Consider the following 144,179-nt stretch of genomic DNA (forward strand, 5'->3'; position numbering starts at 1 on the left):
AATAAAGTTCATTGTAAGTTCTGCTTTGGTGAACTGGGGTTCCAGAGGGGTTAGTGCACATCCTGCAGCAGAAGCAGGCACAAGGCCATTCCATCAAGGGGAACAAAGAATTTTTCAAAGACTACCAGGTGTTGGAGGATATTCTTCTGGCACTAATTCTTTTTACAATTGAACTGGCAGGGTGTGGGGTGTTTTTTCTGCTGATACTGTGACAAAGATCAATTATAACTCCTTTGTGAAGATACTGCTTCCTAATAAGTCAGGTTTTGCCTAAGTTTAGGGGTGGGTTTTTTTGAGGATAGGTGATGCGGGTGTAGCAAGAGAGTTGCCATCAGCTTCCAAACTCAGGCACAGATCGCTGCTGTGCTGCCTGCCAGCTGTGCTGGGGTGCCCTGAAGAGCACACGTGGGAGACTGAGCACAGTAACTACGCTCAGTATTGCCAGCTACCTTCGTGCTTCTCTCCCCGTGCCTCTTCACCTGCCTTTGTGAACTGTTCTCCTTCAGAAGTGCACTTACAAAAGTGCCAAAGTGACCATCAACAGTACTGGAAATGTGCACCCCACTCCTGCAAGTGAACACACGCGCTGGCAGGAGGATGGGAATCACCTGCCGTTGTGCCCTGCTAATGCCCTTGTTGGAGACTGTTCATGCCAGGAAGGAACAGTCACAGATCCCACACAAATGGAAAAGTAGGTCATTTTTTTTTTTTTTTGTGAGGATGACGATGAAAATTATAATGATGATTATGATGGTGATTATTATTTATGCTAGAACTGAGCATCCCTTGGTAAAAACCTTCAGTCAGCAACTTTCCATCAATTTTCAGGGTAATTTGTTTTTATAAATTACATCCAAGTTATGCACTTGTGGTCATGCTCGAGAGTCATCCAACTTCCTGAATCCTGTACACATAAGCAGTCAGTTTGACACCTCTCTCCAGTACTTCACTGCCTTCACTGGGGTCGGGACTGCTTCTTTGTTCTTTTAAACACATCAGTAGGGTGACAACTAGAAGGAGATACTTGAAACAGTGGCGGTCGCAAAACAATGAAGTAAAGATGGTGTGTTTTCCTAACAGCAGCAATACAGCCTGAGAGGCAGCCAGGAAGCCGTTGAAATGCAACACCAGATTCAGTGTTGCCCTTTTCATCATGATTGCTTTCAGGGAAATATCTCAGGAAGCTCTGAACTACCAGATCTTTTTTTTCTTGGCACACTTGCTCCCCCTGGCACTGCGTAGGAACTGTAATTCTTCCCGTGGTGTTCTGCACAGAGTGACCAATCAAAAATGGAAATGCAGGCAGGAGGGAAAAAGAAAAATACAAACAAACCAAAAGAAACAGCCCGAACCACCACTCTTCTACTTTATAGCACCCAAAAACCCAATGGCAGCTACTAGGGAAGTTGCCTGGGGCCCAGCGTGGACAATATTGCAAACTCATGCTGGGTTAACATCCATAAATAAAACCCAAACAAGACATTGGGGCACACATGGAATGGGATGAGGAGTAGTGCAGAAAATGAAACTGTCTTGTGTCAGCTGGATGCTGTGTTCTCCTCCATGCCCATTGCACATGTCACACCCCCCTCCCTGAAAACTAACTCTGAAGGTAAATGAGCTGAAAGGAAAGCTGTCACAAATTACTGGGGGCATGGGAAAAGAAAATCTGTATGAGGAGTGAAAAGCCTGGAATTGTTTGCTTGGCTCAGGAAAGTAACAAATGTGACCTGATGAAAAGAAGGCCAAGCCAGGACCTTCTGCTTTCCTGTGTCACAGAGTTAAGTTCAATTAAATTACAGAGTGGCCCATTTAAAGCCAACAAAAGGATTTTTCACCCTCACGCATTAAGAAGCTTCTTACCCCGCAGCAGCGATGAAATAATGAACTAGATTAAAGAAAGGAACTGGAAGTTTGTGTGCACAGGAATGACAGACAGCCAGTTACAGGTTCCTGCAAACGTGCTGGGGTCTGAAGACGAGCCTCTGCTCACTGTGATGAGGCAGATGGTCACTCTAGGGACCCTTTGACCCTGACGCTGCTTACCTTTGTGCTGCTCCTGTCCTTGTTTGCAGCAGCCAGGACTGGAGGCAGGACACCCCAGCTAGGGGCTGTGCTGGTGGTCCTGAGTTAAATCTGACAGTGACTGCCCTCTGGCACCCAGACCAAGGGGATGCAGGCCATTCCCTGATATACCCCTTGGTGCCTGGATTCCAAAGCTGGGTTGCTTACCAGTTCCACTGGGAACAGCTCCGTGGCCAGGAGCTGATGGAGAGATTGCTGGCTGGCTCAGGGCAAGCATCTTTAGAGCTAAGTGTTTACAGGCATTTGGTTTTCAACACATGCTCAAACACGTCCGTTGACTAGTATATCCATAGCCAGAGAGACCCAAAGTGTGTCTGATACATCAGTTCCTCCACCTGAAAGATCCCATGCACCAGTATTTTTGCCTGTTTAGGCAATGATTTCTTCTCTTTCCCTCACATGGCCACTACTTCTTTGACACCACATCCCACTGAGAGAGATTGTTGTTTCCACATCCACACTAAATGTCTGCGGAGGCTCCTCTCCACCCAGTAATGCTCTTACAGCAGCTCTTTCATCCACCCAACACACGATGGGCTTGAAAGTCTTGTTACGCATCATCCAGGATGTAAGGCAGTGATGATACAGCAAAAGCAGAACTGTTTGATGTTTAAATTGCAGGCATCAAAGTCACGAAAGGGCCCATGGCCAGCATTAAAACATTTCTGAAATAACTGAGAGAAGAGGCTGGGTGTAATCAATCTATTCACTGGCCATTATTTGCCTGTGAGGTAAATTGGGCTCGTTTCTCCTTGGGAAGAATAGGAAAATGCAGAGAAACAGTAGCGTTGTCTGGCTCTGAAATCTTCACATTTGAGTATGGAAACCATAGATAAGAGAACAGATAAATCAAAGTAACTGCAGGATTAAGGGGTTTTTTTTGCATGCATACAATTAATCTCACCCCAATAAACATGATTTTCTTTGGAACATCATATAACAAAGCAGGCATCAAATCTTTTTTCTTTTGATTTTATATATAACATTTCCCTCCCTGCATTTTGCTTGTTTTCCCTACTTTGTCAGGATCATTTAGATTGAGAAAAACTTAACTTTCTGCTCAAGTAGTTTTGGATTAAGGATATCTCCCAAGTGTATCTGGGGAGGTTTGTCATAACTTTACGAATCCCTGAATTAGCAAAGGAAAATGTTTCCAGTCTCTGCTATAATGAGAACCAGGCTTTTATGAAATGAAGCGATTCATTCTTCAACATAGACTTTAGTAAAGCCTTTGACACCATTTCCCACAGCATTCTTCTGGAGAAACTTTGCTCATGGCTTGGACAGGCGTGCTCTTCACTGTGTGAAAAACTGTCTGGATTGCTAGGCCCAAAGAGTTGTGGTGACCTGAGTTAAATCCAGTTGGCCAGTCACAAGTGGTGCTCCCCAGGGCTCAGTCCTGGGGCCAGGTCTCTTTAATACCTCCATCAGCAACCTGAACGAGGGGATCAAGCGCACCCTCTGTCAGTTTGCAGACAACACCAAGTTGGGTGGGAGTGTTGATCTGCTCAAGGGTATTAAGGCTCAACAGAGAGGTCTGGACAGGCTGGATTGATGGGCCAAGGCCAGCTGTGTGAGGTTCAACAAAGCCAAGTGCTGGGTCCTGCACTTGGGTCACAACAACTCAGTGCAGCACCACAAGCTTGCGTATGAGTGGCTGGAAAGCTGCCCAGCAGAAAAGGACCTGGGGGTGTTTGTCGACAGCTGGCTCTTCATGAGCCAGCAATGTGCCCAAGTGGCCAAGAATACCAACAGCATCCTGGCTTGTATCAGAATAGCGTGGCCAGCAGGACGAGGGAAGTGATCGTCCCCCTGTACTCAGTTCTGGTGAGGATGCACCTTGAGTGCTGTGTTCAGTTTTGTGTCCTTCACTATAAGAAGGACATTGAGGTGCTGGAGTGTGTCCAGAGAAGGGCAATGAAGCTGGAGCACAAGCAATATGAGGAACAGCTGAAGGAACTGGGGTTGTTTAGCATGGAGAAGTGAAGGCTGAGGGGAGACCTTATTGCGCTCTACAACTACTGCAAAGGATGTTGTAGGGAGGTGGGTGTTGATCGCTTCTCCCATGTAACAGGTGATAGGATGAGAGGAAATGAATGGCCTCAAGTTGCATAAGGGGAGGTTTACATTACGAAGGATTTCTTCACCAAAAGGGCTGTCAATCACTGGACCAGGCTGCCCAGGGAAGTGGTTGAGCCATCACTTCCAGAGGCATTTAAAAGATGTGTAGATACAGTGCTGAGGGACTTGGTTTAGTGGTGGGCTTGGCAGTGCTAGGTTAATGGCTGGGCTTGATGGTCTTAAAAGTATCTTCCAATCAAAACCATTGATTCTGTGATTCTATGATAATTTCTCCAGAGCACTGTCTCATTAAGAATGATAAAGCGACAAACCATTGATCATTATTTTGGTTGTTCCTCTTCTTGCGATGGCATCTAGCTAAAAGTATCAGCTGAAAAGGAAACATACATTGTGACTCCTTGAATATATTTGGACACATTAATAGCTGTGGGTTTATATTTACATATATGCAAGGTCTTATATATAGGGAGAGAGCCAATACAGCGCTATACTGAGGAAGTGAGGTTTTGTGTGTCTTCTGATATTTTTGTAGGAATTGTTATTTTCTGAAATAATTAGCTTCAAAATAATGCAAATAAAACAACAAGAAATAATTCACCATTTCATTTAAGAAGATTTCAACACTAGTCTAAAAACTGCCTTTACCTCCTAATGTGCAAAACAAAGGAAAAAACATATTGTATGCGAGTAGTTGGTAACAAAAATCTACTAATGGATAACATTATTTAAGGCTGGGCTCCTGGCCTGTTGTTGCTCTAGATTTATCGGTCAGCACTGACTGTGACATATAGTATCCAGCCAGGTGATACATCTTCTAAACTTCTGCTGGATCGAAACCCAGAGCGTTACCAGTGTGGGTCTTGGCTCTGTCATTGTCCAGCTCATGCTGTATGTCTAGATAAAGCACATGGACTGAGGGGCCCGATGCAGCTGCGTCTCTTTGGGAAGTACCCGAAATACCTCATTCCCTTTTACGTAACTAACAGCTATTGCAAAGTAAAAGTCAACAGTACGTGAGCGGCCGAGGGTTCAAGGATGCATCTCACGGTCAGGTGGTACGTTCTTGATGCTGGGTTATTTTTTCAGTGTTTAAGGTTACAACTGACATCCCTCAATTCGGCACCACACATGTAACCCCACCAAACCAACAGTGAGAGAGATAAAATATTGTTTTATGACCCAACTGAAGTGACAACGTAAAGAAATCCACGTTTATTGAAACATACAGGAGATGGAAAGCTTTGGTTAATGGTTTTTTTTCTTTTTCTGAAAGAACAGCTGTAAATGATCGAGTAGAGAATGTAGGGAAGCATTTTGCTACACTTTGCAGGTTTTTATGATCTTTCCTCTTCCTCCACACATATCGCTGAGTCAAAAAATCCCATGTGCATATTAATAGCAATTGGACTATTTAAATAACAGTTGAGGTGCACATAATGACCAGAGCTGATGTGATCTCAGTGTATCACTGATCTCAGCTAACCTAAATAGAACTTGGGCAACCTTTTCCCCATCTCTCAAAGTTTAGTTTCCAAATCTGCAATTTTAGTTTCTTCTAAGCAAGCCTGTTAACAATCTTTTTGCTTGTTTCCTTTTCCTCAATGTTTTGAACAACTGCATTTTCTGTTAGGTTGTCTCCTCATGCAATATTTAGACCCAGTCTTGGTTTCCTCTGATTTTGTCCTGGATTTTGCAACCATTTTGTCAGATTTCAGCATCTGCACTGTGGATTTTTTCCCCCAGTCCTTGAAACAGTAAGAAAACGAATAAGAAAGAATACTTGCTTATGAAGTGTATACTTAAGACACATTTGGGCCCCAAAGGCCTACAACATTCACCATGAATATAAAGAGGTCACCTGCATTTCCCTCTTGGCAGCTACGGTAAAAACTGCTAGGTACTTGTAGCACTGATCTAAACCAAACTGTGCAGGATTACACAAAACTTACTTCAGCTTTCCCTGTTAAGCACACAGAATTGAAAACAGTGAGATGATTTTTCATAAGAGACTTTAAATATCAGAGCTCAGCCAGATTAAGCCTTGCTCCATTAGTGCCTTTTAAAATGCAAATTTAAATAGAGGGTTGGGGTTTTTTTTTTAGGCATACCAGCTTTTCATGAGACTTGGAAAAGTAAGGTTTCACATGTAGGAGTCATCTTTTCCAAAAGATGGGAGTTTCATAGCACTTGCTATTATATAGGCTGTGCTTGCATGAAAAGGAAGGTAAGGCCTGACGTACAAACCCCACACAAACAGGCCTGTCGCATACCTGGAGACAGTAGGAACCATGGGGCTGGGTTTTGAGTAAGAGGACCTTTGGAGCAGGGGCTTTGGGCTCTGAGTCACACAGGGAAGATGTGCCACTCTCAGAATAGAACTACTCATCAAACTGTACAGTAGGCAGAGCCTAACGTCTCCAGCTTCTATCTGTGAGCAGTTGCATTTGTTGAGAGTAAACATTAGGCTTTGAACAGGCTGATCTTTATGAGTGTAACAGATTTAGCTTTTGTGGCCTTTAATTAATCCCAGGCATAAAAAGCTCTGAAAGTAGCTCTTATTTACCACGGATCTTGCTTAAGATGGTTTGTAGTTGAGAAAGCATATGCTAACAAAGAACCTAATGGGAGAAGTCAAATGTATGCAGGTCTAAAACAATTCGCTGGCCCAAGATGAGAAATAGAGGAGGGCTTTCTGTCCAAGCTGCCAATAGAGACTATTTAAAATAGTCCTTTCTCAGAGCTTCAACAGCAAACTACTTAGCTCTCCTCCGTTCCCACGGGATGAATATTGACTGAGTAATTACAACTATAATCTTTTCAGTCTCTTTATACAAGTTTTCTGCAGAATTGTGTCATTAAGACAGAGCTTACTGTATGGAACATGCCTATAATTCAATTGTGCTTAATGGCTCCTACCTACTTTGTTTTACCCATTTTCCTTCATAATTGGGATTTCACAAATGTTGTGTCACACCAGTTTACGAAACAGATGACAAACAGAACATCAGATCTTCATTTATATATGTAAAGATACTGACTTAATGGTAAAACTACAGGAAACATTCAGATGCCTAAGAAGAATGAAAAACTCTTTTAAAGAAAACTCTTTTTATTTCAATTCCATGTCTTAAGCACTGTGACAAAGTATACTTTTGAAGCCTGACATTTGTTTGCCCCTCACTCTACCCTCCCTCCAAATAAACAAGCCGATTTTATACATATCTACAATATTTAATAAAGATGTCCAAACCAGACAAAGCTTTTACATAAATGTTTCAGCAATTAAAACGAAGAGAAACATTTCATTTGCTCTCATTTGGACAGCAAAATTAAAGGGAAACATAGTAATACTCCGAAGAAATAATGTACTAACCCATTTTTCTCTGCGGGGAAAGGCAGTATTCTTAATATGATGATTTAACAAAACCAACAGTTTAATTCCAGCAGTTAATAACTCTGTTATTACTTAAATGCTTAAATGTTTGCCAGTTATTTGTACCAGATCGATAATTAATCTGTACTTCTTTTGGCATCTGAATTAGTATTTTAACAGATTATCAGTATTTGATAGGCTTTTCTGCAAATTCTTTGGCTACATACATTTTAAGGAAGTTAAATACACGTGAAAGGTCCTAGCTACAAGTACTGTAAAAATAGTACACATTTACAGATTATACAGGGATCAGAGTGCAAATGTGATGAGAGGATTATTTTCAAGGACTAAGTTACTTACAACATCCATTTTTACATCCCAAAGTGAAAGGCTGTAGACAAACAAATTGAGATTCTTCGATTTAGAAGTCTCATTGCAGAGCTTCTTGACCTCCTGAAAATGCCTCAAACTAAACTCTTGCTTCATGTAATAACGTCATCGCTTTTAATTATGACATATAACCTGCAGTGCCTGTCTTCTCTTTTTATGTTTTTATTTTTTAAGACCACAGAAGTTCAGAAACTGCTCATATAAAGAACAGAAACAACAGTTGCATCCCTATATGGAATTATAATGATCCTAGATACTTTTGTGTCCTTTGAAGATCTTTTGTAAGCAAAATATGAAAGAAGAGATCCACGTCAGTCCTCAGAAAAATCTTCAGGTGATAGTGATTTTATGAAAATGATTAATTTTCTTCTTGCAGCATTTCTTCAATTTCTTTATCCCAGTTTTCATCACGCTTCTCTGATTCTGTCACCACCTCGTACTCTTGAAGCTCTTGTTGTAATTCCTTTTCCCAATCAGCAGTTTCTTCTACAAGAGAAAAATGATGTGTAAAAATTAAATTGGTAATATAGTATGTTGGGTATTTATACGAAACGAGATGAATTTGCACTTCGTCTCTCTTATATCCCCCAAACTTTATGGGCAATTCTCATTAAAAACTGAAGAAACTTCAAAATCAGAAATCTTCACAAAGATAGGAATTAACAAACATACAAGTCTATATTCCTACATGCATACTATAATAAAGATATAAAATGCAAATACACAGCTTGGTTGTAAGAAGCATCCCTTTGGAAGTTCTTTTCTTAAGTCTTTCCATCTACTATCAACTGAATCACCCTATTTACTTTTAAATCTCTGGGGGAAAAAATGAACTTCTTAAGTTTGTTGAATATGCTGTTACTAGAGAAAAATAATCAAGATCAAATACTGTGGGTAATTTAAAAAAAGAAGCATGTACTCTTCTCACTGACATTTGTAGGTAAGCAAGCTCATTGAATCAAGGTGAAAGGTAATCATATTTCATACTTCAGGGCAAAAAAGTGAGTCAGAAGTCATTCTTGCGTTGTTAATCTCTGTTTTAATTAGCTCTACTTATCACACGCAAGGGTATGGGGGAGGAGATGGGCGTTTGATATGTTACATGTTGGTTAGTAAGTACTTCAGCCTCGATACGAAGGTAGGTAATTCCATAGTCCAAGTCAGTAAGGCCAGCTGAGATTTCTCTGGACAAATTACACATTAATGACTTATTGAAACACTTCTGTCAAAAAGCTAGATGCAAGGAACAGAGAGTAATTTTAAGAGTTCTTTAAGTTTGTGTGTGTGTATTGGAAAAAATAACAATTTCAGAAAACATTGCAGCTACATCCATAGATAAGCATCTGCACTACAGGTGTCTTCATAGGAAATAGCTCATCGTGCATGGCCAGATTGTTTTGATGCTGTTTACATTCCTGTACTTAAGACACAGGGGTAATAAAAGCTTTACCTTCTACTACTGAAGTCTTTTCTCTCTTTTTGTCGAGCACCAGCTGTTCCATTTCTTTCCTTAGATCTTCCTGATTCAGATTGCAGGTGTCAAAAGCATCACTCACAAATTCTGATACACCTGGACTTGTGGAAATCTCTTCCTCTTCCTGCAGTAAGAGAATTTGCTATAAGCTTATGCAAAAAGGTGGGGAAAAAAAAATGCCACCAGTCACTCACGTGACTGACTGCCTTTTAAATAGCAAAGAAACAAACCAAATGCATTACTCCTACAACTATTTAAGAGTATATCTGTACAGACAAATGTTAGATAGTCACAGTGAAACCATCTGCTTTTCAGCCTAGGCTTCTTTCTGTGTTCTCTTAACAATTTCAGTTCTCTTTTTGTGAGTTTTTTACTGTTTCTGAACATTACAAGTAGTTTAGAAAAGTACCTAAGACTAAGTATTAACTTTGACCACAGTTCAGTACCACTTTTCTACACACAAGTAAGAGGACTGAAATAAAGATAAAGAGAGGGCTGTTCTTTGCAAATCTTTGCAGCTTAATTTAGTCTGCAGCATATTACTGGCAAATGAAAGTGCAGCTCTGCTGCTGCCAAGAGTGTTCTCTGGCACTGATTTTACAATCCAGAAATGAACAAGGGTCACTACGTGTCTAAGTTAAAGGTTTTTGCAGTATCAAGCAAAACTCTCCTTGTCACTGCAATAAAACAACGCTGCCATTGCAACGCATCCTTTAGATTTCCTAAACTTCAACAGGACAAGTCCTGAAGAGTGGGACAGAACGTGGCACACCAATGTATTTCTATGAAGGGATCACTCCTGTCTAAACACAGTGCAAACCTTCTACTCCCAACAGTTTGGAAACGTCAGTCTTCAGAGCAAAACCAGGTTTTATTACAATGCACAGGATACTAATGGAAGCGTTCTTCCCATAACCTGCTGCTGCTTCTACTGAAGATGAGTTTAAAGTATGTGCTTTAAAATTAACATCACAGCAGAACTGCAGCAGGCTAGGACTGCCAGATAATACATTATTACGGTTTCACAGCACACCTTATTCAAAAGGATGCATAATTACTTATTAAGTAACAGTTTAAAACATTAAATACCAGATAAAATGTAGCAGCATTTTTACCTCTTGAGATTTTATTTGAGGCTTTATTGTAACAGGCGGTGTTTTTGGCCGTACTGTTTCTGTCACAAGGGGAAAAAAGAAAGATAGATTACAGTTAAATATACAAAGACCTCATTTATTCTGCAGAGCTATTAAGTGTACAAGGCAATACCGTATTTTAAGTTTTAAGGAATCCTGGTGGTGAAAGTTTGAATTCAGCCATAGGTGAAGCGTTTACAGCAACAGAAGCAATTTTCTGTTCAGAACTAAGGCAAATTTAGTAAACTCTCTCATTATGACCCCAAAGTTAACTCACAGAACCCCCTCTGCCCCTCAAAACAATACAAAGAACTCTCTAAATAGTTGGGAATCAGAAAGAATGCCTTCTATAAACACTTAACAAATTGCACCAACACATCACAAGATCTTTAAAAGTTACAGAGGTGTAACTTAGTCATGAAATCCAGCCCTTGCCTCTCAGAAGCTCCTAAACTCTCATGGCTGGCTACAACTACTGATGCAGGCATGAAGTACTCTTAGGTACACCAGGCTACATCTGTATGCACACCCCTAAATGCACACAAGCACAAGTGCTCTGCAGCCTTACCTTTCACACAGGCAGAGTGCTGAAAAACAGGAACCCTAGATGCTGTTTACAAATTTCCTACGAAAACCTATAAGCAAGCTGGAGAAGAACTGCTCACGAGGGCATGTAGCAATAGGATGAGGGGTCATGGTTTTGAACTAGGAAAGGGGAGATTGAGGTTGGATATTAGAAAAAAGTTCCTCAACGTGAAGGTGGTAAATCACTGGAACAGGTTGCCCAGAGACGTTGTGGAGGGCCCACCCCAGGAGATATTCAAAGTCAGGCTTGGTGGGGATCTGAGCAACCTGATCTAATGAAGATGTCCCTGCTTATTGCAGGGGGGTTGGACTAGATGAACTTTAAGGGACCCAAAACATTGTATGATTCCATATTTAGATGACTGCTTACAAGCAAAGACGGATCTTTCTTCCTGGCAGGTAACAGAGCACCCCAGCTTTCCTCCTCGTGCAACCAGCAGGGTAAAGGAGTCACAGTACAGAGCCGAGTGGCTGCAAGAACAGTTAACACACTGGGCAGGCTGTGGTAGTGCTGCAGCGCTTGCTCAGCAGTTCTATTTGTTTAAACATGCAAAGCAGCGCTGAGCTTGCTGCTCTGCTTACAGCAGTGGGCCCAGGTGGACCCTTCCTGCTTACTCAGCAGTTTCTGAAGGGGGACTTCTTTTTTTTCAGGTTTAATTTTTATAATTAAGATCAGATCTCATTAAAATCATTCTCCAACTGTAGCTGTCACTGCTAATACAGCTCATCCACTCAATGCCCACTGCTCTGAACCATGCTCTCCTCTTCTGGAGGATTCGTTACTGCACCCAACAGCACTGCAGGAGAGGCTCCTGCACTCCCTGCTCCAGGAGGCTGCAGAACAGGGCACTGACTCTCCCCTGCTCAGCACCACGTGCCCAAAGCGCCAGGCAGGAGAGGTGCCTGAAGCTCCATCTGCTGCCCTCATGCAGCAGCAGCACAGCAGGTCTCCACTGGGCTGACACCATTAGCACTGTTCTGCACCTACTGGCCTGGCACCATCTCTTCCACCACTGACGTGCTCTCTGCCCCTGAGGTAGCTTAACTCCCAAGAAAATAGTTACTAATACGTGGAGGAGGACTAGAATGTGGCATTTTCTTACAGATCTTATATAGTCTCTATATTACAACGTGGAATGTCTTCTATTTGTCCCTTCTTTTTTCCTTTCACGTCAGCCATGCTAATTTGACTTTGTGAAAACAGCAGGTAAGGAGGAGGAGACAGAGATAAAAATGGAAAGCAATTAACTCTATTTTATAGACATCAGTCAGCTTGAAGAAGAAACTCTGAACATTGTGAAGAGTTACCAACAGGCAATTACTTCCAGTTTTAGCCTCCAATTAGGGAATCCAACCTTCAAAAAGGTTATTTAAATCAAAAATAACACAGATGATTCAGAGCTTCCCAAATCTATGCAGTTTTCAAATTGCACAAAACATGTATTTACTACAATCTGGTAAGTGTATCTTTGCCATTACAGAATATGCAGATAAATCTACTGCCCTAATGATTGTGTATCCTATACTGGTCTTCTGCATTGTACAAGACCTGCAACAGGCTAAAATACAGTGCCTCAGAGGAACAGAAATCCCCAAAAGATTAAAAATTGACAACACTATAGAAATCCAAGAAATAAAGAAAATTAGATGGATGGATTTAGATGTCCGTTAGGTGCAAAAGCTTACGAAGTCATGACAGTCCCAGTGATTTCCTGAGTTGGTGGCACCTGCACAGGGTGACAGCAACAGTTTGCTCATAAAGAAATGACAAAAATGGGAGCTGAGTAGAGTGGGAGTGTAGAAGTGATATGACATGAACAGGTAAGTAGAAAGTGAGCCGAAATACGGCCTGGACTGAAAGGTAAAGACAAAAGCTTTCTGTTATGAGGAAAGACTTAAGTGTGGGATATTTAAGAGTAGTTCTTTTGCACATGGGAAAAACCTAAGTATCAGCTTATAAAATACTGATCAATTATTTCTCCATAAAGTCACATTTGCTCTATTGCTTCTACAGGGAGAAAAGAATCAGAATCACAAGGTTGGACAAGACCTTTAAGATCATCAAATCCAACCGTACGTGCTTACAAAACTACAAAAAACAGTAGGAAGTTTCACTAGGAGGTAATTCCCAACTTCATTTTTTAACCTGCATTTTATATTAAATGTACAGAAAAAAGCCCCAAGCACAAGTTCTGCACTCCTTTGTTTAAAGCAGTCTTCTGAACTATACTGAGCAAAGGAATGACATCATTCTAGTAAACACATAAATCATATTAGGCTATTTCCATACTGGCTTTATCATCTTCCCATGGAGGGAACCCTGGTCCTCATAGCCCACTGGTGTGGGCTGGCAACAGCTCCTCAGAGGCTAGCATATTCAGGCGGGCACATGGTCTGTGGTCACCTCACATAGATTTGGCCCACATCCCTTCTGTGCTCCATGTTAGAGCTCAAGTGAGGCTATAACAGTTTTTTAAGTTTACAAAGCCTGAAATAGCATGAGTAGTGCTTCTGCCATTGACAGCATGCTCTTCAACATGGGGACACGCTGCAATGCTTGATTGTACATAGCCCACAGCAGACAACTGTCCTGGATAAAAGAAGTCAGAACTGGTGCCTCTTGGTTTGAAGCATTCTGGTGTGACCTGGCCCATCAGCATTGCTTGGGTTCTAACTCAGTGGTTTGGTTTGCATGGCAAAATTTTGGTAGTGAGGGGGCTGCAGGGGTAGCTTCTATGAGCAGCTGCTAGAAGCTTCCCCTGGGCCCGACAGAGCCAATGCCAGCCAACTCCAAGACTAACCCACAACTGGCCAAGTCTGAGTCCATCACTGACAGTGGTAGCACCTCTGGCATAACAGAATTAAAGAGGGGAAAAAAAACCCCATAAAACAAAAAAATGCAGCTTTTTGCAGTCAGAGAAAGGGGTAAGAAGATGTGAGAATCTGTGCAGACACCAAGGTCAGTGAAGGAAGGAAGAGAAGGTGCTACAGGGGCTAGAGCACAGATTCCCTTGCAGACTGTGGAGACCACCATGGTGGAGCAGGTTTGCCCCTCCAGCCCACAGAAGATGATGAGGAGTAGAGATTCCACCTGCAGCTCATGGAGGACCCCATGCTGAAGCAGGTTTCCTGTCACGACTTGTGACCCAGTGGGCAACTCATGCTGGAGCAGTCTGGTCCTAAAGGTCTACACCCCATGGAAGACAGCCACGTTGGGGCAGTTTGTGAAGAACTGCAGCCCGTGGGAAGGACTCATGTTGGAGAAGTTCATGGAGGACTGTGTCCCTGTGAGAGGGACGCCACACTGAAGCAAGGGAAGAGTGTGAGGAGTCCTCCCCCTGAAGACGATGGAGGAGTAGCAGAGACAACGTGTGAACTGACCACAGTTCCTATCCTCCTGTGCCACTTGGAGTGAGGAGGTAGAGAAGTCAAGAATAAAGTTGAGAGGTAGGGGAAGTGTTTTAAGATTTGATTTTGTTTGCCATTATCCTACTCTCATTTGATTGGTAATACATTCTTTTTTTTCCTAGTTGAGTCCGTTTTGTCTGCAACGGTAACTGGTGAGTGCTCTCTGCCTGTCCTTATCTTGACCCACCAGCCTTTTATTATATCTTCTCTCCCCTGTCCAGCTGAGGAGGGGGGAGTGACAGAGCAGCTTTGCGGGGTACCTGGCCTCCAGCCTGGGTCAGTTCACCATGCTCAGGAAAACTGCTCTGTTCATTCTAGATGGGGACTTTGCCTATCCTAATGAATGCACATCCTGAACAGAACCTATGAGAAACAGAATGAGACAAACTGACAGCAAAGGCACACACAGTGAAAAAAACCAACCTTGAGGAAAATTACTACAATCCTTTTTGAAAAGGTATCTTCTACGCAACATGCAAGCCTGGCCCTGTAATTCCCCCTCTAACCTTCCCTTCACACCATGGTCCAGATGCCTGTGTGCAGGCAGCTAAGGTTCAGCTGAGTAACCTTAGCTCAAGCTGTGCAGAAAATGACTAAATTGTGCAAAAGAGTTGTGAGAAAGTCTGTAAAAAGATAAGAAAGGTGATACTAGAAACTGAGGTAGGATTAGAAAGACAGGATCATGAGCAGTGCAAGGACCCAAGGGGAAAAAATACCAATAGGGAAAGACTTTATATCTGAAAGAGAGGAAAAAGAAGTCAGCTTGGCAGTGACCAGTTGGTTGTCAGTCAGGCCAGGAGTGTCAAGAGGACATCAGTATTAATGGATTTTGTGGATGATGACAATTTACTCATATTTGGGATAAGAGAACCTGTTCTTATGTGCAGTGAAGGCTTTCTCCTTCTGCCCAATGCCTACCCGGCCTGATACGACTCTTCAGATGTCTTATCAGAGGTGGTGAGCATACCTAGCTTAAGCTGAGATTTAACGAGCTACTAGTTATCTTTTGTGTCTTAGCCAGTACCTGCTCTTTAGACTGCATACATTCCTGTAGCATAATTTGTCTGCATGCAGATAAAGATCCCCAGTGGTTCATAAGAGGGTCAGGAAGAATAATTTGTACAAACTGATCAGCATAACTGAAGTCGCCCACGTTAAAGTGGCTTTTTCATCTCAAGGTTAGATCTAGGGACCAGGAGGCCACCTCATCTCCCTCCATTTCTATAGCAGACTGTGTGCCTTCCCACATTCTGCATTTGTCTCTGCCTCCACCACCAGAGTAATCCTACTCCTTTACCACTGACTGCGTTTGGCCCGAGGCCTGAGCAAAATCCAAGAGCAAACCACATGCCAGCTGGCTGGGTTGGCTGCTGTCTTATCAGGTGAAGCAAAAAGCACGGCAGAGACCACTAGTGGTCTGGAGCTGTTAAAGCCCAGTACGAAATTTCATCTCCTGAGATTTCCACTCTTCTGACAGTTGGTTGAAATTGGAAACTGTCTTCAAAGCACTAGCAGCTCCCTCCTCCCCCAGCTGGAAAAACAGACCAAGTATGATGAAAGAAGGTCTGATTTAATACGAAATCCCGGATAAAAAAATCACTGTCACCTGATGCAGTGAGTACACATGACACCAAGTTAATGACCTGTGCTAAAAGGAATCCTTTCCATACCTTTCAGTTGACTATCCTCTTCTCTGCCTTTGTTCTCTTCTTTTCCAACTGCTTGCTGTTGAGCTGCAAGTGCGGTGAGTTGTGCAGACTGTTTAATTAGGGACACCCTGTAGAAATAATTCCTCCAGAACACCTCCTCCTTTACACTGCAGAGAACAAACAGATTCTGATTACTGCATTTGGGAATATGGTTCCTTTTAAATGTGCAGGGGAAAGGGGTAGACATAACTGCCTTCCAACTAAAATCTTAGGAATTTGCGATCTTAACAGTTTTAAAAAATATCCACCATTGTAGAAGTTCTTGATCTCTTAAAAGATAGTTACAACGGACTTGCACATGTAACAACAACAACAACAGTTATTTCTCTAGAAAAAGCTTAACAACATGCAACAATACATAATTAGGAACAATATTATGCTGTTCCATCTGTCTTCCCAAATTATGTAAACAACCCAAATAACCCTCTTCACTTACTCTCTAAAACCAACATTTTCTTATTGCCAAACGATATTCATCTACATCTTAACTAGAACTCAAGGTGGAACGTCTTTGATCTGTAGGCAGAAGCCATTCCTAGCTTACAGCAAAACTATTTCACTATCTTCATCTCTTTCAGCATGTCCACGGGACCTTTAGTAAGTAGAAACTCCCATCTCAGAAATGACCGGCTCTGATAAGCATGAGGCTCTCATTTCTCAGTGAACAGTTTTGTCTGATAATCATCCAGAAAGTAAGGAAAGACCCAGTTTTAACTTGGAAGGAAGAGAAGCCAGAAATGGCAGGAGAGGAACGTGTATCAGTCAAGAGAGAGAGACAGAAGAGAGTGAAGTTACCTTCCTGCCCATTCAGGCAAACAGTGACTATTAACAACAGAAAAAAGACCTCTTCCATACTTAAGTCAACAGGTCCCACTAGCTCTGAATTTCTAGCAGATCTCCTTCTGTATGAACATGCAATATTCTGTGCATTTGAAATTAGCAGATACAATATACATACAGAGGAGGTGAAAATGGGGTAATTTATGAATATTTACAGACACATTAAAAGTACAACCACACATAGTTACCAGCAGAAATTACTTACTGTTTGGGAACGAGATCAAACCTCATCCTATTGAGAAGTTCATCTTCTTGTAACATCACCATTGCAACGGGGTACATTTGATCAAAGTCAAAATTAAACTGCACGCCTGCTGGAGGATCCCGCAGAAAGTTTCGTTTATCCTTTGAAGAACATACTTATGGTCATTAGCTGATATTAGAAAAAGGACATCATATTTCACACAAGACTGTGAAGCAATTCCACTTCCCATATAAATCTATCATACCACAAAGCTGTAAAGCTTTTATAAAAAAAATCAAAAATTATATTAAGGATTTACTTTGGCTCAAGTTGATGCTGCAAGAACTATTTACCCTTGATCAGTGCAGTGACAGACACATTAAAAGACATATAGTGAAAAGACATAATTGAATAATGCCAACCAAACTTGTTTTGAATAAGAAAGAGGGAGAAAAAGGTGCATGGGTGGGAGGGGGCAGGAAGGAAGGAGGAAAGTTTTAACCTCTCCAACAGAAAAAAATTTAACACTTACAGGACACAAAATACTTACTGCTGATAAGGCCAGTATTTGTTGTTGAATTGTCTCTTCTTCATTGCTGTCTACCCAGGGAGGCACTGCTGCTTCTGTTATTGAGAGGTGGAAAACATTTGTATGCTCATTACTTTATGTGAGGTGTTTTTATGTGTGCACATGCGTGGGGTTTTTTTTAAAGTAACATTTAATGTCACAAACCCAAAAAGCAGACTTGTATCAGTAAGCCAATTCCTTGTTCTTTTCTTCTAAACTAAGTTCGTGACATAAGAGAGAAACTCTAGGAATGGATCTTTGCTCATCAGAGGTAAAAAAACATAGTTGTTGATTTCTGTCATTATAAAACCAAAAGTCTTGGTTTAGTTACTGACGTAGTGCTGGATTAACGCTTAAGCTGCCTGCAAATAGAAATTCTAGATTCATGTTAAACTTTCAAAATCATGAATTATTGTGGTAATTTTCTAATACCAGAAGACACCAACTCTTTAACAATGGAGAAAAGCTATAAACTTTTCAAAAATCACAACGTATTATACTTGAGCTCAGCTGACTTATGTATTTACACAGAAACTTCTAAAATAGTTCTGTAGGCTGTAAAGAGAGCAAAATAAACTATTGCAGATGTATAGAAATGTATTAATCTCTTCACTGTAAATGCAAATTCATCCTACAGAGGCATTGTGATGTGACAAATAACTTTCGAGCACTTAGAGCTAACAATGCTTTTTTACCTAGGCACCTGACATCAGCAAGAGCTGTCACTCACATGGATGCACATATGATGCTAATGCTTCTTTCAGTTAGGCCATCTGCTAGTCCTCCTTTTGCCAGCCTAGCTACCTGTTTTCATGAAACTTGCAGAAATACATAAACAGATGCCAAAGTTTACTAACAGAGACAAAAGTAATGCAGGCAACGCAATCACATAAGCAGTCTTGCAAGAGGAAAACAGACTAACACAGTAGCTACAGACAGTATGAAAAGTTTTATCAGATCCATTTAAAACCATTTAATTTTCAAGATAAACAGCAGAGCCACTAACTGTTCAAACTGTGAGAAATTGCTGCGTTCACGTAACACATTAAAAGAGATAAAAGGCAATGATGAAATGCAGCATAGAAAAAAAAGTGCTTGTTTTGAAGTCTCAAACAGACCCATTGATGTCAATAGTAAATGGGTGGATAACTCAAAGGATTTAAGACCACAGATAATTATAAAGTAAATGACTTATGGGAAAGCAAAAGAGCAATTATACCTTTAACGTAAGCAGAGGAATTCCTACAGTGAAGCTAATTAAATACTGCAGTGCAAACACTAACCCATGTTCTTAATTTCATTATGAAAATGTGACATGATTGCTAAAGTTCAAAAGAAAGGTAATCAGCATGCCTGTTTTCAATACACAGGCCTAAGAGTCAAAACAACTGCTAGCACTGTGATCTTTGAGTTCGTTTCATAATGCAGAATTTATTTAGATTTGGTTTTTTAACCAAACTAGCTAATGTGACATTAACCTCACTTTAAAATGTTATTGGCCTGTTCCACAATATACGGTAAATTTTGCCATAATATGTTTCATTAAACAGAGTTTTGATAGTTTAGGTTTAGGTATAGCTCAATTATCCAGCTCCCAGCAAGTTTTAGCTTATGTGATGTTAAGCAGTATCAAAAAAAAATCATACATTACCTGATTTTTTTGTTTGTTGCTCTTGGACAAATTTTTTCTGTTCCTTCTGAAAATCTCCAATAATTGTCTAAAATAAAAATGACAAAAGAAAGTCATTCCTTTTGTTTCACATTCACTCTGAAAGTGAGTTCAAATACACTGCAGGACCATCAAAAAGAACCATCAGGGATGTAAGTTCATTAAAAGTGTTGCATGTAAATCATACATTCCTCTTTACTGAAACATTCAATTTTTCCTTTAAAAGTTTAAACTACTGTGTGTGCTTTCAAAATTATATTTTTAGCTTTATCAAGTTCAGGGAAACAAAATAAAAAGAAAATCCTAGCTGATAATTTGAACGTCAGCATGCCAGGCAGATACACTTACTACCTTACCATATCAAATACAGATAACAGACTAACTCTTTAGACCTGTTTAAGCATGTTTTTAATGCATTAAACACATTGGGGGTTGGAATTCTATGATCCCTGGGGTCCCTTCCAACCCATAACATTCTATGATTCTATGAAACACTAAGGTTAAACATTAAACACCTTGGCCTTATTATAAGTTTCAATAGTTGCCTAAGGAATACATATCCATTGCAATAAGTTGGACTGACAAAACAGTTCAGTGTGATTTTCAGAACATCTGCTTAACTGAAATAATTTCTCCGCTTATGTTGGCAGATTTTCACTAAAAATATGTTGAGAAATATTCCAGATTGAATTTAGAATTAAAAAATAGAGAATGGTATCAGAAGTTGGTATGTCATAATCCAGAAGTAACAATGCAAATGTTGTTTTGTAGTCAAAAGCAGAGGCAAAAATCCATGAAGCTAGAAGGGAATACTTACAACCACTAGCAAAATACAATGTTTAAGCAGTAAGGTCTATAGCTTAACAAGTTGTCAGAAAGTATGCAAAAATATTCAGGGTAAATTCTCATAAAGTTCCTATTTTTTTTTCCTTCAATAACCCCACATTTCAGTTTAACATCAGTAAGAGAACTATGTAGTGCCTGTTACACCAACAGATCATCTCAGTTCCTCCCAGATGTAAGTTATGAGAAATTCTGGTATTAATGGAATAAAGTTATTTATATGGTGCAAGACATTTACAATGATATAGATACAATCTGCTTCTCCCCAATGTAAACTTACTAGTCAAAACAAGGAATTCATATTACTCTAAGGCATTCACTGAAAAAAGAAAATGCTATTTTAGGCATAAAATATGAGGCAGGTACTTAGATATAGTTTCTTATGAACATCATTTGTGTTTTAAATTACCAAATAACTTTCTCATTCTATTTCTCCTTTTTGATGTGGATCAGAACTACGTTAGACTCTAATATACTGTAGTAAGAAATAAAACTGCTCTTATATATACACGGCTGTTTTTAAGAAGTGAATGAAATCTGGAGACAAAATGCAATCATAACAGATTCAGAAGCATCATCTGATGATTAATTTGGAAGACAATGTGAAAACTAATAAAGAAAATAAATTTTACTGTATTTAAAAGGAAAAAAAAAAGGGAAACTCTTTACTTCCCTTGATGGGGTATTTAAGACAGAAGCAGGAGAGGTCTGGTTATATCTTCCATGTCTTGACACTCCTGAATGTAGCACAGTCCAACTACATTTGGGCTGGTTTTGGCGAGATCCCTTTCCCTTCTAATCTACCCTTGTGAAAAAAATCAAAACAAACCCCCGAGCCACAGAACACTATATAGTGCTTATGGCTGGTTTTGGTTTTTTTCAGGGTTTTTTTTTTTCCCCTCCTCCTTCTTCCTGCCAAATTAATGACTTAGAACACTGGCAGAAGTTAAGCAGCTGGAACCGGCAGCCAGGAACAGGGAGGGCAAGAGGTAAGTGGCAGGGCCAGGGAGCAGGGAACAGGACACTAGTAACCTGTTTCAGTAACTCACTGGGTCTTGTGAAACTCTCCCTGTATAGCTCTAGGGTCTTCACACACACTATTCACAAAGCTGGACTAATTCTGAATCTTGCTTCAGAGATGCATTTAAGATGCAGACTATGGCTTTGCAAGAAACGCAACCCACACATCTCCCAGACATCCCCCAACTGCCTGTCTCTAACTCTTCCAGACTTTCCTCCTATGACAGCATATTCTGTATTTTCTTCTGGTCTTTCTCCAGTGTGTCTACACCCTGAAGGAACGGAATGCAGCTGCAGTACTGAGTAAAGCAGAGTGACCGTTTTTCGGCATGCCTACCCTGAATTTCAGTCACATCATGTATCAGTGACAGGAAATATCTGCTCTTTCAATGTAATTTCTTTAAGCTGGCTTTGGAAATGTTACCACATGCCAGATGTGCTAGACACTACAAGCAATCAGAACTTTCAGATCAAGTATCTAGAGGTAAAATACCTTATCGATGATACTGTCGATTTTTCCTTCTTCTACAGACTTCTTTATCGTGTGGGCTGTTTCGGCAACCGATTCAGAGATCTTTTTTGTAGCAGCAGTGGCAAAATTGAAGAGGTAACCTTTCACAGATAAGAAGAGAAAGAATTGAAAAAAGTTCTCTCTACATCCATTTCTCTCACTAAAGATTTTCCTTACTCATTGGACATTCGGATACCAACTTGAAACCTTCTTTCATATTGACTTAACCCAGCTTCTGGTCTACAAAGAACTGCTAAAATCCTACTCATCCATTTCTAGTTCACATTCTCCAGTGATGATGATCAAACTGTATGTTTGATCGAAACTTTCTGTAAATCAAGCTTTTAGGCATGAACCTTGTTTACTAAATCAAACATTCCAAAATGGTCCTTAATATATTGCTTTCCTGTGACTTTCCCGAAGCAATGCATCCATCCTCCTTTCAGCTTTTCAGAGACATCCAGCAATAAAGTATCAATAATATTAAACCATAATTATATTTAAGAAAATCAACATGCACAATAAAGTCTTATGAAGTGGGGCAGCAGATGCATGAAAAATTTTAGTCAAGGAACACCTGACTTCTTTCAAAAGCCCTGATAGAAGCTTGCTCTTGATGTTTGCCCTTTTCTATTTTGCATTGTCTTCCTCTTTTTAGCTCCATGTAAGCACTGTGGCTCTGTTTGAGGGTTCTTCTGAATATGGTCAGTGTCAGAATAGCAGCAATAAATACTTCCATAACCTAACTGGCAATTTTTTCATCTTACCAGTGCTGAAGTGAAGAAAGGTGGCAGGGAAAGAACTATGTACACAAACCTTTGCCTTTTATTGTTTGGTTTTTTTTAAGGAGAACAAGCTTGTAAGCAGCAAGAGGTTTATCATAAACTTTAAGAAATATTAAATATCACTTTATTGACAAAGGATCTTAAAACAGCACTGGTATGGTTTATTTCTCAGACAGTGACATGGTGTCACAAGCACTTTATTACATCTCAACAGCTGTGTTAGGACTGTAATATCACAGTTAAGTACATACAATGCTACAATGTCAGAGCCATGGTAAATATAACAACTGCAGAGGGATCTAGATAGATTGGAGCCCTGGACAATCATCAAGGGGATGAAATTTAACAAGAACAAACACTGGATTCTGCACCTGGGACAGAGCAATACCCAGCACAAGTATAAATGGGGAGACAAGTGGTTGCAGAACAGCCTGCAGAAAGGGATCTGGGGGTACTGGCTGGCAGAATGAGCCAGCAATGTGCCCTGGCAGCTAGGAGGGCAGGACAAACCCCATCCTGGGAGACAAACACAGCATAGCCAGCCCGGAACAGAGGTGACTGTCCCTTGGTGCCACCTCACCTGGAGTGCTGTGTGCAGCTCTGGGTGGGAAGGTGCTTGAATGTGTCCAGAGAGGACAACAAAGCTAGGGAAAGGGCTGGAAGGAATGTCCTTTGAGGACCAGCTGCAGACTTTGGGCTTGTCTAGTTTGGAGAGGAGACAGCTGCCCTATTGCTCTCTGCAGCTTCCTGAGGAGGGGAATGGGAGAAGAAGGTGCTGAACACTTCTCCCTGGCATCCAGTGACAGGATTTGTGGGAATGGCTCAAAGCTGCATCGGTCAGAGGAGGCTCAGACCTACCATTATGAAACATCAAAACATTTATTTACTGAGAATGTAGTCAAACACTGAAAGGCATCCTGGAGTGGTCAATGCCCCAAGCCTGTCAGAGCTTAAAAGGCACTTGGAAAATGCCTTTAATAACACACTTCTGACTTCTAGTCAGCCCTGACGTGGTCAGGCAGTTGGACTAGGTCATCATTGTAGGTCACTTCCAGCTGAAAATGTTCTATTTAGTTCTAGGGTTAGAAGTAGCAATGGTGGATCTAAGCTGCACAGTAACTACCAAAGATGTATTTGAGGCATTAGTAAGAATGCAAAGCAGATGGGATGGTAAGAATATTTTACTTATTCCAGAAAGAACAATGTTGACTTTTGAGGTGGTTCAGCCCCAAAGAGTGGTTGGGAACCACGTGCTGCTTAATGCTGCTCAGTCCTGCCTGGAGGAGAAACCTGACAGAACCTGGGTCAGGACAAGGACAGTTACTGACAAAAGCACCGTGAAAGGGGAACTGTAACAGGGCATGACAAACGTCATTCACACCTGGTAACTGTAACACAGAGTACCTTATTGATCCAATAAGGACAAAGTACTGCACCAACACAGGGATTAACCCAACAGCCAATATGCACTCAGACTGTCATAGAGGTACCCAGAAGCACCTCTCCCCAACCAGCCCCTTTTATTGGGGAGTGATGTCAGGTGGCATGGAAACAGCCCTGGGCTGGCTGCTCGGGGAGGTTCACTCTGGCCTGGGCAAAACCAGGACAGCTTTTATACAGGGGGTTAAAAAACCACCAAGAACAGCATTCCTGTTTAGAAACAGACTGAAAAACACCTTCCTTCTCAAGGCACCAGAAAAAAATCTGTTTTTCCTACAGGTCAGAAATGTAAGAAAACCTTTTTTTTTTTTTTTTTTGTTAAAGTAAAAGTGACAAAAGTTAGCCACTGGTAGAGTTACTTTGGAACATTCACATCACCTTTTGGAAAGCTGACTGTGATGTATAAAGCATTCTCTCTGTAATGACATCACCAAATCAATACTGACAAACACAAAGGTCCAGCCAGCCCTCAAGCAAGCCAATTTTTCATATGTAACTTCCATTTGTAAGCCACAGAATGGTGGCAACCAAATTTCCTTCAAGTACTTGCTAGCACCTTTCATACCTGTTACCTGCTTTTACAGCCCATCACACACTTTGCACTGTATGAGACAAAGCTTATCTTCTACACTTTCTGTACAGACAGAGATACTGTCCCCCTTATGACAGCAGAGGAAGAAGCAGCAGCCTACCAGACTGTTTCCTCCCTACCAGCTTTCATTTGTCATTTTATGCATCCCTGGAAACTATCTCATATACAATTATTTTAGGTGCAAAAGGTGCCAAAATATTTGCTCTCCAGCAATGATTTTATTGGTGGGCTAAGTGGTTCTGGCCAGTCCTGGAACCACTCCAAAGAACAAAATGCTTTTTAGTCCCATTAAGGGCAAATACTCTTCTGAACCAAGGTACTTACAATACCTCAGTAAGAGATGGCACTTAGCCTTAGAAAAATAGAACAGGGATGGAAAAAAAGTAACTCTTCCACTCTCAAATGACCAAGAAGATCTCCTCCCCTTTTACAAATCCTTGTCTAGAGTAAGAATATGTATCTAGAAATATTTATATTATTAGTTTACGCTGACAAACTCTCCTAACCTTTGTAATGATGTGATAATGAGTAAAAAGTAATGTGTGCAAGGCTTCAGATTTATCAGTAAAATCCTTCCATGTGCTAGGGGAGTCTTTCTAGACAGCTACCCTGGTTATTAGTCATGCAGATATTTCTGGAGTAATCATGTTAAAACAGTGACATCCAAATCCTAACAAAAAACCCTTTCCACCGACTCCTCCCTGGTGTCAGACAAAAAAAATCCATGGATCACTAAACCAAATTCTCACTGCCAAAGCAAATCGTATCTGTTACACTCAATACTTATTCTTCCCCTGAAACTTCTTCTTTCCTTCCTGAACAGAGTAACAACCAGATTAGGGTCAATTTACAACAACCAGACAAATATTTGATCAAACTAGAGATAACCTCCTGCAGCAAAGCACAGTAGAGAACCATCTCCAACCAACCTTTCAGCTGATAGTGATCCAGCACTTTAGAAAATAGTATGGAGTTGTACTTTGCATTAATTTTATCTAAGAACCTACTTAACCTACAGAATTCCCACCTGTAGCAAATGACAGTCTTGCCTCATTACACGAGTTCAACAAAATAATCAAAGCCCATTTCTTTCTTATGAAAAAAAGTCACTAAACCACAAACCAAATCATGGATTACATTATTCTATATGTATACACCACTTCTCCCACAATGAGAAGGGTACAGATACTTAAAGAGATGCTCCTCGTTTAGTAATGATTCTGAAAATAATGGTAACTGAAATGAACATTTGCAGCCAGTTACTTGGTTCACATTTTAAACAGTAAAGTTTTTTACTTTTTTTTTTTTTTAAATTCCCAGTCAGGCAACACCCTTTGGCAATGCATGGAATTGCTGTTAGCAACCTAATAAAATACCTCACGTTGCCAGTAACTACTAGCTAAAAAGAATATCAGAAATGCAGGAAAATGATGATTAAATAAGAGGACACTTCTGAAATAAGGGCACTTCCAAACGAACAGCTTTGGCAATTACTTCAAAACTGTGGAAGAGACTGGACAAGCTGTATGAAAACCTACGTGGCAGTGATGCAAGCCACAGGCTACAGCTAATACATGCCATTTGCAAGAAATGCAAAATAAAGATATGTGAAAACATAAAGTGAAAAAGGGTGGCAAAGAACGGCTTTTACCACTCCTTCACTAAGATAATTTTCCATACCAGCTAAACTAACCTAAAGTACCATTTCCATAGGGAAAGATGCATTTCAGAACTGTTTAGATTTTTGTTTTTGAAGAGTATTCTGGGAACCTCGAACTTAAGCTTTCCAATTCGCATCACTACACAAGCCACATTGGAGCTACAGCTACCTACATGAAAAGCAATTGATGTTCAAGCCCCTGTGACTCTGTGACTCGCGAATAAACGCGCTTAACACCTCAAACCCCACCTACAACAGCTTAGCTCAACTAAAGCTTCGCTTTACATGCCAACGATAACCGCCGGTAACTTCTCCAAGCCCTGAACACCCACTAAACCAGTTCGCCTTCGCTTCCCCAGCCCCTGCCTGGCCCTCACCGCACGAAGGGGGTTCTGCTGCTAACGCAGCCGCCTGGCGCTCTTTACACAGACCCGCAGCGGCCCCCCCCGCCCCGCGTTAAGACGCCCGGCCACGGCACACCCCTCCTCCCAGAGGAGCGGCTCTTTCACCCCGGCCTTCTCCTCGCGCGAAGGGCCCCAGCACCGGTGGGCGGGGGAGGAGCCCCACACCTCCGCGCCGCGGCCCAGGGTACCGCGGGGGAGCGGAGCGGGGCCACTCCGGCCCCGGGGAGCCCCAGAGGGCAGCGCAAAGCGCCCGGTGCGGGCGTGCCCCGGGGCCGGCGGTGCAGGGCCGCCCTCGGCCCGCTCTCCCTGGCGTGCGAGGGCAGGACACTCACTGCCGAGTCCCTTGGCCTGGCTGAGGAGCGCCTCCGAGTCCGCCCCCAGCTCCGCCGGCTCCGAGCTCTGCGCGGCCGGCTCCGCGCCCACTGCTGTTGTTGTTGTTATTGTTGCCGCCGCCGCCTCCTCCTCCTCCGCGGAGCTGCTCCTCTCCTCGGCTGACAGCAGCTTCTCCTCGCCTGCCCGCTCCAGCCCCAGCCAGCTGCCCAAGCCGCGCAACATGGCGCAGGAGCGGCAGCGGCGGCCGCAGCCGGCCGCCAACAGGCACCCTGAACGCCGAGGGGCGAGGGGCGCCCTGCGCGGAAACCCCACACCACACTCAGCTTCCGCATACGCCGCTTCCGCCCGTGGCGGGGAAGGGCGGCGCTCCAGCCTCTCCCCTCGCTCTCGCGTCGCCGCGGGGCGGGGGGGCGATAGGCGGGGCCGGCGCGGGAGGTGGGAAGAGCGCCGCTGGCGGGGCGGCGGGAGGCGCGCGGGACCGCCCTGAGGCACCTGTCCCGCGGGGCCGCTGCCGCTGGGCGCTCGCGCACCGCTCGCTCCTCGGCCTGCGCGGGAAGCGGCGAGGAAGCAGCGGGCTGGCCTCGCCTCGCCTCGCCGGCGTCGTACCTGCGGCTCGGGGCCGGGCGGAGGTGAGGCGAGCTGCCGTGGAGCTTTGCCTTCCTCAGGGAAGTGCTGCCGCCGCCGCCGCCTCCTCCTCCCTCGGGCATTGGCTTCAGGTTGGCAGTCGCCGGTGGTGCCCCCGCGGCGGGGGTGGGCGGCAGAGAGCGGCGCGGCGCTTACCGGGCAGCGGGCGCGCCTCACCTTCGCTCTCGGGGTGCCGGTTGGGGTATCCGCCTTTAAAGGCAACGCGGCAGTGGCGGGGCGGTTGGGCACTGGCTGGCGGCTTGCGGTCGCTGGGGACGGGGCGACTTCCCCCTTCGCTCCTCGTCCGCTCCGCCGTCCTGTCCCCCCCCACCCCGCCCCGGCCTGCGCTCAGCGGTCGCCCTCTGACGCTCTTCCCGAGGCGGCACCTGGGCCGCGGCGGGGCCGCTCGCCGTTGCCCCGAGGTAACGGCCGCCCGGCAGCAGGGGCAGGGCGGGGGCAGCCCCTCTCCTGAGCTCGGCGGCGACTTAACTTCATAGCGTAGCGCTGCTACGAATATCCCGACTGCAGACAGCGAGCTCCTGTTGATAGGACCGAACGGAGTAGTTCGTGCCCCTCTCTGCTTGCGCTGGCTCTCCGTTCCCAGCAGAATGCTTCCTTCCAGCTTCGTCTTTTGCCTTTTCCTTCCCTAACGCCGTTTCCTTCTTTTACAAGTGGCTTCCCAAGCCACCTGGAGCTCCTAGTTGTCGGTAAACGCCGTGTTTCCCCAGCTGCTGGGAAATCACCGTTCCTTGCTGAAATCACAGCGAGCTTTTCGGTTTGGTTCCTGTAAGCAAGGTGACAGGCTTTAAGGGTTTTGGAAGTTGTTTATACCCAAGTTTTATACCTGTTGTTGAAATAACTTTTCTTCCCCTCCTCTTTTTTTTTTTTTTTTAAATAGCTTTGAAAGAGGCTTAGATGATTATGAAATGTTAATGTTGACAACCGATTTATGAAGGGAGAGTCTGAAACAGAGGAGGTGGGCTGCAGATCCTGAAATCTATGCTATCATAAGGAATTATGTATTAAGTGCCAGGGAAAAGTTAATTTGTGATAACCCTTTTCTCATGAGTTAAATGCTTTTGATGGCTGCCGTTTTCCTTTTGTCCATATTGATAAGGAAATAATCTATAAACGCCTGTTATCGAGAAATACAAGGGCATTGTTACATTCTTGAACTCTGTCTCCTGAAGTTCCAGGCCTTGTTTATGTTACTTCAGTGTAGTAAGAGGAGGAGCTACAACATCCACTCACTAGCTGCTGTTTGCTTTCAGTGGTTGAAGAAGCACACTGCTTGCATTTCTAGTGTGTACTACTAGATCGTGTGCTGTTGCTTATTTTGGATGAATTAGGTACTTAAGCAAGCAAGTAAAGGTTTTCTTCACCCTAGGATTTTTGCTCTGTGATGAGCCATGCCATCACTTGTTCAAAAATCACTCCAGTGATTAGCCTCCACAGCTGCCTGAATGTAATGTGAATACAATTACATCATCCCATTTCAGATGGGGTGGATAAATGGTGTCAAAATCTGTGCTTGTGTGAAAGCCAGCTGAAGTGGCAGAATTGCAGGGACAATATCAACAGCAGTGGATGGAAACAACAGATCACAGCAACAAGGAGGGTGATGAATTTTTCATTAGGACAGTAATTATGGGAATTTTTATGGGGTGATACCATCTTTCCATCTTTCCATCTTTTTTTACTGATTTTGGATCCCTCATATTCATACACAATGCAAGGTGGCAAAGACATATTAGTATCTATTAGGTTATTCCCCCCCCCCCATATGATTTGCCTAGTATGGCCTTTGAATCTCTTGGTTCATAGTGGGTCTTTTTAGTTTTAATTATCCAGGCTTCTTGGAAACAAATTTTCAAAGGAGTAAGTTTCTGTATCTGAATAGCCATTGTTGCTTGTGCTGCAGTACTTTTGTAGAGCACTGTGAATTAATGATGTTGCATCTGATCAAGGCTTAATCGCCATAATTGTGATCTATCATGTTTATATCTTCAGGGTGTAGTGTTTGTGACTACTCATAGTTAACTCTTGGGACAAATGTCTTATTTTTCAGCCTAGAGAGCGAAGCAGAGACCCTCCCAAGTTCACCATGTCACAGATCTTGGAGTTGTTCTATTCAAGGTTGCTGTTCTGAATGCATGATGCTAATGAGTGTCATAGCATCAGGTGTTTCTCTAAATCTGGAACTTGAAACAGATACAATGTTGTTTTCTAGAACAGCATCAGCTCCAACTCTGCATCTTGGTCCAGAGATGCTACATGTTCTTTTTCTGATTTTTCTCTAACAGTAATTAAATGCAGAGGGAGAGTGAGTAGGCATGGGAAGAAAGGAATATAGGCTTTTGAGTATATGGGAATTTTGGTTCAGTTTTTCTTTCCTGAATCTCATGTTCTATTGATCAGTATGCTGTTGTTAGACTTTTGGTGAAATACTTGGTATACTGTGAATTGGGGAAATGCAAAGAGCTGAAAAATTGAGTGAGCGGTGTAACATTCTGATTTGAATAGATGGTTGAAGGTACAGTCGCTGTTTTTGAAGGTAAAGCTACTGTGTGGAAAATGTTGAGTGTTCCGGCTAACGTAGCAAAGAACAATCTTTGAGCTCACTTCTCAAGACACAGAGAAATGATTAGCATATTTTAATTTAGAAAGAATCCAGGGTGAGATTCATCTTGCCGAACCTGTGGTTCTGAGAGTTAACTGACTTCTGCCACAGGAGAGGGGTAGGTTGGAAGAACTGTGCCTCTTTGGCATCTCCACGGGGCAGTGTATCAAAATGCTGTCTGTTTTTCTGTTGATTCTGGAGTAGACTTGGGTGCTTGGCTTACGTACCTGTATATACAGGTCATTTCAGCTTAGATTCTTTGCATACTGTGTCCTTCCCTGGCATGGATTTGCATTCATCAGATGTACATCTTTGTCATTTTAGGTTGCCAGCTCGTGATCAGTGTGCTTGTGTTGATTTACCAATGAAGTACATCCTGGTAACTGGTGGTGTCATCTCTGGCATTGGCAAAGGGATCATTGCAAGCAGCATTGGCACCATACTGAAGTCATGTGGTCTACGTGTCACTGCTATCAAAATTGATCCTTACATAAATATAGATGCTGGAACCTTTTCTCCATATGAACATGGTATGAAGGGCAATGCTGTTTCCTTTTGGATAAATATTTGTATTCACAGTAATGTGGTGGGGGTTATTTTGCTTTGTTTTTGAAAAACAATAGTATGGTGATTATTAACCATTTTATAATTATGTAATCACAGACTGGTTTGGGTTGGAAGGGACCTTGACCATTTTACTCCAACCCCCTGCCATGGGCAGGGACACGCTCCACTAGACCAGGTTGCCTAAAGCCCCATCCAACCTGGCCTTGGACACTGCCAGATAATCTATTTGGCAGTACAAGTTCGTTCCTTACTACATCTCATGGGCATTGCCTGCTCTAAGAGCAGAGGAGAAGCCTCTTTGGTGAAGGCGCTTTTATGAGTAGATGCTTTCTTCCTATAAAGTAGTAGTTTGTTGAGAAAATTCTAGCTGTAGGACTTGTTCAGTTAATACTATCTTCAGTTCAACTTGATGAAAAAAGGATTGGAATAATACTATACAACTTTTTTGAAACTTCTCAGTGTTTACTTGTGAATGCTGTTACCTGGGTGTCACATGTCAGTGCCCTAGGTGTGTCTTCCTGAGAGTCAGATTCAGTTCCGGTTTTAGTCAGTAAGGATCTAGTCCAAACCATCAGTGAAGCTTAGAGAGCTAACCAGTAATGTTAAAGTAGATGCTTAGTTTGGTTGGTAGTTGTGTTTGTTAGTTGTCTTTTATTTGTTTGCTTAGTTTTTGTCTAGACTAGAATTTTTTGAACTGGACGTAAATGTGTTTATCTCGTGATCTAAAAAAGACCACTTTGCACACCAGAAGGTTCTCAAAAAGCCGAATTTTACTAATCCAGTAGTCTTGCACTTTCAGAAGTGCATATGGTGCTACTTAGTTGACTGGGCCTTTACCTTTGATGGTGAGACTACTGTGATTGGTTGAGATTGTAAGGATGCATTCCTTCTTGGATCAGGTACAGGGGAGAGGGGACACAATGGCATGTAATTACCATATGATTTCCACCTTCTGCACCCCCCCCCCTTTCCTTTTTGATTAAGAATATCTTACTGCTTGTGAAAAAACACTGGCTTGCTGGGTAGTAAGTAGAAATTCACACAAGTCAGAATGACAAACTGCTTTTGTTAAAATTTTGGATTTGGTGATTACCGGTTAAATAGTAATATGTATTTTTATTTACTCTTCGAAGACCTGCTTATGAGAACTGCTGTTTCTACTCTGTGTCTGTTGGCTTAAATGATAACTTAGTAGCTACATGAGACATCACTCACCAGTTACTGTCATGGGCAAAACAGACTCAACACAAAATAAAATTCACGTAATTTATTACCCAGTCAAAACAGAGTAGGATAGGTAGGATAGTGACAAGTAAAACCAAATCTTAAATCAGTTCCCCCCACCTCCCTTATTCCTGGGCCCAATTTTATTCATGATTTCTCTACCTCCTCCCCCTGAGTGGCATGGGGGCGGATGGGGAATGAAGGTTTTAACAGTTCATCATGAGTTGTCTCTGCCACTCCTTCCTCTTTAGGGGGAGGGCTCATCACCCTCTTCCCCTGCACCAGCATGGGGTCCCACTCACAGGATACAGGCCTCCATGAACTTCTCCTTTCCCACTGGCTGCAGTTCTTAACAAACTGCCCCAGCGTGGGTCCCTTCCATGGAGTGCAGACCAGGCTGCTCCAGCGTGGGTTGCCCACCGGGTCACAAGTCCTGCCAAGAAACCTGCTCTGCATGGGCTACAGGTCCTGTCAGGAGCTTGCTGCCGTGTGGGCTTCCCACTGGGTCACAGCGTCCTTCAGGTGCCTTTGCCTGCTCCAGCTGGGGTCTCTTCATGGCCTGCAGGTGGGATCTCTGCTCCCCATTATCCTTTGTGGGGTGCAGGGGGACAGCCTGCTTCATCGTGATCTCCTCCACGGGCTGCGGGGGAATCTCTCCTCCGGCACCTGGAGTGCTGCCATGCTTGCATCCCTGTCCCCCCCACCCCTCCAGTCTTCACTGACCTTGGTGTCTGCTGCAGTTTCTCACATCTCCTCGCTCCTTTATCTGGCTTCAAAAAGCTGCTGCTAGGGTTTTTTCTCCCCCTTTTTTCCCCCCCCCTCCCCCGCGCGCCCTTAACTCTGTTATCCCAGAGGTGCTACTGCTGTTGCTGATGGGCTCAGCCTTGGTTAGCAGCAGGTCCCCCCCCGCAACCTAGCCATGCAAACCCAAAACACATAGATCCAAACAACAGCTATTTATAGTGAAGCACTTTGAACATGGATAATGATTTGTACTTACAAGAGCACAAGGTTTGGATGCCATGTATAAATCAATATTTTATTTGTTGTTGATTTATGATTCCTGGAACCTGCTTTCTTCTGATCAAGGATTGTAGCATATTGTTGAAATTCAGGTTAAATATTTTGAAGCCACTTAATTATTTAGGCAATATAACTTAAATTCATTTGTAAGACTATTTGTGACTGAGGGGTAGGCATTCAGTGTAAAAGTAATGACTGATATTAAGTCATGCAGAAGGACAATGGAGGTTTAGTTGCAGCATGTGCTTTGTTGATATGTCATTGCAATATGTAATTTCAAAAAAAAATCTTCAGTTTTAAGATAAGTTTGTCATATTCCTTCTGTGAGCTTAATATTTTCTGACTATTTTATTACTCTTGTGCCTGTTAAGGTTTTCCTGAAATTTCTCATGGTATTTTTAAAGTTTTCACTTTCTTTTCATAGGTGAAGTTTTTGTGCTGAATGATGGTGGAGAAGTTGACTTAGATTTGGGAAATTATGAGAGATTTTTGGACATCAATCTCTATAAAGATAACAACATCACCACCGGGAAGATATATCAGCATGTCATTAATAAAGAAAGACATGGCGATTACCTGGGAAAAACTGTTCAAGGTGATATTTTTAATTCTGTGGGATAGTAGACCATTCAGTCTTCACAAAAGAATGATCAAGAATGAGCTCCTTGCTGCATAGTCTTACATCTTGGGAAGGAGAAAGAAATATGGGTGTTCTTGTAATGCTGGGCTTTGGGGTTCGAGGAAGGGAGGAATCGAAAAAGGAGCTAGTAGTTTCCTTTTGACTTTGTGCTCGTTTTTCCTCTTTTGTATGCAAAGCCTGCTATATGGGCCTGAACTAAGATATGCTTGTCTTGCTTTGTCTTGCAGTTGTTCCACATATCACTGATGCAGTTCAGGAATGGGTAATGAATCAGGCAAAAGTTCCAGTGGACGATGACAGAAGAGAACCACAAATCTGTGTAATTGAGGCAAGTATGGAACCTTTTAGGATACGTATCTATAGTAAACACAGTGAAGTAGCTTGTTTTTTCTTTGCTACTTGCTGTAGGTCAGGCTGAAAATTTACGGAGGGCAGCAGGGCAAATAATGCATTTTATGGTCTTTGATTTGTTCTGAAAATGATAGGCAGGATCTTATCACAGAATCGCTAGATTGGACAAGACCTTTGAGATAAGTCCAACCATACCTGTCCTCTACCAAACTGTATCCCTAAGATGTCCACCCGTCTTTTAAACACATCCAGGGTCGGTAACTCAACTGCCTCCCTGGGCAGCCTGTTCCGATGCCCAACAACCCTTTTGGTGAAGAACTTTTTCCTAATGTCTGATCTGAACCTGCCCTGGCGCAGCTTGAGGCCATTCCCCCTCGTCCTATCACCTGTTGCTTGGGTGAAGAGATCAACACCCATCTCTGTACTATCTCCTTTCAGATAACTGTAGCAAGTGACTTGAAAGAAGGTTGTAGAGAGATGGCTGTTATCTCTGCAGCTTTTTTTTTTAACTTGACTGCCTTCTAGAATACTGCTGAAACTGAGCTGCTTGAGAGTTTGTTAATTCATAAAATTACAGCAGCCAGTTATTGTAATGTGAAGTATCAGTTCTGAGGTACAGATGTTTGGCTGAAGCTGCGTACTGTTCATTGTGTTGATGAAAGCTGTGTAATGTCTGAAATCCCCTATGGTTGGTAGGAGAGCTTCTGACACCCTAGCTTCCCATATGGCTTCACCATGGGCAACAAGATGGACATTTAATGTTTACAGGTGTTTTAATCTGTTTATACATAACATCAGATATGTATGAAATTTAACATAGGTTACTTTTCCATTTTCTGGAGTTACTTTTAACTTTGTGCAGAACATCACCAAGTTAAGTCATTAACAACAGAAGTAATGAGTTTCACCCATCCTTAGAGGGGCATTGAAGCAACTGGACGAAAGGCAAGGCAGTCAGTAATTACTAGTATTACTATTACAGTGCAAAATACAGGAAAAGGTTATACCTGAGGATTTGACAGCCGAATACATCACAGATTTAATGGTAGAAGTGACCACCATGATCAGTAGTGTGAGAAACTTTGTGACCCAGGCCACAGAATTGCTTAATGTTTCTTGCACACAAGAATCTGCCTTGATTAAAACACATTTTTTGGGATAGCTATAGGTTTATTTTTTTTATGAACTACATAAATCAAATACTTAAAAAAAGTAAAACCAATAAATACAGGTGTTCCACAAGAACATTAATAAGTGATAAGCTTGTCAGTGCTTTAATTTCAAGTTTTTAATTTTCTCTTTCCTCTGTGTAAGGGTTTTTTCTTTTTTGTTGTAGCTCTAGCCTGATAAAGCATTAAATGTCTGAAGAAACATATTTTTTCCATGGTAAAATCCTGAAGGAGCTAGGCTGAATATGTGTCCCATACAAATGTAGTCAGAAGTTTTTCTGGTATTGGATGGACACAAATACGCAATTCTGTCAAAAGCCACTTGGTGGCATAGAAACATCATTCTGAAATACAACTACTTCCTAAGACTCTTCAGCGCTTAGTCTATTACAGTCTGTATTTGAAAGACCTCTAATTTCTCTCTTTATAAATAAATATTATCATGGACTTATTCTTTGGTAATAAATATTTTAAATTTTATAACTGGAAATATTATTTCTTATTGTACACATGGCATTTATTGGTGTTGTAAAGCTATCATAATACTGCTAAATGTCTGCATCTCATTGGTTGCAACTGTTCCTTAATCTGACAGCCAGGAAAACAGAAAGTTTTTCTGTACAAAAAACCTTCCCTTCAGCTTAACTATTACTTAATCATTCACCTCTCTGAAGGCAGAGAAAACCAGTGAGTGTTTATTATTCAGTAGCACCACGTGTCTCCCACGGGAAGCTTATCTGTGTGCCGTAAAGCTGCATAGGAGAACTGGAAAACTGTGTGATGTTTTCCACAGGAAAAGGTGCAGAATACGTGACAACTCTTTGCAGAGTATGCCTGCAAATTTAAATTGTCATTTTCCTAAGTTGATTTCAGAAAACTTGTTGAATGTGTGAGATGCAGAGTGTTTTGTTTTTTTTTTTTTTCTTTCTGCCACTGACAGATCCAACCTTTCTTTTTCAGCTGGGTGGAACCATTGGAGACATTGAAGGAATGCCATTTATTGAAGCATTTAGACAGTTTCAGTTCAAAGCAAAAAGAGAGAACTTCTGTAATATCCATGTTAGTTTAGTACCACAGGTAAGTTATTAAAATTAATAAAGTAGATTTTACGCTTTCGTGTTGAAAGGTTTTAGAGACACACAGGTGAAACCCAGCCACATTGGGGTAAATGAAGGTTTTGGTAATTACTGTTATCAATGTGAGAATTTGTTTCAGTGTTCTAAATTACAAAAAGCTCCAACCCTTATCAACACTAATTTATCTGGAAAGCTAAATATACTTGTGTTTTGCACTGGAAAGTGCTGGTACATTACAAGGCCATTAAGAAAGGCACTCGGTCTCTCTAAGGTATGATTTAAAGTTCTGTATCTTGGAGCTACTGCTACAAGATCATACAAATTACTTAAGTCCCTCTAGGTGGTGGGAATCCCTGGGTGGCATAGCATTGGAAGGCTCTGACGTGCAGAGTGCTGGGCAGACCATGTACTGTAGATGAGTCCCCCCATTTTGGGCATTTGAGCTAACAGATAATTTTATTTCAACGAAGCAACTGCATCTTTTTTTTTGTAAACAGAAAGGATGGTCCCAGATGAACTTGTTGTCACATCCTTAGGTAAAGGCAAGGCCACGCAGATGATGTGATTGTGGATAGGTGCTGCTTTTAACAGGCTCCTCTGTTGCAAGGGGCTGGCTGGGTTTGTCCTGTGGCCAAAGGATTTGTGTAGCACAGGCCTGCTCAGCCTCAGGTGAACTCCTCCATATACGATGGTTTTCCAGTCAGTATCAACTTTCTGTGCAGGGCTACAAGTATTTTCCCATTCAGACTCCAAATTTTACTTCACAAATAGGTTTTCTTATTGTTTTAAGAGGTAAATATTCAATGGGAGAATTTGGTAAGCAAAGGTGGTGATGTTGATCTGGTTGTATAAAGAGAATTATTAACCATTGTGAGTATGTGTTAGAGGAATCATCAGTAATCAGAGGGATTGATTCTGTGTATTTGAGAACAGAACTATTTACTACAGCTGATTACTTCCAAGGACAGTCACTGGAGGCTTTGTGCTATGTTGGACATTCACTGTTTAGTAGGAAACTCCAACTTTTAAAATATTCCTTTTTCTCCTACTTGACTTAATTATATTGAAATGTTTTCCTCTTTAAGAGAAAAATCAAAATAACCCTGATGTGAGTTAGGGCCATTTGATTTCTTCACAGAATTTCTCATATAAGAGCCAGTTCTGTTTCTGGTGTCTTGTGGTTATGTTTGGATATGCTTACTTCCTGCAAGTATTATTACTTGCGATGACTTTTATCTTTTAACCCATAACTGCTCTGTTAGTAGATTTTAGTTGCTATCTGAGCTTTCAAAAATCTATCTTTCCAGCCTAATGCCACTGGTGAACAGAAGACAAAACCAACACAGAACAGTGTTAGAGCACTGAGAGGTCTAGGCTTGTCTCCAGATTTGGTGAGTAAATATAGATATATATTTATCAGTCATCTAGTATTGTGCTTGCATAACCTGTGTTCAAAGTGTAAGCTTTAGTCTCTCATGAGAGTTTTAGATGATGTGCCATGTATACACTGCACTGCTTCACTAATGCCACAGGAAATCAGTTTACTCAGATTTACTCTTAAGTTCATTTAATTCAACTAACTCCTTGCAATATCTTGGGACTTGTACCTGTGTCTTCCTAAAGCAATCTTTGTAGAAAAATCATTCTGCACTGCTGAAAATAACTTAAAGTATCAGTTCAGTTAGTGGAAAAACCTGGAATGCTTCTGCTTCTTACATTCTCTCACAAATTTCTTCTTATGCCTGATAAAGAAGCAGCATTACTACGTTTGAAATACTTTGAAATATTCCTGTTTGGAAATATAAAATGTGGGGGTGAATCTTCAGAGTAAGGTTCCTCAATTCCTTTCCTGTTTTGGACTTGCTCTGTGTGGTATAGTGAGCAAGTTTCACCTCGTGCCAGTTGGCAAATGATGATAAATGCTCAACGCCTTCCATTCTCTCTCCTCAGTGCTCTGGTAATGAGTATGTGCTTATTATGTGGATGCAGCATTTGCCTCCCTGGCACTTCCTCTTGAGAGCAGAGAGGAGACACGAGTAGATTGTGGTTCCCTGTTGTGATACCTGTCTGCTATTGGAGATGTTAACCTGCTTGGTCAAGTGCTGGTAGTTCACATTTATGCTATGTAACTCCCTGAGCTGCAGCTGAAGACTAGGGCTGCTTCAGGAACAGAAAAGGAGAGTTTTGGTCTCTTGTGTGAGGCTGCTTGTTAAGTAAAAGAATATTTTCCATAGTTGATTCTGGCAGTTGTTGAGCAGTTTCCATTCCCATAAAGTCTACTGGGAGAAAAAGCTTCCTAGCCTTAGTAAGAGAGAATAGTCACTGCTTCTGTATAATATTTACCTCCTCAAAAAGGAAAAATGGTTCTTAAAAGGACAGTCACACAACTAAGTCTTGTGCTGCTTTCTGATTATTTTTTTTAATTATTGCATTTTATGTTTATCAAAAAGCATTATACCTACAAACCCAATGGCTTTATAAATAGCATATGTGAGGAATGTCTTGGGTAGCTTCAGATTTTTGCAACCTGGTAGCCGTAATCAGCCCTTGGAGGGAAAGACAATGCTGCTCTATACTGCAAGCCTCAGGGTCTAAATTTCAAAATCCCTCCTGAGGTGCTAATTGCATATAGAAGGTTGCATTTAATTTTTGAAGGCATTTAAGATAATTGTCAGTGCCTGACTTACTCCCCTCTCCCCCCTACCCCTAATTAATTTTTAAAAGCCTCCCTAAGTGTGTGTGTGGAATAAAAGGAAAAACAGACTTATCTAGTCACTTTCTCACATCTTGAGTGTTTTTGCCTGGGGGGCAGTTCAGGGACTGCCAGAAACAGCTGCTGTTGGCCACTGAAGCACAGGGAGATTACACTCTGAGCAGAGCATCCTGGCACTGTTGTCAAGATGCTTAGGCACTGCTTCAAGAAAATCTTTAAATGTTTGCTCTCTTGGGCAGGGGCCCAAGGCCAGGACAGCACATGGGGAAGCTCCTAGGACAGCAGTTGGGAGAGCTTCCTTTTGTAAGCTGTGCTGCCAGGCTGGCTGAGCTCAGCTTGCTTGGGCTTGTTCTTCATACCCGCTGCCTCGCCGTCTGGTCTCGGGCTACCCTGAGGTGGCATGCTGGGCCAGTCTGAGCTGCCTATGGGCATATGGGAGCCTTTCTGTTCTCCACGGGGTGTTGTAAGTGCTTATGAAAAAGCTCTATCCGCAGATTTAATGGACTTTGTTATAGCAAGTAGAAAACTGATGATATGCTTGTCAGTGCTGCCCTGTCGGTGTGGTTCAACCCAATAAGCAGCTGAACATTTCAGAGCAGCTCACCTGCTCGTTCCTCCCACCCCCAGCGGAATGGGGGAAAGAATTGGGGTGGGGGAAAGTAAAACTTGTGGGTTGATACAGAAAGAGAAAATAATAATAACGATAAAAATATGTAAAACAAGTGATGCACAATGCAGTTTCTTGCAACCCACTGACTGATGTGCCAAGGCCATTCCCAAGCCGTGATTGTTTCCCTCAGTTACATGCTGATGTACCTTCAACCTGGCAGAGCATGGGAAGCTGAAAAGTCCTTGGCTTAGTATAAGCATTACTTAGCAACAATTGGAAACATCAGCGATTTATCAACATAATTCTCATGCTACATCCAAAACACAGCACCATATCTGCTGCCAGGAAATTAACTTTATCCTTGATGAAACCAGGGCACCTATTCAATTGAATCGTTCCTTATCTTTGTATAAGATCCTTCTGTGAGAAGAATCTTCTTCACTGTTACTGTAGTTCTGTATTTTCATGCTGATTCTGATGTTTTGATTTCTGTGAATGCATTAACTTTTAAAATTTGTCTCAGTAAAATGGATGATGGATTTCAAAGTGGATTTAATTGTGCTCATACTATCAAGGTTTATGAATTTTATCTTCAAACAGTACCCAGTTTTTAAGTATATGGTATGCTTAACTGAATACAATGTACAAATTGTTTCATAATTCTTTTTTATTGTTAGAATGTGCACTAATTTTTTCTTATACCTGCCATTGTTTTTCTGTTTCTAGAATTTCTTGCAAGGGTTGGAGAAGCTCATCAATAATCAGTGTAGCTAAGCTGTATTCTAGCAAGGTGATTAAAGATCAGCTACGAGTTTCTAGACAAAAAAAAAAGATCTTAACACATTAAGTATAGTTTCCTTTGCAAACGATGGGGAAAATAATAAATTAATCTTTTAACAGGATCGTCCTACTTCCTGTTATATTTTCAGGATTCAAAGTAACAAGCAACTGAGTAATCAGTGGGTACATTGATAGTGCAGTTCTGCATTTGGAGTTAGTTGCTGAAGTTAATAATTATGATTTAATTGCTGATAAGATCACTGTATTTATTTTGATTCATCATATTATTCATACTTACAGAGCTGCTAAATTTTAAGTAAAGACTTTTACAATAGTAGCTATAAAAAAAGAACATGCTGAAGCAGCATTACAGAGAATGACAACTGAAGAGTAATAGAAGTGGGTCACTGTGGGCAGGTAACTGATTTACTTTTGCCTTACTAGCATATTATTTGTAGAACTCCAAAAAGAAGGGAAGAAGAAAAAAAGGCTTGTTTGTGCTGTGCTTCCAAAGGAGATTAATTTCTCCATGAACAGTATGGAGGATCTTCTATTTGCCTAGTAAATATTTAAGATTTTCCCTTTTGTTACGACAGATTGTCTGCAGAAGTGCAAAACCTATAGAAATGGCAGTGAAGGAAAAGATTTCCATGTTTTGCCATGTGGAACCTGAGCAGGTCAGTACTTTAATATTTTATTCAGCATTGCTTAAAAATGGTAAAGCATGCAAATATTTCTTTGCATTTCTGTTTTGAACTCCAGGCTCTTTCATTAATATGTAATAGTTTTTATAATTTTTCTCTTGCTGTCATGTACACCATAGCACTTGAAAAATATTGGGAGTTTATATGTAACATTTTATGTCAAACAGTCATTAACAATTTAAATGCATGTTGTGTATAAAGTTAATAAAAATAACAGATTTTGAATGCATGATTAATTGTTGTATGCAGTTTTGAAAACTGTGCAGTTTCAAGCTATAGTTATTTTCCATAAACCATCTCAAGTGGTTACAATAGATGAGCAGCAAAAGGTGGGTAAAGCTGGCGACTTTGCTATGTCCATAGAGTATCACAGCCACATTAACACTTACTGTGATAGTGTAATAGGATATTCATGCCCTTTAACATGCTTAGAACATCTACTGTGTAGTTATGTATCCTTTTATAATTCATATCTGCTTTTGGCCTTAATAGTTTGTGATGAATTGCTATTAAAATATTAATTTTGATAAACCAAGTACTCTAGTATTTTACAAGTGAGAGCATTTTACTCTTTAATGTAATGGCTAGTATTAAAGGGATAATAGTTGCCAACAGTTATGCTCTATTGCCAGTATGCATCAGGGTTGGCCCGTCTCTCTGCAGGTGTGTAAGAAAAAGCTTTTTATAGTAAGATTCCAGATGAGAGTGTAGAGGGCAGTGTGGCCCTCTGACTCTCCCCCAGCCAGCCCCCCACCTTCCATCTTACTCTCTGTGGAAGAGGACGCCCTTGCGGTAGATTCTGGAAGACCCTTCAGAAATGTCTGTGTGGTTCCTCTCCAGAAAGAGACAACTGGAAGTTGAGTCAAACAAAAAATGGTGTGTGCTTTTTTGGCAGTGTCAGGCTGTGTGTGAGCACACACATACCCAGATTCCAACTGCACTTATTACGCCAGTCTAACTGGGCCAAGAGTCCCACCCACAGCTGAACTTCCCCAAGAGCCACCTGACAAGGAGGAAGCTGTCTTCATGGCACCTTTTTTTCCAAGTTCTGCCTCTTAGAGCAGAAGCTCAACAGTTGCATCAGTCACAGCTTTCATGAGAGGGGCTGACTATGATCCCAGTCAGAGTGCTGCACTTCTCTTACACTGTTCTGGCGAGCTCAAACATCTCTCCCCTGCATTGTCTAATATACGTGTGTCCCTAGGGGTTGTACCCAGGGGACTGAAGTGCTGCTCAGTGCTGTCCTGTGGTGTAGCCTTATTTTTGTATTTCCTTTTCATAACTCTACTCATCAGAATTCTGCAAAACTGTTCTTAAGTCCCTTGTGTGTCTTAAAATTAATGAACTGCTTCTGGATTTCAGAAAACATTGGCCACGTGTCTATATATTCTTTAGAATGATCTTGGATTTCCTGTGACCCAAAGGATTAGATGTGGCATGAGTCTTCTTCCTGGAGCTATGTGCAGTGCCATTAGAGAAGAAATTGCAGTTTAATTTGGGCCTAGAACAGTGGTTTACAATCTCAAGGTGATCCATCTTTTCAGACCACCTTTCCTCTTTGTTTGCTGATGTAGAATCACAGAATAGAGATTGGAAGGGAAATCATCTGGTCCCCCCTGCTCAAGCAAGGCCATCTAGAGCCTGTTACCCACGACCATTATCCAGACAGCTTATTAGTATCTCCAAGGATAGAGACTCCACATCCTCCCTGGGCAATCTGTGCCAAGTCTTGGTCACCCTCAAAGTGAGAAAGTGTTTCTTGGCGTTCAGAGAGAACCTCCTGCATTTGTGCTTATTGCCTCTTGTCCTGTCACTGAGCAATGCTGAAGAGATCCTGTCACTCTCTTCTTTGCACCTTACTCAGGTATTTCTATACATTGATGAAATTTTCTGCCCCCACCCCTAGGCTTTCTCTTCTTGAGGCTGAGCAGTTGCAGCACTCTCAGCCTTTCCTCATAGATGAGATGTTCCAGTCCCTTGATCATTGAGAACTCACCCTGAGTACTATGTCCAGCCCTGGGGCCTGCAACATAAGAAGGAAATGGAATTGTTTGAGTGAGTCCAGAGGAGGGTCATGACCAAGGGGCTGAAGCACACCTGTGAAGACAGGCTGAGACCGCCAGGCTTGTTCCAAGTTTGGAAGAACGGTTGGACAAGCCTTGTTCCTGCTGTAGGAGGGCTGTGGTTACCTTACTCTTTTTGCTGTTGAATGGGCACTTAGAGAGGCACCGGTCAGTGTCCATGTGTACGTACTGGTGTGATGAACAGGAGTAACTGAAGGATAAGTGAGTATCCCATATGTCCCATGTGTATCAGGGAAGAGAATGCTTGTGCTCAGGATTCTGGACTCCGTAATCTCATGTATGCTAAGTGCAGTGAACGTAACTGCCAGCAGCTTGGATGCAGTTTATGAATGTGTTCTGAACTAAATGGTCCTTGAATGGACTATGTACAGGAATTAATTACACAACCTAATTCGCTATCAAAATTCTTTTAGGAGACTTTATCACAACCCAAATGGGTCTGTTAGTCATGTTCCATTCATGTTCATTCTTTCTTCAGGTTTGTGAGAGAGGGAGAAAGAAGTGTTAGCAAGTGTGACTGCTTGTGTGGCCAGATGTTCTTTTAAAACTGATGTGTTGATGGGCTTGATGAACTATTTTAGTATGATGTGGTGCAGAAGTGAAATCACATCTGGTAGCTTTTTCCTTGTAGATTTAGTGGTACCTTCAACACTGTCCATGCTTCCTGCATAAAAGTATTTAAAGATTAGAATGAACATAGAATACAGAATGCATGTAGTATAAAAAAAATATTTTTCTTATGAACATTTTTAGGTAAGCCTTCTGTTACGCTTCTTTTTTTATTTGTTAGGTGATATTTATCCATGATGTTTCTTCCACTTACCGAGTACCAATTCTGTTGGAGGAGCAAGGCATCATTAAATATTTTAAACAGAGGTTAAATTTACCTATTGATGACCAACCAAGTGATCTTCTGATGAAATGGAAGAAAATGGCTGACAGGTATTCTAACTCCTGCTGCTTTTTCCAGAAGTGGTTTCATTCCAGTTAGGCTTTTAGCTACTGTGAAGTCACCAGACTGGACTGGGGTCAGTAGCATGCTGCTGCTCAAAACTTGGGAATAGTTTGGGTTTAAAACATTGTCACTTTTCAGATTTTTAGAAGAAGGTAAAGAAAAAGCAATTTTTTTTTTTTTGTGAAGTTAAACAAAAAGCAAATGCTGTTAGTGCTTTCTTTGTGAAAACTGGTGTAATAACTAAAAAACCTGTTTTTGTCAGATACGAAAGGTTGCTGAAGGTGTGTTCCATAGCGCTCGTTGGCAAGTACACCAAACTGAGTGATTGCTATGCATCTGTTTTCAAGGCTCTGGAACACTCTGCGCTGGCCATTAATCACAAACTGGATTTAATGGTGAGGATATTTCTGGATTTTGCATTCAGGAATACTTTGAATATACTCTAGTAGCACTGATCATGTCAGGCAGTTTTAATTCATGTAGAAATTAGAAAGTGAGTCATGCAGATAACTACAGACTGGCCAAGCATATTTGTGTTTGCTTGTTTTGTTTGGTGGGGTTTTTTTTAAGAAGTGTTTACAGATTTAATTATTTTATTTGGAGCAAACTTGTCTGAAAGGAGTGCTGCAATTACCCAAAGCTGATGAAAAAGCAGATCTGATGTAAAAGCAGACTTTACCTGCAAATTTATATTTATTATGAAAGGCAGGTTTCACTTGGGCTCATGGGACTACTTATCATGTTAATGAGATTATTTTAAAGGCAGAGACAATAGATAATTTGGAGCTCTAGGAAGTGTCTCACTGGAACTAACCGCTTCTTGATCAGGAAGATCATTGATATTCAGGATGGCTGAAAAGGTCACTAAAGGCAACAAGGCACAGATGTAGCCACTGTTCTGTTGTCTCAGTCTGTCTACCTCAGAAGGAAGCAATGGGAGCTCCTAGAACAACAGGAATGCATGTGTACTACAGTGATGAGTATATGGAGTCTTGTTTACAGCAGTATTTCTGGTGTCTTTGGGGACAAGGTGGTAAGTTCCCTAAACCATGAACACAGAATATTAAAGAAGAATTTCTCATATCAGAAATGTGATAATATACGTCTGTTTGCTTCAGAACACAGGTCACCAGGAATGTAGCAACCTCAGGTGTGTTCTTCTCAGTGACTTGGTGCAGCAGGTGACTAGCCCTGTACCAAGATAATCAATTATGTTTTGTACCCTCCCATCACGGCTGGGTTCTGATGGACTGTTAAGCATAGCTGCAGCAGCTTGTGATGATGTAGAATGTACTTTTCACTGTGCCTTGTGCTGTTGTGGGCTCTGAAATGGAAAACAAACCCTGTTGTTTTCTCACAGTATCGTTCTGCTGCCTGTCAGGCCATCAGTCAGCTGCAAATCCTTCATCTTTTGCTTTTTATTGTTACTGTCACTCCAGAACTTTTTCAAGTAGGGGAGGCATGCAGAGATGCACAAATAAGCAAGTCTAAACTATTTTTACTGAGAGAAGTTGGGTCCCCCCTTTGTCTGGAAAAGGGGGAAGATGCTTTTCCTATCAAGAGAAAGAAACCAAACCAGAATAACTTAATGTCCTTCTACTCTTGTCCTCTGTAAGGTAATAGTAGAGAGACTGGTATAGCACAAACTGGTTGCTGTCTATCATGTAGAGCAGCTAGGGAACTGTTGAAGAAAACAAGGTAACTTAATGTTTCATGAGAAGAAATATTACTCTATGCACTGGGGATCTTGTGCATATAGTTCACTGCTAAAAAGTGTCTCTGCAATTAAAAGGCCTAAACAGAATTTGGGTAAACTTTATGTTTTTATGTGACTAAGCCACCAGTTGGTAAATATATTTAAAAACAAAGAAAAAAACAAAACCCCAAAATGAGACAACAAAACAATCAGAACTTCATTTAGGGAAGTAACAGCTTATGTTTTAAGTTTTAAACTGTCTTCTTTCCCTTGAAGGAGAAAAATATTTCTAAGAAATAGATAAGCTTTTCTCTACAATCTTTTTTCTTCTATGATTATAGATACATATATAGTTGGGAAGTATACAGACCAGTTAGACATACACAAGTCCATGGGACCAGACAAAAGGCATCCCAGAGTGCTGAGGCAGCTGGCTGTCATCGTTGTGAGGCCAGTCTACCATCAGCTTTGAAGTGTCATAGCAACTGGAGGAAGTTCTTGATGACTGGAAAAGGGCAAATGTTGCACCAATCTTTAAAGAAAGGGATCTGGGGAAATGGCAGGTGGTCATCCTCCCCTCATTCTTTGGGATGCTTATGGAGCACGTATGTTCCAAAAAGCTGTTTCTGTATGTGTGAAAAACAGGGGTGTGGGAAAAGCCAGAATTAATCTCTGGAGACTTTCAGATCCTGATTGGAAATGGCCCTGAGTAACCTGCTCTAATCTGACCAGTTTTGAGCAGGGGCTTGGGCTACAGACCTCCCAAGGCCCTTTTGGACCCACATGATTCTGTTGCTCTAAATACAGTGGTTTATACTGGCAACTGCATAGTGGGAATTTTTTGAGATGTGTAAGTTTCACTTTTTTTTGCTAAAAGCAAAGTTAAGGTGCCGAGTCTGGAAATGTACATTTGCCTTTGTGTGCAGCTGGCTTTAATTGTCAATTTTGCATTAACAAGCATAGGCCATGAAGGTGACCAGGGGACTGAAGCACCTCTCCTGTGAAGACAGGCAGAGAGAGCAGGCCTTGTTCAGCCTAGAAGAGAGAAGGCTGCAGGGAGACCTTAGAGCATCCTGCCAGTACCTGAAGGGGCCTACAGGAAAGCTGGAGAGGGACGCTTTATCATTGCCCCTTCTCCTGTCACTGTAGTGCCAGGACAAGGAGCAATGGTTTTAAACTGAAAGAGGGTTTAGATATTTCAATATTCCTGTGTTGTACAGGAGCTGCTTAATATTATGTATGGCATCCAGCTTGTAGCCTACCATCCACATGTCTGAATGATGAAACGTTGATGCTGCTTGAAGGGATAAATGTGCTGGCTCAATATGTTTGGCAAGGAAACCACAATTAACTTCAACTGTAATTAGTTTCTCTTTCCAACTTCTCAGCATGATAAAGTGTCTTTTTAGTTTATCCTGTAGTTTCATATTAGTATAGAATAACAACATTCCTAAATAATTATTTTTCTGTTGTATTTTTATGTCTTCTGGAGTTGGAAAAAGTAGAACATGTTTGCTAGAAGGCAGTCTTATCTGGAAAACTTCCTGCAATCTTCTTGTTGATTTCAATTCTCTGCACGCAAATGAGTTTTGTCATTTAAGATTATCTCATTTTTATAGGGGATGGACTCTATAGCAGGGTGCTATTAATTATGTTATTCTGAGAAAAAGCCTGACAAAACTGAGACTGAAACTCTGATCTTTTGTGTGCCCAGTGCAGTAGGTAGCCACCTCCCTTTGCTGTAGTGGCAACTTGGGAGCCAGGCTTATTAACCACAGTTGAGATTCTCATGCGGTATTTCTAGCAGGACATAGATAATGAGCGTGCCTCCCTTTTTACAGTTGATGCTCTCACTTCAGTCCCCAGGAATGCTTTTCTCACAGGCCAGACAATGCCTCTTTCTCCAGTCTGTGGTAAGATTAGAAAAACTGTGACACTCAAGCCAGGAATATGAATGCTCTGGCTGTGTCTTATGTGGGTGTCAGGATAAAATCAGCACTGTCCTTTGATTGGTACCCTGATTTCTGTAGGAAGAAAACCTGTGTACAGAGCTATGGAGCATTCTACTGAGTCTGCTCACCTGGAGGACTAGAGGCAGGCAGAGCTTTGGAGCTGTGTGCAAAGAAAGGGGCATGCATTACTGGAACTACAGCAAGTTTTCAGTGAAGTTGTTACGGGTTTGTTGGGAAATTCACTTGAAACTCTAATATGTTTGTCTTAATGTAATTAAAAGTTGATTATATAGTGTGGAAGAAATGACTGGTTTACTGCTTTTCTTTTTTTTATTAGTACATAGATTCTACAGAACTTGAGCGTTCTACAGAAGTGGAGAACTCAGTGAAGTATCACCAGGCATGGCACAAACTGTGCAAAGCAGAGTAAGTGCCCTTGAGTATTCTGTGTCCCAGATGCAGGCTGTGATATCAGTGGTCGGTGCATCCAAACTTCTGTTACTTATGTAAAGGGATGAATGTGCGTGGTTGGCGACAAGCTTCAGACGTGGAAAAATTAATGGTATCAACTTACATCCTCAAACTTTGGTTTAATTTCTTTATAGACAAGTGACAGGTTTTTCTTTGTTGTTTTGGGGGTGTTTTTTTTTTTGGTGTGGTGGGTTTTTGGTGGGGGTATCTTTTTTTTTTTTTGCATGGATAGCTAGTCTTTCATTACAGCCAGGTCAGTTGTCAAAGATTTTTCTTTGCCAATGTGCATTATAGTAAGATTTAGTTATAGAAAAGCTTTCTAAATGCTGGTGGCCCTTCTGCAAACGTCTCTGTTAAGAATCATTGTCAGGATTTCAGTTTGTATTTGTAAAGGTGTGTTGTCAAGATACATTAATTTCTTCAGTATCGCTTCATAGGCATACATTTTTGTGTTAAGATACTAGAGTTGAGAATATCTTGATAGTTTATTTAAGCAATGTTTATTTAAGCAGTAGGGATTTCACTGTGAAGCATGAGGTTGATTAGGTGAGAATTGGGATGGGTAGATGAGACAAATATCCAAATTTAATAGTATATGTATTCCTAATGTTCACACAAAACATGCCTTTCATGTGTTGTGCTTGCTTTGTTATAACCTCAAAAGTGTTTCTGCAGTTTGTATGGACTTCCCTTGCTAGCTTGGTTCTACATGTGAGTTGCTTTGTTTATGGCTGTCATTGCAGTGGCATTCTGGTCCCAGGAGGGTTTGGAATTAGGGGAACAGAAGGCAAACTCCAAGCTATCTCCTGGGCAAGAACAAAGAAGAAACCGTTTCTTGGTAAGATCATTAGAATCAGGAGTTACTGTGTTTTGGAGGTATATAGCAAGCTAATTGATAGCAAGCTATTGATTTGATTTAAAAAAAAAAAAAACAAACCAAAAAACAAAACACCCAAAAAACCCCAACACGACCCACGAAAAAGCAACACATGCTAGGGAAGCATCTGGTCTTAGGGAGGTATGGGGACTGTTGTATTTACCTTGTCTGTAATGTCCGAGGTCTCAGTCGTGTCCTGCATCTGCCCTGTAAGGAAGGAAGAAAAAGACCATCCCTACTCCAAAGGTTTTATTTGCAATATTCACCTTGTACGTGGGGAGGCTTTGCTTCCGGTTGTAATTAAATCAGCATCATTATAAATGCCCGTAGGAAACAAGTGTCTTTGGGCACTTTTGGCATATGAAATAATTTTTATCCGTTTAGTGGTACGTTTTATTACGGTGTCCGGGTTTTGGCTAGGCTAGAGTTAACTTCTGCGAGGAGCCGGCACAGGTGAGCTGAGCGAAGGCTGTTTGCCCTACCACGGGGCGTCACGCCTCCATGAAAGGGGCTGATTGGGCGGGGGCGTGTCCCAGCTGCTGCGGAACCGGCTGGGGGGCCTGAGCGCCTGGTCCGTCGGAGGCCAGGCTGGTAGGTTGTCTTGTGTTACCGCCGTTGTGTATGCTCTGTTCTAAGCCCAGTTCTTGCGCCCCTCTCCTTGTGCTGCCCCAGCACGCTGCCCTTATCCCAGCCCCCCGGGATTTGCCCTTGTCTCCTCATTCTCCTGCCCGGGGAGTGAGCGGCTCCGGGGTGCTGAGGTGCCGGCTGGGGCTGAGCTACGTCATACGGTGACGCTTCAAGATGCCATCTGGTCTGTAAAATAAGTGCTGTTGATGTAAGCGCCTCTGAAACTTTGGCTCCTACTTCTTACAGTTTTGTCAGTGACGGCTTTGCCAAGTTGCCAGAGCAAAGCTTGAATCTGGATATACAAGGCTTTCAGCTTCTGATTGCCTTTACCTCATTGGGGTTTTTTTAGTTGGTAAAAATAGATGGGAAGATAAATAATTTGAAAAGGCTTTAAGTGCATAATTGTCACGCGTATTTTACGCTCGAAAAGTGAATTTTACACTGAGCAGTCATTTTTGTTTCAGCTTTTTGGTTACTATGATTTCTAAGCCGTCAAGTTTCAGACAGAACAGTTGAGTGCTTTCGGTCCTGTTCTTTGCCCTGTTAAATTGTGAGGGTTCTGTTTTCTCTTCTAGGAGTTTGCTTGGGAATGCAATTAGCAGTTGTGGAATTTGCGAGGAACCGCTTGAACTGGAAAGGTGAGCTCGGTATGCCACTGTGAACATGATTTGCTTAGAAGAAACTTTATTCCCTACGTGAAACGTGTATTATTAGAACTGTTACACAGGTCCTATGATCGTTAGGCGCTTAGCTCTTGCAACGTGATAATTATCAGCTAAGCACCCTGTGCTACCGTTCTGTGCAAGGGAAGAGGAACGCTTTATTATGCAGATTGCTTGAAACCCGCTTCTTGATCGTAGGAGAAAGTGTGCCGACAGTTCACCTCTAGTCTCCCGAGTATGCGGGTGGGGAGGTAAACTTGCTTCCCTTCCTTCCATTTGGCTGTTCTACAGCCAAACCAAGAGCCATTGCAGTAGTGAATTTAATTAGCTTGCTGATAAATTTCTACCAATAACAGCTGAGAGGAAAAGAGTTTGGAAGTAGGAAAGGGATTGTGTGTGATGGGCCATATACTTTGTGTGGTTGGTTCAGAAGGGGTTCATGTATGCGTTTCAGCATATGCAACTGTAGTGTTAATGCAGAGAAGCCCTGAAATGCCACGGAACTGTTAAAATGGTTTTTTTTTAAATGCATGTAGAACAGGGGATATGTACTTTACTTGTTTTGAATTTCTGTTTCAGATGCAAATTCCACAGAATTTGACCCAGACACAAAAAACCCTGTTGTAAGTACTATTTTTTTTTCTTTCTACATGTGTTTTGTAAACATACATCTCTTCTTAAAAAGCGATTTACCTCTGTGTGTGGAAATAGGTTTTTAAAGGATGTTGGCCCTTTGCAAGGCTGTTTATATGTGTAAGAGAGAAAATCTAGTCTGAACTTTTGAAGGTAAATTAGAGACCTTCAGAGTTTCAGTGCAAGATTTGCAACTAAAACTTGGTGGCATTTGGAAATGTCCTCAGGTGAACAAAGGTAAAGTTTGCATTTAGTATCAAATTTGTGGGTTTGGCATTGTAAAAGGTCTCTTCCTTCACTCTTCTTGAATGTTTGTGAGGACATACTCTTTCTCCTGAGGGATCAATTTAATGATAGGAGTATGTTATAAAACGTGGAAGATGTTGAAAGCTATTGTAAATTTTTTGGGAAGTAAGAGGGAAAGTTAAGACGACTGTTTTTGGGTCACCTTTGTTTCGAGGGCTTTGTAGTGCCAGTTTTATTTAACTTCTTATGACCGCGTTTCAGCTTGTCACCTCAGGTACCTTTTCAGGGTGCAGTCAGATCACCAGGAGGGGGGTGAGTCACCCTTTTGAACTGCCAGTTTCTCTCCGTTATTCAAGGATTGTTCACAGTAGCTGGTTCAGATGCAGAGCTCCTCACTTAGCTGAAGTCAGGAACATGGATGCTAGCCTGCTGCAGCCTTACCAGCTGGTTCTTCTGTTACAGAAATGGTCAGGTGTGTTAGTGCAATGTATCTAGGGTAAGTTTCTATTCCACAAGTAATTAGCTCAGGGATTTGTGGTTTGCATTCTGAGGGCAAGTAAGGTATGTGTGTTAAAAAGAAAATTATGTGGTCAGAAAATTAAGAAAATAATGGACTGAATGTATACGCCGTATGAGTCCAGTGTTTACAAGGGAAGCAGTGTGCTTGGGGTATGCATAATAGGTTAAGGTTCTGAAACTGGTTATTACCAGTCACGTTTCAGCATCTTAATCTAATCTTTGACATCTCAATTCTGGGCAAGAAAGAGATCTATATTATTCCAAGGGGGAAATTTACATTATCAATAATTATAGCTACTAAATTATCTGGTGCTAAAAACTGTTTAGATATTCTATATAATGACAGATCAATAAAAATTATTGAAATAATAGAGACAGTGAAGCTTGTGAACTGGTGCAGATGTTTCATTATCGAAGACAGTTTTTTTGGAACACTGTATCAGCACCAATAGTATCTTGTGATGCCACTGTGTGGGTCAGCTGAGAGCTAACTTAGGACCACTGCAGTGTAATTTTTCTTTTGGTTCCTACTCTTTTGGAAACTGAAGAGGGGGAAAAGCAAAGCACTGGTGAGGCAGAAGTTCTATTTCCTTTTATTTTTGAGAAAAAGGAAAAAACCCACACCAGTTCAAATAGGTAGTTTGGCAGAGGAACTCAGGGACAGCCATAAAATATGCAGCTACTTAGGTCCTTTCTTTCTTTGCTAAGCATTGAAATACTCAGAACTGTACTTGCTGCAGCTTGACAATTTCTCCTAAAGTGTATATGTAAAAAAATCGTGGTGTTCTTTGCTTTCCTTTTGTCTGCATCTCTGGAAACTTGAACCTTTATTAGAAATAAAACCTGAGATAGTTGAGTAATCACGCAATTCAGAATTAGGCTTCCAAAGGAAAAACAGATGGTTGAAATAACAAGAAATGATACTACTGGCATCTGTCTCTCAATTAAAATACAGAAGTTACTGTACTATAGGAGAGCACTGGCTGCATTAGTAAAAGGTTTTGAGTGTTGTAAAAGGTTTTGATGTGATGAGGCAATTGTAACTTGTTCTGGTTTGAACAATGAGTGCACAACTGAATGTACAAATGTAGAGAGCCGCCTGCAATGCTGAAGGTCTCCTTCATGTCAGCTGTTCTTCTGTTTCTACTGACTGTCAGTAGACTGTACTGACTTTCTATTTCTACTGACAGTGTTGCTCACCTGGGTATTGTGGAGTTAAAATTTCAGTAACCTTTGGAAAAAATAGTTGTATCTGCATAACAAAAAAAATTTGAGGTTAATGACATAATGTGAAACAGACACAACAGTGTTTTTACAATCTCCCCCCACCCCCAGTGTTTTAAAGCTGAGTATCTATGTGATAAAAACATAAGAAACGAAACCTATAATTTGAAAATATGAATAAGCTGTTATTTGTAAGCAGTGCTGAGAAATTTGAAATTGCTATTTGTTTTTCACTAGATGTTTTTCACTTAGGCTTAAATGAAAAATGTGTACTTTGAAGCAAAAGAACAACAAAGGCTTCTGATATGGTAGTTATCTGTAGTCACCAGGCCATCTCATTTTACACTATGAAAATACCACCTTAAGGTTTTGGCTTCAATTCCTCTTTAACACCAGCTTAATTTCAGTGGGTAAAGTGAGGGGGGTATATGAGCACCAGTCACTGTCCCTCAAGTTCTTGATCTCATCTTGGCTGATTATTTGTAGATCAAGTTCCTGTTATCCTTTCTGCTTTACTTCCTAGCCTGTTGAAGAATAATGCTAAGTAAATTGTTCTTTGCGGGAAGAGTAATGTGTTTGCTTGAGAGTAGTGCTTAGTGTGAGTTTTCTGCTACAAATTACAATTTTAAAATTAAATCCTATAAAAGGAAACTATAGTTTGCCAACTGCTAATGAACTGGATTCACTGGATGGCAAAAGTTATTTGCTTTGTTTCATATCCTTCTCCTTCCTGTATTATTAACTTTTGGTTTTGGATGACCCTTTTAATTACATCCTTTGTCAATTTCATTGCAACTGCGTTCTAACACTGCTATAGGAAAAAAAGACAACTCCAGAAAAAATTCGATTTTTTAATCTTTTTCTAATTTATAAAAGCTAATTTTAATTGTGACTGTTATTCTTAATGACTTCCTGCGTCTTGTCACGAAACTGAGTATTTCACTGGGTAAAACAAGTGTGTTTTCCATGAACTCAAATTGTGCAGAAATAGATCTTGCCAGTAGGTGACGCTCTTACGACACGTTTGTTTCTTGATGCCCGCTTTCCCTATTCAGGATGCCAGTAACCTGATTGAACTAGAACATTTCTGAGGTTGTTTAAGAGATGAAAAGGGAGCTACGTCCCATTCGTGCAAAAGCACCTCAGAATTCTGTGATTTTACTTGTGTGTAAAGTATATGGTGCAGCTTAGTAAGGAATAGTTTTGAAATCAAAGCATGTTGTTAATTTAGAATAAATTACTTTTCATAAACCAGAAAAAAAGTACTGTTGTTGTTTTCTTGCCAGAAACATTACACATTTTAACAGTTGAAGGGTTTGTGTAAGAGAATGTCCCAGGACCCTGTTAGAACATTCATATCATGCTTAAATATAGTTTTTGAGGCTTCTATTAATGCGTCAGCGAGGCAAAGTACTTCATTCCTCATTTCGTGGAGGGAATATTCAGGGGTAGGAGCCAGTGTTGTGTGGTATCTTGAACGCAGTTAATAAAGATTCAGCTTAATTGTGAAGTCTTAAGTCCTTAAGTAACTCTGAGATCTAATCTTTTATCAGGATACTGGATGATGTTGATGTTAAAATTCAGTCCAAAATTCCAAGCGCTCTAGTAGGATTAGTGCCTAATCCACTGGATTACTTGTCTTCAGAGTTTCCATTCTTCTCGTGTCTCTTCTTTTCACTAATTTCCTCTTAAAGTAACTAATAAGGCCTGTGAATTACAAGTGTGAAAATAGGGAATCGTGCAATGAAAAGGTTAAAACAGCACTAAGTAAATGTGTTGGATGTTTTAATTGCAGCAGCAATCACTCTGTTGCTGTATACACTTAAGTGTTCAATTTACAGGAGCAGTAACAAAACAGTGCGTACTTATGTAAATAGGCACAGAACGTTACAGTCATCATGCTTGTCACCATGCCTGGTTACAAGTACTTCATGTTTTAAGAATCTGAGCTGTTTACTGTACAGAAGCATTGCCTGCCTTCTGTGGGTGATGAAACTGAACTGGGAGGAGCACTGGACAGCATACACTAGGGGACACTCCTCAGACAGAATGTACATCTTTCCTTCTGTGCATGTCAGAAGCCATTTGATTTGCAGTCAGAATGATAGCTCAGGCAAAGCAGGGTTTGTTAAACAGCGCTCTCCCCAATGTAGTGTGAAACAGAAACCAGTAGTTCTGAGCTGATTGTGAGGCAGCCTGGCTGGAAAGCGTGGCTGGCAAATATGCCGGAAACACAACGCGAGACGTACTTCGTTATATGTCAAATCTTTATTCTGTATGTTTCAAAATCATAACAGATCTGTGGGTTTACGTGTAGAAATAATGTACACAAGTGCCAGGCTCTTCTCCTTCAAAGCAGTGCTACTCATTCTTGCAGATGTCTTACTGTCCTGTACCCATCAGCTTTCTTACAATCATCAGAAACTCGTCAAAGCTGACACTTCCATCGTTATTTTTGTCCAGTGATTTAATTATGTTATCAAGTGAGAATGAATCCTGGTTTTATAGAAAAAGAATTAAAAAAGGAAAAAAAAAAAAAGAAATGAATGGATTGCCACAGTTGTTTTCCTATGAGGAGTATTGCCAAGAAATGATGCATTCAATAACAGTCGGTGTTACTTGAAGGTTTTATTGGTTAAACTAGAAATACAGCGCCTGCTATTACCTGCCAAAAATGTTAACAAAGACATGATAATCATTTGAGAAACATCAAGAATTTCTGGGAATTTTAGACTACACTGAAGCAAATTTGAGATTTAGGAAATGGAGCAGGTGGAATAGCTGCAGCAGGTACACAGTCACCAAATTTATAGGCATACCCCTCCTGCTTTATTCGATATTAATTTGTGCCCTCTATACTGTTTGAAAATGTGTTCCTATTTTCATGAAGCTTTGGACCAGGACCTGTGCGTCTCTTTCCCTCCCCTTTTCTCTTCTTTATAGGAATACTGTATTTACTGTTGAAAAATTCTTGCTATTAAACTAGACTAATTAGCAATTTAATACATTGCTAATGTATTGATTCTAGTTTAGATTACTAATGCCTTTTACTTGTTGAGTCTGGTAAGAGTGCATGTAACATCCTGATGCAGTGAGTATATCTGATCAAGGTAGTTATACATCAAAACTGGTTTTATGTTATTTAATTTAAATATTTAAAATGTTTTCTTTTCTCATACTCTGTCTATGCATGGGGGTTTTTTTATGCTCTGTCCTGCTTTTATGTTGATTTATTATGGTGCCATATATTTCTGCAAGCAGAGCAGATGCTTAAAAATGTCTGACATCCAGACAGAGAACATCAGTATTATTTTTCCTGAACTCTTCCATTTCCACATATTTGGGAAAGTGGGTATGATGCTGAATTTTCTACAGCTAATATAAAAAGCATTATATTTCTGAACTTGCTATCACATTTCCTATGACTTTTTTGGCAATTTCTAATGGTTTATTTTAAAGTAAAAATTGTATCTTATTAGGGTTTGTTCTGTTTTGCTTGGTTTTTATGCAGTATTTAAGGATTGGTCTAGAAAAAGTGTCTAAACTGAGACGGAGTCCTCATTTAGGAAAGATCTGGCAGAGAAAGTATATAAAACTAGAAATTAGGTTGTTTTTTTTTTTTTTTCCCTGAGCTACGGGAAATGGGCATTTCTCTCTAGCTTGTTGTCATCTCTTTACTGGGCACCTTTCCAGAATGGCAAACCTGTTTTGGTTGTGATAGTAGGAAATTATTTTAGATAGAAATCGGCTTGTGTTTCTTATGGATTTACTTGTTTTATAGATTTTTTTTATATATATATTTTCTAGATTGAAGACTTGTTATTTAGACTGAAACAAAGTATTTCATAAGACTCAGATGCAATAATCTGCATGAAATTTTGGCTTACATAAAGAAAATAAAATAGCTTCTTAAATTTATTTAATTTTATTTCATATGGTATCTGGAGCTACCGTTCATTAATTGGACTGAAGTTGTACAAGCCGGACTTTATTTACAGATTATTTACAGGGTCAGTGAAACCATTTGGACATGATAATCTGTTTTGCAACCTCCTTGCCTGTATTTTCTTTTTTCTATCCATTTCATAAGAAGCACAATGAAAATAATAAAAGTGGAACTTACCTTCAGGTACTGTGCAAACTGATTCTGAAGTAGATTTTTCAACCCACCGATGGACAGTGCACTGGTGCTACCCTCCTTTAAAGCATACTGGGTAAAATATTTAAGAAGGTTATCATCAAGAAAATTATTCATGTTTCTCAGGTGTTGCCTTGAGGAATAACTGCAAGCAAAGCAGACAATACCAATCCTGTGCATCAGAATTTTTAAATACATCTGACACCCTGTTCCTTGGTTTTTAGTATGTGACATGTTTAATACTTAACCTAGATGGAGTTTTGTCCTTTCTTTTTTTTTTTTTTTTTAAAGGTAAATCTGGATCAACTCTCCCAAGAAAAAAAAAAAATTAAATCAGGTTCATAGATTTGAAACACCCAGTATGATTAGGTTATGCTTACCTCACTCAAAATTCAGAGCTTTCAAATGTATCCAGCAGAAGTGAGAGTCTCAGATTGGGACAACCTTTATAGCTGCTTGTACGCTCCACCCTAATTATGAAACTAGCATTTGTCATTGCGTCAGTGCCCTTGTTTTATTGTGTTTTCAATGGTCAAAGGAATAGGATGCTTTAACAGTGGAAATGAGTAATGGGTTTTTTCTCTCTTAAATGTGTTTGCATCAGCATCCACCACTGTGCTTGAGGTAGGTTCACTTGGTCTTTGTATGCCATCATGGAGAGGTTTTCCCCCTTAAGTTTGTGCTTTTTACATTTCAAGATGTACCACACCCAGAGAAACCTGAAACAAGTCTCCTATGGGGGTATGTGTGGCATTTGTTATTATAATGGGTGTTTGGGAAAGAGTAAATACGGATTTGTTGTAAAAACATCAAGAGGCTACTTGCCATTTGTATGAGTTGATAATCACTAGTGCCAAGGCCAGTTCTTTTTTTAGTGCAGGAAAGTGATGAATTTCCTCAAAGATACAGTTGTGGGTTTAGTTATTAAAAATCTAAAAGACTCCATGATGCGAATAGAAAGTGTGAAGCACTCTCAAATGGAATGGTAAGACTCAGGTTTTGAGAAACTTTCTTCTTGTGAGCATTTCTGTAACTGAGCATCATGTTCTGCAGGTTCTGAAATCATGTTCCACTGATGGTCTGTGATGTGGTTTTTTGAGTGATATTCAGCCGATGGTTGATGCTTTGTGAGCTAACACTGCTGGTTTTGCAACTGCTGAGTTGCTAGCTCTGACTGTGTTTTTTACACATGGTTCCTAAACTGCCTGATGTCTGCTGTTGTCATTTGTTGGTGCTTAGCTACAGGCTCACCTACTGTGTCTTTCCAACTTGTGCATCGTGTGTTGACAATCAGTCATCATTGCATCACCTGTAACTCCGAGCCAAGAGCTTTGTGGATCTGTAGAAGATGGGTCGGGAGGGCTCTTTTTAGAACTTCAGGTGTATCATACGGGTCTAGGGTCCATGATAGGTAAGTTAAGATTTTTCCTGAGAAGATGCACACCTTGTGTTAGCAGCTGGTTTGCTTGTGCTTATGCTCAGTTTCCAAACTGTCAGAGAGAAGAGATCATTCATTTTTCCCTTTATCCTAGCATGGAATTATATGTATTTATCTTGGATGTCTGCTTAAGATACTCTTAAGTGTCTTAAATAATAGGGACTCCACAATCTCCTTACCTGGTCCATTTCATGGGGTTCCTTATCTTGCTAGTAGACTGTATTACTAATGTCCACATGCCTTAGTACACTTAAGCTCTTTGCTTCTCCTGTCTCCATGATAGGGAGAATAGACCTATTGTTTTCCTTCTTAAAATGGCCTTTAATGTATCAGAGACATCCTGTCTTCCTTTTTTGGGTCAGAATCCTTGCTAGTTTAGTCTTCCTTTGGGAATCCTGCATCTTGGACCTACTTGTTTTATCTTGACTTTTTGCAGTTGGTTCCCATCCTGGTTGAGATGTCATGCCCAAATTGATACAGTTTGTTTATTGCTCTGGGCACTCCCGGTGTTGCAGATTTAAATAGTGCCTGAAGCGCTGGTTGATGGGGAGAATCTGTATGTCACTTTACAGGGAGGTGGTAGGCTGCAGTTCTTTAATAGTGGAAAACTTTGTCAAGTTTCTTAGCACTTTTTCAAGCTTCTTGTGGGGGTGACGTGCCCTGATTTCAAGTTCAGTGCAAAAGCCTGGCATTAGCTTGACAGTTGGAGAACTCAGGTCACACATCCTCAAATCTTTGACCAATAAAACTGAGGGATAAAGCTGGAAATGCACTTCCTGCTGTGTTTGGTTTTTGGCTAAACAGAAGGTCAGAAGCTGCTGCTGTCATCACTAGCAGAACTTCTGCTGCAGTGGATGGTGGTGGTAGTGCAAGCAAGTCTGGGAGTTCTGGTCTAAAAGTCATTGTGTTCAAGCCCTGTACACCAAACTGGGGCATGAACTCTGTGGTCATTCATGACAATACGAATCATAAATCCTTTTCTTTTTTCCACAAACAAAATGAAAAACAAACATATCTGTCATCTTCCATCCTGTTTCCCACCTTTGGTAGACAATGAATTTTCAGAAATTTCATGAGTAGATCATGGCTAAGTGGTCTGCTAAAGCTTTTGCTCCCCATCTGCTTATTCTCCTTGCCTGCAGTTCCTGCCAGTGGTGGCCTCACCATGCTTATGGCTTTATCCCTTTTGGAAGCAGTGCCAGGAAGCTGCTGTGTCTCATGTACTGCTGACATTTCAGTATTTGCAAAATTTGGTGAAGTGTTGAAATGACTGAAGTTGTACCAAAGGCCCTTTTCTGTTCTGAAGATGTAGTAGTAAGATGGTTTGTTATATGGATGAAGAATTGTATTTCGAGGGATCGCAACTCAAGGAATTCAGCACATTAGCCTTGTTAATTTGTTAAGGGTTCATTAAAGAACACCACCTCATTGCAAAATAGCATAACCAGTTTTACTGAAACGTCTTCCCATGGAAGTGAGACACCAGTGTCTGGAAATTTAGGCGACCTGCTCAAGAGTTGCATGAGATTGGGATACCAAATCTGGGGATGAATCCAGGCTCCGCAGATCAGCTTTATTCCCACGGTACTGTAATCTGTAAAAAGCTGTCTGAACGAGAGAGTGGCACACTTGGGGTTTGTAGTTTGATCTCCCAACTGTCCTTAATCAGCAGCAGAACTCAATTTGACAGGCCCTAGCATGCTGTCTTTGCCAGAAGACCCCTTTGTAAGACACAAACTCTGCCTGTTTCAGAATAGCACTTATCCAGCTCAACCCAGCAATGGCAGAATGATATCCTAGAAATAAGGAATTCTGGTTATCAACCAAAAATTCAAAGAAAATTAGTGGAAAATGATACGCCACTATTAGATGTCCGACTAGGAGATAGCAGCATTTATCTATGCTGAACAGCACTTGGTATCAGGCTTTGTTGTCTGTGCAAGCTGTCTCCCAGTGTAGAAGCAGCAGTCCAGATTTGGTTATGGTGTTTTGCTGCTTGCTATTGGATGTATGAATATATATTGTTCCTGTAGTTTATGACATAATTCAATTGGGTTTGCCCTGGGCTAGAGAAATGATGTTAGTAAGCACCGTATCCTTTTGGAATTGACATTTTTATTGTAGCTTAGACTTCGCTAGCCATTAGCAAAAAAAGAACTAAGTTGATGGTGCTGTAAGTCTGTTTAGGGGTGCACATCACACACGTGTCCCTGTGATGATTGCGTGTCATTTTGTTTCAGCAATGGTGTGCAGATTCAGTATTTGCTCAGAACTGGGTATTGCTGAGTATTGCCCTAGTAAAATGGTTTGCCAGCATATTTGGAGCAAGTAATTCCAATCACATAGGGAAGTAAGAGAATACAAGCTTCAGGGATGACTGAAGTTTAGGTACCACTGATGGTGGTAGAAGTAGTGACGTTTGTGGTATCATGGTCACATGGTCTTCATGCGTGTGTAATGATGGATTAAGTAGGGTGGTAACTCAGGTGCTATCTCTTGCCCATCTCACATCCTTCCTGTCACCATTGGTGGCTGAATGTGCTCCTTGTTTACCTTAACGTGCTGGACTCTAAATTGGTTGGTGTACAAGTGGATTTCTGTGCCGTTCATTGGCACCGTTTGAAGGGATGGAGCACCTTTCACAGGGGTGGGGCTGTCACCCGAGGGCAGCAACTATCTTGGTCATCTTTAATCCTCCGCTGATGGGTTAACACCCTAACTGTCCAGTATTTTTCCACCACCTTTTCATTTTATTGTAGCAGCACCCCTGTTACTTGCATGTGAATCCAGCTACTTTAAAGCTAGTTGAGGGATTTCTGTGAGGCTCATGTTACAGCCTGACCTCAGTATAGAGAGTTGGCTGTAATTTAAGTCAGATCTTTGTGGATACTACGTGTTTAGAAAGAAAGAGCAGGAGTTGGGTTTGTGCTTAGTATTCACCTATTTCTACTTGTATACAGCTTGTGCATCATCTCTAGCTTCTGGACATCGATCACTAGATCAAAGCTGCCCTTTGGTTACTTTCTGGTGCAAAAGTAGAGGAAGATGGGACAGTTTAAGTAAGTTGGGCTGGATTAGTTGGACTGTGTGGAATATGAAGATCCTTACCTGATTTGCCCAGTGATCTTGCACAGGTATCAAATGAGTTTGGTTTCTTACTGAGTAAAGCAGCAGAGCAGTATTTGCACAGTGGCAATGCGAGTATAAAGAATACATATGAATCTATGCTGGTGGCAAAATGCTAATTCTCATGCTGCATCTTAAGTTAAATGTGGGATACAGGCAATACTAGATCAGTAGGAATACCTTTTTTTTTTTTAATAGTTTTACTGTAGATAAGTTTCAAATAATAAAAGGAAAGCCATGGAGATGTCTGCTGCTACCATGATACGTGTTCATTTTGGCTATGAGGGCTTTGGTGAGTTGTGCAGAGAATCAGTCCTGCAGGCACAGTCATCTTCAGACATTTTTGCGCTGTCTACAAAAAGTAAAGGGCTTTGAAGTCGGGGTACTGATAGAAAGTTTACTACATGGGACCTTTTTGAAGGCGTGTGTTTGATAGATAGGAGAACTAACGCTTTAGTGCAAACAGGGCAGGTGCACTAGAACTTTTCAGTGTTGCCAGTGCCATGGGTTCTTAGTGTTAGGCAAGGGCAGGGTGAGAGGGAACATCCAGTTAACAAATTTTCTGCAAAAGAGCAAATAATGATGGGTGAGAAGTTCAGCAAACTGCACCTATGGCCATTGTGGACAGCCAGGCGTTGCTTCGAGGTATGGAATGGTTAGCTGGAAGTTGAGGATGGGTTGTAAAATCCTTTGTGTCTCACAGGTGATGCATTCCTTATGTGAAAATTGCCATTGTTTAATACCTCCACTGGTGATGTGTAAAAGGGTTGTATCATCTCACAAATTGAACTTGAACTATATGGGTTACCTTGGCAGGAGTTTCTTCCAGGCTGTCTTTATACTGTGACACATACGTAATGAGATGCTGAAGGTGTCTCTAAACAGAGCTGGGTGTGACTGCTACAGGGATGAGTGATTTAATATGATGCGTTGTTTGTAGTTAGCTTTAAATTGGTACTGTGTTATTCATTGTAGCTATGTGTCAGCTTTTGCTGTCAGGTGTACAGATCTAGCAGATGAACTATCACTGAAACTCCCTGTGGTACAGATGTTCTATGTTATGTGAGCCGGTTTTGAGGGAGAATGTGTTTCAAGAAGAGGTTTTATCCTTCCCCTTTCAGAACCTCCGCTTGTGCAGCAGCACAATGGGGTTGTTACTGCAACAGCTGAAATGTACAGTTAATGAAATTTCTAAAACCCTGAAGCTTTTTGTTCCTTCCTACACTTGGATTTATTTTTTGGAATTCTTAATAGTGCTCAAAAAAGCATAAATCTCCATTCCATCAAGGCACATACTGGTTTATGGAGGAGCGACGTTTTGCCGAGTTTTGGGTAGGGTGAAGTTAGTTTAAGTAAGTAATGCTCTACAAGCAGCACTAGCAAGTTTATTTCCCTGGTGAGACCTTTTCTCAGCTCTCTTCTGACTTTGAAGATGCTTGGACTCTCTAGATGTCCCAGCCATATCTAGGAACCTTTCTTCATCCTGAAAACAAAATCAATGAGGAGAAGAGAGAATCAAGTTCTGTAGTTTGTTTTCAAAGCATTGTTGCCACTTTCAACAGCGAAGAAAGATGTCATGGACTGTTCAGAAGGGGCCTAGAGGTATACCTAATAAACCACATGGGCGCATAATGTAGGGATTACTTGGCAGTGAGGTGCGTAAATTTCCAAGTGTGAAAGTAAGAAGCTCTTTTGCCCAACTTCTTGCCTGGAAATACCTATAATCTGTTTTTATGAAAGTCCAAGAATACTGTCTTGGTGTAATAATCCAGCGCAATCCTGCTAGTGAGTCAGAAACAACACGTTATTTGTCTCTCCTGGAAGGGTCTAATCCCATTATGTATGCTTACCCATTTGGGCTTGTTCAGCCTGGAGAAGAGAAGGCTGCAGGGGGACCTCATTGCAGCCTTCCAGTACCTGAAGGGAGCATACAAACAGGAGGGGCTTCAGGTTTTTAAAAGGGTAGACAATGGCAGGACAAGGGGGATTAAAACTAAAGGAGGGAAGGTTTAGATGAGATATTAGGGGGAAGTTTTTTACAGAGAGAGTGGTGAGGTGCTGGAATGGGCTGCCCAGAGAGGTAGTGGATGCCCCATCCCTGGAGGTGTTCAAGGCCAGGTTGGATGGGGCCCTGGGCAACCTTGTGTAGATCCAGGCCTGGAGGTTGGTGGCCCTGCCTGTGGCAAGGAGGTTGGAACTCTGTGATCCTTGGGGTCCCTTTCAACCCATGAACCTATGATTCTATGACCATGTGGACCAGCATGCACTCTTGTGTGCATGTCTTTGTATGGTAGGTAGAGACAGTGGGCCCTCTGCGGGTTTATGGTGTTCAAGCCCCTACAAACTGGGCCCTGAGGTCTTTTGTCAGAATTGCACTGCAGTCATCTTCTAGGTTACTGTCACCTTGCTGTGGCTTTGCTGCCCTTGCTGCTGAAGTAGGAGGGAATTATTGAGACAGTGCCACAATACTGAATAAGGTACTCGTGCTAGGAATGGACCACCTCCTTTCTTCTGGGAACAGGTAAGTTTGTGGAAAACAGTAGCAACCATGAGAGATACTCCTGGGGAGAAAGAAATGGAGGTAATTTTGCAGGGCTTCTATGGTAGCAACCTCTAGTTCTCTCTTCAGTTTCTTTGTCTTCAGCACTCTGTAAGAACAACTAGATCAGTGTGTCTGGCCCGATCACAGCAGCACAAAATGCTGAGGCAGGGAAACAGCGCAGTGGTTAGAGCCTTGGAGCTCTCCCTGATTCAGAGAGGGAGGTGCTGATATGCACTGGCTGAGCTCCAATAGTTGCTAACTCGGGCAGAAGTCTGCGGGTGTGCTACACCATATAAAATCACATTATTAGTGGTGTTCTGGGGTAGGTTTCATTATCTATGTGAAACATAACAAAAATGCTGTTACGAAGTAACGGCGTGACCTTTGGCATATGAATCCCTTGTCTGTTAGCATGTTGATGTGATGATTTGTAGATATAATAGATGTTTGCTAAATCCTTTCGAAAGGAAGACTGTCAAAATGTTCTTTAAGAAATGACTGTAAAGGACTTTCACCTCTCTCTGATACAAGAATTTGGGACAATGGAAACAAAAGGCTGCTAGAGAAGTCTTTCCTCCTCTTTTGGCCAAGTCAAGAGTTACCATGGGACATGAGGGAAAACCAAAGATTTAATTAGAGGGACCTAGATAGGCTTATGTGAAGAGTAATCATTGTCTAACTAAAAGTATAGAGCAATCAGTTATCTAGAAGTTTTGTATGTGACTATGGCCCACTGAAAGAAATGAACTTTTTGATACTTAGCAAAAACTGCAGTCAAGGAAGGTTAGTGGTTGTTTTAGATTTGCTGGTTACCTAGTGTAATTATTATAATTTGCCTTTGATTTAGTAAAATCAGTAAGTAGCAGCCATGGTAGTTTAGAAGTTTTTAATTTACATGTTGGCATCAAATGAGCATTTATACAAAACTGTAAAACAATTTCAAAGAAATAGGTTTGCATTTTGCTACAAACTAAAATTAACAGTTTATCCATGTCAATTGTAAATCATTACACTGGTGAGGAACCCAACTATCAATTAAGTTGAATTTAAGATTCAACCTTTAGAGCCAGTTTCATTTGTTTTAGGTTGGTGGCTAATCTTGCCTTCAAGACAGAAAGGCGTTGCTTCTTGCTTTTCTTTCTCTCTTGTAACGCACAGAAGTTCATAGCTTTCTTGTAACAAATTACAGCTTTAAGTGGCTTCTTAGAATTCTGAACCTGGAGTGAAGAGAATTTTATAGAGCAATTGAGTCTTCAGCCTGCAAGGGTGTGTACCAGGTGCCATGTGGAGCTCAGCCTTAACAGTAGCATCAGTTTGGAACAGATCTGTTTAATCCCAAGATAACATACAACAGCCACATAGTATGCACAGGTAAAACCCCCAAAACATGGAAAAAAGGAGAAACACTGGTATTCCTTTGAGACATTACTAAAGTTGATTTTATTTTTTTTCCTAATATCTTTGGACACTCATCTTCTACTGTCCATCACATTTTAGGTTTAAGAAGTTGTGACACCTAGGTATGATGAATCTGGAAGTATATGGTTGAAAATAATGAAAATACATGTATAAAACTTCTTGGTGATTATTGCGTTGTGGTTAAAAGATAACATAGAATTAATTAGCTGTGGCTTCCATTGGGATTATTATTTGACCTGGCTAATTACAGAGAACCTGTGTAGGCATCAGAGACGTAACCTGCCATGAAACTGTTAAGATTGGTCTTCATTGGTAAGAAGGAAGCCCAACAGTTGCCCAAGAACCTGGCAAAAAGACCAAAGCCTTGGTATTGCTCAATCTATAAACTGAAAAATAAGTTTTCACAAATCACAGCAGACATGCTGTGTCTGCAAACACCGCAGATGGCAAACATGGCTTTCTTGTGCAGCTTGAATTTGTGCAAAGCTTTTTTGTCTTGTGGCAGAAAAATATTCTAAACTTCCTCAGAATAATCCATTTTAAGTAGATATAATTAGAGTTCTTGCAAGGTTTGTGTTGTCTTGCTGTTTCTCTCACTGTGACTGTAGATTTGTAAGTAATGGTTTATAAAAATGATTTAATTCTGTAACACCAATTAAATTACCATTTTTTATATTCAGTATCATTAGCACTGTTACGTGGTGAATACATTTGTATTAGCACCTTCTCACCCAACTGAACTGCTTTTTACCGTTTTTTGAATTGGAACTTAAGTGACAAGACACATTTAATTATCTCCCATCTTCTTGTGGACATTAGAAAGCCAGTAGTTAAGCAAACATCTAAAAATGTTTCTAAAAATTCTCTTGTCACTGAGTTTGTTCAATTTCCTCTTCATTTCACCACATCTTTGTGAACTTGGCAAAACCTGAGGTTTGAGTGACAGATAGCACTGGGGGAGGACTGTTATTTGAACCCTGCTTTTCTCTTAGAACCCAGATTGAACTGATGAAGTGTACTTGTGAATGAAGCATGCCTATGGTTATATCACAGGTAGGCAGTGCATTTGGTGTTCTCCAGTGCATTTTAGGGTGTCACCTTTGCTTAAGAAAAGCACACTGGGACCTACCACGGCTCCATCTTGACCAAAGACCCATTTGGCCATCACCTGCCCCCATTGTTCTCTATAAGTAATTATCTGGAAAAATAATGGGGCAGGTGTACAGTGATGCTTCCCCAGTAGATTTTTTTATTTCCTGCAATTTACAGCTCAGATGATGTCAAGCAAGAGAAGACTGGAAGACCTAAGCTGCATAATATAAACAATGGCCAGCCCAGACGTAAGAAGTGTTACAGTGATCTTCTATGTTGTGGTCTGTCCTCCTTCTGTAGCTGCTAATAATGTTGAGTAGCTTTTGACTGAGTGTTGAGCTGACATCTTCACAGAACTATCTGTCGTCTCAAGGTCCTGTTCCCCAGGGGCTGGGATCAGCTCAAAGCCAATAACTGTGATGTGAAATCAAGCTTGTTTTATCCCTTGTGCATGGCTTTATATTTCATTCCCCTGAATTTCACCTGACATTTTAATCTTTGATCCCTAAGTTTCAGAAGGTCTTTTTGTGATTCTTTGTAGTAAGCCCTCATCTTTTTTATCCTCAGTAAATTAGGTGTCATCAGCAGGCTGTCACCCACTGTTCATTCTTTTTATCAAGTAAGTTGAATTTACTATTTCTAGAGCCTTATTTGGCTCTACTAGTGACTTTCCTCTGCTGTGGAAAAATCGTATTTTCTTACACTTTTGTACTTTATCTTTTAGCTGTATTTTGTGTGTTATTCCCATAGCTACTTAGTCTTTTATAAGAGCCTTTTATGACGTGCCTGTTGTGGTTTAACCCTAGTTGGCAACTAAGCATCACACAGCTGCTCATACACTCTCCCCGCTGTGGGATAGGGGAGAGAATCAGAAAAGTTGCAGTAAACTCCTCCCTTTACTTCCAGCCTGGCTAGCAACAAGGGGTTCCTGCTTTAGTAATTTCCATATTGTGTAGCTCAAATCCTGGGTTACAACAATTCCAGGGTGTCTCTGTTACAGTCTCCACCCGTGGTCCCTTTGGACCTGACCATTGGGTTTAACGATGCAGTGAACCTGCCTGTGCACAGGTGGCAGCTCCACGTGGAGTCTTATGTATGAGCCGGAGTCTTATGTATGAGCCAGAGTCTCTCCAGGGCTATACCTGCTGTGGCATAGACTTAGCCACAGCAGCTGTCGGGTGCACCTGCTCTGCTGTGGCCTTACATTGTGATTTTGCCCCAGCCAGCAGCACAGCCCCACACAGCTCCTCACTAGCTCTCTTACCCTGTCCTGCTCGGGTAGAGAACCAGAAGAGTAGAAGTGCGAGAACTTGTGGGTTGAAATAAAAACAATTTAATAGGGAAAGCAAAGGCCGTGGGCACAAGCAAAGCAAGACAAGGAATTCATTCCCCACTGCCCACAGGCAGGCCGGAGTTCAGCCATCCCCAGGGAAGCTGGGATCTGTCACGTCTAGCAGGTAGCTGAGAAGACAAATACCTTAATTCCAAATGTGGTCGTCGTCATCATCTGTGTGTGTGTCATGTCCCCCCGCCCCCTTGTCCTTCTTCCTCCTTCCCCCAGCTTTATACACTGAGCATGATGCCATATGGTATGGGATATCCCTTGGGTCAGTTGGGATCAGCTGTCCTGGCTGTGTCCCTTCCCAACTCCTTGTGCATCCCCAGTCTCCTCACTGGTGGGATGGGGTGAGGAGCAGCAAAGGCTTTGGCTCTGTGTGAGCACTGCTCAGCAGTGAAGAAAAACATCCCTGTGGATGGCAACACTCTTTTCAACATAAATCCAAAAAATATCCCCATACTAGCTACTATGGAGAAAATTAACATTATCCCAGCTTAAACCCATGCAATGTCTTTTTAACATATGTTAGAAATCAAAGTGGACCTTGATTATAAAAAAAATAATCTCACTTTTTCATGCATTTTTCCCCTGAAGAACTTGATTAGGTAGGTGACAGACAGACAACCTCCCTTCACAAAATTTTTGTTGGCAGCGTCCCAACCTGTTATAGCTGCCCCTTCTACATTTTTCTTAAAGGTTCTGCTGGCATGGACATGCAGTGTTTCAGGCTATAGGCCTCTGCCTCCTCTGAAGGATTTGCCACTTCGAAGTCTTTGGGTGACAAGGCTGATGAGTGGTTTTTCACCACATTTTTTAGATAAGCTATTTCACCTTTCAGTTGCTTTGAAATTTAGCACCATCTATTTTCTGTGAACTTTTACTATCTATTTGACTGGTTAGTTTTTTTAACTGCTTTTTAACACTTCATTTTGAGATGAGTGTATCAGTCTTACATGGAGAACTTTTTTAGCTTGGGAAAGTCCTTAACCCCTTGATAGTGTACACAAACAAAATGCTCATTTTATAATGCCATGGTAATAGCCTTTTTTAGTATGAGTTTTATTTTTAATCTTGATAATTTATTAACTTTAAAATCCCAAATTTTTCTCCTTAAATGAAAATTAGTTAGTTTACTGTTGGTTATTGGTGCTTTTTACAAGTTGCTTCACTTGGAATAATGATTTGGTATTTATATATTCAACTTAAGTATTTGTGTTTTGTCTTCATTTGGACATAGCTTTAGATTTTGTGAAGGGTGCCTTCTCATTGTTAATAACCTCTCGGTTTTTTCCTTTCTTAAAGTTTGTCATAAAGAAGGATTGTATGTACAGAGTCGTACATCACATATTCGGAAAGTCTTTGACCTTTCCAGTACTTACATAAGGAATTGTGTAACCAGTTGTAAATCAAATAGCATAAATTTTCCTACAAACAAAACAATTTTCTGGATGAAGTGGATGTAGGTGAGCATCTGTCAGTGTCTGATTTAACGAGCAGAGGACATTTATTTTAGGAAGAGCTGTGTGCCCACGTCTGTCTGGGTAACGCTTGCATAGTGTGTGGTTCGCTCTGAACTACGGACGCTCCAGAGGTGTCATATAGTGTTGACAAAGCTTGAATGTGGAAGGGCTGTTCACAAAACCACCTTGTGCAAGCAGGTTGTACATGTTTGGGCAGAACAGCGCTTGCCTGCCTTATGGCTTAGCTGAGGAATTCAGGCTGCCACTTGTTCTGGTGTGAAGCTCTGGCTGGAATGTGTTGGTGTTTGATTCTGCTCTGGATAGATGGGAGGACTCAGTTCCACAAAGTTATGTGAGGCAATTCACACACAGGCTGGGGGTAACTCAGAAGCACTGTGGTAGAGTGGTTCCTTGCAGTTGTCCTGTTTGCAAGCTAAAAATGCAGTGCTGATCAGTGAAATAAAGTACACCTGGAAGGGGGTTGTCCAGATCCCTTAATACTGTAATTATATTGCTGAATATAACACCCATGAAAACGAGCTTGCAGAATCATGTATTATAAAACCCCAAATAAATGAAGAAACATGAAATACATGACCTATATGTTTGTATGTGGAAAACTACACAAAATCACCTTCTACATTCTGAATGCCATTTCCATAGAAGTTTCTCCTACCTATGCAAGTTACGTTAAGACAATGATCTTGCTAGAAGTTTGCCTGGGAATGAGTTTCAGTATCATTAACTGCCTTGTTTCTAAAGTGTAGGAACAAGATTAGGTGTCAGAGAAGTCCTGGTTTCTGCTAGGTGAAACAAATGGCTTAATCTGCCTTATTTTGCTCGTACCAAAGGGAGGTAATGAAAAACTGTGTGCCTTTGTGAAAGGTCTCTGCGGCAGCTGAGGACTTCCACCCTGTTTGTAAGAGCTGTGTAGTCATCCAGGAGCGAGAGCTGGATTTAAATGTGTGCCTGAGAGTGCATGGACAAGAAAAAACAGGAATTCAAATGGGTTGCATAGCTGTATTGGAGGGTAGATTTAATGAGCTATGAGTGGTCTGTTCACTATGCTCTGAACTATGTAATTTTAATTAAAAACAAAGCATTAGCCAGAGGTTTGGGGTTTTTTATTGTTGCTTTGTGGCTTTTTTTTTAAATAAATACTCTGTCCCCTTATCACATTATCTGTTGGAAGCAAAGTAGAAAAATACTATAAAAGTTCCTCCAAAAGGAAGAGGGTTTTTTATTGAATGAGGTTTTCCTGTTAATTCTCTATTTATTTGCCTCCCATCCTTGTATGTGGTAAGTTATTCCATACTCTGCAGCTAGACACTGAACAGAACCATCTTTGCAGTGAACAGGGCAGAGATTCACTGTAGACTTGCACTTTCTAACTAAAAATTGTTTCTCCTGCTCTCTGACTCTTCACTCTGCCATTGGAGACATCAACTGCTAGAGGTGCAGGTGTAGGATAAAAATGATCTTTGTATGGTCACCGTTAAGTAACTGATGACTTTGCGGGGCTGTAGTAGTTTTGTGTTGTTTTGCATGTGAGCTAGGTGCTGTGCTAGCTGCATGCTGTGTGTCATGCTGTGCCTGGTGGTGACACAGCCAAGAGCTTTTGCTGTGGGGCAATTTCTTTTGCTGGTTGGTAGGTAAACACCTGTAGCACTCAAGTGGATCGTTGTGTTATCTGTTGAATTGATCGGTACCTGGCCACCCACGCTTTTCACAGAGGGTGTCTGAATTATGCTGGGTGTGTTCATCTGATGTCATGCTAGTTAAATGCCTGCTTGATTTGTGGTAGTGTAAAGGTGACATTATTCTGTAGATGTTGCTTTCTTAGAAACTATATTGATAACATTTTTCCTGTGGTCTCTCACTTTCTTGTTGCTAAACGGGAAATGATCTGAACATCCATTTATTCTCCTCTGTGGCCTTTTTGATAATGTTTCCCTGCATGCATGCACACATCCTTTCTCTTCTCTTCTTACTTCCTCATACGTGATGTCTTCCTATCTGATTGTGTTTTAAAGGTGCATACCATATTCAACTCTAAAAACAAATTCTGATGTTTATGATCTCTTAACGAACAAGAGCTGCACAGGTACATCTGTACTGTCATGGACCTCTAAAAGTCCCTTCCAAACTAACATGTTCTATGATTCTGTGTTAACTCTGGACCTTGTAGCTGAATCCAGGTATCCTGGTGGTGCCTTGTTGGGAGAGAAAGTGATTAACATTTGAGATCTGCTGCTGTAGGTGGCATGGATGCAACTGGTCAAGCCACTTGTCCTTTAGAACCTAGTCTGATCTTGACCGCTGATACCTATGTAAACATACTTAAAGAAAGCAGATTTTGAAAAATTCTTGTCATTTGATGTTGAGGGGGTTAGTGATAACGTGCAGGTGGAGGATCACAAGGAGTGCAGAGTTAAATTACAATCTGTCAGGTTTTTGGAGGACGGAACAGATAAAGCAAGACAGGAAGGATCCTGCTCTGAAGGAAGACATTGTGGTTTCTGCTTGAAATAAAAAGGATTTGGATTGTAGGTTGTAAGACTTCTACCAGAATTAAGATTCTTCCAGGAAAGATGATCTTTGGCCAGCTGAAGCTTATCTGAGTGTAAACAGGACAACATTAAATGCAGCGTAGAGCATGTGATTCAAAGCATCTCTGAAATGGCTGGCAGAGATAATAAAGGTAATTATTTTCTGCTATGGTATTAATATATATAATTCCTTTTGGTTTTCCAAAGCTGATGACGTGTAGTGTTGTTGGATAGACAGTAATGAAAATGTCAAGGTACTTCTTTGCAAGGTGATCTAACCGGTTAAAGTTGTATCAGTGTAATTATCTCCCTATGCTGTTGTCTTGTTGTTCTAATATCGTTTACAGTATTCTTAGGAAATCCTAGAATTAAAAATCAGTACCTTGATTACCAGTATATAATATCCAGCACTTAGTTCTTCCAGTTCTCCAGCTTCAGTGAGAAATGTTATGATGTATGTGTGGGAGGGAGGAGGATGACTCATGGAACTAATCTGCTATCCACTTGATGGGGAAATAAAATCCCATTATTCATTGCTGGAGAGCTTCCCAGAGGTCTAGATGTCCATTCTATATACTTCATGAGGTAGTCCAGCATTCAGATTGCTCTCTAACTTAGGCAAAGTTGCCGGCGTGAAAGTCCAGAAAGGCCAGTGTACTTTGTCTGGGGCATGCCATGGAAGACAGTAGTTAAAATTGCAGTAGTTGTGCTGGAGGCTTTCTGCCTAGAAATTCCCTGCTACAGTATGCCTGTCCAGCTATTAGTCCATAAGATTATTGTTACTAGAATGTCTCAAATGAATAAATTCAGTGGGAAGACTGCTAAGTAGTGAGATGGCCAGTTTCAGTTCTAGAGGTCCTTTCATTCTGTATGCTTTTGTTATGGGGCACAGAATGCTACTGGGGAGTAGAGGTGAGGGAACTGGTAAGACATTTAAACAGAAACTAAACCAAAACAGAAGCTTCTGAAGAGGAAGAGAGAATATAAAAATCCATATAAAATATTCCAAGATACCTATGTAGTAGATATGAATCCCTGTTTAAACAGTAAAAGTGATCCTGTTTGCCTTCCAAAAACTTCAAAGGCTACTTTAGCTTGCACAGTGTTGTTCTTGCTTGTGGTCCTTCGTGAGATGCCTTTTCAAAATGCAAAACCAAAAAGGAGAGAAGATGGAAGGTAGGAGAAAGCGTGACTGCACTGTAAATTAGTACAAGAAGTACTCTAGCCTTCGTTATCTATGTTTCTTAATTATCTACCTCTATCTTCATTTCTACCAAGTTACAGCTTAAATGTAAAAGAAGACTTGAAAGGAAAATAGGCTTGCTCATCAGAACAAATTGCTTCAATTAAAGGTTATAGTGGTTGGCATGGGCTGGCGGGTTTGTGTGGTTTTACAGAGTGGACTCAGTTGAGCTGCTTGTTAAACGAATTAGATTGGCACAGGGTATTGGCACTGGGAGTCGAGTAGCATTTACTTTCACAACTGTCTGCACTTGTTTACAACTTCAGTGTGATTTTATTTTAAATTTTTTTTTCTGAAGATACATAACCTGCAAAATACCTTGTAGCACTTCAACATGTTTCCTCAGCAGTATCTTTAAAACATCTCAAGATATTTTCTCACTACTTTGCCTGTGCTTGGGATCTTGGATCGTGTTGTGGGGTTTTTGTGTTTAGAAGTTGAGTTAAACATAGGGATTTTTTTTTTCTGAGTAAGTGTATTCTTTTGCTCATATTCAGCTGACTTTCATAAAATGTTCACCTATCAGAGATAGTAATTTAGCTCAGCTAGTAGATAATTCTCTTTTTGGTGTAGAAATGTTAGGTCTTAAATTCTGGTGTCCATTACAAGAAGTGATCAGTCAGTCATTAAAGCTCATGGTCTGCCACTGGTCTCTGGATGTGATATCTTAACTGGAAAGAGTGATACTGGGCTGCTTCCTCATATATGTAGCACAGAAGTCCTTACAGAGCTAAAATCCTTTCTTTCTTTTCCATTAATTTATTCCAAATCCCAAATAAGACATTTTCTTGTGTCAGCATAAAGCAATGTGATTGTATATTTTTTTTCCTTGAGTTTTAAACCTCAATTTAATGATGCATTAATCGAATCTACAGTAGCCAAAGTTGGTTGGTGAAATTGTCTTGCACTCCATGAAATTATTAATATCAGTCAAGTGTGTGTTGTTAGATAAAAATGATTTATCAGGCTGTTAATATAGAAGTTAAACCACAAAAAGCAAACATATTAGGTTTGTATTCTTGTGACTGACACGGAATTCAAGCTCTAGATGATGTTTGCACTTCTTCCTTCTGGGAGTAGAGCTCTCACTTGAAAACTTCCACTTCATCATTCAATATTGAAGTACAATGTTGTACCATTACCTTACCTTTTTTTTTTTTTCTGTTCAAATAGCTATCCTTTCAATAGGATGCTTATCAATCTCCAATAAATAAAAATAGTCCACAGATGTATTTTATTTCCCTGGTAACATTTGTTATATTTTAGCACGTGCACACAGAATTTCAATAAATTGTGGCAAATGTGCTTCTGCACCTGTCTTGGCAGGTCTGAAAAAGGAGGGCTTAAAAAAATAGAAGCAAACAGCTGTGGCTTGGCCTTCTGATTAGCATTAGAGAGACATTACTCAAAAGCAGTGTTTCAACTGATGCAGGACCTTTCCAGGGGTTTCTTCTCAGCGATGAAGCTAGCTGGGAAGTTCCATACCACAACAAAAGTACCTCCCAACTAGAATAAACATGAAAATAGGGCAATCTGTAATTTTCTACTTGCTGCCCACTCACTTCCTTTCTAGAAGTGACTCAGTTTCTGTGTCCGTAATCATCAAGTACCAAATCACTGGGTAGATCTGGAGGATGGACAGGATACCACGATGATTGTTGACACCATTCTGTGAGGAAAAACTGGTGGCTGGAATCCAGGCAGTCTGTCTTACAAGTCTGGAAGTGGTCTGATTGTGGTAGGGAAATGGGATGGAAAACAGTTGCTAGTTTGTTTTGTTATGGCAGATGAACAGAACTCCTAGAAATACTGGGATAGTGCAGGTCATAGTATTTCTAGGGCATTGCCTGGAAGCTGATAGCAGAAATTCTTCTTGGATAAGTTCTGGAGTAGTGTGCACTTTATGTAAGCAATTTTCCTGCTGGTGTTCCTTGAAGTAAGCAATTTTCCTTCTGCCTTGCTGGCTGAAGGCAGAGATAACTGATAATGAAGCGATCCTAACTAATGCTAGCTTGTTAATGAAGGAGAAATACAAGGAATGGATGCTTGCTGGTGTGTGGGAAGTCAGGGTAGAGGAAGTACAGAACACAGCAGGCAGTTGTGAGGAAAACCATGCTGTGCTTTTCTCTACTGAGGATAATCTCGCATCTCTTTGGCTGTTTTGCTTGCTGGTGGCTGAGTCTTCTATGGCAGTTGCCTGTAAGATATAATAATTTTCTGAGTCAGAGACAATCAAGCATACTACTGTTTAAACAATCTCAGGCTGGAAGTGTTTGTGATCTCTATCTCCTCTTTGTAGCTGGGGTGTTTGAAGAAAGCACCAGGTGCTCACTGTCTCTAGTTCTTCCCTCTGCTTTAGAATGCTCAGAGACACAGACCTGCTTCATGTCTTTCTCCTCCTGGTAGATATCTTGTAGGGGTTTAAGTGAATTTCCAAAGGACAAAATTACTAGCAATTTTCAGTTGGAGAGGTCCCCCTCAAAGGCACTGACAAGGTTCTGATTATTTAATTATTTATTTTTAAATAGACATATGTGGTAAGAAGAGAATGATTTGGAGGTTGTAGAGAAGTGGGAGATGCTCTCTTCAGCCAGGTGACAGGAGATAGGACAAGGGGAAATGGCACAAAGCTGTGCCAGGGCAGGTTCACATTAGGTGTTTGGAAAAAATTTTTCACTGAAAGAGCTGTCAGGGCCAGGAACAGGCTGCCCAGGGAGGTGGTTGAGTCACCATCCCTGGATGTGTTCAAGAAAAGGGTAGATGAGGTACTTAGGGATGTGGTTTAGCTTAGGATGGGAACGGTTGGACTCGATCTTAAAGGTCTTTTCCTGCCTTGTAGTTCTGTGGTTCTGATTTCTCCTAGCTATAGACATGCTGATCTTTCTAAATGAAATTAGTGAGTATTTGGTCATTAATTGTAATGCAGGATGTCCCAGTCCAAAGCCTGAGAATGCTCTTCCACTTTCTTTTAGTTTTTCAAGTCTGTGGCAAATCCCACAGTTCTGGTGTGGCGTGACTGACACTCCAGTGTATTTCTATAGCCAGCACTATGTGACCCTGATCCTGTCACTAACAGAGTCTAGAAATTTCTGCTTGGTTAAATCTTTAAGCTGACTCTGGGACACCTGATTGGAACAATTAGGATGTGTTCTAAAATGCTGTTAAGCAATATCTATGTGGGCTTTATGTATCAACATCTCCATTAACTTCTAGTTTGCTGCACTGTGCTTGTGAGTGAGTAAGCACTGTTTGGAAAAGAAGTTACACCCCTTATGACTTTTTCTGAAGATGATGTTACAAAACATTCTGTTCCAGAATTTCTACTTATTCAGGCAGAATCCTTCTTAGAGAGCTTTTAGGCTTTAATTAAATAAATGCTCTAGTGCAATTACTTAGTTCTAAAATGGGAAACAACAAATCTTAGGAAAAGAGGATTGCCCAGACTGGAAAATGTTGACAGTGACACGCTGTGGGATTTTAAGAGTTTACGACATTTAAGCTGGTATTTGTTGGAATATTTGGATACTGAGCTGCGGTTTAGCAGGAAGAGTAGCGAACAGGATTTTTCAGGCTGGTTGCTCATGTAGCTGCGTGAATCAGCTATTGAGTCCTGCTTTGATCTCCTACCTGATGGTGTTCATCTCTTTGGAAGCAAACAGTGCGTATTCCTGGAGCACTGAGTAGCCCGAAATCCACAGGTAGCGTTATGGCCACGGGTTCCATCCTAACCAGCTGAGCACTTTAGACAGGTAGGCAGTGATGGGGTTTGCTTGGAGCTAGAATATCTTTGGGGGCCAGTGGAGTGAAGGATTCTGACAGATGTGTGAACCCTGCACCTTCTTTTAGCAGTGGAAAATGTGAAATCCCTGGCTTTGAATGAATGGAGGATCTTTTTGGTTTACTTGCCAAGTTGGAACCTGTCGGTACCATTCTTAGTGTTGTGTTGCATCTGTCATGTTTTTGTCTAAAATGTATGTACTGTTTCTAAAATGTTAGTTTAGACATCCCATTTGTAGGTGGCTCGGTCTGTTTGCTGAAGAATTTGGGGTTGAAACCAATGAGATGGAATCTAGCAACTGAATCCTGCAGAGAAATGATGCAAAAGTCAACAAAAGACTGTGGTTCAGGTTTTGGTTTGAGCCCTTGTCAGCTTGTGTGGCTGGGCTTTTTTCATAGCTCTGTTCAGTGTGGATTAATAATATTCATCAGTGCCTGTCACTGTACTCCCCGCTCCTGTTAGCTTTCCCTCTGCACATCTCTTGTGTGCTGTGCATCTTTAGAGCCTCTTTTCAGTGTTCACTTAATCTTTAGGGCCAGGGCTTCTTCTGATGCTTTGATTAACACTTACATGTATAGAAGTTTCTTTCAGCAGTGACAAATCATTTGCTCACTAGACAAGGGTAGAGTAAAAAGGCAAAACCCTAAAAACCTGCTTCCCAAGCTGGCTTACCAATGAGTAGTTCAAATCAAGTCATGCTTGCCTCCCTCCCCGCTGTCTCCATGTGTCTGTCCCCCATCAGTTCTTGTGTCTTAATCCCTGTCGGTGTCCCGTGTGTCGTGTCTGTCCCGCCCTCCCCCCTCAAAAAACTCCTAAAACCCAGCAACAAAACAGAAAAACAAAACCAAAACCCCAGCCCTGAAACAGAGTGCATGCACCATACCCAAGGTAACCAAGGTGAAATGTATGTCTCAAAATGGCGTTGCAGGACACGGGGTAAACAAAACCTAGTGGCCCTGCCGTGATTGCTGCAATGATAGGTGTTGGGTTTCCAGGACCTTGGCTGCTCTGTGATGAGCACTGGGGCCTTCCTCATAAGCTTTTATGTGGTTCCTGACAACAGTGAAACAATCCAAGCTGTAGATGTCTGAAACAAGATTGCAGTTTGTGGGTAAAGCCACTATTCACCTGTAGTATGATTTAATTCTGATCAGACTTTTATATCTAGAATGTGCTTTGTGTTATGCCAGAGTGATTCATTATTAATTTCATGCTGGCTGTCGGGTGTGTAGCATGTGATCTCTGTAAAATACCTGTAGTTTTAGCAGTTTTCAGAGATTTGGGTAAAAAAACCCTAATTATTGCTTTATCTCTTCTTGTACCCTGCCTACTGATGTTTGTTGGTTATGCAGCCTGTTGCTCTCTGCTGTCTCCACTCTTCAAAGAACTAATGCGTAGTAAGAGCTGATTTATTCTGTGGCAGGAAGCATAAGCTTTTTGAGGAATCTATTTAGTTGTACAGTTGTTCAAAATAACCCTCACTTGAAGGTTTGTCTTTTATCTGATCAAATAAATTCTGTAAAATATGGCAAAATGTCCTATAATACGAGTTGCTTTTTACTGTCTTCAGGCTTCATGGCAGCAGTGCCACTTTACTTTTGAAAGCTTCTGGCACAGACTTTGTTCCACAGAAACTCATGCAATACGTGTTACGTTGAGGGTGGTGCTGTGATAGTTGCTGAAGTTGATCAGAGCTACAGAGTTTATCAAAAAGAGGAAGATCTGGAGTCAGATTAGCTCTGAGGTATTGCTTCATAAGTAGCTTCTTTCTTCACATGACTAGAAAACTAAACACCTGGGTATTACCCATTAGCAAAGTTAGAGCAAAACATCTTGCCCCAATTTTTTAGGAGGAAATATCTGAAGTTGTGCTTAAGGGAAAGTAGTAGTGTTTAGGTGCTTGTTATACTTTTGAGAATGAAGCAATGTCTGCTCTTGATTTTAGCCTCCAAACTTAAAGAAAATCTGACAAAATCTTCCTTGTTTTTCTTGTCAACTGCATATACAGCTGTGAACGTGACGTTTTTGTAGTTGGAAGAAATGGATATACTTGAAGTACTTGTAATTGCTCATTCCCAGTTCACCTCCATTTGACAGGAGTCAGGAGCACAACTTTGGGGTTATCCATAGTACATGTGTGTAGGCAAGCAAACCTCATGGAAAACTTGTTTTGATTTCAGAGGGTTTGACAAACGCCGAGTCTGCTATATACTTTTTATTTTTGTGGCCACTATCTCAGAAAAAGAGTGGGAGAGTGAAAGTATGTGGAAGGAAATAGTAAAAGCTGACAGTCTCATATGTTTGAAGTAATAAGGATGAATGATTTTTGTGGTGAGATTTTTGCTAGCTGAATGTGCTATATACAGTCCTCACCTCCATGATTTGAGAAGTAATTAGAGGATTTGTAATATCCCACTGGTTTGATCACAGCTTCTCCTCATGACATTTTATAATGAGCGTATAGCTTATAAATAACATTTCAGAGGTATAAGGTTATGCAGAGATAATTGCACAGCTGAAATGCATTGGCACAAGGCCAAAGGCTAAGCACTTTCCACTATCCCTTCTAAATTGAATAACTTCACTTTATGAAGTGTATCATCAGAAATTGTTTTCATTACTCCCAGAAGGCAAATTAAGGTTAATAAAAATCCAATTCCAGATTACCCGTATGTGTGAATATTTGTATTTTTAGAACCTTTCTTTGCCGGTTCCATCCTCGCTGGCTCTGCGTATGTGAACACAAGCACCTACGTCAGGTTTTTGGCTCACGTGTTTCTACAGTTTTGAACTGTTCTACCTCTCCAAGACACATTCCCTCTAAACAAGACTGTGAGACCCAGTAGGATTTTTCAAACTGAGCAAAACCAAGCCTACTCCACTGAGCCATAATTTCTCATATCCACTGAGTCCCACTGTCCCGAATACCACTTGACACACGTAGCAGCCATTTGACCCACCCACTTCAGTTGCAAAACCAGTATTTCTATACCCTCTTCTTTACATGTTACACAAATAGAATGTTCTTCCTACATTGCAAACCAGTATTTTGTGGATTCTTGGGCAATCTGTGAGACCCTTTAGTAAAGGTGAATTGGGGGAGGTGGTTTTTCCCCGTTCCTCCCTGGGGTAAATTAGCTACATGTACAGTCTGAAATAGCACACGCGTATTGGAGTCACATGTGCCAGTAGACTGTTTTTGCAACACTATCTTGCAGTCTTGTTATAAGTGCCCTCTTCACTTTGCTGCTCCATGGTCTCCTCTTCTCCCAACTTCCCCAAAAAGAGGATTTCCACTCTCTTGATAGGAAAAATGAATCATGTTACCATTTATAAAGCTGCGCAGCCTGTTACACAGCTGTTATAGTTTTTTTCATTGTTGGGTGAAACAATCTTTAAGCACTTTTCCTTTACAGGTTATTGACATGCCAGAACACAATCCTGGAGATATGGGTGGAACAATGAGACTGGGGAAGAGGAGGACTGTTTTCAAAACACAGAATTCTATTTTAAGTGAGTTACATTTTTGTTCTTATGACTGGCCTTTTGGATAGGAGCTGTGTAATGTTGCAAAGCAAAAATGTCAAAGCATATTTTGTAAAAGATTCTGCCCTCAAGCAAATAGTAGGGTAACAGCTTCCCTGAGCAAGTTCACACTGATCCTGTTCCCATATACTTTTACCCAGGATCAGAACGTAAAGAAAGAAGTGAGACACATCTGGAAGTTCTAGTGAAAAGGTCCAGTTAGGGTTGAATGCTTCAAGTAAGCAATGAGGAGTCTGTTGGGATAGCTGAAATGTGTTCTGTGGTAGTTCGAGTCATTATTGTCTTGGGAAGATCAGCATGTTTTCTTCCTATGAGTTGATAGAACATGTGAATCAGGGCTGCTTGTTTTAGCCCTGAAACTTTCTGGTAGAACTAACCCAAACTTCTACCCATTTTACCCATCTTGCCAGACCTAAACATGTAATTCCCTAGAGCTGCCAGTGTGCATCAGCCTTAAATGTCATCTGGCCTTGCTGCCTCAGTCCTCACCTTGTCTTGACAGTGCTTTCTAGTTTATATCCTAATTATAGCCGGGCCTGGTTTGGCTCCAGTCCTGATCCAGCACTGCCCTTGGGCCAACCCGGCTCTGGAAACAGTCTTGTTTTGGGAAAGCAGATTACTTGTCACAGGAAAAGAAAATGTTTTGCATTACTTGAGCAGCAATAGGATGCTTCAAAAGGCAAAATAAAAGCAAGTAGAATATAGAGCAAATGATTCAATTGGATCAACGTGTATTTTAAGATCAAAATAAGATTTATCTCCTATTAATCAGCCTATTGTACATTAGTAATGTAAGTGATGCTAGAAATGTCTAAAGTGGTTTCTTGTCTGTCAGTAAATATGTATGTACTTCTTATGTTGCCCTGCCTCTGACATTGATCTGTGCTTATTACTGTGTTTAGTGATGTTGAACTTAACAATGTATACTTCTGAGGTTTTAAAAATGACTTCTGCTTCAGCAGGAGACCGAAATATAATGCATAAGAACACTTAATGAAAAATTTGCCTTTCAAGAGATTGTCCGTTCTAGTAAACTGAGTGACCTGGGAGATGTTTTGCCCAGGTGTGATACAGGTGTGTGTGTCACGATATACAAGTGGCCTAAACTCCTCTTGGAAAAGTTTAGGTTTTTTTCACTGTGTGTTGTAACTCTTGACCAGTATTATGAGCTGTTTAGATGGCCACGTTCATCAAACACATAGAAAGCCCCAGTAGTTTACTCAGAAAATCTTATTCCTGTTTCCCAAGTTTTATGACTTGGAATAATGGTTTTGAAAAGGTGGCTCTTCAAAATCAACACATATGTGACTTTCTGTAAAATTTCAATACAAATGCTGTAAAATTTGTGGAGATCATCTTGACAGTCTGGTTCTTGTACCAATCCCTAAGCAATATAGTAATACTAATGACACTAGGATAGATTGAGAGTACAGTTTGAGCTGTGACTGAGAGATGGTTAAATTCTAGTTTACTGCATACCTCTAATTTACTCCTTGTTACTCTGGAATGTAGAGCCTTCCAGATTAGGCTCAGAGGGACTTCAGGAGTTATTTGGGTAGTAAGATGAGGAAAAGAGAAAACCAGTATTCCTTCGTTGGAGCTGTTGCACCAGCTGCCTTGCAGAATGTATTAAAATGGAACAGAGGCTACTGAAAGGCTTCCTCCCCTGCACCTTTTACCTACAACTGTTGTAAAACCCTGAAGGGATTTTATGTTGCTTGTTCACTCAAAATTATTTTGGCCTTTGCAATTCAAATTAGCTTAAGCAGGGCCTTCAGACTCTAGTCTACCTTAGCTATTTCTGGTCAAGCAGTATTGGATGTGAATCTTGAATACTCTCAGGTAACTGTAATGAAAAGAACCTCATCGTCATTCAGAGTAACGGAAAGATGGAGATGGATAGTGTCCTGTCACGTGACCTCTTTTTGAGGTTTAAAAGGCAAGAAACATTTGTAACAACTACTGAAGCAATGCATTTCTGTGTTCTTTTTTGTTGTGTGTTCAGGGAAGCTTTACGGCGATGAAACGTTTGTAGAGGAGCGGCACAGGCATCGATACGAGGTAACTGCTGCTTCTGCTCAGAGGTTAAAGCTTAAACAAATTGTGTTTCTTTTGACAGGCACGATTCTTCTTAAAGCCAGTGGGAGATTATTTACACAAGTGTAAACTAAAATTTAGTAGTGGATAGGTAGTGTAATTAGATCAAAAGGTGTTCTTGCAAGTGTTCAGTATGGGGGGAATAATGTACTGGACTGCTTCTGTGGTAGAAAAGGTGCAATGTCGTGGTGAATGGTCTTGGAGAATGATGTCAAATATTACATGATTTGACTTCCCATGAAATATTTGAAAAGTAAAGGTTTGTAATCCTGAAATGCATTGCTCCTTGGCTGCTTTGGCTTATTTATAGGGTTAGATTATATTCAGTATGCATTCTTTCATACCCTAAATGCATGCCTGAAACCTGCCTACGTCTGCAACACAGAGGCTAAATCAGATCACTTGCTTCCTACCATCCAGCTCTGTAGGCCTCTTGTGTGGGTCCACCCCTCTCTTTGAGAATATCTGAGCAAAGGTGCTTGTGTATGTTCAAAATGATGTCATTCAAGGATCGACACAAGAGCTGGACTTGGACTGAGATAGTTCAGATGGGACCTGACTCCATCAGTGTCTTCAGAGGGAGCTGAGCTGTGAGATGTGTGTGCTACAGTTTCAGCCAATGTAAAGTTTCCTTAAAAAACTGGCACCAGGATGTGATGGTGGTAAAGATGCTCAGAGTTGGAATGTTAACTCAGTGGTTAGAACATCACTAAGGAAATAGAACAACTCACTGCAGAGCTCCTCAGTTTGAAGGAGGAGCTGAGCCCCGCAGCTTATGTCATAATCACTGAAATGCAGTGTGCAAACAGGCGGTCAGTATTTACATCAGTACTGTAGTGGGCTGTTTAAAAAAATGATGAATGGAACCTGCTCAGAATCAGTAGGGCAGCAGGCAGAAGGGACACTGGCTTTAATCTTTTGAGTATTAATGTATTAAGTGTTAAAATTACTGATTCATCTCTTATTTAATAGCATGCGTGCTTTTACAGATTTATGCTGGAGAATTGTTGAAACAAGAAAGCAGAAGTTCCCAGCTCTTTATTCAATTCTTTTCATTCCTGTATGCATACTAAAAACTTTACAATTAACTACTGCTAATTAATAGAACTGCTATTATTATTACTTTTTATGTTTCAGGTGAACCCAGAGTTGACTCACTGCTTTGAAGAGAAAGGTTTGAAATTTGTTGGCCAGGATACGGAAGGGAACAGAATGGAAATTATTGAACTGGAAAGTGAGTGTCTGTCTTGTCCGTAGCACTTTCCCTGTGCATTAAACCTGTGTAAGTTATAGGTTGTTAAATGGCATGTAGGTGCAATATTTAGCTGCCATAACAGCCAAGATCATATTAGGGGATGCTGCTGCCTCCACTTATGTGTATTACAGTGGGTGAAGATTTGGAGGATGTGAGGAGTACACTTCTTAAGGACTACATCTGTATTTGATTATCACAGAGACACATGCCCTTTTTCCAAAAGTTCATAATTCTAGGTCAGTGGGATTAAGCTGTGTAGAGTGATTTGGGAGGTCATCTAGTCCACCCTCTTCTTCAACATAGGTCCACCTTCACATACAGATCAGGTTGTTGAAAGCCATATCAGACAAGTTTTGAGTATATCCCAAGTATGCTCTTGGTTGGACGTCAAGCCACTACTACTATTAAAAGCCAGCAGTCTAGCCATTTATTAACACACTTTGTAGTCATCTGGTGGAGTGCTGTTTGTGACATGATGCTCCTGAGAATTTGGGTTACTATACTCTGTAATATGTAGAACAGTGCTGTACTTTTGAACCAGAGTTTGAATACAGACACCTGCTTACAATGTCAAGCAGCTGTGCCATAGAGTAATCTGTGGGCAAAAGGTACCAATGAGTTCATAAATAACTAATTGTAGTGGTATTTTTTTGCTTAGTTTGTTCCCAACGGATTACCTCTGTTACCCATGCTGGTGCTGGGAGGCTATTTCATCTGCCTTGCATGGAACAGCTTCTATAGAGAGCATCGTGAGATAAATCAGGCAGAATTTTTAAATTGCATGTTACCATGAAAAGAATAAAACCAGCAGCAAAACCTGGAATTATTTCACAATGGGCTGCAAGGAGACTCTGATTACTAAGGAAAAACAATCATCGTAGGAAGGAAGGTGGGTTGGAGCGGAAGCAAAGACATAACAGTACACCAGATAGCTTAGGCAAAGCTTTCTAGCAAAACATCCACACAGGAAATATTTGATGCTTTGTCATTTTCTCATTTTACAGCTTTAAATAACTAAATTGCATGGTAGAGAGAAAGAAGTTAAGGGATAAATTTAGGATCCGGGCTCTCTTTAAGACGTAGCAGCAGAAAGAAGAGCAATATACTTGATCATATAGTTGATCTTCATAGAAGAAAACCCTAGCTTTCTTTTTGTCACTTATTCTGTACTGAAGGGAAGTTCCTTAGGTATTTGGGATTATTTTGGAAATTGTTCAACCATCTGTGGTTAATTTCATCCAGTGCCCTGGCCTCAGGAGTGGTTAATGTTGGCTCCTTTAAAACAGTATTCGAAGAAGAAGCAGGTGCACAGCATTGAAGAGTACAAAAATACTACTTTATCCTTGTGAAGAAGACAGATGGGAGGCAGGAGCAGTAGTAAAGAGGTGCTTTGGGAAGTAGAGAGCTGAAGATTGAAGGGAAGATGACACAGCATGGCTTGTTCAGCTTAGCAGATGGAGTTGAGTGATGATGGTACTGTCATCATTAATCACACAGGCCAAATGGCAGGAAAGAGCACAATAAGGAATGGATAGATGTTGGCTGTAACAAAGATGGCCTGTGAATTAGGAAAAGGTTTCTAGTCAAAAGGAGAGTATCAGAAGAGCTCTCTAGCTTTTCTAGGGACTGTTACAGTTACTCTTCTAGGGGCTGCTGTACCTAGGGGGTGTTACAGTAGAGCTGTGCCCCATTGTGCCCAAGGCTACATAGTGTAGCTGCTTTCAGTAACAGGAGATGGGCCTTAATGTCCCGGGAGATCTCTTTCAATCCAAATTTGTGGAGGTTATTTTTCCCAGTTTTTTCTGTGTGTTGGTTTCATACCCATCTCTTAGTGTGTAAATAGATGTGGTATGGCAAAGTCTTTTAGGAACTGTTTTATTTTCCACTGATAGGTATGGGTGCATACATGTGTATTGTAACCCAGAATACTATGAAAATAGCAACATAATTGTATTCTTTGTGGTTGTCATTCCTTCCCCCTCCCCTTTACATGTCATTACAGGTTTATTATTCAGCTTTTAATGACAACATTGGGCGTATTAAGGTGAATCACAGGATTTCCTTAATTTGCCTTACTAACCTTCTGCCTCTGTAGTCAGTTGTTTTTCATGGAAGAAGTTAACGTTCCTGCTGCCTCGCCCTTAAATTCACACATGCTGCTCTGGTTTTTGGATTCCTTTGTGAAAGTTTCAATGAACTTCTTTTTTCCTCCCCTAACAGTTGTTCTACTATATTCTTCCTCTGTCTCATAATTTTCTTTGACATCTGTCTTGCAGACCACCCATATTTTGTGGGAGTTCAGTTCCACCCAGAGTTTTCTTCAAGACCTATGAAACCTTCACCTCCATACCTTGGACTGTTGCTAGCAGCAACTGGGACGCTCAATGCATACCTGCAACGTGGATGTAAATTGTCTCCAAGGTAATCTTGCTTGCTTGCCTGCAGATTGACGGTCACAGGTTTAGAGGGACTATTCTGTCCTTCAGTTCAGAAGCCCAGAAGGGGAAAAGGAGGTCGTGTGTTGATTTACTTGTTCCTGTGTATGCCTGACGTGAGCCCTGGTGTAAAAGCATCTGTAAGCAGAAAACACAGTTCCTGACTTCCTTCTTTTCAGAGGCTATTAGGACTAAAGACAGGTCCATATGTTATTACTAGAAAAAAGCAAAAAACACTCTAGTAAATTCACGTGAAATTAGTGTTCACTTTGATCAATGGCAGTTACACAGGGAGAGACATTTACCAGAGGATCAAGCAATGAAGTGAAATTCTTATCTAGGTGTATTCAAATGATGAGAGTAACAAAAACCCACCATTGATTTTATTTTGCAGGAGCTGAATAATTAATACCATCTAGCAGAGACAAGCCTGAAACAAAACAGTTGGGATGGCTTTAAAGTTATGGGTTTGGGTCTAGATTGAAAATGGGTGCTTCAGCCAGACTAAAAGCCTTTGTCCCTTGGACACAGAGATTTTGGGTTTATTGAATTTAGCCATTGTTTTTACTCAGTGTTAAATCATTCTTGTTTATTTCAATTATACTAGTAACAGTTTTATTACAATAACAATAATAAAAAGGTCAGAGGGAAGTCTAAGGTCAAATAACAACAACAAAAAATAAAATAAAAGTGTCACTGACTGGTAGCATAGAATAGATCCAACTCTTGCTTGCTGGCTTTTCCTCCAAACAAGACAACAAGCCTACTGGCTGTATGGTTTGGATTTTGTTGTGGGGTTGGGTTCTTTTGAGTGTTGCTTTCTGTTAAAATGAGACCCTTAAGAAATAGAAATGTTATTCACATTTCAGTAGTAATGGCAAAGAGCCAAGCCAGATCAGATCAATCTGTTTTGGTACTCTTATGGGGATCAGTTGTCTTTCATAAATGCACTTCACCTTTGCTCACCCATGCCAGTTGTGTAGTGATGTACCTACAGAGATAACTTCTTTCTGATCTGCAAACCACATCTTGATTGAAATGCTCCTATTGCCATAGCCTGTCCTCGTTGTTAGTGGTCATAACCATATCAACCTTTTAAAATTGCTGCCAGTGCATTACACAGGTCAAATTTTTGTGGTGCTTGGCAGGATGGAGTCTTCAAGCACCATAATCTTCAGTCTCTTTCCCTTGTGGGCACCCTTTGTATCACAGTTCATCTTGTTTCCTAGATCCCAGTACCCTTTCTTTTACTGGTTACTCCCATAAGTATACCTACTCATCTCTCTGAGCTAAAGACAAAATACCTTCTCTGAACAAGCGACCTGCGCACGCCCTGCTAATTTCAATACCTGAGCGTTATAGCAAATACTTTTTCTGACCTGGACTTTGATTCAACAACGACTGAATGTGCCATGCTTATACTTACTTACATTAATCAATGAAAAAGTATACCAAACTCTTTTCCTTCATGTTCATACAAAAAGCTCCAGCAATTGCACATTTAGCAGGTCCAAAAATTCATGCCTCAGAACTTTATTTAAAAAAAATACAAATTTTACCATTTGCCTGGTTACGCAGCAGTCGAGCAGACCCCTCTGCCTTGAGAAAGAGCATTGGAATAGAGAAACATTTGAGGTTACAAGAGGAGCATTTTGCAGGGAAGAATGTTCAGGAGGGGAATTTCAGTGCTAATTACGGCACACCCACTCATATTAACACATCCACCTGCTGAGTGGGAAGGATTTCCAGTTTAAACCTTTAAATCCCAGAACGCTAGTGATTTCATCGAGCAGTAAAGCTAAGGCATGTCCTACTGAGCCTGAGGCATAGCTGAGGAGAGAGGATTTTTTGCCTGCCATGCCCAGCACTGCCTGCATAAGTAGTAGTCATGCTGGTGGCTAGAGCAGAGATGGAACCTGAAAGAGAATTTCTGAGGGCCAGCAAGTGGAGCAGGTTATTTAAACTTGAGTATTAAAAACACCAGTAAGTGAGCTAGTGGTAAAGTCCTGAGACAAAAGGAAGTACGTATTTCAGCATGACTCTTAATAGTAAATCATTACCTCAGACCATTTAACAGCCTCATGATTAGGATGCAAGTTTAGAACACCTTGACAACTGGACAGAAGCCTTATCTTCTAGGCAAAGCAAACAGTAAACGTAAAGATGCGTCACACATTTCAGAGTGCCCTAAATGAAAAGGAACAAATGTTCCTTGAAACTTTTGTGAGGCCTGGTGTGGTAGGCAGTCTGAGAGTGCTTACATGTAGGCATGAGCATACATAGTTTGAGGCTGGAATGAATCCTCTGAGGTAAACTTAGTTCCCAGGAGCTTTTGTGTGTAGGGAGACAGTCAGGAACTGAGCAAAGGGTTGGTGTGAACTCACTGATGAGTTACTGCGTAGTTACCTGAAGTGGTAGTTTGGCATCTGAGTTGCCTTTGTGGTGTCAGACTCTTGTGCTTTATGGCATGAGTGCCTAACCACCAGACAAAGCCACGCACTTCATTTCCTTGTGAATGCTTTGAAATCGTGACCTTTCCTGAATCTTTCCATGGAAATACTGAAGTCACCATTTCATAAGGAGCTGAGGAAGGTGAGAGGGTGCCGGTTTGTCTTCGTTTCAAAGGAGAGAGGAGACTCAAAGTACAGCTGCAAATACGCAGCTTTTAAAAAAAGAAACCAGCAGATTTTAATAGAAAACTAATGGATGAAGAGGGGAATTCAAGATACAATGTTGGCTTTTACTGAGTCTTCCAGAATTTCACTTGGAAATGGTAATAAAAAAGGGCTTATCTGTTGCCATATCGGTTTCAAAACCACTGATTTGCAATAAAGCCATACTGCCTTTTTTTCCATAGCAAGCTTAGGATCAATAGGCTTTATTTCTTCTTGTCCCTCAGCCAAAAGCTTTATTAATGGCCTGCAAGAGTAGGCTGCAATACCTTGATGATATTTGCAAATAATTTAAAGAAGCGCAGAAAGAGGTATTCAGAACAAAGAAATAACATTAAAAGTTACAAAGAAATTTAGAAACCTGAGCTGAAAGTAGCAGAATTATGTGTTTCTTTGGAGTAAGAGAGTAATGGTCTAAATGTATATCATTTTAACACAAATGTTCAGCAGATGGGAGGAAATGGGGGAAGTAAGAAATTTTCCTTGGTGAGAAAGTGTGGGCAACTAGGAAACTTCTGCAAGCGATCAGTGAGTATGCTAATAGAGGGCATCCATCCAGTGACATCTAGTCACAGAGTAATCTGTTAAATCCTGGGCAGGCTACTAATAAAAGCTGGCTTAGGAGTGGTGTTGAGAGACAAGGGACAGAAGTGGCTAGCTGGCAGGAGGCGTGGTGCATAAAGCAAAAAACCACAGAAGACTTGTCAGTGTGGCGCTTACTGTGCTAACATGGTCCAGGTGTCTTCCAAACCAGTTCTGTGGGGAAGTTTGGGTGAGCACCTGTGAAGAGAGACCAGTAAGCAGCCTGTGACGTGCTCTGGCTTATGAGGGACAAAGGTATGGGTAGGGCTATTGCTGGCGTCCCATACACTGCTCCTGTTGCATAACACATCTCTCACAGCATCGTAGACTGCCGTTGGCCAGATTCATCATTTCAGAGGAAAGTGGAGGAAATCTTGTGGGTTGAAGTCTGTCGAGAGAGGGGCTGCCTCACAGAAGACTGCAATCCAGGATCCAAGGGTGATAGCTGTATTGGTAATGGTAGTGTCCTCACCAGCAGAAGTCAGTGCTGCAGTCACCAAGAGTGGCAAGTGGACTGGCTCCAGTGGCAGTCACCATGTCCAACAGGCAGTCCAGTGCAGAAGTATGAAGTGCTAAGTCTGGTCTGAGGTCAATCCAGGAAATCTGCTCAACAAGTGATGACAGAACTACAGAGATGGGTACAGGTATGCCTGTGATGTAGCTCAGGCAAGGAGTGTGGGGGTCAAGGCTCCTGTACCCGTGGTGGAGGCCCCAGGTAAGCATGGTGAGGGCAGCAAGGGCCTACTGATGCTGTCAGAGCTCTTACAGGAAACTACAGGAAAAGTTTTAAAGGAAATCTCTTCTCAACTGTAGTGGTACTATGGTGGTTAACTTAGTAATGTTTACTTACAGCAGGTGCTTTGTCATTTTAATGTTAGGTGCTTACCATGAAGATACTTCTGAGTTAGGAACCCCAAGCCTCTTTCTGTAGTCACTAAGTGAACACAGACTTCTAAGGAGCCAGGTAGCTCAAGGTGATGGTGAGTGGGTCAGAAACATCATTCCCTCCTAGTGCCTGTTTCTCTCCAGTAACTAAGAAGCTGGTGGTAGCTATCTCAGGTCAAGGTGTCTAAAGCTGTATGAATTTAATCCCATGCATGAGGCTCAGCTGAGATTTTATAACACCCAGGTATGTTCTGGCATCTTGGTTGTGATTTTTGTTAGGCTGGGCTCTAGGAAAACTGTTACCCTAGGTCCAGTGGTGTGAGTGCAGATGCCTGGCAGGTTGGAACTGAGGAGTCTTCATGGAAGCATAGGGCCATATAACAATGGTAATCATAGTAAATTATAGACAATCATTTTTACAATCATATAATGATTGTAAAAATATTCACTGGGAAATGTGGGTGACTGCAATTATATCAATTGCACAGTCTAATATGCATTTATTTTAAATAATGTTTTAATAATGATAATTTTACTTTTTCCCCCCACATAAAGCTGAATGATTAATAATAATTGACAGATTTCTTCTTGCTAGGTTTTCACAAACCATAACAATTGTTTGTTTTAAACAGCCACAGCCTGTACTAAATGTAATTACATTTATCTTTAATTTGCATTGAGGAAGAAGTGCATTTAGCTTGGCTTCTGTCTTTGCAGGGAATAATATTACTATAACAATTGTTTAAATTGCTTACATTCCTGGAAAAGGATGTTTTTGTCAATGATACAGTACAAAAGGATGAGAAGAGCTCTTGTGAAACTGTATCAAATCTTTCATTTTTAAAGAATGTCCATCTGGATTTTCCAAATGAAACCAGCAGAATAGTCAAGGAGTGCCCATTTAACAGCTGCCTGTGTTACTTAAGAAAAACATTAAAAATAGACAGTTTGGTGTTTTGGGGCAGCTGTTTAAGAAATGCAGGTTTATAATTGATCTTGAGTCTTTGTTTTGGTGGTTTTGTAGCTGAGATGAGTTGCTGAGGTGATGCTTTCCAGCTTCATGCTGTGTGGCCCCAGCTACCTGTTGGCTGCGTTCTGTACCATACGGATAGGCAATCTTCTCCTCTTGTCTCCTTCCCTGCTTTAGTCTGGTGCATCGCAGAGGTGTGGTGGCACCTCTGTCAGGAGAACAGAGATCTGAAACAGGCCTGAGTTTGGGAATAATGGAACACACGCAGGAGGAAGCTCTTTTCATTGCTTACCTCTAGAGAAGACAGGGATCTGAGGATGAGTGAACTTTAAAACTGAACAAAACCCCATAATGGAACTTCTCCACAGAGTGTGTTTTCCTTGCTCCAGCAGGGAAATCTGTTGCAGTTCACTGCAAAGTGACATACCAGCTAGGTACTGATTGATAATTCACTTTGCAGTGAATATATTTCCATTAACTACAGGTAGGCTTAGGTATAAGGATCGAAGTCGCCAGAATTCTTCATCTTGAACACTGCAGTGACTGACTGGATGCAGTGACACTGCACACTCCTGAGTTTTCTTCTGTTGATCTCTTGCCCACATCTTCATACTCCAGCTCCCATGAGAAAAAGGAAAGAGAGAACAGAACTGCTGTGATGGCCTCCTTTTTGTTGGGAGCCCACTCCTGTGGGAACAGTTACAAACAAGATGAAGTGTGAGTCAGGTTCCTGCCCAAGATAATCGCTAATTAATTTGTACACAGACTGGAAGAGAGCTTGCTGAGGGAAATGTAAGTGTATTTTGTCGGTTGACGGCTCAGTGTGAAAAAGAATTTCATAAAGGAAAAGCCAGGCTTATTAGATTTCTTACCACCCCTACTTTCATAGCCAGCACACTTAAGTAAGATTACTTAATATTAGCAACTGTGAGCACAAAATATCCATTTGCTTTCTGTGTTTAGTATCTGCGTGATTTGGAAAGCAGTGCACACTTACCACCTCTCTTAGGAGTGACTCATTTGTGGTTAATACTACCTGGAGTTTTTCTTTAGATTACTTGCCAGTTGAACACAGTTCATGTTGCAGCAGTTCTTATGAACTGGACACCAGCACTGGTTTGAAGCAATAGCACCCCAGTACAGGTGTGCCAGTATTCATGTGCCCCTGTTCGCTTTCAAGTCTGCTGGAAGCTTAAGTCCTGAAGAAGTTCAGGTTTCCATGGAGTTTCTGAGGGTGCTTAGGGGGATCACTGGAGCAGCTGGTCTGTGATACTGACAGTCACGTGAGTCTGAAGCCTGACAGCTGATCCTCACCTGGGTGTGTTCTTTCTTGCAGCTGTGGCCTGCCTCTTAGAGGTAACACTGATGTACACCCATCAGGACAGCCCTAAAGTAGGGGAGCCTGTGCTGTATTACTATAGAAATCAGGAGTGTGATGACAAGAACCCTTCTCTGGGATGTGGAGTCAAATCCTGTACTGAATTGAGCAGTGTGGGGAAGGGGAACAAAATTATCATTGGTTAAGTGTTTTAGCCTCTGGGTTAGTGGCTATCCAAGTGACCTGGCCCTCAGCTTCTGCAAACTGGAAGCTGGCCTGAGAATTTGGGATGGTAAGACAATGAGATGACAGAGGCATCCAGCGTTGTGCAACTGCTTTGATGGGTGAATGCCTCTCGAACCCACGTGGTTGAGTGGGGGAGGACTGGTGATGAGAATGCTGGGTAGGGATCAGGGTCTCTCTGGTGAGATGAAGCCAGGCAGTTCTCCACTCACCTCATTGGGCACTTGGCATTTTTACTGAAGCCCCTGTCTCCCATTCTGCTGTGCCATATACAGAGCACTGGGGTATGTTTCTGAGCTCTGACTGACGCTGGGCAGAAGGGCTGATTAAAAAAAACCCCAAAACTACTCACTGAGGACTTTGGGCTTAAACCAGGGCTATCATGAGGTTACACAGCTTTGCAACCACAGTTTTGCCTTCTGTTCTGTGGACTTTCTTTTGTATTTTTGGTGTGATGTAAAAATACAAAGCTGTTTGAGTAACACTGAATTTTTATTCCATGTTTCCGTGGGTACTTTCAGAAAGAAGTAAGTACAGCGTCAGCGATGTTGTGTTTGTCTGTGTGCATCTGGCATGCTTGATCGTACTGTTAACAACACTTTCCTCACTTGAGCGGTGTAATTGTTTGCCAGCTGGTGAAATGATCAAGCTGAGCATTTCTTGGGAGCCTGAGATGACACCCTCTTGAGAAGAACCGCGTGAGCAACACGGGTGTCACGCAAATAAAGGTCAGAACGCTGGAGGCAAAGTTTCAGTGACTGACTGAACAGTCACAGTACCCACTCTGCCTCGTGCGGAATTCAGGATGGAGATTTGCTGTAGCTGTGGGAGGCTTTCCTGGCAGTCAGAGGTAGAAATGAAATGAGATGACTGTTGGTGCCGCTTACCCTGTCCCACTCCAGGGTAAAAGCACAGCCACTTTAATAATCATAAATTTATCTATTTTTTATTTTTTTTTTTTGCAGAGGAGAGAGGGTGAAACTCAGGCTACAAAGCAGTGCTCAGCAGCCAGCACCAGCATAGCTGAGTGCAGTTTGTTCACTGTTCCACATTGCAGTCTAGATCAAAGATCTCCAGCTGCGGCGTTACGTAGTTTCCCTTGGAACACTGCACACCAGGCAGTCACTGTGGATCAACTGATAAGGAAGTGTCTGCCTGGGTGGTGGGCTGATGATGTGCTTGATGTGGCAGTGGGACATCGTGTCTGGAGAGGGGGAACATGATGTGACTGAGATCCTGTTGGTACCTTAGGCTGGCATCGGTGCACCTGTGCAGATGAGGTCTGAGATCCCCACTGGTGCTGTGTTAACTGTAACCTGCTCTCAAGTGCCACAGAACTGACCAGAATTATTGCTGCTCAAATGTACTTGTCAGCTCCCTTTGCTGTCTTCTGAAGTAGAAAACAGACTGTAGAAGTGATGCATAGTAGGAGGAGGCTGAGGCTGGAGACCTCTGAAGGGGTGCTCTTTGTGCACTGTTAATATAACCCTGGAGACCCCATAGACCTCACAGCTGACTAAAAATGTGGTTTGTGGGCACATCTTTCTCTGTCATGATTCCTGTCCTTTGCTGTTTACTTGTTCTGGCTGCTTACAGAACAATCACTTGCCATGGCAGTTCTGTGAAAACCAGTCTGTTTCTCTCAGGAAACAGCAGAAAGGAATAAAACCTCAGTAAAAAACTATCAGGATATTGCTTGGTGCAATGAAAATTATTCACATTCTGTGTGGAAGAGCAAGAATTGTATTTTAAGTATAAATGAAAGCATTCTGAGTAAAGAAAGTTAAAGTTACCTTACCCTTTTGTTTGATCAAAGCAATCATTTTCTTTAGTGTAAAGGATAAATTCCTTTCGGTCTTGCTCTACCTGTTATTCTCCCTGTTGTTGTTAATCATGGTTGCAGGCACACAGCACCAGCTAACTATGGAAGGAATGCACAGGTGTTGAGCAAAATGAAATGGAAGAGACTGTATTTTTTCTCATCAATTCTTAAACTCCAGACTTAAGCCTGTTCCTGTGGAGGAAGGTGTTTTAAGATCCCAACAGAGAGAGAGTTTTATGGAAATGGGTTACATTTGAGGAAAGTGTTTGTCATATGCATCATCTGGGTTGGAGGGTTTGACATGCACTAATCGTTCTAGATCTTTCTGACTGTATTGCTTTTAACAGTGACAGCTACAGTGACCTCAGTGATGACAGCTCTCCAGAGAAAGAGTTTCCTAGTTCAGAAACAAGCTGAAATGATTGTATGAGATCGCAGAAAAGGATGATACTGTTGAGGTAAACAATTGTTTTGATACTACTTTGTGACATTTCTCTCTTCTAGACTTAAAACAGGATACAAAGTTATTTTGATTGTCCCTTTTTGTTTCAAATCCTGTCTGAAAGCTTATGTTCTCTTCCTTGCCTGCAGCACTTAATTGTTCTCCTCTTCTACTGCTCAACACTGCAATTGTCATATCACAGTCTGCTGAGTTTGGGTACAGCTTACACATACAAAATCACGCTGTGTTTAGTGTTTGAAGAGACAAGGAAAATAAATTCTAAAATAATTCTCTGGTTTTGTTACTTCAGTTTGCAAGTTTGGCTCACTTTGAGTACATCATGTTGACACAACTTTTTGTTTTGCCTTAATATTCATCAGTAATTGCACTTGATGCATTGAATCAATACAGACATCCTGAGATAGATGCTTGGATTTGATCTGCAGAGTGACAGAGATACAAACAAGCTTTATAACATCGTAGCTTTGTTTGCCTAAAGCTTCCCAAAGGGATGTTGGGTTGTTTGTGGCTTTTTTAACCTATAAACTTGACAGCCACGATTTCCATTCTGTTTGGAGATCCTGTTTCCTGTGGGCCACTTGACCTCCACAGGATCTGGGCATGAATCCTAGTCTGTCTTTATTTTCCCTCCCCAGATGCATGAGGTATGGCTGGTGTGGTACGTGCTTCTGTAAGCAGGACACAACTTCCCCTGTGACTGGATTCCTCTCGCGTGGTGTAGTCGCTAAGCAGCTGCGCCAAAGACGTGATGAAGGCTGCCTAAGAATGATGCATTTCTGCCTGATGGCCTCGTGATTAAAATCATGAGATGCTAGAAATGGGAGTTTAGACCTTAGCTGCCACATGGGTTTCTCCTGTGATACTCAATTTCTTATTCCCTCTCATGTGCCACGTGCTAAAGATGATAATATATCCCCAGATCATGAGAGTAGAGAACAGAATGTTAAATGACTCCACGATCTGGGGCATGCAAGTACCAATGCATGTCCTAGGGTGCTAGAATGTTCCTGTTCACAGAATCACAAGGTTGGAAAAGACCTTTGAAGATCATCAAGTCCAACCATTCCCACCCTATGCTAAACCATATCCCTAAGTACCTCATCTACCCTTTTTTTGAACACATCCAGGGAAGGTGACTCAACCACCTCCCTGGGCAGCCTGTTCCAGGCCCTGACAACTCTTTCAGGAAAAAATTTTTTTTCTGATGTCCAATCTAAACCTGCCCTGGCACAGCTTTGTGCCATCTTCCCTTGTTCTATCTTTGGTCACCTGGCTGAAGAGACCATCACCCACCTCTCTACACCCTCCCTTCAGGTAGTTGTAGGTGGTGATAAGGTCTCCCCTCAGCCTCCTCTTCTCTGGGCTAAACAGTCCCAGCTCCCTCAGCCGCTCCTCATATGATTTGCTCTCCAGCCCCTTCAGCAGCCTGGTTGCCCTTCTCTGGACTCACTCAAGGACCTCAATGTCCTCCTTATTGTGAGGAGCCCAGAACTGGACACAGCACTCTTGCTTGGATCCTTCCCACCTTTGGACATCGCTGTGGCTCTGTTTGCTGAGACCAGCATGTAGCACAGGGCAGCCCCTTTCCCTTCGACCTTGCTTTCCTCAGGGGACTTTATGGATGGCAGTTCTTTGCTCACCGTTGCGACTTTTTCAGTGCTCGGATGAATGGGACTTTTGTGTTGCTTTTGAGGAGTTATCAGTAGTCAAGCCGATATTGTTTGAACATGTCACTAGTGGATACTAATTGTATTCAACAGAATTACTCTAGAAAGGCTTAAATAATCCCACATATAAAAGACAGCTCACTTATTTTTATCTTGGGGTTAATTCTATCTGTTAATCAGAGCTGGATACACTTTCAGACTACATTTAGCTTTGTGGGTTTGCTTTATGCTGTTTGACCTAAATGAAATGCATCTACTTCTGGCATTTGCTGTGTACTTTGAAGTCAGTCACCTGATTTGAGAGAAAACAACTTAAGAATGAAATAAGCCAAGTTAGAGAAGAAATACTTTTAATCATTAATTTTTTTTCTGCTTATTCCCTGCCCCCCCCCCCCCTTTTTGTCTTTACAGGAAGTTTGGAACAGGACAATCCTGAATATAAGAAAGTAGAAGAGCAAACTCTGTATGGTCCTCAGTAGTTGTCTCCTCCTATACCATTTTCAAAAATTCTATTTACACAAGACAGTTTTACTGTCCTGTAGCAAAAACTGTTCTATGTAAATGCTGTTACTCTTTCAAAGTGACAAAATGGTTGTGCACCTTAGCTGCTAGTTATTATTGATCTTGTAGTTCAGAATGATCTCAGGTGAATATGTATCAATTCACGAGTTCACAACTCTTCCTGATTTGGAGAAAGATTTGATTGTTTTCAGTTTGCCTTAGAACATAAAATGTGAATGAGAGGGAATGTGCTGAAAATGGAGGGAAAGGTGATTTATCCACAGGCAGCAGAGAAGAACTGTTGGAGGTTTGTTTCTCTGTTAAGCTTGTTGTATGTATATATATTTTTGTTTTGCTGTTCAATATGTACAAATGAGAAATTGTTGCTGTATTTCAGCTCTTTGTGTTTATAATAATGTTGGATACATGTCTTTTCACTCAGCTTTTGTAAGTGATTTCACTTTAGGAAAGTTTGAGTATATTCACACTCTTTCTCCTGAAAGGCTGATGATACTGAACATAATTCTGATCTACAGAATTACAGAAATAACATTAGAAGGCAGGTTTTGTATTTTGTGAGAGAAAATACACACACATATATGAAAAGTTAATTTGAACCCTTGTTTGAAAATTACAGCATCAGGCATAAACCTGGAGCGTTACCTGGGCTCCAGCCGTGGAACACTCCATTTCAACAGATTAGTGTAAAGGTGAATTAAGGTTCACCCTTGTTTTCCCTTGTCCAGTGACTGCTCTGTGGTCATGACGCTCGTTCCCTAGTAGGATAAAGAGTGCATTTTAATTTAGAAATCACCAGTTATTCCACTGCATGACAGTTGGTCATCAAAAGGTAACATCTGTACAAAAATAAAAAGCACCATGTTCATTATTACGGCTTTAAGATGCTAAGCTTGAGAGTTTTGTGTTGCTTTAAATAAACCTCAGGTTACACAGCCAGTTTTTTCTCTTCACTAAAAGAGACTCTAATGGTAAGGAGATACAAAATGTGTTCCTGTGGCACTGTTTTTCTAAGTGGTTTGCAAACATGTGCCTTAGAAATAGTTGGTGTTGACAAGAACAGGTGTCACTGTAAGTCTTCCTCCCCAAGAGACACTGACCACTGCCTTGGGAAAGGTGAAGCAATTCCTAAGATTGTCTGTGATGTGCAGATGCATTTTCAAAGATATTAAACAATTCTATTCAGAGGTGTTTAGCTCTTTCATTACAGCCTGGTGGTGCCCATTTGTGAACTATGCTGTCAAGAAGGGAATTTTTCGTTTAGTTGTGTCCCAGTTGTCATATCTGTGCAAAGTACCCAAAAAACTGAGGGGGCAGAAAGACATGCTGCCTGGAGCAGAGCTGGAAACAGCACCTTGCTCTCCCAGCGCCCTTACCACTCCTCCTCCTACTCGCTGTGCTGCATGCAGCAGCCTCCTGGAGGTGAGGCCATACCAGGAGTCCTGGGTCCAGTTCTGGGCTCCCTGGTACCTGAGTGACATGGGGATACTGGAAGTCCAGCAAAGGGCCACTAAAGTGATTAAAGGACTGGAACATGCCTCCTGTGAGGAAAGGCTGAGAGAGTGCTGGGTTTATCTGCACCAGTGTTGCTCTGTTCTGAACTTGTGCTGCAAACAGCGCTGGTAACAGAGGGCTGCTTTTGTCACTGCTGAGCAGTGCTCATACAGAGCCAAGGCCTTTGCTGCTCCTTACCCCACCTGTGAGGAGGCTGGGGGTGCCTGAGGAGTTGCTGGGGTAGGACACAGGTGGGCCATCTGACCCCAGGGGTATCCCATACCATATGGTGTCATGCTCAGCGTATGAAGCTGGGGGAAGATGAAGGGAGAGGGGAGATGTTTGGAGTGCTGTTTGTTTTCCCAAGTCACTGTGAGGTGTGGTGGAGCCCTGCTTTCCTGGGGATGGCTGAACTCCTGCCTGCCATAGCAGAGACTCTTCAGCCTAGGGAAGTCTTGAGGGGGGAAATCTCATCCATGCATGTAAATACCTGAAGGGAGGGTATAAAGAGGACAGAGCCAGGCTTCTCTTGGATGTGCCCCTTGTGCCCACTGCCTCTGGTCCTGTCAAACTGAAGCAGGAAGCTCCATTTAAACATCATGAAACACTTTTTCCACTGTGAGGAGGGTGACCATGCAGTAGTAGAAGTTGCCCAGGGAAGTCGTGGAGTCTCTGTCCTTGAGATACTCAAAAACTCCCTGGATAACTGTCCTAAGCAATTCATTCTAGGTGGTTCTGCTTGAACAGCAGGATTGGACCAGATAACCTATAGCAGTCTCTGCCACCCTCAACCAGTCTGTGAAATGAAGTGTGATTGTCACAAGCAACCTAGAGCTGTGCTTCTCTGGCTACAGAGTGTAGGATATGGAAAAGCCAAACCTTATGCATGCATTCCCGTCTGAAGAACTAATTCCGAAGTGGGCATAGCAGGCAAAGTTTGAAGGCTGACTCGGCCTTCTGAAGCAAAATGTTGGGAAGTGTGCTTTTTATTTCAGACCTCTCAACCTGTTTGAGTGAGGACCTTCAGTAGAAATTTATTAATTTTCATAGAATCATGCATTTGTTAGGGTTGGAAGGGACCCAAAAGATCATCTAGCTCTGACCCCCTGCTGTGGGCAGGGACACTCTCTGCTAGACCACTAGTTTAAAACCATTACTCTTGTCCCTTATAAAATGTCCCCATGTTTACACGTACCGTGTTTACCCCCGTAACGGCAACGTGGTGTTCGTGGTGTGGCAGGACAAGGAAGACAGCCTGCTAACACACAAGTATGCACCAAGCTTTAACTAAAGTTTGGTTACATGGTTTTTGTTTGCGTGTGAATGATGGAATTTGGATTCTTTTAAGTCATACTGTGGGAGCATTGATCTGCATCTGTACATTGCATCATCGTGTCTTGATAGACACAGATCCATTCTTCTTGGGAAGCATGAACTGTGGAGCAGGTAACCTGATACACTGAACTAGCCAGGTCAGTACCACTGGCTAAAACTCCTCTTTAGCTTATACTTGGAGCACATCAAGATCTGAAATCTCTTATTTTCCATCCTGACCGTTGCTTAGGCAACGTAAATTCATAACAGTAAATTAGGGCAGGGACAGTAGCTGCTTTGAGCCCAACTGCAGCAGCTGAGATTGCTTCCGTACAGCTAAACTGCCATGGGCGTACTGGGGTGAGTTCTGTGAAGGGCCATGGGGATGGAGCATCTGTCACCTACTGAGTGAGCTGCTGGTGTTTAGCCTGGAGAAGAAACAGCTCAAGGGGGTCTTACCAGTGTGTACAAATACCCCATGTGAGGGGAGTAAAGAGAGCCAGGCTCTTCTCCGTGGTGCCCAGTGGCAGAAGATGATGCGATTGGCAGGAACTGAAGCACAGGAAATTCTGCTTAGAGAGAGAAGGGTTTTTATGGTGCAGGTGGTTGAACGCTGGAACAGGTCACCCAGAGAGGCGATGGAGTCTCCATTGTTGAGACACTCAAAACCCGACTGGACACAGTCCTGAACAACTTGCTGTAGCTGACCCTGCTGTCAGCCAGGCATGGGACTGGGCAATCTCTAGAGGCCCTTGCCAACCTCAACTGTTCTGTGATTCTATCCGAGAACCCCGCTTTCCCCCACGGAATGGAGTCACATTCAGGCTGCTGGCTGGGAGGGGTCCCTAGTGCATGCTGACTCTCAGAAAGGAGCCTGCAGGAGTGTGCCAGGCACCCTGGGGCAAAGCAGGGCTGTGTTTTGCTGGAGTGGCTGGTCACGTACCTGCTCTGGGCACGCTCTGTGCGCCTGTCCAGTTTACAGGCCTAAAGGCTGCTAAACCGTTCTGTGTGGGGAGACTCAACTGAGGATGTGCTGGGCCTGGCTTTTGGAGACGGAAGGTCTGTTGGGCATCTTGGAGGGTGACAGAACCTGCCTGCCTCGGTCCAGAACGCGGTCCTGTGCTACGCTCAGGTTTTCCCTCACAGAACATTTGGTAGCTTGGGTGAGTTGGACCAGGGACTATGCTTGGCTGCAAACCAGGGGAGAAGCTTCCATGTTTGGATGCAACTGTGGGGCAGGCACTGCACTTCACTGATGCCACGAGTGGAGTTGCATCTTACTGAATATCTCAAGTATTGCATCTCAGCAGCATAGGTTCCCGTTTCCGTGTAATCTTTACCCATGAAGTCCTGTAACACCTACTCCACATGCTTTTAATATGCTCTACCTTGAAGCTGAGATTTCTTTCCTAGTTCATTTAGCAGCTTGGAGAGAGAATCTTTATGTGCTAATATAACACCTGCAGAGGCTGGATCTAATGGAGAGACATCTACGTTTTCCACTTCAGTGGAAAACAACTTACTTCTATGTTTTCAACTTAGATACTGAGGAGGATTTGTTTGGCCAACCAGACTGTACCTCATTAGGGAGGAGTACTTGTGGAGTGGGCCGGATCCTGCAGTAATTTGCTGTTTTACTGAAGCCACTGAAGTGGTGCCATATTTGTATCACACCAAATGTGACTTTGTTGGTTACAGGTTGGTACCACACGCACCTGGGACATGTGGGACTCAGGGGTTCTGAATTCCTCTGCAGGCATCTGAACCCCAGCTGGCCAGGAAGATACTGGAGGTTTTGAGCAACACCTTGAAAGTAGAGGCTGAGTTCTCTGCAAGGGCCTGTGCAAGTGGGAACTGCAGCCCTAAGCTAAAGGAAGTTTTCAGGAAAGAAGAGGCAGATTGGTGACCACCCCAAACACAAGGGGCTTGCTGCCTTAAAGGATGGGGAGAAGGCTAAAGGGGGGATCAAGTGCACGAGCTACAAGTGACTTGAGCCAACCTCCTCATGGGAGTGATGTTACAGTTACTGTAGCAATGCAAACGAAAGGTTCTCCCCAAACTCTCTCTGTCTTGACTGAAGGGAGTGTAGTTACAGCATGGAGGACTTCTGAGTCAGCTTGGCCATAGCTGGCAGCGAAGCCAGATCAGCACAGAAGTGAACAGGTGGTGTGAAAACCTCTGTGGGACCTGCTGGAGCTCGTTTACCCCCAACTTCACTGTCTGCGTATGTGAGGTGACTGAAATTTGCTGAGAATGGGAGTAGGGTGGATAAAGGAAGAACTCAGAATAATGTTGCTTGTGGGAGAGCAGGTGGCCTTCTCCAGCATCCCGGGGACGCTCACTCACTGCAGCTTGGCCGGGAAGCAAACAAGCAGGATAATCCTTCCCGTACCCGGTACTGAAGAACACTTCGTCCTCGCAAACAAGCAGGAGGAGACTCCTTCACTTGGGTGTCGGTGTGAGAGGCATGATGTGTTCCTGAGCCTCAGCATTTTATCCCTCATGGTGCTTAGTTTTTCCCTGCTGGCACAGTGCCTTGACAACTGTTAGCTCTGGAATACCTTCCAGGCAAACTCTTCTGCTTCCCAATTCACCCTGTCTCTGCTGGTGACATAGTTGGTACTTTGTCCAAGGATTTCACTCATTTGCCCAATTAGCAGCCTTTATATTTTGATGTTGATGAACTTGGTGAACCTCTCCCTGTATCAGGTTCTCGGTGCTCTCTGGATTTTTCAGGTATTCGGCTTATCTGAATTGTTAACCCCCGTGTGTGGCTCACAGGGTGAAATGAATTAAGGACTCGTCTAAACCAAGGATATGAAAAGGATCTGTGTATTTTCTGTTGTGTAGGAGTGTCGTGGTTTTACCCCGGCTGAGAGACAAGATCCACGCAGCTGCCTGCTCCTTAAAGGAAAAGAGCAGGGGAAAAGGGGGGTGGGGTGGGGGGTGTGTGTGTGTTTGAGAGGTAAGGGAAGGGAAAAGGAAGGGGCAAATAACCCCAAAACCAAGAAACTAAGAGGCCCGTGGGTTGGGATAAGGATAGTTTGCTAAGATAACAGAAAGATACAATATAAAAATGCTAACAGGACTTTAGAGCAAAAATATATGAAGCTGTTGATACACAATGCAGTTCCTCACCAAACCACACAACTCAGGCCGTGCCACCCAGAGCCGTCCCGGAACCCCAAGAACCGCTTCCCAGAGCCGCCCTCGGCCTTCCTCCTGTCAGCCCCGATATCCTGGGCAGGACGTAACTGGCGTGGAATAGTCTCTTTGGTCAGTTGGGTCACCTGTCCTGGCTTCGCCCCTCCTTTCTCTGGCTAGAGAAATACGAAGAGCTGAGAAAGTCCTTGACTGTCTGACAGCAACTAAAAACATCAGGGTGTTATCAGCACTGCTTTCATTTTAACTCTCAAACACAGCATTCCATACATTGTTACAAATGAAGTTAACTCCATCCTGACCAAAACCAGGACAAGGAGTTTTGTATTTGTGTAATCCCCCTAAAATGACTCAGAATATTTACATAGCATCTATTAGATATCCAAATAAAATCTCTGTGTTGCCTCAGTTGGAAGTTCATTCTGAACAGTGATTCCAGAACTGTTGATTTGTCTGTCTTGGTTCTTTTGCTTTTACCTGTAAGCTGTTTTTTTTTTTTTTTTTTTAATTTAAAAAAACAACCAGAACCAAAAAAACACCTATAAGTTTTTTAATGTGTGTTAGCTGTGGAGAGGTGGACCGGTTCTGTTGTTCTTTATTCCTATACAATGAGTTGTCTTCAGTACTGTCTTCTTCCTTGCTCCTTAAAATTCCTCATGGATTGCAGGACCTAACATCCTGGGCTGACCTAGCTGACCTGCTGCTAGAATAACATCTATTAAACCGTCTTTCATCTTGTAAAACCCCTGCGCTTTAATCTTTACACTTTGATGGTTTGTTTGTATGGGAAATAGTTTCTCTGCTCGTAACATCCCAGCTCAGCTGGGGAAATTGCTTGCCTTACTGGACTCCTGGTAACATGCTCTCGTGGATTTGGATCAGAGCCTAGAAAACCAGCTTGGCCTGAAGTGTAAATGACATTCTGTGTTTCAGGAGTGCTTCTGGAAAGGTAAGTTTCTCTTTTCTTACTCCACAACCTTTCTGCTCATAGTTCAAGAAGCTTGACAGCTGGAAGCTGCTAGTGAGCTAAGAACCGACTCAGGTCTTGGATTAAAACACAGCCCAGAACTCCAGGTAACTGAAGGAATAGTTAGGGTACTCTGCTCTGAGCTTCTGTAATGTAAACTCACCCAATAACAGCTTCAGGAAACTCCTGATTTCACAGTCAGAGAGAGAAATAAAAGTAGGACTTCAGCTGTCTTTTGGTTTGATTGTTGCTTTTGCTACCCTTGGAAGATGCTTCTCATTGCCTAAGTCTAAATGAGCAGTTTGGAGAAACCGCAATTTGGAGCAACCCCTCTGCATTTACTACATGTGATAGTTTTCCCACAGCAGTTGTGCACCAGCCCTCAGTTCCTTTTGGAGGAAATAAAACTGAGGATCCACCACAGAGGGTGGTGTGATTCAGCTCTGAACCCACCTGCGGAAGCACACTACTGTGGAATCCTCCACCATGCATCTAATCAACCTATGCCAGTAGAAGGCTCTCAAACCAGTAAGTGTTCCCGTGGCACCCAAAAATGGTTAAATGGTTCCTATTTAGTATGGGTGCTGCATTCACCTTCCTACGGGCCTTTTCTTCTTTAGAAAGCTTCTTCAAACTTGCACACAGACATCCCCTTCTGAATTACTGGGGCTGTAGCCCCACCTGAGAGCAGATACCAGCCAGCACAGTGCTTGAGTCACCCCGATGAAGGTCCTCTTAGAGCTTGGCAAGTGTCCTACTTGGTTGGTGGGACATGACACAGCACCACCCACCTCCCTTGTTTCAAAACAGACGCACCGTGCTCACCTAAGCACCTGCACAGCATCAGTTAGGCTAAATGTTGGTGCCCATGTGTGAAATGCTTGCCACAAGCTCCTCTCATCATCAGCAGAGAAAAACAGGTGCTTTTCAGTCACCCGTAGCAGACCAGGTGAAGTACCCATGGATATTGCTGCTTTCTTGCCTTCAGCCTTAAAGAAGAGCCTGGCCCAAGTGATTCAGGTACCCGTGATCGGTCAGGTGATCCCACTCCCTGTGCGCAGGTGCTGAAGTGGGGATTAGTCACTACCATCGGCTCATCATTTCTAATCAGCTAGATTTAACTGCCTGCCTTGTTTTGGGGAGACTCAGATAAGCAGGCTCACCCCTGGGTACCCTAAGCTTCCCCAAAGGGGTGATAATCCCTTTTGCAGAGCAGTCCCCTGGGATGTGGGGGACATGGCCAATTTCTTCCTAAGTCTAAGAGTCAGCCAGGCCCCCTCCCCTTTGGAGGCTGCCCAGTCAACAGGGTTAAAATCAGTTTTAAGTGCTGGTGTTCAGTACTGTTGTAACAATGCCGGGGCAATCAGCAAAAAAACCCCAACCCAAAACCCCCACCAGTCCTGCATGGGAGAACCAGCAAGTCTGTGATTCTGTCAGTGAGGTAACAGGAGGTTCCTTGGGAGGGAGAGAGGGAGGGAGGGCAGGCACCTGAGCCCAGGTCTTTAGACTCTATATGTATTTTAAGTAATTACTGAAGAAGAGGCAGAAACAAAGGTTGGCAAAGGAGTCAGAGTGCAGGACTCTTGTTTGTTAAACCAGTGCCACAGTAATAGGTTAAAAACCCCTCTCTTGCTTTCTCTTTTTGGCCAAGCAAACCGTGAACCCCTTCTCTGGGATGGTACAGATTCAGTAGGATGAAATGACAGCATCTCCTTTTTTCTCTCTACTGTCTGGAACTCGCTGTACCGCTGCTTTGTCCATCCAGCCATTATCCCTGCTGCTTCAGAAGAGCCCATGCCAACTTCTGCATCTGCCGGTGCCAGCCTCAGGCCAGGGAATGCTTATTATCTTTTCCTCTGCTGGATGTGCTTCTCATTCCTCCGTCCTACCTGGGATTTTAACTTAGTTTATTCCAAAAAAGGACAGAAGGAGGCTGGTAAACATGAAAGAAACTACTCTTAGCATAGTTTCAATGCAAACACTACCTGGAAGACCTTGACCTCCTTCCTGTTAGCGTGCCTGCCTAATAACATGCCTTGGTCGAGACCCAAGGTTTGAGAAATGGAGTAGCCATCCACATTTTTGAGCAATCCAGACATTAACTTCTAAGGCTTGTACCTGGCTAAAGCACTTTCCTTGTGTCTTGGGAGCGTAACGAGACATGTTTCACAACTCTTGGTCTGTGCTAGTTTGCTGTCGAGCATGAAGCAGGTTCCCAATTTAGAGTTATTCCTGCGTGCACTACCTTACTGCTAATGTCATTGTTGCTGCCAGATGTGTGTGTACAGACTGACAAGGATATCACTCCCGGGAGCATCTTCTTTCAGCTTCGTGCAAGCTTTAAGAAGGATGTCTGACCAACAAATGTTTCTCTCTGACTAATCGGAGACACAAAGACCTCACTTCGTGAGTTAAATAGCAGCATGGTTCTGTGAGCAGGAGGGAATGAGGCCTCCTGAGGAGCATGACTTAGGGAGTTTGCTTCTGGCATAAATAAGTGAATGAGGGATGAGATGATACATGTCATGACTGGCTTTTTACTCAGGGTAATGTGGCTCTTGAGTTCACTGGGACACAAAGACATGACTGCTTGTTGAGGTCCCAGGATTCAGCTGACACTTTTGACAGGAGGTTTACTGGGACAGGTTAGATTAACCACACAGAGCTTATGCTTACGTGCTTTTATATTTCATGTTGCAGTGATGCAAATGTAAGAGATTAACCAAGAGCCTGTACATAGCTTAAAATAATGACTCTGTAGAGTAAAAATCTAGGCACAGGATGAAAGGTGTAAATGGCAGTTCTCAGGAGCTGCTTCTTTTCTAAGGTGACACCTTCCATGTCTGTTGGCCATCTCATCGTGTGAGGCAGAAGAATATGTGAGTGTGAAAGGGGCACGAGACTGTTACTCGGTCTGCGATTTAAGAGTAAGGGGGCTCGCTTTGCCAGGGTGCTAGTCCAGGTAATCTTTGTTTCTACTGTAGAGACCTATACAAATTGTGGTGCTGTATGTACTGCAGTGCTCAGCAGCAGGTGCCTGGTAAGAGACCAGGTGCCTGCTGCTGCCTGAGCTACCAGCCCGTGCTTTGCCGGCTCTCTGAGGCACCCGCTCACGCTTGGGGAAGTCACAGAGAAGAAGCAAACTTGGAGGCAGATATAACAATCCTCACGTAATGAAAGGATTTATCTAAAAGAGTTTGGACAATCTTTTGGGTCATCTAAAGGAGAGCCTGTGTACCTGAAAATTTAGTTTGTTTTTCCCAACAATATAACGTGATCTAATAAAAAATGCTACTTCTCCCCACAAATCGTGCCTCGGTTCATTACTGTTGTGCCAACAATCCTGTAATAATGTAGCAGTGTTTTTCCACTGTATTCCTCTCCCTCTACTCTAGGGTGGTCTGTGACGCTCTGCTACCTTGTTTTTGTTCTTTCAGAAGTAAACAGCTTTTAAAGTCCATTTTGAGGTATTTCAAAACCATAAATCTATCCTCAATTTTTCATTTATGTGACACTCCCTTGATAAACTACATATTTGCATTTTTTATCCCTCTGACAATTGAAAATTACAGTTTTTCAGCCAGAAAATGATTTGCCTTACAATTGTCACAAAACAATCACTGAAGATGAATCCATTCATGGATTGCTAAGGGTCTGCCAATAGATCTTGTCTGTGATTGTTTTCAACAGTATGGATGTTTTAGGGTGGGGACAGCAAAGTGAAGTGATTCTTTACACTGAAAGACATTCTTCATCTCTGAAACAGAGACATTTTGCCTGGTGACAAAACAAACTTTTTTGATGTTGCTAAGGTTGAATTTTAAGAACTGCATCAGTGATGTGAAGTTCAACACTGCAGATGCTTTTCTTCACCCTGAGACTTTTGGCTCACAGTAGAACCAAGGAGGACTCCCTATATAGTCTCCCAGACTACCTTTTACGATCACTAGAAGTATCCCAGTATTAGATAAAACATTGTTTTATTTCATGTTCTTCCCCATAGAGTTTTCAAATGTTTGACTTAGAGGGTCTTTACTTCCCAAAATGTGGTGTTGTATCATAGCCTGTTATGCCATATTTTTCTTATTTTATCCCGTGTCACATGTTTCAGGCACCTCAGCTCTCACCGTCGCTGAGCATGGGAGATTCATGAGGAGGATTTTAAAGGAAGAAATGCTTGTGTTTGGACAAAAAAAAAGTTACTTCTGGCAAAATATTGTTTCTGGGTTTTCACTCTCCTCATGGCAGATTTTTGACCAGCAAGGTCTGAGGGATTATTTATATGTTGTTTCTAATTTTTCTTATCCAGGCTCTTCTAGCCATAATTCCTTCTAAAAATGAGTGTGAAGTCCTCTTTGATGAATGACCACCTGGATGTCTGATATACTTTGTCCCATGTTTCTTAGATGGACCTCATCTCTTCTCAGTTTTCCTATTCTGTAAAACTGCAACCTACAGTGAAGAAAATGATACCTTTTTTTTTCCCACTAATAACATCTGTGAAACCAGTGATTCATTCCCAATATTGCTGTCTGTCCTGCCATGACTGTGCAGTTTCTGTGAGATCTTTTTTAAAGGTAGCTTTAGGATCTCTGATCTTTGTTGTAGGATAGATGTACAGCCACATAATCTGGTTTTGGATCCAGAGAAGATGTCTTCCTGCTTGTTGCAGTTTTGTGTGGCTGGGTTCTGGTGGAGAAGGGGGGCTGCAGGGGTGGCTTCTGCAAAAAGCAGCCAGAAGCTCTCTGCAGGACCAACACAGCAAACACCAGTTGTCTCAAGGCCGGAGTCACTGCTGAACAAGGCCGAGCCCATCAACGATGGTCACAGCATCTCTGGGAATCACATTTAGGAGTAAAAAAACCCACAAGCAGCTGCTTTTTGCCCCCAGAGAAGGGAGTGAGAAGATGCAAGAAAACCTGTGGAGAAACCCATGGTGGAACGGGTGTCCCCCGCAGCCCATGGAAAAGGCCCCACCTGCAGCCCATGGAGAGGCCCCACGCTGGAGCAGGGGAAGGGTGGGAGGAACTCCTTCCCCTTTTCCCGGCTAAGAAGGGAAATGGGTCTTGAAGAACTGACCAAAACCCCCATTCCCCCAGTCCCTGCCCCTCACCATGCCACAATGGGTGGGGACAAAGGGAGTGAAATCATGACTAGAGTGCAGTCTGCTTAGAAGGGAGGGGTGGGGGGAGGTGCTTTAAGATCTGGCCGCACTTCTCATTACCCGACTCTGGTGTCACTGGGTGTGCAGGGCAGTGTCATAAATTAGAGAGTTTCTTTCCTTTATTCTGTGTTGAATCTGTTGTCCCCGTGATGCTGATTGTGGAATGATCTCTCCCTGTCCTTATCTTGACTCATGAGCCTCTCAATATATATTTTCTTCCTTGTCCAACTGAAAAGGGGAGTGATAGAGCGGCTTTGGTGGGCACCTGGCCTCCAACCAGGGTCAAACCACCACACTGCTAGAGCCCAGAAGTGAGGATTGAGAGATGGGATGTTATTCCTCACAGCACAACCTTAGGTGAATGAACATGTTAGTGCATGCCTCTGTTTACCAAGATAGATGTCCTTTGGACAGCACTGGGGATGAAAAGTACTAAGTAAGTATTTGGTGAGATGAAAAATTAATTTAAGAAGGATTTTGGTGTCATACATTATGACCTAAGATGAGATATATTTTAGATAGCGGCTTCAGAGTCAGATATAGCTCTCATGGATTTGAATGAAGATTTATAACTTCAAATACCAAAAGGAGTTCATTCGTCTGTCTGTATAATCTATATTAATGTACCTTATGGCAACTTTTGGCCCTTTCAGCTGAGCTGAAAATGGTAGGGAAAATTTATGTTACTGTGGCATTAAGAACTTAATTGCTTTAAAGCTAAATTACCACAAAGCATCATCTACTGCTGGGCTGCAATTAAAGATTTGTGCATTATGGTGAATCTGAAAATAAAAGTCCAACTTGGAGGATGACCTTTATTCCATCTGTTTAATGATTCAGAATTAAGGTGCTACTGCTGAATAGCTATTTTACTTGTCTGAATGAATAGCTATTCAATAATGGCTTTGTTTGGTAAGAATACAATTCCATAACATAATCCAGAATTCCCCCTCCCCTCATGAAATGCATTATCACTATTTTCTTCCTATTTTTTTATTTCTTCTACTTAAAAAAACCCTTATTACAGGTAAGCTTTAAAAAAATTATCTGTACTAGGCGTATTCTTTGTAAGGAAATTCCTTTTCAGGATGAACTTGGAAGTTTCTTGCTTTCACACAGTATGACTGTCTTTACTAACAACAGTTTCTGTATCACTTATTTGTAGGGGACTCCAATCTGAAAGTAAAATGTGTGCTGCTCCTCTTGTAAATGCTGTTTCTTCAGTCATGTAGAGATGGGCAATAAGGTGATGACACATTTGGAATTGCCCTTTGATTTCAGTCGTTGCCTCTAAGCCATATATTTTGGCTCCAGATTCCTTCTCACAACCAAGGACACTAAGAACCTCATTCTGGCTTAACTGAAATAAAAATGCTGTGGAAACTGTGATAAGGCATTTCCTAGGTGTGAAATCCAAGCCTTGCTGAATCCAAATACTGGATAAAACTACTCCACAGTTGCTTTGGTCTGCTTCTGGTGTCATCATCTTTCAGTACAGTGTCTATAACCAGTGCCTTACATATGCAACCAATGGGTATTCTGCCGTGGTAAAGATCACCCTGTCCCTGCATTTTTAATCTGAGAAAGCTGAGAACTGTCCATCTTGGACCTTACACATATCGCATGTTGGTGATCTGATGGCTGGCTACGGGCATGCCCTTTGATATGGCTAAGCCTTATGAGAGGGTGACCTGAAAAACAAGTCCTTGTGAGCTAGTCTGGCTTATTAGCACGATATGGTGTTATCTAATTAGTTATTTACATGGAAGAATAAAGCAAGAATAGAAGTTACTTATAGATAATTTTTCCTGCAGTAAGTGCCAGAGCAAGCAAAGGAGGTGCAGGAAGGTGTAACTTGGGAGAACACCTCATTGCTGTGTCTTCTTCTGCTGCTTAAGCAGAACATGTCAAATAACATTGCAGCAGCTGAAGTACATTTTTTACTTGTCCTGAGGGCTTAAGACAGCTGTGGAAGACGTGTATTTTGGAGCAAAGTGTGCCCTGATGGAGTGCTGTCATTGCCATTGGAGATGAGGACGTGAGCCCCAGAGCAGTTGCCTGTGACTCCAGGCCAGAAGAGCTGCTGCTATGACTTGGCTTGGTGGCAATGCAGGTCATCCCAGCCTGCACTTAGCCGATGCGCTTGCCCTTCTCCTTGGTGCTTTTTGTCAGTAATAGCTGCCTTTTACCTAGTTATTTCTAGCTATTTCCACAAAGTTTGGAAGAACTTAACATTTCTGAGACTCGTGTTTCTTTGTTTCACTCTATGGAAAGCCTCCCAAAAGCTAAGAGAAGCTTGCTGACAAATAGAGGAGATGGATAAAAAATGGTGCAGTCACAGAAGTCTCTTCTGCTTATGAAACAGGACAAAAAGTATTATTATCATTGCACTTTTTTAGCATCCCAAATCTCTTATTAGGATCACAGACTTATGGCATGTTGATGTGACAGAGTTCTTACCATAAAGAGCTTATAATCTGTTTTAACAAGACATACAACAGAGACAAGCAATTCAGAAGTGTTTAATATATCACTTTAGAAACAATTATGTTTTCAGAATTGGAGTCCAGAAGCTGCCTGCTGTTGTGTATGCTCGTAGTCATTTCCATTTAGTGCAGATTTAAAAATGCAAATATTTAATTTGGTTTTCTGTCACACATTTGGGGGAATGGGTCATTAGAAAAAAAAAAAAAAAGAAGTAAAAACCTGCAAGTGCTCTGCCCACCTTATCTGCATAAAAAACTAGACCCCAAAGTTCAAATTGCACTGTAATGTTACTTAACGATGCAATGAGCTGTAAAATAGATGATTTTTATGCAGCTGAGCCCTCAAGCTTATTCTTATTTCTAAGGCACTGCTTTCTTACTGTGGAAACAAACAAGTAAATGATATACATTGCTTTCTTTAGTGTTCATTATGCCGCTATCATTTTTGACCGGGGCGGACAATGAGATAATCTAAATGATATAGATCACTTGTTTTCTTCCCTAATAGGAAAGATAATGAATGGCTTTGTTTTGATGGCTTTATTGCCTGCAAGATAATGAAATATCTCAGCATGGATTTCATTAGACTTTCTCTAGTCTCACCATGATACACCCATTAAGCGGCCAGATCTCCTCGTTCCTGTAAATGGAGCCAGATATTTCAAAGAGTTTCGCTCACTGTGAAAATTCGGGCGCGGGCGTCACCGAAACAGTTGCTGGGTCTTTAAGCTGGAGCCTGGCTTGGGCCCTGAGAGAAACCAAAGCACTGATGCAGCTTACCAAGGTGGAACAGCTCATGATGCCGTGGGTAGGAAGCCATGGGAGCTTTGGCGTTTCAACTTCCCCACTAGTCGCCGGGTTCAGGGTTAGAGAGCGTGTGCTGCTTAAATAGCCAAATGCTGGCGCTGGCTTTGTTCACTGGCTTCCAGGGGGTAGCAAAGTACACAGGGCTGTCTCCTCACCAGCAAGCCAGCCCTATGGAGAGAGGCAGCATCAAGAGAGCTGCAAGGAAGGATTTTTTTAAGACATCCACTGGTAAAAAGTTTAACAACCAGGGGTTCGAAAAGAGGAGGTTGTAATTCCTTGAAATGGCCAAACTGGCTGTATTCTTGTCCCAGGGATGACAGGAGGCAATGACTGGTGGAAGGAATAGAGAAATATGAGCCCCCCATGATGGTGCAGCCCCCACTCTTTTTCCCAGGCCATTTTGCCATCCTAGGATTGTGTTCTTGTCTTGGTTACAGGTGCGGGGAGTTGGACCCAGAGCTCCTGCTGCCTGGGTTGTAGTCCAATCTCATGCCCCATCTGAGAGGTACCAATATTACCTGACAAGAATTATGGACTGAAAGGAAAATAAAATCCAAAAGCACTGATCAAAGCCGATCCTCTTGCAATCCTGTGAATAGTGGTCCTACATAAGACCCTTTGAGCTCTCTGGGATTGCAGTGGTCTGTGACCCAGTATCGCCCCCTGAGCTGTGATACCTCCCAAGGTGGATTTTGCAATGTTTCAGAGATTGTCCACTGATGCCAATGAAGGAGAAGGGTTCAAAGACAAATGCTGACAAAGGAGAAAAGTGAGTAGTTCACTACAATGTATGAAGAGAGAAAAATCTTGATCACAGGTCAATATTCATGTTAGTATCTGTGTGTGTGTAATTTGATTTAGAAAACTCTAAGTCTTGTGTGAACCTTGCCATTTTTCAATCTTTGATTAAGTTGCAAAATTTTAATAACAAATTTTGTCAAATCACTTCTTTCTAAATTGGCTGATAATTAAGTGACATTAAATATCATACAATTTAATCTTGTGGTTTGCCATAATAGTATTAATAAATCTTAAATTGCCGCTACTTCAAATTTGTGTAAAATCAATTTGCAATAAATTGGTATAGTTGACAGGATCCTAAAAAGAGGATTTGTGACAAATTGACATAGCCAGCGGGATCTTAAATCACTATTTGCAACAAACTGGGGTGGTTGGCAGGATCCTAAATCAGGATTCACAACACCCCCCGAGCTATTTTTCTGCAAAAACGTCATGTTCCTGTTGTTATGAACAGCTGCATGTTTTATTTTTACAAGGATGACAACAAATGCATGTTGGAATGAAACCAGAAAGACACATTGTATGAAAACAAGATTATTATCTGTTTGATCCTTACATGAATAGGAGAAATTTCAGTTGGAAGTATGAGAGGCCAGAGGGTAAGGTTATGCACTAACTGAAAAAAATGGCAATTTGTTGTATTTGTCTTTTTTTGGCAAATTGCTCACAGGGAAAAAAAGCCTAACACAGTTCTGAGGTTTAATACATGCCTTTGGATGCAAGGAAGCGGGGACCGTAGAAGACCACACAGAGATTGGTAGCAGCAACTGAAATAAAAAGGAATGAAGGCTGAGGAGAATTCGAGCACCAGAAGGTGTCAAGGCTGCGCCATCATCAGTATTTTAATGTTTCTTTTTTTTCTTTTCATCTCTGCAACAGCTAATTACCAGCTCCTACCAGTGCTTTTTTTTATTCTAGCAAAGTAGTATAACGATGTCCCAAATAAAAAATTTGCAACAATTCTTTAATGAATTTGTTCAGGGGAAGAAGAGTGTAATAATTCTTACAGCATCTAGCTGTAGTCACCTTAGGGTGGCCCATACACCATCTGAAGCAAGATGTGCCTGCCAAGGGAAGAGAATCCCAGGTACGATGCCTTCCTGTGCTTTTACTTCCTGAGTTCCCCTCTTCTCCATGCAACAGCTCATGTGGGGGGTTCCCAGCCAGACCACTGCACTACTGACACCATTAAATACTGCAGCTTGAGCTGGAGAGAGGAAAGTGGGTTTCTGTTCTCTCCCTCTCCTTATTACATGCCTGAAATTGGAGTGAGTAGTCCTTTGCTGTGGCTGGAACCCCAGCAATGCCTTTCTAGAAATGACTAGGGAATGGCCCATGCCCCATGATTTTCCTCACGTAACACAAGTGGGTTCAAAATTTACCTTAAAAATAAATATCTGGGTGTCTGGTAGCTCATGTAGATTGAAATGATATTTCAAGTTTCCAACCTATTTTGCAAGGAAAGAATTGGAATCCTGAGAGTGTTTCCAGTTGTTTCACAGCTCCTTTCCCACCGGTGTGTAGGAAGAGGCTGAAGGGAGGTGGTGTAGTACTCACAGGGCCACCCTGGCTAGTACAGACAGGCAGCAGTCGCACCGGGGCCTCTGATGGAGCACAACAGCAGAAATGTAATGCCTCGTTGGGCTGCTGGCTGTTCTCATCAGTCACAGCTCTGCACATCTGATGCAGTATTGTACAATGACACCTGCTTGTTAAGAATCCCAGAGCCAAATTATTTGGAGATGAAAATTGGAGAGAGATTTGCCCATCAATGATGTGCCACATTCAGATGCTTTCCCTGTGTCTGTCCTTTTCTTTTTTTTTTTTTGTCTAAAGCATGCAAATTCATGCCATTTTTTTACAAAACATGACCTTATGGATATTTGAATTGCTTTTGTTTCTCTTCATGCATTTTCAGAATTCAGATTCACAGTGGAAGAGATACAAGGGATAGGCCAGCCTTCTCCCATCAGACATCACTATAGGGAACCCTACTATGAATGAAGAGTGGACATTATTTTGCTCATCTACAGGTGTTTGCATAACACCCTGCCAACATCTCCAACCAAAAAGTTTGGCAGATGCTGAAATATAGCAGTGCCTGGTTTTTCCTCACTTCTCTTTTTTCTTCAGCAGCATTATGTGGGCTAAATTGTGGCAGCAAACAGATGGTCTGGAATGTAAACTTTGCACTAAGCACTTCCACAACATAAGTTTAGGCTGGAGGCAGATGATTCCTGCTGGAATACCTGTGATAATTTCTGAGGTGATTGGTCCCCCTGGTGAAGGAAATCTGAGGTCTCTTTGTCTGCCTCAGGGCAAAGTAAGCCAGGGCAGGTTAAACTGTCTTCTAGTGAATATTAAATTAACACAGCAGCTGGCACAAGACCAACTGAGGATTACTTCAACAATTGGTTCTCCTGACTCAGATGAAGAAGTGCTCACCTCCAGCAGGGAAGCAATAATATATGGATCGACAGCCATTTCTGCAGAGCACATCTAAGCATGGTTAGATTAGCCTCTGAAGCCCCAGTCCAAGGAAATGAGTAGAAAGTTTGTGGAGGCAGTCCTTGGAAGGATGCATTTCTCAGATAGGAAATGAAAAAAAACTCCAGCCCAAACCCACGGCAGGTCAGATAATAAAATGCTCAGCTTTATTTCTTCCCCAGTGGCCTGAAAAAATGATTAGAACAGGTCATGAAAGTCTGCTCTGACAGCTACTCCCAAACTCATTGAGACTTAAACAGGTTAGGAGAGAATCCCCTTAGGCATCCTGGCGACAATGTTATTGATGGCTCCATTGTGTGGCTGGATAATGCTTGGTTACCTCTTGTGTTGTGGAGCAGGAACAGTCAGTGCTTCTGCTAGAAGAGCAAGAAGATTAATAACAATCAATTTGTTAATTTTGCCCTACTGTCGTTTTAGCATTTATTGGCTAGAACTTTGATTTTATAAGAAATGTTCATCTATTTTTCTGTCACTCAGCAGTATTCTCTCCTGTCGGGTGATGTGCCCTATCTTCCATTTCCTTCCAGTTTTTCTTCCAACCCTTGTCCTGGCTTTTGACATCACACTGGGTCAGCACCCCTAGGACTATGTCTAGCTTGGACCCAGGGATCTTTTTCCTGGTGAGGATGCTGATGTGTGCCAGGGCCTCAACAGAGTATAGACTGGGGCCATCATCTAGGTGTTTGTCTCAAAGTGCTCCTCTTGCTTCTCTTGCCACAGCCTCCTTTTCTTCCTGACTCTGCTGTACCTTGCCAGCCTTTTCCTTTCTTGTTATTTTGATTTGCATCCTGTATTTCAATTAAGTACAGGTTTTTTGCGTATCCCAAGTAGATCCAGAATGGCTAAGAACAGCTGTTCAGGGGAACTACCTGCCACTGCTGTATGTCCTCTGTGCCCTCAGAGAGAGCTGGACCTCTGGACATCGCAGCTCTCGAACTCTCCAGAGCATCTGTGGAGTGTCTGAGGACTGTGAAGCTTACCTGAGCTTGGCTAGACCCTGTGGGGAGGCACAATTCCAGTTCTCAATGCTAGCTGGCACATTGTACTGTGTTTTCAATCCTCCCTCCAAAGCAAAACGTAATAAGGTGGAAAGAAAGGTCATGGAAAGTACAAGGCCAAGCAGTATCCTATTCACTATTTTCATTCTTGGTAATGGTTGGCCTCTCCTTGCTAAAATTTTCCAGAAGGATCAGTCAAAATTAGCTATCACATATGGAAAATTTCAGTCTGGACAGATGAAGTTTTGCAAGGGATAATTAGCTCAAAAGTGGGTCTTCTAATAGGAAATGTCCAGCCACCTTCGTAACAGGCAACGCTAGTAAATTCACTATGACTAATCCTTGGTATTGATTTTGTTGGGTGGTTGTAGAAAGACAGTTTGCCTGGCTCCTGTAATTTAATTCCATTAATTAGAACAAATGACTATGCCATTTGCCAGGACCACTGCCTGTGTTCTTTTCTTTTTTCTTCTATGCACAGCTTCCCTTGCGCTGTCCCAAGGACCATTAAACCATGGGATAAAGTTCCCACAAACCGATATTGGCTTTTTATATCTGAACACTATCTCTTTGTGATAGCTGAGCCGAATGTTTAAATAACCACACTGCATGATTTCCAAGCCTCCCCGTGGGAACTGCTGGGAAAGATATATTTATTGTCTTGCAGGGGTACACTACTCCTATCCAACTAGGGTATTTTAACCACTGTGCTACTACTGCTGAGGTTCACCCAACACTGGGCCCCCAGTTTAGAAGGACACAGTAGCTGCTGTGGGCATTTACAGTTACTTAGTGGATCAAAAGCTATGGAGATAAACTTTAGAACAAAGGAGCCTAGGTTTTGTAACCCTTGTCACACTGCATCTGAAGTCATTCGTTGTCTGGACATGCCTCCCTTCTGGTGCTGGGTTTAAGGGCTGTCAGTCAAAGGGTGTTTTAAAGCAGCGACAGCACAGATTTTATGCTATTCTTGATTGCCCTGTTTTTCAGTTCTGGAGGCAGGGAGCTAAATTTGTTTCTGAGTATTGTAGATAATGCTGCACTAAGGGGCTCTTAGAGCAGGGGCAGAGATGGAAGAAGGTCTTTCTCCCTCTGCCTCTCTCCACAGAGGAAATTCAATCAAGGCATTATTTTGCTCTATCTAGAAAATGGGAAACTTCCTGTGTTGCTCACAAAGGGTGATGCTGATTAGGAGAGAATTGGTACATTGAGTGCTCGGCTGGAACGGGAACAAAGGAGAGGTGAGGAGCCTGGGATGTGTCTCCACAGCGAACATTGCTATTCAAGGTCATACAATGAGTTCTCTCCTCCTGCCCCAGCTCTTCACTCCAGTGTAATCTCTTCCCTCATCTCCCCCTCCTCCCGGGGTTCGAGACCCTTCTCTAAAGGGAGGGTTGTCTCCCCACCGGAATGCTGCTCCTCTAAGACAGGGCCGGGAGCCAGGAGAGCTGCCTTTAGAGGCAGGCTGGGAAGGCGCAGCTCGCCTTCTGCCCTTCCTCTCTGCCGCCCGAGCGCTAGGAATTGCTTGTGGAGTCAGGAATTAAGAGGCTCCGGAGCCGGCTTTGCGCAAAAGACAGCTGTGCCGTGCGCTGTGACGCAAGGCAGGGCGTGATGCCTCTGTGCTGAACGCTCCCCGTTTTGATTTATGCATCCGCACCTGGGGACTGTCAGCCCTAGGTTTGTGCAACACCAGCACGGGAAGGATGGCAGCAGGCTGGCAGGATGGCAGGCTGCCCACCAGCTGGCTGAACCTGTTCCTGCCCCTATGCTGTGCACTTCAAAGCCTAAGATGTGCTGGGAAGCACACTGTGTTCTCACAAAAACCCGGGCAAGACATGCCCAAGTGATGTTAACCCTTGGCTGGGGTGCGTTTTTAAAATGAAAATATAGCCCATGAGATACCTCTGGTCTCAACTTTACTTATGGGTCTAACAAGTCTTGGCTCTATCCAGGTGGGCCTCAGAGAAACATCATCTCCAGCTTTCCTTAATGAAGAGGGTTTTTACCAAGTTGTCTGATGTCAAAAGCAACCTGTCTTCACAGCCTTCTGCCTCAGTTAATGGGCTAATTAATGACTAGCCATGAAAAACAAAGCAAGGACTAGAGCGAGCGGCAGGTTCTGAGAAGGAAAGGCTGCTTTACAGAATGCTCATGGAAACCCATTAGTTTCTAACACCCTGTGGTGTGGTAAGAATCTGTAGCAATTATTATTCAGAGACCTACCTGGATATTTCTGAGACAAAATCCAGCTTCACGTACTCCTGGCTTCTCCTGGGTCCTGTGGATCCCCAAGGGACCTTGGAGAGTGTGGTTGGTAGCTGCTATGGTACTGTAGGTATAATCCACCAAGAGAAGGACGTTCCCAGGCAGAAGAAAACTCTCCACTGGCACCCATACACTGCCATAATCCTTCTCACGCAGAGGACAGACAGTCCAAAGGAAGAGCTGTGACAGAAGTGTGGGCAGGCTTCAGCCAGGCTATGCCCCGTTGGATTGATCTTCAGTCTGGGAAGTCAGAGAAGCCTAAAAGAACCAAAAAGTAGACGAGGTCTATTTTCATCACAGCTCCCACAAGGTTTGCACTTTTTTGCAGTGAGTTTTCAGCTCTGCTGCTGCCTTTGGAGATCAGGTTTTGTTTCCCCTCTCTGATGACTCTCTGTCCTGCACGGTCTAAACACAGTTGGGTTGGTGACAGTGGCGGGATCCACCGACAGTCCCAGATGAAGCAAGGCAGTGAGTCAGGGCCAGAGTCCAGCTGGCAGCAGCAAAGACACGGTTGTGATGTGTGTTTGAGGTTTGTGCAGGAGGCAGGGCCAGGCAGGACCAGGGACATGATGATGACCAGGATGCCCAGTTGGTTAATGATGCTGTGAAGGACAAGGACAGACAGAGACAGGGGCCAGGGAAAGGATGCTGGTTTCTGTGTTTCAAATCTTACCGCTTTCTCTGAGGGGGTTTTACAGTGCATACTATTTTATAACAAATATTTTGTTTTGGTCAGATGCTAGTAAGGTGAAATATGTGTCAAAACAGACTTAAAAAGTAGGTTTGCTTTTCTGAAATTCTTCAGCACTACCGTCAACTCAGTTATGAACTATTAACAGTCTACTCAAATGATGCCATTCTGCGAATAGTACTGAAACATCTTGACAATCCAATTGACTTCCTCAAACCAAGGTCATCCATACTTTTTTACATAGAATATTTGGTTTGATAAGGAGCAAAATGAGCTGAAAACATCATTGAATGCAGCATCTTGTATTTCCCATAGTCTATAAATGATATTCTCGAGACTCGTGCATGAAGACTTGTTTCAGTGTGGGGGCCCAGGGAACAACCCTGGGATAGTTGAGTGTGGTAGAGAGCGTCACATGAGCAAAGTCCTGTAACCGTGGCAACATCCTGCCTTGAAAACCTCCAGCTACTCCCTTTGTCTGTCTTGTTACTCTTACATCTAGCAACTAGGTCAAATTCCCGGTTCTCTTACTATGCCAGAACTACGTGTGAAGCTAAATGCTTCAGGTGATTACACAGATGCTAGTAAGAATGGCAATGGAAAGGGTTTTTTCTACTACTTTTACTAAAGCAAATGTACTGCTGTACTGTGTGCTGCAGAATTATTTCAGTCTCATCTTCGACTTTTTTTCCTCAGTGTTTTTCTCTGTGCTTGCTTGTGTGAACACATTTGAATATTTGTCTAAGTTAAAAACCTGTTAAAACTTGCAATAGGAGTGAGGAAACTACCTAGCTTAAGTGTATGGTGAAGAACCAGGGTAATTACAGGGGGACACAGTTTTCCTGGATGTGTTTGGTGACAAGCTTTCTCATTAACTACCTACAAGTATTCCAATGGGACCGTTAGCATCATACGTGTGTTTTTCACAACACAGGCCTCAGAGCCTTATATTATGTGTCAGGGCCATAACTTCTGAATTATTACAGTGCATTTGAAAGTTTTCCAGACTGCTTTTCATTTTTTCCCAGCTTCAGGCATCCACAATGCTGATAAAACCTTGCAAAGTCTGAGCCACTGAGAATCTCTTTAGAAGCTGTATGGAGAGATGGGCACTTGTCAGACTGATCAGCAAAACCAGAAGGGTGTCCTGATTTCATCAGGGATAGAGCTAATGTTCTTTCTACCAGCAGGTATAGTGCTGTGGAACTCCACATGTTCATTTTCACGTATCCCTTGATCCCATGTCTAGCACAGACAAAGTTCCTAAAACTTTTGTCCTGGTTTTGGCTGGGACAGAATTAATGTCTTCCTAGCAGGAGGTATGAGTGCTATGTTTTGGATTTAGGATGAGAACCACGTTGATAACACACTGATGGTTTTAGTTGTTGCTAAGCAATCAACAGCTTCTCATACTGGCCTGCCAATGAGAAGTTGGAGGGGCACCCAAAGACCAGGGAGGGGACACAGCCAGGGCAGGTGACCCCAGCTGGCACAGGAATATTCCATGCTATGTGACATCATGCTCAGCTTTTAGCTGAGGGTTGGTCAGGAGGCAGTGCGTCTGTGGAACTGCCAGGGAAGGAGCAGCCACAGTTTCTCTGAGCAGCTTGTGCCAGGGCCTCACTGCCCTCACAGGGAAGAATTTTTTCTTAACATCTAATCTAAATCTCCCCTCCTTCAGTTTAAGGCCATTGCCCCATGGAGTGATCTCCATGCCCTTGTAAACAGTCCCTCTCCAGCTTTCCTGGAGGACCCTTTTAGGTACTGGCAGGCTGCTCCTAAGGTCTCCCTGGAGCCTTTTCTTCTTCAGGCTGAACAAGCCCAACTCCCTTAGCTTGTCTTCATAGGTGAGAGAGGTGCTCAAACCCTCTGATAATTTTTGTGGCTCTCCTCCCAACTCACTCCAACAGTTCCATGTCCTTCTTACGTTGGGGACCCCAGAGCTGGACACAGTACTCCTCATGAGAGCAGAATAGAGGGGCATAATCACCTCCCTTGACCTGCTAGTCACAAGTCTTTTGATGCAGCCCATGACGTGGTTGGTTCATGTTGAGCTTTGCATCAATCAACACCCCTGAGTCCTTCTCCTCAGGCCTATTCTCAGTCCTTTTTCTGCCTGGCCTATAGTTGGGCTTGGGGTTGTGCCAACCCATGTGCAGGACCTTGCTCTTGGCCTTGTTGAACTTCATGCGATTCACATGGGCTCACCTCTCAAGCTTGTCAAAGTCCCTCTGGATGACATTCCTTACCTCCAGCACATCAACCCTGCTACACAGCTTGGTGTTGTTGGCAAACTTGCTGAGGATGCACTCAATTCTGTGTCTCTGACAAAGGTGTTAGACAGTGCCAGTCCCAATATTGGCCCTTGAAGAATGCCACTCACTACTGATCTCCAGTTGTATATCAAGTTGTTGACTACAACTCTTTGATTGTGACCATCCAGCCAATTCCTTATCCACTGAATGGTTCATCCACTAAGTCTCTTAGTGGAGCCATGTTGACTGTCTCAAATCACCTCATTGTTTCCCATGTGCCTGGGCATAGTCTCTGGGAAGATCTGCTCCATGATTTTGCGAGGCAGAGGTGAGACTGACCAGTCTATAATTCCCTTGGTCTTCCTTTTCCCTTTTTAAAAATGGGGGTTATGTTTCCCCTTTTCCAGTCAGTCATGACTTAACTGGACTGCTACAACTTCTCAAATAATATGGAGACTGCCTTAGACACTTCACCCACCAGTTCCCTCAGGACCCATGGATGCAACTCATCAGGTCCCATGGACTTGTGCACCTTCAGGTTCCTTGGATGTTCTCAAACTGGATCTTCTTCTACAGAGGGCTGTTTTTATTCTCCCAGTCTCTGCCTTTGCCTTCTGATACCTGGGCAGTGTGAGTAGAGCCCTTGCTGATGAAGACTGAGACAACAAATTTGTTGAGTACCTCAGCCGCCTTCTTATTTTGTGTAACTAGGTCTCCTGTTCTGCAGGGGACCTACATTTTCCCTCCTCTTCCTTTTTATTGCTGACATACTGGAGAAACTTTTCTTGTTGTCTTTGATGTCCCTGGCCAGATTTAATTCTATCAGGGCTTTAGCTTTCCTAACCTGATCTCTGGCTGCTCAGTTTCTCTGTATTCCTCCCAGGCTATCTGTCCTTGCTTCCACCCTCTGTAGGCTTCCTTTTTGCATTTGAGTTTGCCAGGGAGCTCCTTGTTCATCCATGGAGGTGTCCTGGTGTTTTTGCCTGACTTTTTCTTTGCTGGGATGCATAGCTCCTGAATTTGGAGCAAGTGATCCTTGAATACTGGCCAGCTGTATTGGGCCTTTCTTCCCTCCTGGGATTTGTCCCACAATACTCTACCAAGCAGGTCCCTGAAGGGGCCAAAGTCTGCTCTCCTGAAGTCCATGGTAGTGCACTTGCTGTGTGCCCTCCTTGCTGCCCTGAGGATCTTGAACACCATTCAATTGTCACTGCAGCCAAGGCTTCCCTTGAGCTTCACATCCTTACCAACCCCTCCTTGTTGGTGAGAACAAGGTCCAACGTGGCACCTCTCCTTGTTAGCTCTTCTATCACTTGAGAAGGAAGCTATCAACAATGTATTCCAGGAACTTCCTGGATTGCTTATGCCCTGCTGTGCTCTCCTTCCAACAGACATCACCAAATTTGAATTCAAAATGCTGAATGCAGTCAAACTAGAAAGTTAGGCAATATCCATCCCAGAAGCCTGAAAGAATAATTAGAGTTAAGGAACAAGATGGGGAATGGGATAAAACACAGCATAGATTCAAGATCCCCTGACAGCAGGTTGTGCCAGTCTAACCTAATACTTATCTCTCATGAGTCAATTAATTTTTGATACAAGGGAAATGAAATAGTTCCAATCTGTCTAGACTTCAGTAAAACATTTCCTCACTGGAAATGATTAATCAGTCTGGAGTTCTGAGTGTCAGTTACTATATAATAGCTAAGGAAGTGGCCAATGAGCAGACAGCAAGAGACTTGCAGTGGAGGGGAATTAATCAATAAGAGGAAGGAGAAGACCTAAATTCCTCGAGGACTGGATGTGGAACTCAGAAATATCTTAGAGTTTGGCAGAAAAAGTAGGAACATACTGATGAACTCTTGATGGCAACAGCTGGGAGGCAGGAACAGTACAGCAAAAACAGGAAGATCTTAAATCTTGACATAATAAAGAAATAATGAAATTGCAAAAGTCAAAATTACAAGGTTGCTAAGTAGCAAAAATTCCTGCTGTAAGCTGAAATTCATCAACTGGAAACAAAGGCACCAGACCTTGTTATACTGAGCAGCTGCAGGGTGAACAGGTTGAGATGCAACTGTGGGAAGGACAACAGGGGCCTTTGGCTGGAACAGGCTGAGTATGTTCTGCAGAGTCTGGGAAAGTCTTATCTACCCTGTGTGAACTACTGCTAAGTTCCCATCAAAAATATTGTGCACAGTTGTGATAACTCATCCTTTCTGGAGAGGAGTAAGAAGGGGGTAGGAGGGAGAGAAGGATCAGAAGAAAGGAAAGCCCATTTTCTGGCAGTTAACCAAAGGACCTTGCTGCATCTAACTGACCTAAATGCTGAAACAAGAATGACTGGAAATAAACACAGACAAGAATAATTTCAAAGTGGAAATAAACCCAGTGCTCCTAACCAGTAGTTGATTTCAATAAGATTAAAAAATATGTGATGTACTTGTGTCTTTATAAAAAAACGTGTATGACACAGGTTGTAGACATGACAGAAGATTCAATGTGGTGGTCCAAGAAGGTATTTCCAGTCATCTTTTCATCGTCAGTCTTCTCTCATGGTCTTTTCCTCAGGAAAAGCAGAAACATTTGGATAAAAATCCACCAAGTTCTTGTATCTTTCAAATGTGCATGAAAGGGGAATGGGAAAAAGGTGACAGAATGAATGTCTGTCTACGTATTGATCTCATCAGATATCCAGCATGGTGTTTTATTGTGAAAAAAACCTTTCCTATTTGAATAAACTAGAGCAGTTAGTACAAAATGTAATTTCTCAGTAACAAGTAGTAAATAATGAAGAAATGTTCTTACATAATCACCATTCTTAACATATTCAATATTACTCATCCAAAACTTGTTTTACCTTGTAAAGTATTTTACCTTGTAAAACATGGATGGGGCTATGTAGATGCAAGTTATAATGTATAGACATGCACAGGGATATTCAGTGCAATTCCAGAAGAGGAACAGGTTGGATAAGAATGTAGCAATTACACAGATATTCTTAACTATGAGTGCTAGGTAAAGGGAGAGCTGATAAAATTCTATTTACCTGTGTCTCTCCCTTCTTAGACATCTTGTGATATTCTGTATCAAACTGGGAGAACCATTATAAGAGCATACAGGGGTGATAGGGACGAATTGTAAGATGGGTAGTGATACTAATGAAGTGTTTCAAAGGGTATGCTGAAAAAGGAGAGGTGCTGCAGGGGACAGATATCAGGTTTGCACTTGAAATTACTCCTGAAATCCAGCTTGTTTATGGATCTTTTTCTTGTATTTTCAAAGGCCTCTTGTGTTTAGCTGTATAGTTTCAAAAGTGAGATACCGGTATGATGGAATGAGAGGACATATTATGCATTGTGATTTACAAGTAGCACCAACTCCTCTTCACTGCCTGGTGTTCCTACAGTCTTCAGAGACTCACCTACCTCTTTTGAGTAATATTTTACGCAAGTTTGGAAACAAAACCAAAAGCTGCATTATATAACTGTACATGACAACTTAATTAACTGTGCCTTTTGTAAGTACAAAATGCTGCTAAATCACTGATACAATTATTTCATTCCTTTGTAGCTACATAATGGCCTCTACTTGACTGTCAGAGGGTCATTATGGGAAAGGCCTTTCGTTTACAAGAAGCAACAGAAGTGTTGATGTTACTTCCGGGAATGATGATAAAATTGTTCCATTGGGGGGGGTCATATGTACTGGTAATTACTTTTATATTTAGAATCGGAAATGACAATCTGAAATCAGAATATCTCATTAGTGATAATGAATTTTAATTTCTGACAAGTGAAATATTCCTGAAGAAACTACAGATGTTAGAACTGCAGCGCATGACCTGTGGTTTAAGATGTTTCAGTAACTGGAATCCAGGAATTTTGAAAGTGTCTAGAGTAACAGCGTGAACCCGTTTTTCCTAATATCCTGAATATTTTCTAAGTTAAAATAGACTCTAAGACTCTGGGAGAGTGTTAAAGAAACTTGGTTTTAGCATGTGTTTTGGCCTCTTCTTGCCTAAGAGCAACTATCAACAAACCCTTCATTTGTTCCATTCTTTTTAAATTCAAGACACATCAGATATATGTTAGATTCAAGATATTAATGATCATGAGGATGGGTGAGGAGCCCAGGAAGTGCTTATGGGTCAGGATTAAAGGGAGGGCAGGGACAAGGAACACTATAGTGGAGGTCTACTAGAGGCCACCTGACCAGAGAGACCGAGCAGATGAGGCTCTCTATAGATGGAGAGGAGCAGCCTCACAAGCTTTAGTCCTCCTGGGGGGATCCCAACCCAAATCATTCTGCAATTCTATGATTTCAGTTCATATCAGGGTAGATACGGTGACACAGGTCTATATCTAGACAGGGCTTTTTCTTATAGGAAAGATCAAGGGTAACCTTACAAACAGATTACATGTAACTTTGGTTAGTCTGAAGACCCACCTCAGGACAAAAGCAAAGCTTGGCTTAATCTGAACCACAATTATTTTCGAAGCAAAGCTGAGCTGGAAACAAATCTAAGCTATTATGTTCCCTGCACTTTCTGGGCCATTATCTGTATAAAAACATGAAGGAATAATCTAGTTACCTATTTTAGGTGACTGAAAACAAGTTGATTGTATTGCCAAGAGATACACTAGGTCTCCAGACAAAGCCTGGACAGGAACTTTTTTTGATGACACCTACGATCATATTTTCTGAAAAGACCTTTGAAGATATCAGGTTATAACCTGAAATTTCCCTTAGGCTCTCTGCTTGTATTGCAGATATGGGATAATGAAGATACAGTTTCCAGGAGAAATTGTCCCCACAGAACTGACTGCCAAAAAGATCTCATCAACAGCAAGATGATGCTTGATGCCCACAGCAATTGTGAAGCCCCATATTCCAGATGACCTTTCACTGACCATACTTCTTGTTGGGAGGATGGCTGTCCCATCCACTTCTTTCATCTCCTCTTCTGTTCTGCATTTTGCTCCATTTCTCCCTCCTTTCAGTACTGAAAGTATTTGAAGTATTATTGATCTACACAAGGGCTTTTGGATACTTTTTCTCAATAATTAAAAGACATATGCTATAGCTTGCCTTGCCTGCAACCATCAGTGGTTCTCCAGAGAACAGGTTGTGGATGCCACCTCTGGGTTTGAGTGAGAAGCATCTCTGCAGGACTTGGCAGTGAGGACTCATGAATTCTTCTCCTTTTGCTCATCAAGACCATGGCACAAGCGTTGTGACACCCAATGCCTGAATCATCACACCCAAGATTATTTCTTTACTTCTGGCTAGCTTCAGAAAGTTCAATGTACACCAGCCCTGCTAGTGATGGCTTATTCTGAAAGAGTTGGAATGAAGTGAAACAGATCTATAGACCTGAGGAATAAATGCTTTCCCCGCTCTCATGGAGGAAAACACATCTTTATTTTCAGAAAGACACCTAAGAATAAGTAACAGAGAGCAAGTCAAAACAATATGAAATGCAATAACAAAACTCTTGAAAAAAATCAAGGGGAGATATTGCTTTTATGTGTGCATTCAAGATATACACATTCAGAGAAGAATGCTCTTAAAGGCGGCTGCTTTGGTTTGAAATAACTCAGGGCCACTGACCCTCTGGGTGTGCTGCAAAAGACATCTGGTGAAGACCATGCACAGGTGGAGATCAAACCCCTATTCTCACAACAGCAGAGAGGTGAAAGGAGCTCTTGAGAGTGTTTGTGGCAGAGTCCCATTTCTATTTCAAGTATTATGTTGCCAATATCTTTGTGTTGCTGTTGTGCTCAGGAGCACCTGCCCGGAGCAGGATCCCAGCATGCTGGGTGTTGGCCAAAGCCCATTCTTGTTCCCCACTGGACAATATTGTTATCTGGGAAGCTTCCATGGGTTGACATGGACGGGCATGGTAGTAGACAGCAATTGCAGAAACAGCAGTTGCTTTTGCCCTATCAAGGTTTCAACAGGCACCTCCAAAAGGAGGAGGGTGAAATAGGCAGATAATGAAGGAGCCAAATAAGGTTTTTGTAGGAACAATTATGTGCCAGAGCACCTAGAGGTGCTTGAAAAATTCTAACAAAGCAGGGTTGCCTGGCTCCTGCAGCGTGACAGAAGATGAAACATTAAGTGGAGATGCTCAGACGTGGCAGAAACCAGTGAGCAAGAAACCTGCCTGCATGCCAGCAGGGCTCCTGGGATCCAGGGCTATAGAGCCACCAAGGAGGTGCTGTGCAGAAATGCTGGGCTTCCCTCTCATGTAGCGCCATGGAAAAATTCTTCCTGCTTGAAATCCAATAAAAAGTTTGAAGGCTGCAATCACAACCCACCTTCCCGCTAGGTTAGCCTCTTTCCATTCAGACATTTGTTTTTCTGGGCAAGCAGTCAGTTTAAAGCTTTATTTTAAACAGGATTCAGTCTCTAGGTATGATCAGGGATGGAAACGCACAGGCTGAATGAGCCTTTCCCTGCCATTGCTTGCCAAATGCTACCAGTATTTGGGCAGCTGCCAGTAGTGGTATGAAAGTATTTTCTCCAGCAGGAAAAAAGCTATTTCAAATCAGGAAAAAAATGGCAAATCCAGAAAGCTGACAGATAGGGGTGTGTGTGTGTGTGTGTGTGTGTAGGCAAAACCTGATCAGTGCACAAGGGAAAAAGAGAGCACCTTACCCTTGCAGCAATGTTCCGAGGGCTGTGGAGAACTTGGTATTTAATTATGCTTTGGCTGTGCAAATGCTTTACCCCCATGTAATCAAATAAACCATTTAATTATTTTTTTTAAAATGTCTAGCCACTCTACCAGCAGTGCCATTTATTATGAAACACTATGTTTGCAGAAGGAGCAGAAACTGGTTTTGAAAAACAAATCACAGGCACTGGTGAGATTCCTTTTTCTGGCCATGCTCTCCCTTCTCTTCCTCACCCAGCAGACCACCTTTCTTCTCCTTCCTGCTTTTATTAACTCTCTAAAAGCCAAAGGAACGCTTATTTGAAAAGCAGTTTAATGTTTGTGTTGGTGCAGCTCAGGAAGTTAACAGGGTCGGTGCCACATGTTGACATCTCTGCTCAGCACCCTGGCAGATGCTGTCGGGTGAATCGGAGGTGAGCTGGTCTGCAGCAGTACTCTGCTTGATGCACAATGATGTCCATCTCTTGTGCAATAAACCCAACACTTTCACCTCTTGGGCACAGACAGGAGTTACCACAGGAGTAGGTGGGAAAGCCATTTAATGAGAGCTTGCTATCTCACTAGATGTGCTAATACCTCCTCCATTCCCAAGGTGCTGCTCTTTGACTGCCATCCTTCATGCACACAGGTTTGACTTTCACCTTCTGCAAATGTACACTCCAGCAAGACGCTTTCCTTCCTTCAATCTCAACAGGCAAATACAAAAACACTGTGGAAAAAAAGTAGAAAGAAAAATTCTCCTCCTGCTGCAGGCAACAGCATCGTGCAGTCCTTTTCAGAAACAACACCAGGCTCCAGCTTAAGGATGACTTATTTTCTTGTCCCCACAACTCTAACAAGAAAGTTGTTACAAAACCTCGTTGCTTTGATGTCTTAAAGCCTTTAGCAGACCCTGATTACACGGTTACATGCCATCAAGGATGTGATGATCTATATATATCCTGTGGTCAATTCATTCTCAAGTGCATACAGTGCAAATCTTATCATTCCCTGCTTGCCCCCAGCTCAGGCTTCTTCTGTCATCTATTACTTCAGCTGTAAGCTTGTTAGAGGACAGACTATTGCTGTGTTTGTCGAAAGTACTGCACGTTCCTCAGGAGCTGAGTGATATGTTGCACTAGTAAGGACTGAATACAGACTTTGGAAGGTCCAGCAAAATGAAATAAAATAATGAAGTAGCATAATTTGTGAATAAAAATGAAGCAATTTTAGCAACTAAAGCTTAGGGAAAACATGAGTGATTTTGCATTTACATAAAAGACGCCACAACAGGAGAGAAAATAAGGTGTACCAAATAGGGAGAGTGACAGAGTAAATAGACATGGGACTTTGAAAAGGAGTAAACGTTGCACAAAGGAATGTGGTGGGCTCACCGTAGCTGGCTGCCAGGTGCCCACCGATCCCTCTGTCAATCTGGCATGAGAGAAAATACGGAGGTAACTCATGGGTCAAGATAAAGACAGGGAGATCACCCACCAATTAATGTCATAGGCAAAACAGATTCAACTTGGGGAAATTAATTTAATTTATTGCCAATTAACTGTAAAAAACTAAGATAGTGAGAAAAAAACACCTCCCCTCACTGCCTTCTTCCCAGGCTCAACTTCACTCTTCACTCTTCTGCTTCCTTAGTGGTACAGGGGGACTGGGAACAGGGGTTGCGGCAGAGACATTGTGTGATGAACTGATGCTCTTCTGTGTCTTCAAAGTGGGATCCCTCACATGGGATACAGGCCCTCATGACCTTTTCCAGCATGGGTCCTTTCCATGGAGTGCAGTCCTTCAGGGACAGACTGCTCCAGTGTGGGTCATCTTGTGGCCACCATAGGCTCACAGGTCCTATCAGAAAACCTGCTGCTGCTTGGACTCATCTCCACAGGCTGAAGTTCCTGCCAGGAGCCTTCTCCAATGTGAGCGTTCCACAGGCTGCACCTTCCTTTGGGGTACAGCCACCTGCTCTGGCGTGGGCTCCTCCACAGGCTGCAGGTGGGATTCTCTGCTCCACCATCATCCTCCATGGGCTGCAGGAGGACAGCCTGCCTCGCCATGGTCTTCTCTAGTGACTGCAGGGGAATCTCTGCTCTGGCACCTGGAGTGCCTCCAGTCTCTCCTTCTGCACTGACCTTGGTGTCTGCAGGGCTGTTTTTCTCCTTTTGCCCTCTCCTCTCTCAGATTTTTTTATCCTTCCCTTTAAAAAGTTATCAGAGAGGCACCACCACTGTCACCGATGGGCTTAGCTTTGGACAGAGGGGGTCTGGCTTAGAGCCAGCTAGAACTCTGTCCAACATCTGGGCAGTTTCTGGTGTCTGCTCACAGGACCCACCACTGCAGCCCACCCACTTCCAAAACCTTGCCGTGTAAACCCAGTGCAATGATATAGGCGAATAATATGAAACAGCCAGTAAAGAAAGGCAGTAACGGGTATTTTTCCCACTTGGGGGTTTAAATTATTTGCAGTCACTGAGAACTCCTACCTCTAGTCAGCAGTCCCTATATACTCTGTTTCTAAACGTCTGGATAACTGAGTTTGAAAGCAGTGACGTGGCTGTACAGGTGTATAACAAACAGTATACTTCTAGCAGTGCCTCAGAAAGGACACCTGGTCCAGGGATTTCCCTAGGGTTCTCCAACCTTCTCACTTGTGCCCTTTTTAGAAATAAGACATACTCATGCCAATTACTTCCTCTACATAATTTCTGTCTTCATTATTTTCAGATGGTATTTGAATACTTCTTTTTACATCTTAAATAACTATTTGCTGTATCAAGATTCTTTAGCACAGTCATGTTTGTTGAGGACTGTTTGGGGAAAAAAATACCACAGGCATGCAATTTCTGAGAGAAATTAATAAGCCAGCATGAAACAAAACAGTGACATCGTATAGCTGCAGCTTGCAGATCACAAGAGATGGAAAAGCACAGCATAACAAATACTAAAGTGTTCATAAACCTTCTCAGTTATGAAAGCTGGACAAAGTAAAAACTGGAACATAGCAGTGAGTGAGGGAAACTCATGACATATCTGATTCTTGGGATTCTTTGGGAATTTTCCTCACAAGGAAAAGGTCAGGTGTGGTAAAAAAAAAAAGGTTAGGTGAGGTAAAATTAACAAAGGGTTGACAAAACCCCCTCAGAAATGCACCAATAACTAACTGAAGTGCAATCCTGGGAAAGCTGAATCCGTGTGCTTCTCTATGTGCAGCAGGGCAACAATGGTGAGTTAACCTGATTAGCTGTTCTCATTACTGCCTCCAGTAGCATAGAGAATGAAATATGATGTATTAGAAGCACTTGACTTAACAACCAGTGTTAGCTTGCATAGGAAGCGCTACATTCCAAACACAAACCAAATGAAACCTTTTTAGGGCTTCACAAAGAGCAATAAGGGACAAAATTTCCTCTTTGATTTGTGAAATATTTATTAGCAATTACTTATCTACCCAATATTTTGTAAATGTAATCAAAACAATTTTGAGTGTCTTCCAAGTCTTTGAAGAAACCCCTTCATAGTAATTTGAAAGTGGGAATAAAGACTTAATTATGTTTTGAAATAATTGTCTTTTGAAAAGCGCTGAGGCTGTTTGAGTTCAGTATCACTGGAGCTACTTGCTCCATCTCCATGCACGAGCAGAAAGGAGTCTCTGTGACCTCCTGCTCCCAGGCTTCACTGTGAGCATTGGCCACATATATAGAGCTACATTTTCATTGACTGTTTCAGCACACAGGCAAATCAACCTCTAGCAATGTACTTGTCAAGGGTTACTTGTCCTGATGTCAGTCACTCCTTTTACCCATTGATTTGGAGCAGTTTTCCATATGAAAAATTTTGTGATGCTTGATTTTAGAGAGCAGAGGGCTACTTCTCCAGTGTTTGCCCATGGAAAAGAAAGACATGTATTAAAGGCCTGGACCTCTAAAGACAGACAGTTTGAGAGGAATTCATGTAGACTTTTATGTAGAGTCCATCAGCTTGGTGACATTATTATCAGCTAGCCCTGGGAACCAGAAAGGTGACAATGATGGAAGCACATCTCTTTATTAGCCTGGTTTCTGAAGAAACGAAGTTCGTTCTCCATTTCTGCACAGACATCTGTCCACCATCAGCTCCCTTCTCAGAAGCTTTGAAACTTGTGGTTCAGAATCAATTTGACAGATGATCTCAAAGACACTGCATTTCCACTGATACCCTTGCTCAGAGAAAGATCCTCCAGCCTGAGCTCAAATAGTACTAGTTGCCAGAGGATCCATATGGAGATGGAAGGGATACTCTGGTTGTCTTCAAGGCCCACAAAGTTGTGTTTCATGGCTGACTTTCAGCTGTATGATACACAGTTTCAGCAACAAGAGTCCTCTCCTCTGTCAATGGTCGGCTCCTAAAGAGTTTATCTGGCACATAAGAATAACCAAAATAGCTACTCAATAAACTCAATATTATTTCTTCCTCCCCAGCATGTCCTCTCATGCTACCTACTGACATGGTGAGTTCACACTGCAGCCTTCATGCAATTCAGCAACTCACAAGACACAAATCCACTTGAAACTGGGCTCCACCACTTCTGGAATTACTTACTGAGGGTTTTTTTGGTCAAAGTAATACATTCTCTACAGCTGTTAGCAAGCACAATTTAAGTGTATACTACCCATCCCAGCTCTTTCTCCAACTGCTGTTTTATCTGATGGGCAATATGTCCACAGCAAACTAGTAGCAATGTCTTACTCTTCTATGGCAACAATTTGCTCATGAAAGGGAAAAACAAACAAACAAAAAACCCCAAACCAAAACCTGACAGCAGAATTCATTGCTATAATTTAGGGAGGTTTCAGCAAAATTAATGAGGCGCCATTACCAAGGGAACACGGGCTGTTTTCTGCATAATTACTACTATTTATACAACCATCAGATCCAGTGTATTATTTTCACAGGCTGGAAGGAAGAGTGGGGCCCCTTTGTGTTGGTGTGCATGCATAATACATTTTGGAGCCCGGGCACACCCGGTAGGAAGTGAATAGGGCCCAGTTTAAAGTCACAGAGCAGCTGCCTATTGGTTTTCTCGTGGGTGAGGCGTGACAATAAACCAGGATGTGAACTAATAGGCCATTGGTTTCATTAGAATATGCCGTTGTTATTAATTGACAACAGCTGTGTGGCAAGTTGCGCGATACCCGCCGCTGGGATGGAAGAGCTCCAAGTGAATGGAATGTATGGGATCCTAAAAAGAGGCAGATCTGGCACTAGAGAGAAAGATCACACCCCAGTCTGCTCCTAGAAGGAGAATTAATTTCTTGCTCAGCTCTTTACAGTACCAGTGGCTGTTCTTCGCAGAATCACAGAATCGTAGGGGTTGGAAGGGACCTCCAGAGATCATCGGGTCCAACCCCCCTGCCAAAGCAGGTTCCCCAGGACAGGTCGCACAGGGAGGCGTCCAGATGAGTCTTGAATATCTCCAGAGAAGGAGACTCCATAACCCCCCTGGGCAGCCTGTGCCAAGGCTCTGTCACCCTCACTGTGAAAAAGTTCTTCCGCATGTTGGTGCAGAACTTCCTGTGCTCCAACTTGAGCCCATTGCCCCTTGTCCTGTCCCCACATACCACTGAAAAGGGGCTGGCTGCTTCCCCTTGTGTCCCACTCGCAGTCTTCTGTTCTCAAGGCTGAACAGTCCCAGTTTTTTCAGCCTTTCCTTGTAGGGGAGATGCTCCAGGCCCTTAATCATCTTCGTAGCCTCCGCTGGACTTGTGTGATGCCAGTGCAGGCATTTTTACATTTAAATCTCTATATACATAAGGTGTACCAATCCCCTCAAGGATGAACCCACGGGCAATATATTCTGATGTTCTTTAAATTAAGCAAGTCCAGTTCTTTGTGTGGGAGGAGGTGTGTGTGCACATGCATGTACATGTGCGCACGCATATGTGGCGGAATATATTTTAAGTCTTCAGAATAAATCTTGCTGCATGAGAAGATTGAAATGCCTACTCTGTTCTCACTGATGCAATCATCATCCCCACAAATCAAAGCCAAGTTATTGTCAGAGTTCGTTCCTATGATGCTGACAAGATCTGTTCACGTTCTTCACAGTGATGTTTGTGAAAAAAACTCCCAGATGTTTTATTCTGCTGGTGGAAGTGAGAAAAATGTAACATCATCTTAAAGACTGGTAACCACAGGAGCGTTTCTATTGACTTTTGCCTGTGAAGGGTCAGGGCAGGATGAGGCCAAACACCAGTTGGAGACAACAGAATATGTGGAGACCACTGGAGCTGAATAAATGTGGATCTGATCCATGACACCATGAAATCACCAGTTCCTGGTGACCTTAATGGACTTAATGGACGGAGTAACTACTTTAAATGGCACTCGTCAGGCCACATTGAGTCAGCAGGGGTAAGGTAGAGCTCTCTCTTTGTCCTGAGTGCCCTCTTTGCCCTAAACAAGAAAAGTGACCAACACTTAAGGGGTGTGGAGTGTCATACGTGACTTCCCCTCACTCCACTTATTCCAACTTGAATCTGTTTCTCTCTGAAAGGACGGTACCTGTCTGGTGTCACACCCAGCAGTGCACCCTTGGCCTGAAAAAAGAAAATGTGCCTTTTTCTCTGTATGACTACTAACCAGAAGGCATAAGTCCAAATAAAAATAAAACCAGCTTGCAGCTGCAAGGGAGAGTCTCTATGCTGCTCTGTAATAGCTAAATTTTAGGGGCCGTAGGAGAGAAACTGGGAGAGGAATTGAAAAAGGGGCTGCTGGTGTTAGGAAAATATCTCTACTGTGATAGCTAAAGGTCTTTTCAGTACAACTTGAATCCACAGTCACAGTCTTGATTTCCACAAGAGATATTTTGTAGTATAAAAAAGATATTTCACCTTATTTTCCCTTCTAGGCCACCCAGGAGTGTATCTTTTATTCCATAGCATGTTACATAATAGAGAATGTAGTCAAGATTTACCAGTGGAAAAATACTTCCCTTTAAGGTCTCGGCTAGTAAGATTGGAAATGTCTCAAGTGGGTGACTTTTCTCTTCCTCCTTACAGATATGGGAAGAATAAAGAAATTTTGGCTTGTGGTAAGAACCACCACCACTAGGCAAGCCCCTGATCTCCTCTACCCAACACGAAGTCCAGCAACCCAGAAACTCAGAGCATCCGAGCCCTGCCCCGGTGCCTTGGGGCCAGTGCCTCAGGGAGCAGGAGACACAAGCTGGACCTGCAAATCCTCAGCCATTCCAGGGCTGCACTGGAGAGGCCAGATGCCATGCAGCCATTTCTGCAGCATGTCAAAGGGTGTGAAAGTCAGGAGACATCAGAGCCACCTCCTACTGAGGTGATACCTACCCTCACTGTGACTTTTCATAGCTGGCAAATATGTTAGCAAAGAGCAAAGTTTCAGATGCTGTTGTTCCTGTTCCTGTGTTTCTCCCCTCCCACTGTGCCAGGCTCCCTCCACACCCCAGAGCTTCGGGCAGTCCTTTCCCACAGAGGGCTCCTGTTTTTCCCCACAGGTTTGGGATGTTTAAACCAATACTCTCTTTCCTGGTGTCAAGTCTACAAAACAACAAAATGTTTTTCCTGACCCAAACTCCTCAAGCAGAGATTCCTGGCCATCCTTGCTGATGTAGCATCATGTTTCATTGAGGCTGCCCTGAGCCCATCTTTCCTCAGACCACCAGCTCCAGATCTGGTCCTCCACCACCCCAAGGCCCCTGCTCTCCTTCCCCTTGCTTCTCTGGCAGAGGACCCCCAGTGACTGTGGGGCGCAGGAAAAGTGGGCCACGAACCACTGGTGTGGGATGAAGTACTTCACCAAGTGAGATTGAGTGAACTGCAGAGTGAAAAGTGACTTCACTGACTTCAGGGGCAGCTAGGATCCCTGCTGAGATCAGATTAAGATCTGATGCTGGTGGATTAAGAGAGGCTTTGTTCTTGTTTACTATTTCTTCTCCTTTACAATCTCCCAGAAATTTCCCACCCCTGTTCCACTTCTAATCCAGATGCTTTTGTACTTAAAGCCTCCAAGGGACTTTCTGTACTGTTCTGGGAGTCATGGGTAAATCAGTAATTGATAAAGTCAGAGTTTGCCATAAAAAGGATGAATTAGGGCCAAAAAATGGCAGAATTTAACAGAGATTGTTGTAGATCAGTTTCCCCTAGGGAAAAGGGGGAGGCAAAATACGAACCTGCTCCTTTCCCTGTCCTGAGGCATTACAAAGCCCTTCAGGACACATGTATAATTTGGAAAGCCCACATTGTTCTTGTGAACTGGTCCCTCCCCTGAACCTTGCTCCCTTTTCTGCCACAGGTATAGATTATGTGACTCGATCAGGCTTTCCTCCTAGGTCTGTATGAACCTCGAAAGTTATAGGTGCTCATGTTTGGGGAGTAGACACTTTTACATCTGAAAACATGAATAGATAAACTATATGCATAACTTGCTTGACAACAGGTTATTTCAGCACTCAGATATGGGGTCCAGGGTTCTCCTGACAACTTTCTAGTCATCTCTTCCCTGCACTTTGTGCTCTGGCAGCAATGCTTGGCAAAGGGGAAGCTGCTCTTTCTCTCCTGATTCAAAGGATTATTTGGGCAATAATGCTTTACCAGACAGAGCTGAAATTACTCTTTAAGCATTGCATGTCAGTACTCAGGTCAGGCTCTATCACTTCTCAGCACTGGGCTCATTTGGGAGAATGATAGAACAAGAGGGAATCACCTCAAGTTGCACCAGGAGAGGTTTAGATTGGATATTGGGAAAAATTTCTTCACCAAAAGAGCTGTCAAGTACTGGAAAGGGCTGCCGAGGGAAGTGGTTGAGTGACTGACCCAGGAGATGTTTAAAAGACGTGTAGATATGTTGCTTAGGGGCTTGGTTTAGTGGTGGGATTGCCAGTGCTAGGTTAGTGGGTGGACCTGATGTTCTTAAAGGTCTTTTCCAACCAAAACAATTCTATGACAATGCCTCAGTCCTGCCAAGGAGGTCTCAGCAGGGAAGCAGCCGGCAGCATGGCACTGCATGGTTGCAGTACAGTGCCAGTAGTCCAAAGAGCTCATGCTAGGTGCAAACTGGGAAAAAAAACCCTTCTGGTTCAGAGGGGGAACCATACTGGGACTGCCTGTGCTGCTGCAGGAACAAAGGCTCAGCTGTGATGAGCAGTGTAACTTCATTGCCCAGTGTGGCTTGGTCTCAGGTACTGATCCCACTTCACAACAATTCTGCTCCTTGGGATCACTGGTATTTGCAGTCCTGCAAAACACATGCTGGGTCTTTTTTGTCTGCACTCCTTGCAGCAGCTTCTCTAGAAGTCCTGAGACCTCTCGAGGAAATTGGATGAAATGTAGCAGAGCACTTGGCTAACTTGACCTGTAAGGACAGGAAAACCCATGTCATACACAGGAATAACTTCCCTTTGTCCTGCATCTCTTTTCTGACTTTAAGAGAATTGTTTCATTTTGCAGTTATGTCAGATGAACAGGCAAACCTGAGGCAAGGCTGACCTTTCCTTGAGTTCTGTTTGGTCTTTACAGAAGGTTTTTAGAGAACCCACTTACCTTTTCAAGTCCATAAATACGCTAAGTGCTTAGTTTAAAAAAAAAAAGCAGTTAGAAAAAGAGTTTAAAAAGCAGCATTTAGACTTAAAAAACCCAACAGGCAAGAAAGTCCCAGTGAGTCGAGCTAACAAAGGAAGTAGTTTATTTTCAGCATGGATTTGTATTTGGACTTTGGAAGAGTATATGAGACACAGTATTCTGCTGATAAAACTTGGAACAGTCTGGACTAAAAATATGGTTTATTTATGCCTGTTAAGAGAGAATTAGAAAACTGTATGTGTAGGGAACTACTTGAGCAGAGGATTCCTATGCTTCAGAAAGAACATGTTTGAATCCATAGGTATTCAAGCCTTGTCTTTCACAGGCATGCTGTATGAACTTCAGCCTTTAAATAGTAAAAATTCTCTTTTCTGAACTGTACACTAAATATTAATTCTTTCAGCACTGGAAGAACTTATTATGTCTGCTGTGGGGGACCAAATTTCAATGTTGAAACCAATGAAGCTGGTTTCCCCTTGTGAATGTTTACACTGTTACTGTATAGCTCAAGAGCATCTCTACTAAAAGCACCACTCACACCTTATCTCTAACTCAAGTTAAACTGATAATAAGTTACTTGAAGAGCAAACTAGTTTCCAAAAATGAAGGTTCTGCTTGGATGGCTCATGAGGAGTTTGTGGAGCTCTGGTGAACAGAGCCTCCCTTCCTGGTGATGGGTGTGCTTAGGAGATGGCAGTGCTGCAGGGAAGGTGGCAGCCCATTATTAGTTGGGGCCCTGTGAGCCCTGAGAAGCAGGTAAACCTTAGGAGGCCCTTACAGTCTCTGACAATGTTGGACAAACCAAGTTCAGCTTCAAAGCTAATGTCTTCTTTTATTTTTTTCTTTTCTTTCTGGAATTTCTTAAATGAATGTGTATTCTTTCAATATAGTAACTTTTAAATAACTGATTATTATTAGTGTCTTCACACTCCCTCAGGACTGATGTCAGCTGCTCAGCTGCACCCTCAGGAGCACACAGACCTTACTGGTCTGTATTTTCTTCTCCAGGTTTGAAAGGCAGGAGTATCAACTATTGAGGGATAAGTGAAACGTGTATTGATCCTTGAAGGTTTTCCTAGGGGATTGCTTGAGGGACAGGCAGTCTGATGGAGTTTGATACCTGTTCACACAATGACTAGTTAGTTATATTTGCATAACTATAAATAGCTACATGATAAGTAACAGTAGTGAGTGTGGAGCAGTAGTGAGTAGACAAGCAGCACTCCAGTGCTTAAGAATCCATGGTAGCAATCATTCTGTGTTTATTTTCTAGGAGAAAGCAACTTTGCCTTTTCTTGATTTAGTTGCATCATGCTCTGTGTGTACATGAATTTAGTGTACATATGTGTTAAAAAAAGAACTTAAGAAGAGAAAGCCAGAAAAATGTCTTTGCAGTTAATGGGGGTGAGGTAAGAAAGGACTGTGTTTGTCCCTGTCTCAAACTGTTCCATATATTTTGTGGTAGTCCCAACACAGTGCAAAACCAAGGGCACATCTGTAAAGAGGCATAAAAGTGAACTGGATTCCCACCTAGAAATGAGAAGAAGTAAGGAGAATGAGTAGGAATCACATGTCATTAGTCAAGTATATTCCAGGGTATTATTCCAGTATATTAAGCATATTTCCAGTATATTATCTCATATTACAGTCTCTCTCTCTCGAAATAGATTTGCCTTGCATTCTTCTGATTTTTTTATGCCTACATTTGCTGGTAACTGATGAATAAAAGCTGTATTTCTTTTTCTCTTGCTTGTCAGTCCTTCTTTAGAGCTACTTTTGCAGCACCCATGTTTGCCCTCTGGGTCTTTGGAGAGCAGGAGGTTCTGGTCCCAGGGGAACCAGACATGACAGCTCCTCCAGGAAAGCACTGCAGCTGTGAGAAACAGAAACCACTTTAGCACTGCTGCCCTGACCTGAATTTTCTTTACAGACCTTTTTACATCGACAAATGATTGCTTGGGTTTGTTGTAGGAAGCAAATGCGGGTTACTCTGACCAGCACACCTGCACTTCAAGTTGTTGTGATAATTACAAGAGCCACAACTTACCAGGATTCAGCTGATAAGTCTTTATACCTCGTACCCTGTTTGTCCCTGTTGCATATCACTTATTAAATCAATTCTAGGCTCGCTGGCATTTGCGTCACTTTGCAGCGTCCACTCATGTAACGTGGGCTCTCTGTTTGTTTCGGAGCCTCCCCTCCCCTCCCGTTCGATTTGTTAATGTTCATACCGCCTGTTGCCATAGCAGTTAAAACCAGAGATATCTGGAAGGTGCCCTAATTAGAGAAACACATAGTCCCTGCAGGAAGGGTCGGCTTTCGATCTGCTGCACTTTGCTGGTTGGTAGTGGGTTTTGTTTTCATGCTGTGAGCAGGGAAACAGCATTGAGGGGAAGGTGCTGGGTGCATGGTCAGGCTGCCCCAGCATCTCTGAAGGGCTCCTGAATCACAATGACAGGGTTTACTCCTTGGGCATGGTGGGGTAATGTTACCTCCCATGGTCCCGCTGAGTGCTCGAGGCCAAAACTTTAGCCAGGACATTGGGAAGTGGGGATTAAGCCTCTCTTGTGCTAAAGCTCCCCATTTTCAGGGCTGGATTTCATAAAGGGAACGTGAGGGTCTGCAGGGCGCAAGTGTCCCAGGCAATGAACATGGACATAGGCAGCTGAGTGCAAACCCATCTTGTTCTGGGCTTGTTCCCACCACTCTGAGCCTCTTCATCCTCATCCCAAGCAAAGTGATTAACCAGGGCAGACTGCACTGAGACTGAGACAACAGACTCATAGCTCTCCCTTCTGCTCTGCTGTTTGACCCTGTTAAGGCATGTGTTTGGATGCTCTTACCTGGGGAGTGGGAGAAACTGCTGAACAGGGTGTTAGTGAAGTGCTGCTTTATCTAAAGAAACAGTAAATATATCATGTTGGAAGTTTTGTGATGAAACACAGGGCTGGCCGAGCCGGCCCTGGAAATGGCGTGGTGGTGGAATTGTGAAAGTTCAGCAAAATGACCTACTTTGCTACACTGCCCTCAGCGATTAGACATCAGTTGGGACCTGGCTAGCTGCTGCGGGCAGCAGGCACAGTGCTTAGTGACACACTAACCTGGGCACCAAGTGGCTGGTCACAAGCGGTGTTCCCCACGGCTCAGTATTATGTTAACAGTTGGGCTTGGTGATCCTAAAGGTCTTTTCCCACCTAAGTAATCCCATGGTTCTGAGACCCCACTGTGCCAGCTGGCTGGAAAGGAAAAAAGAAATGAAGCTGCAATATGGCACAAACTCTGACGATAATAGCTGGAAAGGGGAATGCTTGAGAGGTGGAAGAGATTTTGAAGGTTCATAACTACTGAGAGATGGGGTTTGGGTTTTTTTTTTCAATCAGGAAACTGTGAGTACAGGAAGAGGTAGGATCTCCAAAATAATGCTCTGATAAGTATTTACTTGAGAGGATTTTTCCATGGCAGCCACATCTGCAAGTGACTCCTGGCAGAGCAGATGAGGACAGATGAATGCTTCAGTTGGCCATTATTATTAGTTTTCTTTCTTCTTTTTATTTTTTATCATTTTTTTCCCAATTCCATAAATAAATTTATTTGCCATTGTCTTCTCTGATAATAAATATGACTTTGCTTTTCCTTTAAGGTGAGTTTAGCTGGGTTGCTGTGCCTGGGGAATGCAGGCTGGTCGTGGATCGCAGCAGCGTGGTGGGGGCACATCCCTCATGCCTCAGCCGCGGGAGCGGTGACGTACAGAGCCTATATCAGACTTCTGACACACTGACATTCCCGGGGTTCCCTCCAGGGTAAACTGAAATGCAAACACCCCATGCTATGCACAGGCCTGCAGTTTAGATGTAATTTTATGTGGGCACATTGACTTCAAGACCTGAGGCAAACTGCTTAACTCACCAGGGCATTACATTTGACTTCACTGAGGACACTTTTTTTGCTCCGTGCTCACCCCCACTGTGTGCATGTGTGTGTGTGTGTGTGTGTAAGCAATGGTATGAACACAGTGAGCAGAGATGTATTAGCAGAGGGGAGGCTTTTTGCAGGGACGCAGTTAGCAGCTCTGCATGTGAGTTCTCATCGCATTAGCAGGGTGGCTGGTGGCTTTTCTTAGCTCTCTGGGACACGCTGGAGGGTTTCAGCCGTGCTGCTCTTCTTGTTTTCTGCACATAACGTAAAAAGGCAAATAATATGAAAAAGAGAGCTCATATTTTCACATGTAAGCATAAGCATTGAGCTTAAAGAGGACAGCCTGCATGTCAAAAGAGTACTGGCTCAGGAGCAGTAATGGTTAACTGCAGTCATACCTTACTTATATAGGTCAATGGCTTGCTAATGGGTGCAATGTATGTATAAAAACATTAGTAAATAACTAGCCCACTGCTAGTATCACAAACCATATTTCCCTTTCCAGCTAGATACATCAATGCTGGTTTTCAATTAAAAGCTGTGATTTTATACATTGCAATTTCTGAGTGTTAATAAATGTTTTTCACCAAACAGATAATCAGAAACATTTTGGGTTATCTGCCAAGAGAAATTATATATTTTTCCTTCAATATGAAAGAACACATAACTGACAAGAAACACTGAGAGATATTATCCCGCCCCTCTCCCCTCCCAATCTATACCAAAGTACCTCAAAGGGTTGGGCAGTGAGGCTTCCCATTATGCACATCATGAGGATTTTCTCACCCTTGGCCTGCCCGGAGGAATTCTCTGTGACTCAGTTTTATGAGGACAGGAGCAGGAAAGGGAAAACCCACGTGACCTGGAATTTTCCCCCTAACCCCTTTGTATTTGTGGATGGGATTCACAAATCCATGCTGCAGTCATTGGTACCCAGGAGCACATGGCTTTTTTTAGAGGTGCCCAGTGCCACCTAAAATAAACACTCCGCTGTCCTCAGTTTTCTCTAGTAGGACACATAAGCTTTCAATGACAAGGCCAGGTAAGGGATTTCCCTGGCTGCACGGCCACGGTGTGGACTGGCTCACGTCTGTGTTGCTCTCACCATTGAAGAAGATTGGTGATGTCTAAACTGCACAGCACTTGGCCCTGGGTTTCATCTGGGCTCAAGCAGAAGCTTCTCTGCCCCAAAGCTGGATTCACTCTTCTGTGTGTTCTTTCATTTCCCACGTCTAAGGTGACCATAACACTGTGTTTTAGACCATCGAAGTGATGTTTCCTTAGAGTGAGATGGAAGATACTTGTCCTGAGGCAGAACATCTGTTTGAGGGAGCTATTCTGATACCTTCTGGGCTAAGC

General features: G+C 42.2%; 2 protein-coding genes across 2 annotated transcripts; one reads left to right on the forward strand and one right to left on the reverse strand.

Moving 5' to 3' along the window:
• Nucleotides 1-7,280: 7,280 nt before the first annotated feature.
• SYAP1 (synapse associated protein 1) lies at nucleotides 7,281-27,325 on the reverse strand. The gene is made up of 9 exons (XM_084268792.1): nucleotides 27,088-27,325; nucleotides 21,857-21,975; nucleotides 19,483-19,549; nucleotides 17,814-17,887; nucleotides 17,285-17,424; nucleotides 16,201-16,346; nucleotides 10,520-10,578; nucleotides 9,381-9,528; nucleotides 7,281-8,416 (listed from the first exon to the last, which is right to left on the reverse strand). Exons 1-9 carry the CDS (start codon nucleotides 27,308-27,310, stop codon nucleotides 8,289-8,291), a joined length of 1,104 nt encoding a protein of 367 aa, XP_084124918.1. The 5' UTR covers nucleotides 27,311-27,325; the 3' UTR covers nucleotides 7,281-8,288.
• Nucleotides 27,326-27,641: 316 nt separating this feature from the next.
• CTPS2 (CTP synthase 2) lies at nucleotides 27,642-98,909 on the forward strand. Its single transcript, XM_084269844.1, has 19 exons — nucleotides 27,642-27,717; nucleotides 30,657-30,862; nucleotides 33,571-33,741; nucleotides 34,014-34,114; nucleotides 36,267-36,383; nucleotides 37,690-37,773; nucleotides 41,082-41,162; nucleotides 44,064-44,215; nucleotides 44,491-44,623; nucleotides 48,214-48,302; nucleotides 49,091-49,185; nucleotides 50,427-50,489; nucleotides 51,093-51,136; nucleotides 80,676-80,772; nucleotides 82,811-82,866; nucleotides 84,040-84,136; nucleotides 86,434-86,578; nucleotides 95,432-95,542; nucleotides 97,626-98,909. Exons 2-18 carry the CDS (start codon nucleotides 30,697-30,699, stop codon nucleotides 95,499-95,501), a joined length of 1,761 nt encoding a protein of 586 aa, XP_084125970.1. The 5' UTR covers nucleotides 27,642-27,717; nucleotides 30,657-30,696; the 3' UTR covers nucleotides 95,502-95,542; nucleotides 97,626-98,909.
• Nucleotides 98,910-144,179: the final 45,270 nt, after the last annotated feature.

This window comes from Gallinula chloropus (genome assembly GCF_964237585.1).
Source record: "Gallinula chloropus genome assembly, chromosome: 1".
NCBI classification, from domain to species: Eukaryota; Metazoa; Chordata; class Aves; order Gruiformes; family Rallidae; genus Gallinula; species Gallinula chloropus.

Coding starts and splice junctions, on each gene's coding strand:
- SYAP1 (XM_084268792.1), bottom strand. CDS start 27,310: ATGTTGCGCGGCTTGGGCAGCTGGCTGGGGCTGGAGCGGGCAGGCGAG. Junction 10,579..16,200: donor AGAGGATAGTCAACTGAAAG/GTATGGAAAGGA, acceptor CCCTTGTGACAG/AAACAGTACGGCCAAAAACA. Junction 9,529..10,519: donor CTCAAATAAAATCTCAAGAG/GTAAAAATGCTG, acceptor CTCTTACTGCAG/GAAGAGGAAGAGATTTCCAC.
- CTPS2 (XM_084269844.1), top strand. CDS start 30,697: ATGAAGTACATCCTGGTAACTGGTGGTGTCATCTCTGGCATTGGCAAA. Junction 44,624..48,213: donor ATCACAAACTGGATTTAATG/GTGAGGATATTT, acceptor TTTTTTTATTAG/TACATAGATTCTACAGAACT. Junction 82,867..84,039: donor GGCACAGGCATCGATACGAG/GTAACTGCTGCT, acceptor TTTATGTTTCAG/GTGAACCCAGAGTTGACTCA.